We start from the raw sequence: 134,797 nt of genomic DNA, 5'->3' as shown, positions 1-134,797 counted from the left end.
ATTGCTTTCAAGTTAAAATTGTTAGTTAGACATGTACTTCAGAGGAAGCAAAACAGCATGTATTTCCTAAACCTAATTAGTTTTAGCTCGATTGTGATGAAAGCTTCAAGCTTATTGGAACCACTCTCGAGTCCGCTTCCTGGAAAAAACCAGTACTGGTGTCATATGAGAAGTCATGGTCGTGACCCCAGTGGGGCTCGAACCCACGACCCCTGGATTGAGCGGACGACACCTTATCCACTAGACCACCGCTCCCCTTTCTAACCTAATTGTGATGTTTATTTGATTAAAATTCTAATCTCACATATCCCTTTTAGAGTTATTGCAGCCTTTCACAGTCACTGCCCTTGTGATAACTAACGAGAAAAATGAATGCCGTTCTCTAAAATTCAAACTATGTTTGAATTGGATAAATTTTGAAAGGGATCGGGTAGCTCTGTCAAAAGAGTTCGTCCTGTAAGAAAAAGGGCCCCCGTTTTCAAAGTCCGGGCCACGTTTTAAAATTTTTTCTCCCCCCTTTGACATTCCTCATGGGAAAGCCTATAACCCACTTACGAGGCAAAAAAAACACGGAAATCATAAGTTAAATTTTTTTTTTTGGGCAACATACTTTGGGAAAATGGCTGCTTAAATTTATTTGAATATACATAAAGATAACGCTCAAAATTCTTTCTACGACCGAAACCAAAGGGGAAAAAATATTAGTGCTATTAGAAGGTTTATCCCCAAAAAATTTAAAATTGTGAAAAATTTCTTTCATATTTGCATCATTTTTTTTTTCTAAAAACGTTTTTGAAATGTTCAAAATTTCTTTGGGCCATGTCCCAAACTGTTGTCATGGTCGGGAAAAGATCTGTATATAAAAAACAGATAAAAAGGCTCGAACTGTGTCATATCCGGTAAAAAACAGCAAAAGTAGGTTGTACAAGTACTTGATAACCACCCCCAAGGGTTTCCCAGGGTTTGAAACCCAACGTTAAGCAGGTGTGTAAAAAGTACTATAGTAAAAAAGGCCTAAAAGGGTTTGCATGGTTGTTTTAAAAAAAGGGCTAGAGGCCATGGTCTTATTAGTATCTAGATCGAAGGGACCCAAACTTTTTTATGGTTGTGTTACAAATTTAGAGCATGGTCTGTATCAGTACAATAGATAAACCTTCTCCCGGCTGTTGTCTTGACCGGTAGAAAACCAGCAAAGGGGCATTTCATATCATTACAATAGATAAACATTCTGGGGGGCCTGTTGTCATTGACCGGTAAAAAAGGGTAGAGCATGGTCTGTATCAGTATTTATAGATAACCCCCCCAACTTTTTTCCCAGGGTTTGTTTTTACAAAAAGGGAGAAATAGTTAAATCGTACTTTAATAGAAATGCTCCAGCTGTTGTCATGGTTGGGTTTTAAACGATGAGCAGGGTTTTGGTTTCAGAAACTATAGATAAAAAGGCCCCAACGGGTTGTCATTTTTGTGTACAACCCTAAAAGCTTTATCGGAAATCTGTACAAAATTTAAAACCCAAGGCCCCAAAACGGTTTCATGATTTTGTTACAACAGCGGGAAACCCTTGTTGAAATAGTATTTTTGGGATAACCATGCCCAAATTTTTTGTAAAGGGTTGTTTTTAAAGCAGTTTACATCATGGTCTGTACATTAACTTTAGTTTACCCAGACCCCAATTATTGTCTTTGGTTTTGTTTTACAACAGGTAAAAACATAGTTGCATCATTATTTTTGATAACCAGCCCCCCAACTTTTTGTCATGGTTTGGGATTTTAAAAAAGCTACAGCATGGTCTGTATCAGTACTACGAAAACGGGCTCTGACTGTGGCCTTTTGGCCCGGGTAAATACCCGGGAAATTTAATCTGTATTAGAAACTAACAAAAAACTACCCCCAAAATTGTTTTTCTTTATTTTTTTAACAGCTTAGGGCATGGTCTGAAGGTACTAAAAGAAAAAACAGGCTCTGACTTTGGCCATGGCCCCGGTAAAAATTACCCCGGGAATAATCTTATTATTTACTAAAAATAAACTACCCCCAAACCTGTTTTTTCATGGTTGTGTTAAAAACAGCTAGGGGGCATGATCGGTATCATCACAATAGAAAAATTCCCCCCTTTTGGCTGTCATTTGCCCCTTTTGGGCAACACCCTTAGAGATGGGCTGATCTTAAAATAGATACCATGCTGCGATGTTGTCACTGGCCGAAACAACAGCTAAGCATGGTCTAAAACAGTACACAGATACCCGGGGGGGACCCCAACTGTTGTCATTTTTTGTTTTTAACAACAGCGGGAGTTTGGGTTAAATCATACAACGAAAACCCATGTTTCCGGCTGTTGTCATTGACCGGTGAAAAAAAACAGCTAGGCTTTAGTCTATTCTTTAAAATTTGGGACAAACATGCCCCGGGGGCTTTTTATGGCCCGGGTTAACAACAGATGGGGGCCTGGTCTGTATTTTTCTTAAAAACACGGGCCCCCAAAAATGTTGTCATAGTTGAGAAAACAACAACTGGAGCATTGTCGGGATTAGTACTATGGAAAAACATGCCCCGGGCTGTTGTCATGGCCCCGGTTTTAAAACCCTACGCATGGCCCTGTATCAGTAATTTAACAAGGAAAAAACTATTTCAGGTTTTTTAAAACAAAAGCTAAGAAATATCTGCTTTGGTACTATAGATCCCAACGCCCCAAAATTTTTCCTCATGTTGGTTAAACCCCAGTTTAGAGCATGGTCTGTATCAGTACAATAATAAACCTGCTCAGCCCAGTTGTAAATTGCCCCGGTAGCAAAAAGGGGAAAAAAATAGTTTTTAAAAATCTTTCCCAATTTTTAAAAAATATGCGGGCGGCTTTTTGTCATTGACCGGTAAAAAACAGTTAGAGCATGGTCTGTACAGTACAAAAAATATAATCAGGTACAAAAAGGTCTGCATATTTTTTTGGGAAAACCAAATCCCAAATGGGGTCAGGGTTTTGTTTACAACAGCCCCCAGAAATTGTCTGAATCAATACAATAGATAACCAGCCCCCCAACTTTTTCCAAATGGTTGGGTAACAACAGTTAGAGCTTTTTTCTGTGAAAGGGTTCTAAGGAAAACATGCCTGATTTGGGGGTTAATGGTCTGGGGAAAAAAACAGCGGAGCATAATTGTATCAGCCCAACGAAAACCCTTTGACCCAAAGGGGATGTCAGGGTTTGGTTAACAACAGCTAGACCCATGGCGTATTGTACTATGGATAAACAGGCCCCAAAACTGTTGTCATGGTTGTGAAAACAACACCCGGGACCCATGGTCTGTATCAGTACTATAGAATAACCCATGCTAAGCTGTTGTCATGACCCGGGAAACATCAGTAGAGCATGGCTTTTTCCCGGCATAGATAAAATCTCCGTTTTTGTTATGGCCCCGGTAAAAAACGGGAGGGAGCTTTGGTCTGTATTAGTACTATGGATAAACGGGCCCCAAAAAGGGTTGTCATGGTTTTGTAAAAATAGCTGGGCTGGTTTATCATACTATAGATAAAACTTGCTCCAGTGTTGTAAAGGGCCGGGTTTCCCAACAGCTAACAGCTGGTCTGTATCAGTAATGTAGAAAAACAAACCCCAAACTATTCTCAGGGTTGTGTAAAAAACAGCTAGAGCATGATCTGTATTTTCCTAAATATAACCACCCCAAAGCTTTCAGGGTTGTGTTAAAAACAGCAGGAAACATTGTCTGTACGAATTTAGTTTAAACTCCCAAACTTTTGTTTTTTGGTTTTTTTTCCCCCAAACCGCTAAAACCAGGGTCTGTACAGTTTTTTGTACCCGGGCCCCCAAACTTTGTCATGGTTTTTTTTTAAAACACCCGGAGCGTTCTGTATCAATACTTTAGAAAACAATGCCCCAACTATTGTTGGGTTGTGTGAAAACCCGCTATAGTAGGGTTTTGTTACGCCCTCTAAAATCCCCAGGCCCCAACTTTTTGTCGTGGTTGTGTTGCAACAGCAAAATTATGGTCTGAAATCATTACTTTAGATAACCGGGCCCCCCCCAAATGTTGGGTCATGGTTTTTTTACAACAGCGAAGCTTGTCTGTATCAGTATTATAGAAAACCCCGCCCCCCCCAACTGTTGTCATGGTTGGGTAACAACAGTTGAGCGCCCCTTGGTAAAAGGGTACTTAGGAAAAAACATGCTCTGACTGTGGCCCTTGGTCTGGTACCAAGAGTCGGACATAATCGTATCGTACTTTTTGAAACCTTTGGCCCAAACTGATTTTCAGGGTTGTGAAAAAAAAGGGTTTTGGGCATGGTCTGAAATTTTACAATAGAAAAACCCTTGCGCCACCAATTGCCCAAGGTTGCTTTACAACGGGTGGGCTTTATTGTATCGTACTATAAAAAACATGCTCCGACGTTGCCCATGACCCGGGAAACAACAGCTGGAGCTGGTCGGATCAGTATTAATAGACGATCTTTGCTCCGGCTGTTGTCATGGCCCCGGTTACAAAAACAAACAAATTGGGCCCTGTATTAGAATGTAGTACCTGGCCCCAAAACCTTACCTCGGTTTTGTTACAACAGCCATAGGAGGGGTCCATAAAAGTACAATAACCTGTTTTACGGCTGTTGTAAAATTTTTGCGTTAAAAAACACTGGACATGATATGTATCAGAAACTATAGAAAAACAGGGCGCCACCAATTGTCCAAAGTTGCGTTACAAAAGCTGGACATGTTTGGTATCATACTATAAAAAAAACCATGCCCCGGCTTTTAAATTACCCCGGAAAAACCCCATCTGGGGGGCATGGTCTGTTCAGTATTAGAGGAACTCCCCCCCGGCTTTTAGTCATGGTCCGGTTACAACACTCCAGCATGGTTGTATTAGTCTGTAATACCTGGGAAACACAACTTCCCTAAAGGTTGTGTTACAACAGCCAGAGGAAAGGTTCTATCAGACAAAAAACCTGTAACGGCTGTTGTCAGGGGTCTGGAAGCAACAGATTAAAAGAAAGGGTTTCTAAATCAGTACAATAAAAAGAGCCCCGGGGCTGTTGTCATGGACTGGTAAAAAACAGACAGAGCCTTGTTTGTATTTTACTAAAAATAACCAGGCCCAAACGGGTTTTAAAGGGCCCTTTTTAAACCAACAGCAGCGCAGGGTTTTATTTTTTATGAGCAAAAAAATGAAAACCGGGGCCAAAAACTGTTTTCATGGTTCTTTTTAAAACCCGCGGAGCATCTTCTATCCCAGCACAAATAGATAACAACCCCCAACTTTGTCGGTTGTGAAACAACAGGTGGACATTTTTTTGCATCACTACTTTAGATAAAAAAAGGCCCCAACGGTTTGTCAGGTTGTGTCCCCAACATTTAAAAGAGCATGATCGATGGGGGTTGATATGATTGTATCCGAAATATGGGTTTAACATACTTGACTGTTGCATGGCCCGGGAACAAAAAAACCGGGGCATGGCTGTGTAAAATTCCCTTAAGATCCCCTTTGGCCCCCCAACTTTTTCCATGGTTGTTAAAACATTTTAGACCCGGGTTGTATTAGTACTATGATAAACGGCCCCCAACAAAAAATTTTTAAAAAAGGGCTTACAACAGCGGGAACCCTGGTAGGTATGTATCAGAAACTATATAAAAACTTTCTTTTGGCGGGTTGTCAGGGTCCGGTAAAAAAAGCTAAAAGCTTGATCTTTATCAGTTTGTAGATAAACAGGCCCCCAACTATTTTTCGGGGGGTTGTGTAACAACCCCTAGATTATGGTTTGTATCAGTACAATACCTCCCCCGGCGGGGTGTCGGGGGCCCGGTAGCAACGGGCTAGGGGCCCTTTTCCCTGTACCCGTACAAAGATAAAAAATGCTCCGCCTGTTGCCCTTGACCGGTAAAAACCCGAAAACCGGGTTTTCCCTTCAGAAATAAAATTAACCACCCCCAAAATTTTTGTCGGGGTTTTTTGAAACAACAGCTAGAGCATGGTTTGTCCCAGGACTTTTTGAAAACCCGGGCCCCAAAAAAATTTTGTTATCAGGTTGTTTTAAACAACAGAGAAATCGTCTATTTACAAAAATAGATAAACAGGCGAACGTTGTCATGTTTGTGTAAAACAGCTAGCCAAAAAGGGGCCCTGTTTTCAGTATTTATAAAATCAGGACCCAACATTCCAGGTTTGAAAACAAAAATTTGACATTTTTTGTATCAGTATAGATAAACCCTCTGACTGTTGTCATGGTCCGATCCAAACCGCCGGAGCATCTTTTTTCAGTACGGAAGATAATTAGGCACCAACTGTTGTCAGGGGTTGTGTTACAAAGCTGGAGCATTGTCTGTATCAAAACCCAACCAGGGCCCCGAGGTTTTTACCTAAAACCTTTAAAAAAAGAGGGAGAAAAGGGTTTATCTATGTTTCTCATAATACCATGCCCCAAAGCTGTTGTTACCAAACCCCCGGGGGCAAACCCCGAACATGTCTATCTGTAATTTTTGGATATTCGGGGGGTTTTTAAGCCAAAAAAGGGTTATAAAGCCATTTTAAAAACGGGGGGGCGGGAAACCCCAAAAGGGGTTTTTAGCCCAATTTAAATTTTTTAGGGAAGGGGAAAAATTGGGGGGAAAAAGGGGTTAATTTAGTCAAAAAAATTTGGGGGTAAAAAAGGGGAAGACTAAAAAAGGTTTCCACAAAAAAAGGGGTTTTTTAGAAAAGGGGGAACTCAATCGGCAACAAAAAAATGCAAAAAAATTCAAAGGGTTAAAAGGGGGTTAAGGGGCACGGTACCCCCCTAAAAAATTTCCCAATTAATGCTGATTTTTTTGGGATGCCATACTGTCCAAAAGTGCACTTATAACAAAATACCAACCCAGGGACGGCTGGGGGGGAAGGGGGGCTCCGCCCTTCCACTTGGGAAAAAAAAAATTTTGAATGTGGCCATTGCGGACAAGGGACATACGACAGTAAAAAATTTTGAATGTCTTCCTTGCGCGACACCCGACATACGACTTCAAACTTTGCCCAAAAAAAATTTGAATGTCGTTCAGTGCCCGACATACGGACTACGACATTCGAAAAAATTAAATTCGGCAAAAAACGACATTGGACATTCGACATTCAACTTTAAAAAAAAAATTGAATGTCGTTCAGTGCGCGACAAGGGAACATTCGAAAAAAATTTTGGTTTGTCCCCGGGGGGGCGCGCCCCCTAACGAAAAAAGGGGGGAATTTTGAAAATTTTGAATGTCGTCCGGGGGCGGACAACGACATTCTTTTTTTGGGGGACCAAAAAATTTGGGGGGAAGGGGGGTGGGGTCGGGGTGCCATGGAACAAACAAAACGACATTGGGGAAAAAGTTGGAAGCCCCTTTCCCAAAAAAAACCAAAAGGACATACGACATTTCGAACGGGGAAAAAAAAAAGGGAAGGCACTTTGGGGCACAACGACACAAACGGAAAAAAAAATTTTGGGGGGCTTTCCGGGGGGGCGACATAGCCCAACACATTCGAAAAAAAGGGTTGCAAAAACGACATTGACAACCGACACCGGAAAATTTGGCAAAAAAAGAATGGGGGCAGGGGGGCAAACAAAAAAAGAGGGAAATTCGAAAATTTTAAAAGGGGGGCCCAGGGCGCACAACACACGACGGGAAAAAAAAAAAAAGGAAAGGGGGGCCGGGGCGACAAACGACAACAAACAGCAAATTTTTGGACAAAAAAAGGGAAGTCGACAGGGGCGAAAATACACAAACATTCGAATGTGCCCAAAAAAAATTAAAGTCTTTTCAGTGGCGACATACGAATCAAAAAAAGGGTTGAATTTTCCGGGCAGAAACCACATTGCACATAAAGGAACCCATTTAATTTGGGGGGAATCCCTTTGGGAATTTTTTTTCTTTTTTCCCGGGGGAAAAAGGGGGGGCTTTTTTGGGGGACATAGGGGACAATTTGAAAAAAGGTTGAAGGGCGGGGAAAAAAAAACCCACAGGGACTGCGGCATTCTAAGGGGGGGAATGGAAAAAATTGAAGGGGGGCATTCGAAAAGGGACTTTCGGAAAAAAAGGCGGCAAAAAACGACAAGACAACGACCGAACGGGACAAAAAAAAAAAAAAAAGGGGCCAGGGCGCCCCAAAAACACCGACACGAAAGGGGGCCCCAAGGGGCCGACAACCACATTCAACTTTAAACCAAAAAAAATTAAATGCTTCAGTGGGGACAAACAGGGAAAAAGGGGGAAACTTTGGCAAAAAACTTGGACAAACGACATTCGAACTTTGACAAGAAATAGGGAAGTTTTTTGCACGAAAATTCATTTTTTTCTCGAATGTGTTGCCCGAAATGTCTTTCACTGAACGACTTTAAAATTTTTTTTTGTAAAAAATCAAAAGGTCGTATGTCGTTTGTCCCCCAAATGAACGACTTTAAAAATTTTTCGAATTCATATGTCGTATTTCCCCGCAATGGCGACTTTAAAAATTTTTTCAAAAGTCTTTAATGTCGTTTGTTTACCCAACTTAACACGCCCCTATGACATAAATTTAAAAAAGGGACAAAGGGAAAAATATTCCCACTTTGTAAAAATAGAAATTTTTGAGAAAAAGGGTGTAAAAAATTACGGGTTTATTTTTAAAAACTTGTAAAAAATTTAAACACCACAAAAAGCTTCAACAATCCATTCTAGATTTAAAGGTAAAAGAATCTTTCCCCAACTTTTTGTAAAATAGTACCTTTAAAACAAAAAATCTTTTGTAGTTTTAAAAAATATTAAAAACAGGTTATCATTTATTTTCCCAACATGTCTGGTTCTGATAGGCAGTCTCGGGGCTTTTTCAAAAATAAAATTTCCCTTAAGTACTGAGGGAATTCAAAAAATATTTTTTCCCTCAAAAACAAAGGGAAAAGGGCCCTTCCTTTTTATAAAAAGGAACGTTTTGCATTGTAAGCCCGGCAGAAAAATCGGGTTTTTATAGAATTTCCTTTTCCCTTTGATTTTTTCAGTTTTATAAAAATGGAAAGTGGGGTCATGAAAAAATATTCATTTCCAGGTTTACCTTTTGTAAAGGGTTAAAACCCTTTTAGTTTTTCCACTTTTCAGTCCCTTTTAAATTTTACTTTTTTTGGAATTCATACGTTTAAATTTCCTTTTTTGGAAAAGAAAAACTCTCCGGGAAAAATTTTGCTAAAAACAACAAAAAAGAACAAGGTTTTTTGGGAAATTTTTTTGCTCCCCAAAACCCCCCCTCCCTTTTGGTCATTTTTAACTATGGGAAAAACGGTGAAATGTTTAAAATACTATCTCTCCTTTATAGTATTTCATATTATCATGTTACAGTTCCCTGCAAACCAAACCCATAACACACCCGGCTTTTTCTTTTAAAACCACAAAAAGAGTCGTGAAATGGGGTTTTTTTATATTACTCTTGTTTGCCCATTTCCAGCTGTTTTATTTGGTGGCTGAAAAACTATATACTGTAAAACCAATGCCCAGCGTTGTACAAACTTTAAACAATGTTAGAGCATTTTTTTTTCCCAATGAAACATATTATCTAACCACAAAACAGCCAAAAAAATTCATCTGTACTACTGATTTAAAAAACATGCTTTCCCTGTTGTTTAAAACCATAAACAACATTTTGGGGCATGGTTTCTTTTTTCTTATTTCCCGTCATCCAGCAGTTGTTATCAAACCCGGACAACAGCCAGACATCGTCTCGGGTAATACTGATATATCCCATGCTTTTCCCTGTTGTTCCCAAAACCCCGGGGCCCCAACATTTGGGGGCCCCGGGTTTTTATCAAATAGTACTAATATTTACCATGGTCCTATGTTGTTGGTTACCAAACAACAGCCAAAAACATGGTCATTTTAAATTTTCTGAAAATTTCCCTTGCCTTCCTTTTGTTACCAAACCATGAAAAACAGTTGGGGCAATGTTATCAATTTACTCATTTTAAACCATGCTCCCACTTTTTTTTTTACTGAACCCCCAACAACAGCCGGAACAGGGTTTAACTGAAATACGATATTACCATGCTCTTCCTTTTGGACCAAACCATGGAAAACATTTTAGGGCAGGGGTTATGGATAGAAAATCATATTTCCCGTCACCCAAAGAAAAGTTTTATCAAAACCCACAACAAAAACCCCGGAAAAATGCCCATCTGAAATCCTGATTTTTAAATTTCTCTTCCGGGTTAAAAACCAAAACCCGGGTTGGGCATGGTTATCTTTTAGTATTATTTTTTACCTCCCCCCCAAACGGGTTGGGTTTACTGCCCCCAAACAACACCAGAACTGGTTAACTGTAATACTGATATATCCCCTTTTCCTTCCTGTTTTTTAAAACCAAAACCCAAAGGCAACATTTTGGGGCCCTGCTTTTCTATAGTTTCATATTTTTCCCGTAAACCCCAGCAGTTGTTATAGAACCACAAAAGCAGCCAGAAAAGGGGCATCTGTAATACTGAAAATTTTACCATGCTCTTCTGTTTTTCCCAAAAACCTTTACAATTTTTGGGGACATTTTTTATCTATAATACTCATTTTTCCCATGTCCCACTGTTTTTTTACTGAACCACAAAAAACAACCAGAACATTTTCATCTGTAATACTGTATATACCATCCCTTTCTTCCTGTTGTTACCAAACCATGAAAAACATTTGGGCCCCCTGGTTTCTATAGACTCATATTTGCCATGCTCCCCCTGTTGTTACTGAACCAAAAACACCAGAACATGGTCATCGGGAATCTGATTTTTAAAACCCATGCTTTTCCCTTTTTGTTCCAAACCATGACAACATTTGGGGCATGGTTATCTATAGTACCCCATTTTTAAACCATGCTCCCACTTTTTTTAAAAACTAAAACCACAAAACACCAAAACAGGGAAATCTTTAATATTTGATATATCCATGCTTTTTCCTTTTTGTTACCAAACCATGAAACAAGGGTTGCAGGGTTTTATCAATTACTAATATTTACCGTGATCCAGCAGTTTTTATAAAAACCCAAAGAAAAACACCCCAAGAACATGGTCTCTATAATACGGGCATATACCATGTTTTCCTGATTTTAAACTAAAGCATGACAACATTTTGGGGCCCTGGTTTCTATATACTAAAATTTCCATCCCCCCCCAAATGTTGTTTTAAACCAAAATAACAGCCAAAACATGGTAATCTGTAATACTAAAATATAACCATGCTTTTCCTGATTTTAACAAAGCATGACAACAGTTGGGGCAGGGTTTTACTATATTTACTTATATTTACCATCTCCCACTGTTTTTACTAAAACCATAACAACACCAAAACCCCTGGTCTCGTAATATGATTTTGTCCATGCTTTTCCCCGTTGCCCCAAAACCATAACAACATTTGGGGCGGGTTACTATAGAAAACTCATATTTCCCGTGTTTCCACATTTGGGTTAAAAAACCCAGGGACAACAGCCAAAAAATGGTATCTGTAATACTGATATATACCATCATTTCCTGATTTTTACTAAAGCTTTGAAAACATTTGGGGGCCCATGGTTATCTATAGTACTATTTTCCCAAAATGCCCCCCACTGTTGTTACTGAACCAAAACAACGGGCCGGGAAAAGGTCATCTTTTAATACTGATATATACCTGCCCCTTCCCGTTCTTTTACCAAACCATGACAACATTGGGGCAGGTTTCTATGTACCCCATATTTACCTTTCCCCCACTGTTTTTACTGAGCCACAACAACGCGGAACATGGCATCTGTTTTACTGAATTACCATGCTTTCCCCGTTTTACCAAAACCCCGACAACATTGGGGAAAGGTTATTTAGTATAATATTTACCATGCCCCGTTTGTTCGGGAACCAAAAAGCCAAACAGGGGTCATCTGTAATACTGATATATCCCAATGCTTTTCCCGGTTGTTACCAAACAATGAAAACCCTTTAGGGCCATTTTTTATCTATAGTATTTCCATATACATGTTTTAATCGAAAGGCAACAACACCCAGGACAAATTGTCTGTAATACTGATATAAACTTTTGGTCTTCATGTTGTTACCAACCATGACAACTGTTGGGGCCCATGGTAATGTTAATACTCATTTTACCGTCATCCAGCTTTTTTAAATCAAAACCACAAACAACACCCAAGAACATGGTCATCTGAAAAAATGTTTTTTTACCTGCTCCCAGGGTTTTTTAAAAAAAAACCCTGACATTTTTTGGGACATGGTTATCTATAGTATTTTTTTTAAACCATGCTCCCACTGTTTGGACAAACCCCACAACAACACCCCAAAAACTGGTAATCTTTTAAAAAATGATATATACCAGCTCTTCCTGTTTTTTAACCAAAAAATAAACAACAGATCGATCTTTGGTTTTTATAGAAAGCCTTAAAAACCTTTCCCCTTGCTGTTCCTCCCCAAACCACGAAAAAGGGTTTCAAATAAGGGGTTAACTAGAGTACTGTTTATTTCATGCTCCACTGTTTTTACCGCCGGACAATTTGGGACATGGTTTTTTTTTAGTACGCATATATCCCCGGGGCTTAAGTTGGTGAAAATTTAAACAGGGGGGTTCCTAGTAAACTAAAGTCTGTTTATATACAATGCTTCGTTTGTCAAAAACCCGAGAAAATTAGGGTATTTACCCTATTTTATCCGTACTTTAACGTTGCTACCCAAAACCCTAACAGTTGGGTCATACTTAAAAAGATATGGGTTATAAATCTATGTTCTACCTGTGTTACTAAAAACCCTGGGAACAAAAATCGGCCATGGTTTTTTATAGAACCCGTAAAGGGCCGGCACAAGCTGTTGCTACGAACCCTAAATACAGTTTTTTGGGATGGATAAATATATTCTTTAAATTTTTCAAGCCCCAGCTTTATGCCAAAAAGAAAAACGCAAACGGTTTTGGGCATGGTGAGCTAAAAGTAAAGATATCTGGAAGTAAACTAGGGGCCCCGGGTTCCCGACAAAATAAAAACCGGGAGTCTAGAGGTCCTGTTACCCGGAAACCCCTAGACAATACACAGCCAAACTAGAGGGCTGGTAATCAAAAGAAATATGAGAATTACAAAGAGCAACCCTATATTTTATTATATAAATGGGTTTTAAAGATTTTTTTAAAAATTTTTTCTCGAAATTTTTTTTCATTGCTTTAATGTTTAATTATGGTAACTCACAGGAAAAAGAAGCATTTTTAAATTTTTTAAAAACCCCGGGGAAAAAACATTGCCCGATTCGGCAAATAAAATTTGTTTGTAACAGGTTTCGCCGAGATGGAAGTTTGGTTATTGTTCTCCCTTTTTTTTTTTTTTCTTCTCGGGGGCTGAAGAATAAAAATGATTTAAAATCCATACGTTTTTCCCCAGTTGTTAAAAAAAAGTTTGTTCCAAGTTTTGTTTGAATTCGTTTTTAAATGTTTGAGTAAAAGAATTAAAAAGTTTACTACCCAAAAAAACGCTGTTAAAATCTCATTTCATCCTTTGCGTTTGGCCTGAGTGAGAGCTTATTATAATCAGCGTCACTGAAAAGTTACCACTTAAAAATAAACCTCTTTACTATTTTATACAATATCGACGTCACCTTTTTATGGCCTTGGGGCGCGGTCTATTAAATCATAGAACCCCGTGTGATCATGTCTCCTAAACCCATTTCATGACTGGCAAAGGGGTGAACACATAAAACACGTGCAAATTTTTGCGGGCATGAAATTCGGCGTCAAAACCCTGCCAATGGCCTGGCCCCTGTTTCACCCAAAAAATTTTCAGTCTCCCGCTGATTTTTATAAAGAAACTTCATTTTTTCATTTAAATCTAAATCCCTTTTTAAAAAATAAATTTTAAAACTAATAATCTTTTTTCAAATGGGGTATTTTGTTTGATGGGGGGCTCTCAGTTGAAAATTTTTAAACCCTTTAGGTTTTTAATAAAAATTTATATTAAAAAATTTCCCAAATCAAAAATCCCTGAGTTCAAAAAAAGTTTTTGGGAAAAGGGGGCCCATGGCGGTGAACTGCCTTAAAAAGTGGCATTTTGGGAAGGAAAATTCTGTTTTTTAACCCTATTTCCCTTTTAATCTGTTTGACTAACCCTTTTAAGTCGATGAAGATTTTTAGATAGGAAAAAATTTGTACAAAGTCGCATTGCTGGGAAAAAAATCATTTTGCACGTTTCAGCTCTTGTCTCAAATGGAGGGTTAAACGAATTTGACAAAACTTTACCCCCATTTTTGACTCAGCTTGGGGGCCAAAAATGAAATCCTGTTATACTTTTTAAAACAGTCCATGCGATTTTTTAAAAATAAGGGCCATTAGATGGTAAATTTTCTGCGCTGATTTTATATATAAAAAATTTCCAAAAAAAAACGTTTAAAAAAAAATTTTTTTGACAATTAATAAAAGTTTTTTCCAGCAATTGGGCCCTTTTAGAGCTCTACATTGGTATTCAGTACAAGTAGTACATGTTATTTTAAATTTGTCGAATTTTCGATCGTTTTTTTTCCCATGAGTAAAAAAAAATAAATACCTTTTCCCGGGATAACCATGTGTTTAAAACAAATTTTTTAAATCATCGTTTTTGTTTTTAAAAAAAAAAATAAGTTTTTCCGACTCTTTTTTTATCAAAATTTTTTACCGGTTCTTTAGTATTCTTATTGGGTTAACCGGGCCTCTACCCACCATTACGGGTTTTTTTGAAAGGGCCGGTTACTGGGGCCCCTATTCCCCTTTTTCCCTGATATATACCTGACCAGCTTTTAAAATCTTAAACCCGGGGCAAAAAGTCCGAGCTTGTTATCTAAAAAATTTAGGAAAACCATGTTTTCCCGCGGGTGCTTTTGAAGGGACCCAAAAAAGCGGAGATATCATGGTTTTCTCACAGTACCAGCTCCCCGTAGCTTCGAAAAACGAAACACTAAGGGCCCTTGTTTACAGTACTGGGTACAAAAAAATTTCTTTTTCGCACTTAACTTTAAAGGGCCCCAAAAAGACGGTAGGTTTTTAGTTTGTAAAACACTAATCATCTCAAAAAATTACAGTTTTAAATTTGTACATTTGGCAAATACAGACGTATTCCCACTTCCATATAAAAAAATAGAGATTTACCTAGTTTCATAGTGAACAATGATATTTCCTTTCAAAATCCCATTTTCCCAAATAGAGAAACCCTTTGGAACAAAAGGGGCCAGACTGAAAGGGGGTGCTGGTCGGAAACGCACTGTGTTTTTTTTTTTTCTCATGGCGCGGCACAAAACATTTTAAATTTTTTTTGTCACCCCCTTTTTTCCCCTTAAAGCATTTGGGAAACCCTTTTTTTTCAGATTTGTGTTTAAAAATTAAATTTTTTGGAAAATTTTTTCTGGAATTTAATTTCAACCCCCTCTTATCAAATAATTATTTTCCAAATTTTTGCTTGTCAAAGTGGGTGGTACGTAAAGGGTAAACTTTCGAAAAAGAACATGTTCTATTTGTAAGTCAAGACTTAAAATTTTCGAAAAACAACCCCATTTTTTTTTGGCTGTACATTTTTAAAATTTTTTTGTTTTAAAATTTTAAAAGGGTTTAAAATTTTTAAAAGTTAAATTTAAAAAAAAAACCACCGTCTGTTGAGGGCTTTCCTGTTTTGAATACTTCTGAAAACAGTCGGTGAATATTTTTTACTAAAATTTTTATATAAAATGTTATAAAAGCAGTTTTATTTCAATTTACTATTGCAGTTTAAAACCCCTTATCAACATACTTCAAATTTTTTGTGGCCGGGCTTCGAGGGTTGGGCATTTGTGAACATTGCAAACCCAACAAAAATTTCTTTACTTTTAAATTTTTGCTTTTGGGTATTGCAGATAGCAATTTATTTTTCCCTTTCTCCCAATTTAAAAAATGAATTTAGGGAATTTTTTTTTTTGTATTCAGACAAAAAAAAAGCTATTTTTTTTCAAAACATTAAACTTTTAAAAGAATTCACGTGTTTTTTTTTCTCCAAGCCATTGTTTACATTGCGCCGATTTAGGGTGTACAGGGGTAAATTTGGGGCATTTCTCCATTATTAGTTTAAAATCCACATCTAAACAAACTTCCCAATATTTTTTTAACTAATAAATCAGAATAATAATGTATTACCTTTTCAAAAACATTCAGCTTTTTAAATTTCTATCAAATACTTTTCAATCAATGATGTTTTTTACATACACACTGATTTAGTCAGTAGAGGATAGCTTCAATTTTCATTTGATGACATATGAAAAATAACATAAAAAGCAAACATTTAAAATGTATGTCAGAGTGTCTGTTTGCATGCCAGTAAAAGAATGATATGAAAATTTATATAATAATTCCTTATCCCATTCTATGATGATCGAAACCAGAAACGGACAATTTATCTAAAAATATTTCTAATGGGATCCTACATGTACGGGCTAATTTTAGATGGGCTATTTTTACACGATAATTGCACATGCGCACTTTGCAACCATGCGCGGCCTGTTGTCGTTCTCCCCTTTGAAAAGGCCTTTATGATGAAAATTGATTATATTATCGGCTTACGTTTTTTACTCTCAAACGTTCACTTCAAACTTCAAATACTTTAAAAACCCAAAATTGTTTTCCTTTCACAGTCTTCCAAAACAACTTAGTAGTTTGATATTATCATAATTTTACAGAAATGATTACTTTGTACAGGTAAAGCTGTCACTTAAAAAATGTTTTTTTTTTCAGTATCCCGACCTACCCTATATTTTTACCCGACCCTAAATGTTTTATGGCCTTGGAGAGTGTTTTTTTTTTTTTTTTTTTGTAACAAAAAGTTGCAAAATTGCACTTTTTATGCTTAAAACATGGTCACGGATGTTAGAAATCAACTTAATGATGCTATAAAGGCATAACCCCTTTATTTGTATTCATTTTTTGACATTAAAAGTAATTTCCGAAAAGTCTCGCTTAATAAAAAAAAAATCGAAAAAAAAATCCGACTTACATACCCTATTTTTAGCATGTTGCCGGAAACAAAGAATTTTTAGACCTAAATAAGAACTGAAACTCCGTGGAGACATTTCTTTGAGTAACAGAAACTTAAGAAAATATTTGTCAGGATTTGAAAGAATATTTATCCATAAAAAAAAAATCGATCATCCGTCATGTAAAAAAAAATCGCTCGTGGCATAACACCAATGGAAATTTGATTTCGTCTCTCGATCAGATTTAGGTAAATCAAGTTAGAAGAGTTTCAGCACCTAAATAACGTGCGTAGATGTCTATATAAGTACTAGAGATCAGTCAATGACACAAATATTAATCCTATCCTGCATATTTACCTGTACACCTGCATCACAAAAGTTAGTAAGAATACAGAAGTCAATGTATGGTTAAAAACTTTAAGTGATAAGTGACCATTTTATTGTAATGTCATGGTAAAAACTAAATAGTTTTTTTTCTTGCTTTTATTTATGATGTACACGTGATGTGGTACAAATAACATTATATCTAAATTTCAGCTTAAATAGTGGATATGCACTTATAACATTTATGTATTTGACAACCTTTTTGCATTGAGACAAGTTCTTCCGGCAATAATCCAGATATAACTGGGGATAAGATATTTATCAATGCTTTCTGCTACATGGAAATTAAATAAGAAGTTTCAGAAAGCTTAAGTAATATGGTTAACCACTACTATATATATATAGAAACAGATAATGGGAATACCCAATATGCTAAAAATACAATTTGCGAATATATAAAGGTGTAACTTGTTGAGTTAAACATTCATTTGGAGTTATAGTAACATTTGTAAAAAGTTATATACAGGTCCTGCTTCGATTAGGTTATAGGTATACATGATTAAATTTTAAAAACTTTTTAAATTGGGTCAACCTGAGTTTAGTGAATAACAATATTTCTGGGACTGGGTCAGAATTTAATTATGTAAACTACAGTCAAAATGAAAATCAGGACTCAACTACTTCAATGTATCAAAGAGTTTACAGTTATTGATTTTTTTTTGTATTTTCTTGGAATGCTTATTATTATTTTTTTTGGAACCTATTTTTTTTTTAATATTTTTTTTTTTAATGCATAATAGCAAAATCACTCTTTTCAACTTCTTGGTTTATTGCTGAAATCTTGGAATATGTTCACTGGATAAGACAAAGTTGTGAAAACATTTATACAAATGCTTATTTGCAGAAAATACTGGGAAATTTGTGCAATTTAGAAAGATGATTAAATTTTTATAGCGGCGGACGGACCGTATTTTCTTGTGTCGATACGCATTTATTCTATTTTTAGATAAACATGTTCTGGATTTTCCTTACTCTAATTTTAGATTATGCATTCGGATTTTCCGATCTGATCTAAATTTAGTTCCGAATGGGTTTTTCTGTAGCTATATTTACACACAGACATGCTATTTTTGATCGTTGCGCTGGGTGATTTTTACGTAAAGGATATTTGTTTTCCAGGCTGAAAATTGAAAACTTACAGAAAATTTTGTCAAGAATTTGAAGAAATGTCGGAAAATTGCAGTGATATTGTCGTATCTCAACAACATGCCGCACGACCACCACCGATTGCGCTCGGAATCAACGTCGAAAAACCAAAATTTCCTCAGTATGCCGTCTACGCAAAACGTATGGAATCTTTCGATGCCTGGCCAGAATATTTACCCGTCAAGAAGGATGACCTTGTCGAAGCAGGACTTGTATATACAGGTGAGTTTCCCATCATTTTAATAATTAAATTATCGGAAATTCTGATATTTTACTCTCTTTTTTTTTTTAATGTCTGTTTGTGCAAAGAAGTATTAATTTGAATATTTATTTTTATAGCTCTTTGGATTGTGTAGACCAGTGTAGCACTGGCCAGTCAAGTACATCAGTGAGCAAAATTGTGTAGCGGTCTAATTCTTTTGATCAGTTAAACCGGATATTTGGACTATTGCCTTTTTTAAGGAAATGCAATAGATCTACCTGTAATTATTACTCATCGGGTAGAAAGACATAAATAGATACAGTTCATGTTTCAGTATTGGATATTCATTCGATTTTAACGGTTTAAACAAAGAAGTATAAAATACAATAATTTATTTTTATAGCTCTTTGGTATTTGATGTTTCGGTGTAAGATTATATTTATAGAAATTATTTTATCCTATGAATTATTTCAGGAGTTGGTGACAGTGTACGATGTTACTTCTGTGGTGGTGGACTGAGGAACTGGGAACAGGATGATGTACCAATGGAAGAACATGCTAAGTGGTATCCTAAATGTCCACACATCCTGTTAGTCAAGGGTCAGGCATACGTTGAGAAACTTGGTCGTGGGGAGAAACCAGAGGAAGATAATTCATCAGTTCAGGTAATTATTAGGATATTAGAAATTACTGATGCTAATTACTGTAACATTAATGCAATTATGCAATCTGTTAATATCTCTCTAAAAACAAAAATAAAATTTCTGTCATAATTGTTTCACCACTTATAAAAAAGTGTCTTTGCCTGTAATATAGTAAATAACAAGTTGATAGTTTGAAGTTCATCAGTCAAGAAAATGAATTAAAAATAAAACTCTCAGGTATATCATGTAATATCACTGTGTAATATACATGTTTAACTTGGATGTTTTGTCTTCAGACTGATTCGGCCATGAAAGGACCTAACCATCTTGAAAGTGTTGCTGCACAAAGTTGTATTGAAATGGATTTTCCAAAAGAAATGGTCCAGAGGGCAATAGACATATTCATTGACAGATACGGTATGTATTCATAATTCAGTAGGATTACATGATTGTTTTTGTTTATAAAAAAGAAGAAATTTGTACTTAGATAATATTAGATTATAGTACTATTAAAAATTTCTTTGAATTAATTCTTAAACACTTGGGGGCTGATTCTTTGGAATCCTATGTTAGATATAGAGTACTGATGTAAAATCTGTTCATACTAATTGTTTTAGTTTATTTATTGGATAAGTATTTTTAAGTGCCTTTTTACAATTTTACAGGTAACAGTGATTTCAAGGCTAGAGACTTGTGTGAGATATTGATGGACCTTGAGGAAGAGCAGACAGAACCTTCACCATGTGTGTCAGAGAACGTTGTAGAGTGCAGAAGACACATCCCAACTGACGACGAGGAGTTGGAGTCCGAGGATATGCAAACCCCAGGTAAATTTTCCACAATAGTTTGATGCCTTGTTTCAGAAAATACAGTCATTTATGGTGTAACTCTATAGTCTGCAAGGTTAGTGTCTGTAACTAAGTCTCAGGCTAGTATTAACTGTTTTCCTCATGACTATTTGGCAACTTGTTACACATGGCAGATATGTTTGTCTTTAATGATTAAATGTTTTCAGTTTAAAATTTTTGGCTACATTACTCTCTGTTGAGGTAGCTGTGCAATAAATGATTAGTAATGAAAACAAAAAATGGAAAAAGTCAAAGCAGTATTTGCGAGAAAAATATTTCACTTTTCAGATTTTAAGAAAAGACTCAAGTATATTGCTATCCTGTAAGACAAAACATTTTAATGAAAGGATATCTTTACAATTGTATTTTCAGAAGATATAGAAAATTTGAAAGAAGAAAATCAGAGATTAAAGGAAAACCAGATGTGCAAGATTTGTTTGGACAAACGTGCAGATGTCATTTTCCTGCCCTGCGGGCATATGGTCAGCTGTCCACAGTGTGCACCAGCACTTTCAAAGTGCCCCATCTGTAGAAAAATTGTGAATGGACATATTAAAGCTTTCTTTGCTGTTACAAGTGGCGTATCATCATAGAGCACAGGGATACATTAGTGTACACATTTACATAATCGGTAATTAGCCTCTGCCTAACAAACTAAATGTGTTACAGCAACATTTCTTGATTTAGTATCATTTACTATGATCACATTCTCATTACATTCAAACAAATTAGGTCTTTCAAATCTAGATCAAAGAATTTCAGTACATCAGAGAAATGAGAATGCTGTTTCCAGTACATGAATGTATACTGATGTATCCCTGTGCCATGTATTGAGCTAAAGTTTCCTTTAGTTTGCATATTGCCTGAACATGCAGATTTGGAGTTTAGAGGAGAGAAAAAATAAATTACAGCCAACAGCAAGAGAGGACATGCGACTGTCTTGCTTTTCAAGTGTGGAGTTACACATACACGTTTGTGTAACTACATGATTACACATTCAAAGCTGTATTTTGTTTATTTATGATCATAAAATATGATTATGTGCCAAAGTGAGGGTCAAATGTCAATGGGAATATGAAGTAATCTAGTCATAACTTTTGCTCAATATTGTTTGTGTGATGATCTCCATGTATAAATGTGTGTAATTAAAGCTTCTGTGATAAAGAGAAACTGCATTTATGCTAAAGCTGAACATACTATATGGTCAAAATGTCTTAAAAATAATTTTAGAAAATACATACAAACAGAAAAATTACAAAAAAAAAAAAGAAAAAAAAGAAAACAGAAAAAAAAATGATAAATGTAAATAGCTGTACATATGTGTAAGATAATATGTAGCTGTAGAAAAATAGATAGTTATACAAGTGGTAGAAGTAATACTTGAAAAGTAAAGATAGCATACTCCTATATGTTTGATTTAGCTTGTTTAAAAACATTCTTGCTGACCAAATTTAATCAGACATTGCTAACAGAAGATAATAAAGTCATCAATAATTTGTTCTATTTAATGCAAATTTTAAATTCAGTATAACAGACTATATTTCAACACTAATGATTAAACATATATTTTCAATCGACCGTTTAACATTCTTTTACCAATAGTATAGCACAGTTACTTTTATAATTTTATTAATTCATTTAATTTAGTTGTAAACAGCTGAGACAAGTTAGACCAGGTATGTTTCGAATGTATTTTATTTTTACTATATTGGTTTAATTATTTGATACTATCATGCCAGATTAAAAAATCTAAATTAATAAAGTGTATTCTTATGAATTTGTCTTGAATTTTTCCAGTTTTTTAGCTCGACTATACGAAGTGTAAGGAGAGCTTTCCTACTCGACCCGGCGTCGGCGTCTTTCCGCATCCCCACCTTGGTTAAAGCTTTTTTACACTTTCTCTTTTTTCAACTTATCTCTGTAATTACTTGATGGATTTGATTCAGACTTGAAATACTTATTCCTCATCATCATCTACATCATCTGACATAAGGGCCATAACTCTGGCACCAATATTTCATGAATTATCCCCCCTTTTCACTTAGATTTTCAGGTTAAAGTTTTGATGCACTTTCACTCTATCTCTGGTATTACTGAATGGATTTGATTCAAACTTAAAATAGTTGTTCAACATCATCACCCACATCATATGACACAAGGTGCATAACTCTGGCACCATTTTTTCATGAATTATTTCCCCTTTTTACTTAGAATTTCAGGTTAAAGTTTTGGTGCACTTTCACTCTACCTCTGTTTATTACTGAATGGATTTGATTCAAACTAAAACTAGTTGTTCAGCAACATCACCCACATCATATGACACAAGATGCGTAACTCTGGCACAATGTTTCATGAATTATTCCCCTTTTTACTTAGAATTGTAGGTTAAAGTTTTATGCACTTTCACTCTATCTCTGTTATTACTGAATGGATCTCCTTCAAACTTAAACAATTGTTCAACATCATTACCCTTATCATATGACACAAGGTGCATAACTCTGGGACCAATTTTTCATGAATTATTTCCCCTTTTTACTTAGAATTTTAGGTTAAAGTTTTATGCACTTTCACTCTATCTCTGTTATTACTGAATGGATCTGATTCAAACTTAAACAATTGTTCAACATCATTACCCTTATCATATGACACAAGGTGCATAACTCTGGGACCAATTTTTCATGAATTATTTCCCCTTTTTACTTAGAATTGTAGGTTAAAGTTTTGATGCACTTTCACTCTGTCTCTGTTATTACTGAATGGATTTGATTCAAACTTAAAATAGTTGTTCAACATCATCACCGTGGGTGACACACCATATGACACAAGGTGCATAACTCTGGCACCAATATTTAATGAATTATGCCCCTTTTTGCTTAGGATATACTTATATAGTGTTTTGATACATTTTATCTTTACCTCTCTTATTACTTTAAGTTGATGTTTTTGACAGACTCAGGCTATTGTGCAATATCTTCATCCACAATTGGAGTCATTAAACACTCCAGTGACAGCTCTAATTTCCTCAGATGTGCCCAGTATCCAGCATCAAAATATTCGAGCGCGCTGTCTCCTGTGACAGCTCTTGTGGTATCCCTTAGTCTATATTATTTCCAGTTAATATCCAACTTCAAATAAAAGGAGTGGTGAGCATGATGCTACTGGCAGTCAAATCTTCGTCTATTTATAGAGCTGGCTTCATACAGATAATGTAGTGTTGAAAACAATATACAGTTAAAACTGTGACGACATTTTTCTGTTCAGTTTGGAAATTACCACAATTCATCCAATCAGAAACATGCATATGTTATGAAGAAGTACCTTGAGGTACATGGTGCCAAATTGTTTTTTTATCAAATACATCGCAATCTTAAGATTTCTTAGTGCTTGGATATATTTTCAACTATCTAGATCAAGACACTGCAACTTTATAGTGTTTTTATTTCCAAAGAGTAGTCCCAAATACATTGCAATCTAAAGATTTCTTAGTGTTTGGATATATTTTCAACAATCTGGATCAAGACACCACAATTTTTATAGTGTTTTTGTTTCCTATAAGTATTCGAGGATACTGCAATAAGCTGTGTTTGGTTGTGAGGTGGTAAGAGAGCTACAGGGCCCTGTGACATACATTCTCTTAAATTTTACATATTAAGGTAAATAAATCGACAAATTTCCCAAAACTGGTCCAAGAATTTTATTAAGTATTCCTTGTAAATGAAACAATAAGATCTCTTACTAGTAATGCCTTTCCTGTTCTGTTGTCACAAGACAGTATGACTTACAGGTAAGATCTTTCCTGTTCTGTTGTCACAAGACAGTATGACTTACAGGTAAGATCTTTCCTGTTCTGTTGTTGCAGGACAGTTTGACTCACAGGTCAGATCTTTCCTGTTCTGTTGTCGCAGGACAGTTTGACTCTCCGGTCAGATCTTTCTTGTTCTGTTGTCGCAGGACAGTATGACTCACAGGTCAGATCTTTCCTGCTGTGTTGTCGCAGGACAGTTTGACTCACGGGTTAGATCTTTCCTGCTCTGTTGTCGCAGGACAGTTTGACTCAGGGGTCAGATCTTTCCTGTTCTGCTGTCGCCGGACAGTTTGACTCTCGGGTCAGGGGTCAGATCTTTCCTGTTCTGTTGTCGCCGGACAGTTTGACTCTCGGGTCAGATCTTTCCTGTTCTGTTGTCGCAGGACAGGATATATATAATGACTTACAGGTCAGATCTTTCCTGTTCTGTTGTCGCAGGACAGTATGACTCACAGGTCAGATCTTTCCTGTTCTGTTGTCACACGACAGTATGACTCACAGGTCAGATCTTTCCTGTTCTGTTGTCACACGACAGTATGACTCACAGGTCAGATTTTTCATGTTCTGTTGTCACAGGACAATCTGACTCGCAGGTCAGATCTTTCCTGCTCTGTTGTCACAGGACAGTATGACTCACAGGTCAGATAAAACTAGGAGACAAACAAATCATAACTGTGCAAGATATGTTCAGTTACTGAAATAGATTTCATTGTATTTTTAAAGCATGAAAGACAGTACTTATTTCAATGGATTGTATATATATAAATGTGACTATATTTTACATTTGATTATTGTAATAAAACAATGGGTTAACCTTGTAACTTTTACATTAATTTTGATTATTTTGACATAATTAAACAATAGATTATACATGTACCTAGTAACTTTGCATGAAAATATCAAATTTAATTTCACCATTACTGAACTATACTTGAAATGTAAAAGACTAGGAATTATTGTAAATTCTTGCCAAAGTTTTAGATCGTGCATAAGAATGTGATTGTGAGCAGGACAGGAAAAAATATTAGTATGACTTGTAATAAATCGAATAGTCTTGTTAACTTTTTGAAACAAACATTTTGCCCAGGATATAGAATGTGATGTGTGCTACATTGTGCAGACCAGATTGATAAAACTGGCTAAAGCATTTAAGGTTTAGCCGTATATCACAAAACAACAGATTTTTTTAGTGAATGAACAGCATCTTGACACACGACTTATCTGTCCAATACATGTTTTACTGTTCTGTCCGACGGAGTTGGATACTTAAAATATTCTAAATGAGTTGTCCCCCTTTAAATAAGAATGCCATTTGTAAAGAAATTGATGTAAACAATTGTCAAAACGATGTTTTACCTCGTTATGTAAAGTTTAAACACTCGCACGATGTTGCAAATGCATCAAAACGAAGGCATGTAACAGCTTTTAAAAATGGTGTTTTTAAAGGCGCTGGACTGTCCAGAAGTGTGGCCCCTTCATGTAGTCCCTTTTCGGAATTCAATACATATATGAATAAATTGACAATGGTTTTGTACAATAATCTAAATGTTTTATATGCTGTTATATTTTCATGTAAAACAATGCTTTCTTTCTATGATTTGAAGAAGTTCGAACTTTTTTCTCCGAAACATGGACCTATACCTTAAAGGACATGAAATAAGGTAAGTTTTCCCCATGTTTATAGTTTTCTTAGTAATGGATGATTCCTTTATAAAAATGTTGTTTGTAGATCTGTAACATTCCTGTGAAATCATAAGAATTAAGAATCAGTCTGGTCTTTGTACGATAAATCTTGTCAAACTTCAGTACTTAAAGGAGATATTTTAAGGAGTAACAATTTTAACTTTTATATAACATCTTTCAGGTGTTGTAGAAGTGACTGGAATTGTAAATTTCTACCAAAGAAAGCAACCAACGTATAAAGATAAGTTTGTTTAAGGTAGTTCAGCACGTGATGGCGTAACATCATTTATCCGGAAAACTTAGAATAAAGCCTGGATTCGGCATACGGAAATGAAAATCATTTTATGAATAATTGAAACCTGTGAGTAAATTTATTACAATAGCACTGTTGCTATATTTCTAAAGTTAAAATTTTATATTAAAAAATTTGGCACGTTAAAATAATCAAAAATGTCTTAAAATTTGCGTGAAATGTCCGGTTCACTTTAATCATGGTCAGATATCTCAAAAATAAGCACACAGACCTATACATTTTGTTTCATCAAATTATAGGCCATGTGTTTATTTACAACTGTGAGAAGTTTCATCATCAAAATCTACATTGTAGAAAAATTTCTTTTTGCGAAAATGTTATGACAGTAATGATTTTCCCATAGACTCCCATTATGAAATACTGCGTGAAGTCCAAGTTTTTCAAATCAGTCTAGCAAAAAATCAAGCACTCGACCTAATCATTTTTTTTGTTGAATTTTCTATGTATATTCTGAAGTTTTGAAAATTCAGAGTTTTATCAAATTCTACATTAGAAAAAATTTCGATCCAAACGTGCAGAACTACCTTAAAGTTAGTATTTTCTCTCTTTTTCAATCTGTTTATCCAATTTTTTTTTTAAACAACTAAACCATTTGGTAGAAGTTGATGAAATTTGACCTGTATGTTCCTTGTATATTCTGTACTGATATTTTTTCAAACAAGAGGGTCATGATGACCCTGGATCGCTCACCTGAGTAATATGAGCTACATGTTTCAAATGTCAAACTGATGATTTTTAGAAATTTTTTGGAAGATTTTCCGATGTACAATCAAGTAACCCCTGGGACGGGGCCAATTTTACCCCGGGGTCATGATTTGAACAAAGTTTGTAGAAGTCTACTAGGCAATGTTACATATCAAATATCTAAGATCTAGGCCTTCTGGTTTATTTTTAGCAAATTTATGAAGATTTTTCCTATGTACAATCAAGTAACCCCTGGGCCTGGGTCAATTTGACCCTGGGGGGTCAAGATTTGAACAAATTTTGTAGAGGTCCACTAGGCAATGCTACATGTCAAATATCTAAGCTCTAGGCCTTCTGGTTTATTTTTAGAAAATTTTCAAGATTTTTCTATCTACAATCAAGTAACCCAATGGGGCGGGGTCAATTTGACCCTGGGGGTCATGATTTGAACAAATTTTGTAGAAGTCTACTAGGCAATGCTTCATGTTAAATATCTAAGACCTAGGCCTTCTGGTTTATTTTTAGAAAATTTTTGAAGCTTTTCCTATGTAAAATCAAGTGACCCCTGGAGCGGGGTCAATTTTGACCCCGGGGGTCATGATTTTAACAAATTTTGTAGAGGTCCACTAGGCAATGCTACGTGTGAAATATCTAAGCTCTAGGCCTTCTGGTTTATTTTTGGAAATTTTTTGAAGATTTTCCTATGTAAAATCATGTGACCCCTGGGGCCGGGTCAATATTGATCCTGGGGGTCATGATTTGAACAAATTTAGTAGAGGTCCACTAGGCAATGCTACAAGTCAAATACTTAAGCTCTAGGCCTTCTGGTTTATTTTTAGAAATTTTTTGAAGATTTTCCTATGTAAAATCAAGTGACCCCTGAGGCGGGGTCAATTTTGATCCCGGGGGTCATGATTTGAACAGATTTGTAGAGGTCCACTAGGCAATGCTACATGTCAAATATCTAAGCTCTAGGCCTTCTGGTTTATTTTTTAAATTTTTTTGAAAATTTTCCTATGTAAAATCAAGTGACCCCTGGGGCGGGGTCAATTTTGACCCCGGGGTCATGATTTGAACAAATTTAGTAGAGGTCCACTAGGCAATGCTACATATCAAATATCTAAGCTCTAGGGCTTCTGGTTTTTGAGAAGAAGATTTTTTAAGATTTTCCTATGTAAAATCAAGTGACCACAGGGGCGGGTGGGGGGGGTCAATTTTGACCCCGGGGTCATGATTTGAACAAATTTGGTAGAGGTCCACTAGGCAATGCTTCACACCAAATATCTAAGCTCTAGGGCTTCTGGTTATTTCTGGTTGCCATGGCAACCAAAAAGAAAAACTTGAACAATCTTTTTTTTTTTCCAAAACCACAAGGCCCAGTGCATAGATACTTGGCATGTTGCATTGTCTAGTGGTACTCATTATTCAAATTATGTCCTTCACTGCCCTGGGGTTCACTTGTTTTACACAGACCTTAAAAATCTTCGATTTCTAGTCTTACACATTAAAGACCAATAGTTTAAGCAATGTGTACTTTTCCTGTACCAAGTTTGTTCAAATTATGCCCCTAGGGATAAAATTGGCCATGTGCTAGGATAAACTTGCTTAAGAAAAACTTCAAAAATCTTCTTTTCTGAAACCACAAAGCCCAGAACTTCGTTACCAGTATTTGGCATGTAAAATTAGGTAGTGGTCCTCTGCCAAGTTTGTTGAAAACATGCCTATTGGACGAAATCTGGCCCAGCCCTGGCTTCACTTGTTTTACATAGACTTACTTATGAAAAAGTCCTTTTGTCTTAAGCCATAGAGATAAGATATTTGGAGTGAAATATTGTGTAATGGCCTTCAACCAAGTTTGTTCAAGTCATGCCCTTGGGGTCATATCGACCCCACTCATAGTGTCACTTTTCTAAAAACTCAAGGCTTAAAGCTTACATATTTAACATATAACTTTGTGTAGAGGCCCTCTATTAAACCATACGTTTTATGAGTAACCAGACCATGTGGGCTCTGTTTAAAGCCTGGTCACAAATAAAAATATGCCTACACTCATTATTGACAAAACATTTTTCCATGAGAGCATGCCTCTATACACAATACTAGTGAGTGTGTGTGAGTGGGTTTGGGATTAGCGTGTTTTTCACCATTTTTTTCAGTTTTAGTAACCCCCTACTCGGTTGGGCCTCCACATATATTTTAAGTCTGAGCTACATCCCACTAGATACTCCTAGTTATGGCACAGGTCAAAGTTTTTATGTTGCATATATGTGTATCATTTTGTACTGGATTTTGCTGTTATTTTCTAAATTTTAAAATACTGTGTAATGAGGTTGCTACATGTTACATTTCAGAAATTGTAAACAGCGTTGTCAGCTTGACGGCGAAGACTGTGAAGACAGTTTATACTTTGACACTTTTACAAAAGAATTTGATTTGTCAAAAAGCTGCAGAAAATGTTTCTCCCTATAGTATTAAAGCTAGAACACTTCTTTTGTGAGAAGAGGTCTGGGTTCAAGTCCCAGTGGTGAGTGAAGAGTAGCTTCTGCAGTTCTCATATAAAGAATTGTTTGCAAAACAATAACAGAATTTATGAACTGGCAACTTTTTCAACTCAGCACTTGTTAACTTATAATGGCAAAATGGTGAACTCCACATTACCCTTAGATCCCCGGCTGTACATTTTCCAGGTTCAGCCTGGAAATGATGCTGGAAATACCTGGTATTACATGGTAATCCATGGAAATCCCTGGTAAATGATGACTTTTCCATATTCTGTTACATGAAATGTGGTATAATTTCCATGTAATGTGGAATTTTATTTCCAGCCTTTTCCAGCATAGGCTGGACTATGATGGAAAGAGGCTGGACCAGAGAGGTAAAAGGCTGGAAACCTCTGGAAATGATTCCATGGCAACATGGAAAGTGGAACTTAGTAATTTTTAAGGCTGGAAAAATATGGAAAAAACTTTGAAATTTTACAGACCACCATGGAAAGAACTTAGTTATTTTTTAATCAAAATAACTGAGGAATAAATTTAAAATGCTTCTTTTTCAGTCCAGGGTGTTAAAGGCTGATCATGACTATTGCAAGCTTGCAGAAAGCTTACGCAAGCTTGTGTGTATTAACATACAGAATTCTGCAAGCTTGCGATAGCTTTGCAAGCTTGCGCAAGCTTTTTCTGTTAAAGCTGGACTTAGAAAATTTCATGCCAGTTGTAAGGTGGGAAGCAGTAAAAAATTCTAAGTTGAGAAACATGGAAAAAATCTATAAAAATCATTATTTGATGATGATTTATTTTTATTTTAACATATTGGTATTCAAATTAAATGACATGAAACAAAGAATCTAAATATCAGGTTAACATTTATTTTTTCTATATATGTCTATATAAGGGCATGTCACACTAAATACCAAAACTATGAATTTGTCTGTAGCATGCACAATATAAATAAGACAATAAAATATGACAAAAAAAAATATCTTTAACACTTTTTTATACATTTTATGTTGAGAATGTCTGAATTGGTCATACAGAGAAAACTGTACAAGTGTACATGTAAGTATATAAGTCATATGGAATAATATATGATATACAGGTGATATTCTCTTAACTTTTACTCAGTAGCAAAGTTGCCATTTTTAGAGGATGGGGTTAGTTATATATAATCTTACATTTTTTTTTTTCAATTTTTTCTGTCCATAAAGAGGAAATCAGCTGAAAAAGGAAAAATCACATCCTTGAAATTTTAAACTAATATTAAAATTTATTGAAATATCATGCTTTTTTTCTCCTAGAAAACAACAGCAGCAACAGTAATTGCATGAAATAGTACAATTCTTTTCACCAATTCATTAAAAGTTACCTAGCAAAGGGATTCCTAGATAAGTGATAAATCATTTGGGTCTATTAATCTACTACAGTGTATGTATATTGCTTGTCTCACTACAGGAGATTATCTCATGCAGACTGATAAGATCTGGCACATGCTTTATATTTAGAAACTCATAACAAGAGATCAACCAATGAAAATAAAGTCAGGGAACTACTTCTGGGGCTGTACATGTACCACAAAAAGTAATCCATAGTTTTTCTGTTTTATATCAGAGTAATCTTCAAAATTTATGAGTCTGTGATTGAATGGAATAAAATCTTCCTCTAGTACAAAAATATTTTAACATCATAGATGTATCATTACCTTCATTAGCTGACTGTAAATGGCACATTTGCCCAAGAATATCAAAATTTCAAATCTACACAGGAAGTTCTTTGACAGAGAGCAGAATGGAGTAAATATTTGGGAGAGTGTTTCCCTAAATATTTTACTATGTGCAGCTTATTTCATCTTGGAAGTTAACAATAATTAACAGAGTGCACCAGGTGAGTTCATAAAATTTATTTATTTTCAAACAGTAATCTAGATTACCTTTAACAATGTCAAAACTGGAACAATGGATTCTAACAGGAAGCAGGTGGTTTAGTTTTCACTGTGTAATGCAACAAATGATTTTTACTTCATGTCATTTTGTTCCACTGCAACTATTATGCAGCTGCAATTTCTAATTTATCATGCTTTTAATTTATAAGAAGGAAAATTGGATATTCTTTTTAAATGAAAATATCAAATGGAGCAAAAAAAAAAAAAAGGCCAGTAGAGTTATCTCTACAGGTGGCACTACTGAGTAAACAATGCTACCAGTCTGCTGACTACAATATTACACAGTATATTCAGGGAATATTTGGTTTAAATCAATGTTTTTAACCTGTTATTATATGGAAAAAAAAATTTAACAGGAAGAATTGTTTATGGATAATTTAGTTATTATTATAGATCATTATACCCTTTATTGAAACAGCAGAACATTATATCGAAAATTTAGCAAAAATACACATATTAAGCAGCTTTTTGTTATTTATAGGTACTTTTATTGTAAAACTACATTTATCACTTAGTCTAATTCTTTTCAATATTAATATGATTTTCAAATTTTCAACAAAAAAGTAGCATCTTTAATAATGGGAATTGTATGTTTAGTCCAAGTCTATTATAACTTTTTAGAATTTTTATTTTTAGAATTGTGATTAGAGCCAGTCTATAATTATCTAAGGTCCAATATCATATGATAATATTAAAATCTGTAAATTAGACTGGCATTTGTCACAATAACATAAATGTTCCATGCTTTTCCAGACTTTGGTTAAAAAACGGTCCGAATACTCCAGGTTCATGGAAAAACAGGAATTTTATTCCTGGCAGCCTGGAAGATGTTCCAGATTTTACCATGGTATATTTTCCAGGGATGCTGGTATATCATGGTACATATTCCAGCCTTGGCTTTTTCAAATTTTCCGCATTGATAATTTGGTTAGGCTGGAAAAGGCTGGAAACTTAGTCCGAATACTCCAGGCTTTTTTTTCCCATGGAATTCCATGGTAAACCCTGGAACTATTTCACCCGGGTCTAACTGACTCAATATCGAACTCGGCCAAAATTTTATTGAGGGTAACATTCTGACCAAGTTTCATTAAGATTGGGCCAAAATTGTGACCTCTAGAGTGTTAACAAGCTTTTCCTTTGATTTGACCTGGTGACCTAGTTTTTGACCCCAGATGACCCAATATCGAACCCGTCCAAGATTTTATTGAGGGTAACATTCTGACCAAGTTCCATTAAGATTGGGCCACAATTGTGACCTCCAGAGTGTTATTAAGCTTTTCCTTTGATTTCACCTGGTGACCTAGTTTTTGACCCCAGATGACCCAATATCGAACTCGTCCAAGATTTTATTGAGAGTAACATTCTGACCAAGTTTCATTAAGATTGCGCCTAAATTGTGACCTCTAGAGTGTTAACAGTCAAATTGTTGACGACAATGGACGACGGACACAGGGCGATCATAAAAGCTCAACTTGAGCACTTTGTGCTCAGGTGAGCTAAAAAGAGGTTGTTTATATACTTTGCTTCTATGAAGGCATGCTGGAGGTAACTTGTTGGGTAATTTTCATGGTAATTTTCATTCTAAAGTATAATGTGATCTTGACTTTCAAACTTATGACCTCAAAAGCAACTGACAAGTCTGGAGGTCAAGGTCGGATTGAGTGGATGCACATGTGTTTTGGGGCTCATAAAAATACTAGATTTTAAACCTTTTCCAGGGAGAATAAATGGAACATTTTCGGTTTGGGATAAGTAAAAAAGGCAAATAAAAATTATAAGATATAAAGCTAGATCTCTCTACAAAAATGTTTTGTGTATTTAGCTTTGCTGGTAAATAACTGTTACAGTTCCTAATAAAATACAAATGCCAAATGCACTAAGAATTTGCCAGAGACAACGTGCATTCCAATAACTGCTATTTAGCACTGGTATATGACATTATACCTACAGTGACGTAATAAGGATGTGACATCATCAAAGGCAAAAAAACAACCCAAATCAATGATACACTGGTCAGTGGGTAACATTCTTTGGGTATTGCGAAATGCTAATCATATCATATTTAATCCGTGCACAAGAAAATGTTCGATGTTCAGAAATGTTTTCCTTTTCACAATTAAATCATCAAAGTGTTAATTATATCTGGAAGACTGGAGAATTTTGAATACCTCAATTTTAATAGCTGTTGTTTGTGACTGTGGACAGACTGTAAAGGGAGGTAACTGGAGTCACGGAGTGGGACTTTCATCTACTAACCAGTGGTAATGGTCAATAGGAATTTGATCGCCATAAGGTTCAAGCTTGCTCCAGATACTGATTGGAAACTTTTTTCAGTTACAAATTGTTACAATATGTTCAAAAGTTATTTAGTGTAAACTATTTTCAGTCTTGTCAGGTCATTTCGACCTTTCACTTACTGACTCTTTACCCTTAAAACCAATGGGGACCGACTAATGGCCATAGGCTATCATCTAAGACCTCTGAACAATGTATGCCTCAGGCTTGGGATTTTTCAAGACTGTTCCTGATTTCAGGCTTTTGGCTGCCCGAATTTCCCTATATATCTCTATTAAAAATGGACTTTTCAGGCTTTAGAATGTAGATTTTCAGGCTTTTGCTGTTTGACTGAATCCCTGGCCTGATGCCTATAAGCATTCCCTAATTATTGACTTTATCTGCTGATCAAATGACCCATACCACAGACTGAATAATGAGCTAAACATTACACCCCCTCTGTATAAGTGGGGAATGTCAGTAGATAATCATTGAATGTGTGAAAGGGTTCTTGCTGAGATGGTAAACCATTCACAAATCCTTCAGTGGTTACTTCAAAGCAGAAATCATTATTTTATTCCCAGACATCAAATCAATGTCCAGTATACTGGTAGACCAAGGTATAGTGTATTGGGGTTTTACCTGGGCCCGTATTCATAAAGCTCCTAAGGAGAAAACTTAGGAAAATCCTCAACTTTGTAAAATTTCCTAAACAGCCTAGCACAAAAGAAAAGTGTAAACTTTATAAGATTTATTGTTTATCTTCATTACTATGCCAGACTCTATGTGACAATATTGTTAGACATTCCAACTATCTCGACGATTGTCCACAAAATGCTTTGGAACTTTTCCCTTAGTTAGTCCCTTAGGGAAAATTTTCCCTTAGGAGCTTTATGAATACCAGCCCTGGTTCACAAAACTAAGAAGCTTTCTGGAATATGTGTATTGTTTGATTCATGCAACAACCCTAACCAACTACAAGTTTGTGGCAGTACCTTTTGGCCTTCTAACATCTAATAACAACTTCTCTTCATGTAGTAATAGAGGAGTGAGAATAACTACAGATATAGTGACTTTTGTAAAAGTTGTATGAAGCTCATTGTTTTAGCCAGTCATTTGAAATGGAGAATAAATATCAAATGCACATTGTCAAACTTCCATAGAGACCTGCAAACACTGTGCCAAGGGTTCTAAATCATCCTCTAAGATGATACAGTTACTTTGAACCTTTTCCTGCCCTGTTAGCTGGAGAGGATTTTGCATTTTTGATGCAATAATGTCTTTGAAATTTCTTCTGTGCCCTTATTCATCAACAATTAAGGACATAATGTTAAGAAAGCCATTAATATGCAATTTTTATAATTGAATTTTTTGCTCAGATAACAATGGGACTGTTGAAGAATATACATTTAGGCAAAGTTTCTTTGTATCATACACTTATCTAAAAATGAGAGATCTTTCCAAAAAATATGGTTGGCACAATTTGAAAGATGGAAAGATGTAAAGATGTTGCAATCTCAAGTTTTTTCACATGCATTATGTACAAACACATCAGTCTCTGTCTACAATTAAAATCCTTATACAAACCAAGAAACAGTACCTTTAGTTGCAAACCATTGTGAGAATCTATTCAGTGACTTTTATCCCATGTCAGTATAGACCATTATAGTTTTTAAGTGGGACACTCCCCTTTAGGATGACTTCACACAATTCATATAACTTCAAAAATAGACTATACTAATACCACATTAATTACTGTAATTACCTGGTGTTTCTATATTTACAATGAAGTTTCTGTACAGATTTCAACAAGGTTTAAAAACCAGATAAAATGCCTTTTTCAGTAATTAAAAAATGTTTGCTTTTTTTTGCTTCAAGAGAAAAGTACAAACACATTACATGATAGTTTTGATAAACAAATATCAAGTCCATGATGTAAGGGAAGTAACTCCAACAGCTTTATACAACAAGTATTTACATTAAGACTGACACAGTTATCTCAGCTTAGCTTTAGCTACTTCCCTCATAATGAAACAAGAAAGTATGTTTTAACATTGTAATTTTATTCAATAATACTAAATTGATGAAGGCAGTATAATATAATTGTATAGCATGATGTATGGTACAGCAAAACAATATGAATCAAATAATGACTTTATTAAATACCCTCAGATATTAAGGCAACCAACATTTTTAACAGAATGATATTACAGCGAGGCATACTTTCACACGGTTCATACAGAACATCTAAAAACAAATTTAAGGACTTTTTAAGGACTATTTTACATTTTTCAAGGACATTTCTATCAAAACATAATCAACACAAATGTTATAAAAAAAAATTATAGATAGTCTTTAATCAAATATTAATTCATATCAGAACTTAAGGTAACTGTTAAACTGTCAAAATATCACTTTGTGAGAATTTCTTTCCTTGGTAAAACTAATATCCTTCTGTACCGTAACTGCGAAAATGGTATTGACAACAAAGGGCAGTTCTCGTTGTTTTTTTTCACTTTTAAATTTAAGTAAAATGTCATTTGTATTTCAAAAATATAATCAAGATACTCCATTTACAGCCATTCCAAAGGACATATTGGTAAAAAATTACGATTTTTTTCAAAATTTAAGTACTATTCAAGGACTTTTTCAGCTTTTATCAAATTTAAGGACTTTTTAAGGATAGCCATCAAATTCAAGGACTTTTCGAGGTCTGTGCGAACCATATTTCATACATATTAATGAGTCTTTGGAGATATTGTAATATTCATTGTTTACACAAAACAAACCTACAGCATCAGAAGTTTCAATCAATGGATTAAAATCCAAACTGTCGGTTGATTTTTATATCAAAGTCACCTTTCCACCATTCAAATGGTTGAAAGAATTTCGAATTCATTTTCTTTCAAAATTTAGTCAAAAGATTTTTGTCTCTAATAGATCAAGAATTTCATTTTACATTGCCATGGAAACAAAATGACTGCCATTTTTATTAAAGTTTTATCTTTCAGCTAAATCTGAAAACTCTTTGACTGTCTACACCTAACAGAATAGGAAGAATGAGCATCCACATGTATTTCCCTTAAAATGTGGTATATCTCATTTTTTGGGACATATTTGTTACTTTTTCCAACGTTCTGGTAGAAATTTATTTAGGAACTGAAAGGTCCATAATATACTGGGGAAATCCCTACTAGAAGAGTGTATTTTATTTACTTTTATAAAATGAGTCAATTACCCCTCTTAAAGGTGGTATACAATACTTAAATCTTAATTTTTCATCACATTTAGAAAGCATATATTAAACCTGTACATTTTCAGAAGTGTAACAAATAAAACGAGCAGCTAATGCCTGACAGCATTTTGGCTGGTTTTTTGAATTAGGTGATAATGAGTTAAAGTTCTAATAAAGGCATACAATAAATAACCCCCAAATTAATAAGCACTATTGAAGGAAAAAGGGAAAAAAAAGAAATGGACAGGTAGAAAATGAAATTAAAGAAATAAATTGGTGTAAAACAATGTAAGTAAGAAAAACACCATTTTCAATGTTAATATCCCTGTGACCTTGACCTTTGACCCCAAAATCAATAGGAGACATGTATACATCAAGACCAACAAACGTATGAAGCTTCAAGGTCCTAGGTGAAATACTTATCGAGATATTGAGCGGAAACAATTTTCAATGCTTAGGTCTCTGTGACCTTGACCTTTGACCCAGTGACCCTGAAACCAGTATGGGTCATGTACACATCAAGACCAACATACCTATGAAGTTTCAAGGTCCAAGGTGAAATACTTGTCCAGTTGCTGAGCATAAAACAATTTTCAATGTTCAGGTCCCTGTGACCTTGACCTTTGACCCAGTGACCCCGAAATCAACAAGGGTCTTGTACGCATCAAGACCAAAACAGTAAACCTCACTTATAAGGAACTCGGATATAAGGAACACTCGGTTATAAGGAACAGTTTTCAATTCCCCGATCTAATTCCTTCTTTATTCAATGTAAAAATCCTCGGTTATAGGGAACTCGGTTATAAGGAACACTCGGTTATAAGGAACACTTTTTCCGGTCCCAAAGTATGAAATTCAGTGGAAAACCCCTCGGTAAGTATAGCGAATGGACATAAAGAATAAAAAATATTGAAAATCGGAAATAAACTTAAGAATCGCTGATGAGTAATCTCGGCACTTTCCCGCGTTTTCATACACTTGAAAAAAACAAATGATTTCATGTCTATGATCTTTAGTTTGTTAATTCAAGGCTAAAATGAAAAGAAAATATATAATATCATCATTAACATTTCTCAAATACTACACGATAGCAGACTTGGGATTATAATATTGGATATTATTAGTCTAGTTTTGTCATGATGGAAATATCCTAATAAATGTGCTAATTACGCGTGATTAACAATGGCAAACAGTTCAGTTTACCTTATTTCCAATTGTTAAAATTAAAGCAGGTGCTAAAATAGACAATAGCAATATTATAGGTATAATTTGCACTTTAATCCGTATGTAAGATGCTGTTATCTTGTGTCTGCAAAATAGAAAATTGAACATTTATTTTATATTACTGTTGATGCCTTTTAACATAACATGCAGTAGAGCAAGGTAAGGGGCGTAAGTGCAACATATCTTATAGTCATAATGTAGTGCTCTCTGAAAAAGAAGATCGAAATAACTGACAAAAAATAAACAAAAACTACGGTCATTCTATCCGACGTACATTTTGGCTTAGTTTAGGTTTAAAGGCCGCGTTTAAACACTTTTACGGTCACATACATGCATGCAGTTTACCTTACCATCTCTCCAGAAAAGGACCGGTACTAGACTCGCATTTTTCTCACATACAGATTTATGGTAGGCCCGGAGTGTGAACACGTAGCCCTTTTCAAACGTCAGTCAAATAGTGTTCGACATACAAATTGTGTTCGTTATACAAACCTCGGTTACAAGGAACTTGTTCGATATACGGATATAAGGAACCTCGGTTATAAAGAACAAATTTTAGAGGTCCCAAGCTGTTCCTTATAAGCGAGGTTTACTGTACTATGAAGTTTCAAGGTCATAGGTGAAATATTTGTCCAGATATTGAGCAGAAACCATTTTAAATGTTCAGGTCCCTGTGACCTTGACCTTTGACCCAGTGACCCCAAAAGCATTAGAGGTCATGTACACATCAAGACCAACATACATATGAAGTTTCAAGGTCCTAGGTGAAACACTTGTTCAGATATTGAGTGAACAAAAAGTTTAACATGAGACTCATTATTTTCATCCATCCGCCTGCCCATCCGCCTGGACAGACCTAATCTACAAGCTGGATTTTTCCTCGAAAACCTGGCCAACAAAACTGATCACCAAAATTCTGTATAACTACAAAAAAAGATAGGTTACTGAAGGGTATCAAATCTAGGGATGTACCCAAAAGCTTTACTGCATTTCATACAGCTTTCCCTGGTTTTCACTGTGTGAAAACATGCATACACACACAGCGAAATCAGTAAACCTCATAAGTATAATTTAAGTATCACAGTCTCAAAAACTTCTATGAACACTTTGCTCCACCACTGATAGTTCAGCTACATTAAGAAGTCCATTTCCCGACTAAATCACTACTATGTTCTAGTCAATCTATATGTGCATTCTTGAATCTTCTCCGATCTGGAGGCGGTGAATAGTGACCTTGGCCCTGAAAAATACAAAAATTATACTATTAGTCTTGTAAAATCCATTTAAAATAAAGCTGCTTTGAATTCTATAATTTATAATGTATTATCTTCCACATCCCTTGTGAAATGGCAGTTCTTGACTTCATGAATTGTTCAAGAACAGTTCAAGTACTTTATCAAGAACTTTAAGAACAGTTTTTATGAACTTTGTGAACAGTTCATCAACTAAATATTCATGATTTGTCAATGAATAAAGATACCAGTAACAATGTTCATAAACTTTTAGAGCTCATGAATTGTTCTTAAACATTTCCTGGAGAGTGTGTTCAGTTCATGAACAGCAAAAGCTTTGAAAAACAAGCAAATTCGATGAATTGGAATCCCCCGCCGAAAGGGTCAAAGTTGAGGAACGGCAAAAAAATATATCCAGCAAAAAGTTAAGAATGTTACCAAGAAGCAAATAATTTCATTAGTCAAAATCAAATTAAAAGAAAATGAATGGTTTGTCTGGGTGGGTGGTGGGGCGAGGATACAACAGTTTACATGTTGATTATAAATATTGATAGAAAACGAAAAATGAAAAAAAAAAAAAAAATTGGGGGGGGGGGGGGTGACCAAGGTAAGGTGGTGACCAGGTGTACACAACATGTTTATAATAAATGTTCATGGAAAAGAATGAAAGAAGTTAAAGAAGTTTAATGAAATTCTTCCAATTGGTTGGTTTGTTATGTACAGATCTGTGGATTTTAAACAATTAAAGGGCAATAAGTATATGGAAAATTGACCAATCGAAAAAAAACTTAAAGGGCATCGTCGCAGTATCTTGGTTCATGTCTATTTCAAGTTTGATGAAATTCTACCTGCTAGTTACTGAGAAATGGCTGCAGACGGACATTTTTCATTAAATCAAGGGCAGTAACTCTGAGGGAAATTGACCTATCAAAAAAAAAACTTGACGGGCATCAGCGCAGTATCTTGGTTCATGTCAATTTCAAATTTGATGAAATTCTACCAGTTAGTTACTGAGAAATGGCTGCAGACTGACATTTTTTATTAAATCAAGGGCAATAACTCTGAGGGAAATTGACCAATCAAAAAAAAAACTTGACGGGCATCATCGCAGTATGTTGGTTCATGTTTATTTCAAGTTTCATGAAATTCTACCAAGTAGTTACTGAGAAATGGCTGCGGACGGACGGACGGACTGACGGACGGACTGACGGACGGACAACGCCATTTCAATACCCCCCTCCCGATTTCATCGGCGGGGGATAATTAAAAGAACTTCTTTTATCAGTTCTTGAACTTGGTCTATTCATCAGCTGCTAGTAATACTCAAAGTTAGTATTATGCTGATGAATGTTTCCACTGCATAAGTAAAACAAATATCTGATTTTATTCTTACATTCTTTATCTTCTTTGAAAGGCTTTTTTCTTGAATTTGGGAGCAGTGTAACATGCCTTATTAATTAACGCCTAAAATTCAAAGCAAAGCATTCCAGGCCCATTTTGTTGAAAAAGTTGATCTTCTATATATAGATAAAATATGTAGTTGTATATAAAGCTGCTGGGCTGCTTTCCTAAAACTGTGTTTCATGAACCAGACAAGAACTTTCTAAGAACAACAATGTTCACGAAAAGTTTATAAAGTATTCTTCAACTGTTTGTGACCAGTTCAAGCAGTTGTCTGCCCCTTAAAAAATTCATGATTCTTGAAGGATGAAAAAGGTCCATGAACTGTTTTTACAATGAAGCCTGGATAGGTTCATAAACTATTATTGAAAACTGTCATGGAATGTTCATGCACAGTTTATGAACTTGTATTCTTGAACAATTCAAGAAAAGTTCATGAACGGCCTTTCGAACTTTTGCAAGGGATGTTACGTTTGCTTTATAATAAACATGAAATTCATAGCAAACATTGCACAACATTAAAGTCTCTAACATCTAACATCAAAATCATACTGGTTCCATGAAACATCCTGTAATTATTTTTGTGAAAAAAAACCCAAACAAATCATGTTGAGAATATTTTGTAATTTGTGCTATTAGTAATTATTTTTTTGATATAATCATGTTGTAAACTGAAAACTGATTTTGCTCAAAAATGATGTCATAACAACTGTATGCCAGCCATTAAATCCAACCTGAAATCACTGAGTAAAAATATATTGCAGTTTGTTGGTAATTTCTACATGTTCATAGGATAGGAGGGATTTCATTTCATGCCTTGCTAAAGTAAACTATGGAGAATATTGTATATGGGATTTAGTCACCAAAAGAAGCTAACTCTATTACAGAGGCCAAAATGTATATATTCTGGCTCTTTTTCTCCATGCAAGTGTCCCACAGCCATATCATTGTTGTCACCTTTTTAAATAATTATTAAGGAAGAGGTACATAAAAGAAAATAAAGATCATCATTCTGTGAGTGAAAATGTGGTCAACCCTTCTTAAGGACTGGTTGACATTATAATTTTCTCCTTTACTTCTTTCTGTATCATTTGACAAAAATAAAACTAATGTATTCAAAACTATTTTTTGTTTGTTTTTCAAATTTTAGAAGATATTTCACAGATTAATCTAAATTGAGAAATTTTCACTAAAAATAAAAGTCTGGCAAAAAGCCTTAAAGGCACTGACTTTCAGCTTTAAAGGCACTGACCTTCAGATTGTACAAAACAAACAAGAGGGCTATAATGTCCCTATATCGCTCACCTGTTATCATTGCACTTAAGGACAAGAAGGTCAAAAATCATAATCAAGATCAATCAAAAGAATTATGAGAAAATATAGGTGAAATTTTCTTAAAGTTACTTCAAATAAAATTATTTTCAAATCAGGCCAGTAGTTTCATACAAGAAGTTTTCTGTATAGCCATATGGGAAAATGAGCCCCTCCCAAGGTGGCCACTTTTTCAATGAATCAAAATTATTTGAAGGAATTTGGTAGAGGGTCATCCAAGAAACATTTATGTAAAATTATTTTGAAAATGGACCAGCAGTTTCTGACAATTTTTTTTTCAAAGTTCTATATAGGCATATAGGGAAAATACGCAAAACCCCTTGGGGCCATGTTTTTCGCTGAATCAAAATTATTTGAAGGAATATAGTAGAGGGTCACCCAAGGAATACAAGTCTTGTGTAAAATTGTTTTGAAATCAGTTTTCTATATAGCCATAAGTCCAAAGAACAGGAACAACAAAGGGAAGAAATTTAACCAAAAAGAAAAAAAAATTCTTACAAGGTATAGATATGTCAAAATACACCTAAAAATTGGAGGAACCATCCATGTTGTACCACAGAAAAGTGGTCTTGATTTTTCCCTACGGCCAATAATAAAAAAGTTACTAAATAAGCTATTTATAGTAACATAAACGGGAAGTAATTAAAAAAAAAATTATTGTAAGTGGACAAAAGAAGGATCTGCCAAATAAAAACAAGAGCACTGCAATGCAATGCAAATGCAGAGCATTATACGCACAAAACAAAGTCATATGACCTTTGACCCCTAAGTGTGACCTTGACCTTGAAGTGAGCCATCCGAAAAGCGGTCTGCATGTCGTTTCGATGAGGTGAACATTTGTGTGAGGTTTCTATGAAATCCTTAAAGGGGTTCAAGAGTTACAGAGCAGGAGGGAAATTGCTAACCAACAGACAGATGGACACCAAGGTGATAACATAATATGTCCCTTCGGGCGTATAAAAAGGAATCGAGATCTTATGGTTATACAAGTTGTGTGCAAGTTAGGTTAAAATAAAATCATAAATGAAGTTGCTATTGCGCAGGCCATAACTCTGGAACCCATAATGGAATCTGGCCAGTTCAGTAAAGGAACCAAGATCTTGTGGTGATACAAGTTGTGTGCAAGTTTGGTTAAAACAAGAGCTGTCACTAATGCTGACAAATGCCCCCGCAGCACCTTAACCTTTGACCTTGACCTTTGACCTGGTGACCATAAAGTCAATAGGGGTCATGTACTCAATAAGTACTATTAGCATGTGAAGTTTGAAGGTCCTGGGTGCAGTGGTTCGCGAGTAAAGTGCCTTCATACAAAAAGTTAACATAAGCCCCTGTGACCTTGACCTTTGACCTGGTGACCCCAAAGTCAGTAGGGGTCGTGTACTCAATAAGTACTATCAGCATGTGAAGTTTGAAGGTCCTGGGTGAAGTGGTTCGCGAGTAAAGTGCCTTCATGCAAAAAGTTAACATTGGCCCCTGTGACCTTGACCTTTGACCTGGTGACCCCAAAGTCAGTAGGGATCGTGTACTCAATAAGTACTATCAGCCTGTGAAGTTTGAAGGTCCAGGGTGCAGTCAGGTTCGCAAGTAAAGTGCCTTCATGCAAAAAGTTAACATTGGCCCCTGTGACCTTGACCTTTGACCTGGTGACCCAAAGTCAGTAGAGGTCGTGTACTCAATAAGTTCTATCAGCATGTGAAGTTTGAAGGTCCAGGGTGCAGTGGTTCATGAGTAAAGTGCCTTCATGCAAAAAGTTAACGTTGTGACAAACTAACGAACGAACGGACGGACAGTTGAAAACTAATATGCCTCCCTTTGGGGGCATAAATAAAATCATAAATGAAGCTGCTATTGTGCAGACAAGGTCAAAATAGCTAATTTTGGCCCTTTCAGGGGCCATAACTCTGGAATCCATTATGGGATCTGGCCGGTTCAAGAAAGGAACCCAAGATCTTATGGTAATCATAAATTAAGCTGCTATTGTGCAGACAAGGTCAAAATAGGGAATTTTGGCCCTTTCAGGGGCCATAACCCTGGAACCCATTATGGGATCTGGCCAATTCAAGAAAGGAATTAAGATCTTATGGTGATACAAGTTGTGTGCAAGTTTGGTTAAAACAAAATCCTAAATGAAGCTGCTATTGTGCAGACAAGGTCAAATTAGCTAATTCTGGCCCTTTCAGGGGCCATAACTCTGGAACCCATTGTTGGATCTGGCCAGTTCAAGAAAGGAACCAAGATCTTATGGTGATACAAGTTGTGTGCAAGTTTGGTTAAAACAAAATCATAAATGAAACCACTATCGTGCAGACAAGAAATTGTTGACGCACGCACAATAGTAAATTCTGGGCCTTTAAGGGGCAATAACTCTAGAACCCATGATGGGATCTGGCCAGTTTCGAAAGGAACCGAGATATCATGCCAATACAAGTTTTGTACAAGTTTGATAAAAATTGCTTGCAAAATGTGGTCTCTATCGTGTTCACAAGAAATTGTGGATGGACGGACGAACGAGGAGCGAAGGGCGATCACAAAAGCTCACCCTGTCACTACGTGACAGGTGAGGTAAAATAAGAGAAAATTTTTAAATATCAGGAAATTATTGCTATATTTCTTAAAGGCACTAGCATCCAGACATACAACAACAAAAAAGAGAATTTTATATATAATATGTTATGGAAACACATTAGAATTAGATATTTTTAGATCACCTGTCACAAAGTGACAAGGTGAGCTTTTGTGATCGCGCGGTGTCCGTCGTCCGTCCGTCCGTTCGTGCGTCCGTGCGTGCGTGCGTCCGTAAACTTTTGCTTGTGACCACTCTAGAGGTCACATTTTTCATGGGATCTTTATGAAAGTTGGTCAGAATGTACATCTTGATGATATCTAGGTCAAGTTCGAAACTGGGTCACGTGCCATCAAAAACTAGGTCAGTAGGTCTAAAAATAGAAAAACCTTGTGACCTCTCTAGAGGCCATATATTTCACAAGATCTTCATGAAAATTGGTCAGAATGTTCACCTTGATGATATCTAGGTCAAGTTCGAAACTGGGTCACGTGCCTTCAAAAACTAGGTCACTAGGTCTAAAAATAGAAAAACCTTGTGACCTCTCTAGAGGCCATATATTTCACAAGATCTTCATGAAAATTGGTCAGAACGTTCATCTTGATGATATCTAGGTCAAGTTCGAAACTGGGTCACGTGCCTTCAAAAACTAGGTCAGTAGGTCAAATAATAGAAAAACCTTGTGACCTCTCTAGAGGCCATATTTTTCATGGGATCTGTATGAATATTGGTCTGAATGTTCATCTTGATGATATCTAGGTCAAGTTCGAAACAGGGTCACGTGCGGTCAAAAACTAGGTCAGTAGGTCTAAAAATAGAAAAACCTTGTGACCTCTCTAGAGGCCATATATTTCATGAGATCTTCATGAAAATTGGTCAGAATGTTCACCTTGATGATATCTAGGTCAAGTTCGAAAGTGGGTCATTTGCCTTCAAAAACTAGGTCAGTAGATCAAATAATAGAAAAACCTTGTGACCTCTCTAGAGGCCATATTTTTCATGGGATCTGTATGAAAGTTGGTCTGAATGTTCATCTTGATGATATCTAGGTCAAGTTCAAAAGTGGGTCATCTGCCATCAAAAACTAGGTCAGTAGGTCAAATAATAGAAAAACCTTGTGACCTCTCTAAAGGCCATATTTTTCATGGGATCTGTATGAAAATTGGTCTGAATGTTCATCTTGATGATATCTAGGTCAAATTAGAAACAGGGTCATGTGCGGTCAAAAACTAGGTCAGTAGGTCTAAAAATAGAAAAACCTTGTGACCTCTCTAGAGGCCATACTTGTGAATGGATCTCCATAAAAATTGGTCAGAATGTTCACCTTGATGATATCTAGGTCAAGTTTGAAAATGGGTCACGTGCCATAAAAAACTAGGTCAGTAGGTCAAATAATAAAAAAACCTTGTGACCTCTTTAGAGGCCATACTTTTCATGGGATCTGTATGAAAGTTGGTCTGAATGTTCATCTTGATGATATCTAGGTCAAGTTCGAAACTGGGTCAACTGCGGTCAAAAACTAGGTCAGTAGGTCTAAAATTATTAAAATCTTTTGACCTCTCTAGAGGCCATATTTTTCAATGGATCTTCATGAAAATTGGTCAGAATGTTCACCTTGATGATATCTAGGTCATTTTCCAAACTGGGTCACGTGCGGTCAAAAACTAGGCCAGTAGGTATAAAAATAGAAAAACCTTGTGACCTCTCTAGAGGCCATATTTTTCATGAGATCTTCATGAAAATTAGTGAGAATGTTCACCTTGATGATATCTAGGTAAAATTTAAAACAGGGTCACGTATCTTCAAAAACTAGGTCAATAGGTCAAATAATAGAAAAACCTTGTGACCTCTCTAGAGACCATATTTTTCAATGGATCTTCATGAAAATTGGTCAGAATTTTTATCTTGATAATATCTAGATCAACTTCAAAACTGAGTCACATGAGCTCAAAAACTAGGTCACTATGTCAAATAATAGAAAAAACGACGTCATACTCAAAACTGGGTCATGTGGGAAGAGGTGAGCGATTCAGGACCATCATGGTCCTCTTGTTACTAATTTTTACACTGAAAATTGAAAAGCATTTGTAACCCTTTACTCAAGGTACACTGCCTTAATTATAAATAATCTATATTCAAAAGTTCCTTAAGTACGTATTACCCTGTGGTGTATTAGTAAAGATAGCGGGAAAAGTTTTTAATACCGCATCGGTCTGGGTTCGAAACCTGACCCAGGCATCTTTTTTTTCTTGATTTGACATTTTTAAGATAGTTAAAAAACAACAAGAGCTGTATGAAGACAGCAAGGCTCGACTATTCAACAGCCTTGTCTATTGAAAAAATACATGTCGAAAAAGAGGCATAATTTTTTCAAAATGATCAAACTTCAATTTTTATGAAAGATAATTTTTAGCCAAAATCTGGAGGTCGGTGCCTTTAAACTAAGTTATCGACATATTAAATGTTACAAAAACACATACCCGGTAAGAATGAATGATTTTTACTATTTTTTCCATTCAAAATTGAAAAGCGTCTGTAACAGCTAGGGTACCGAAAGTCAACTGCCTTAATTATAAAGCTTTCTAATTTAATGATCATTAAGTACAAATTCCTCCATGGTGTATTGGTCAAGGCCATAGGAAAATATTATTGTTTTGGCGACTCGGGTACGATTCCTGTTTCAGGCATCTTTATTTTGCATTTTTCAAAATTAGTTTACAAAAAAAAATCTCATTTTCTAATGTTCATAATATGACAAAACTTAAATTCTAAAGAAAGATCATTTTTGGTCAATCTGAAGACCAGTCACTTTCATCATTTTGAAAATATTGTTATAAAACACCACTGAAAATAGTATAAGTTTTGAAACATATTTACTTTGCAAAAAAAAGGCTCAGGTGGAAAACCTAAAAGAAGCCCATTTAGTGTTGCCACTGATTCTTAGTACCAAGTTTGACCCTAATGATATAATTCTATCTCTGTCTGAGATATACTACTTCTTAAAAAAACACACAAAATAAAATTGTTAATCACAATTTCACTCATAATGCCACATCTCCGTTTTCTAAATGTTTACTAGAAGTATACCTGTATATTGCTATATACATAACCACTTGTCAGTTTGTTTATTTGCAAGCTATAAAAAAGAAAACTCATTTATTTCAAATGCTGATCATATGTTAACACTTAATTTTTTCAGAAACAAGAAGCAAAACAAGAGCTGTCCGTAAGACAGTGCTCCCCACTATTTGGCGATTTGACAGTAAAATGAATATATGTCTCAATAATTTTAAGAGACCTCTACTTTAAAAGGAAGAAAAAGACCCTACTACTCAGAGGGGTTAAAGGTCAAGTATGGAAGGGGTACTGACATTCTTTATTTTGATGGAATTCAATTATATCAGAAAGAACAGTCCGAGAAACTACATGCACATAAAGTATAAAGACTTTACTAAACTCTAATTATATTTCTATTTATTTTTTTATTTATTTTTATTTTATACATTATTATAGCAGATGATGATGATAAATATACATTTTAAGTTTCAAGTCATTATCTTATATTGTACTAAAGTTATATCCAGAAAGCGAAGATTCCAAAAAACTTTAAGTATGAAAGGGGCATAATTCTGTCAAAAATACAATTAGAATTATGGGGATTGTAACCACACATGCAGATGATGATTATAAAGAAATGTTTTTACTTTCAAGTCATTTATCTTTTAAACACGGGAGGGGATCCAACATAAATTGTATTCCCAAATGGGCACCGCTTAAATTCATATGTTGTGCTTCCAGTAGTACATATGTGGTAAAACTTTCGCAGAAAAACAGGTGAGGTTTTTATTTGTGATTGCATTTTGCGGAAATGACATTGTTTTGCTAAAAAATCACGATGCAGTGCAACCGAGTATACATTAACAAGCACGTAAGTGCATGTACCTTACCTGTATTTGTAGAAATGACAGAGAAAAACGTATCCTCCATGAAGTGGTATGACTGAAAATTAGCAACAATTTTATCAACAGATGGAAATATGTTGTAATTGCCCTGCGCTTGCTTAAATTTTGCCCTCGAAACCTTCCATATGCAAAACCCCACCCAGAAAAAAAAAATATTATAGCGATCACTTTGCTAGAAAAAATGTTTTGGGGCGAAAAACCGAATGGGATACATATGTTGTGCATTAGACCTTTTAGAACTCCACAGATACTGAGCTTAACTGGTACCTGGATAAAGAAATGAACTGGAAATACGTGTCAAGTATATTTCACATTATTCCAAAAATTATATACATGTATATTAAAGGGATACTATCTCTGCGAAAATCTGTTCTAGAAATCAGTACAGTTCTAGAACTGTTTCCGAACGTAACAGAACAGTACTAGAAGTGTTCCGTAACTCAGTTCTAGAACAATTGCTCTAGAACTGTTCTGGAACATTTTATTGTACAAATCAAGAACATTTGCAGAACAATATTTGGTTCTAAAAGTGTTCTTAAAATGTTCCAAAATAAATTCATGACCTATTCTGTGATTTACAAGTTCTACAAATGTTCCAGAACTTATTTGTAGAACATTTCAAGGAAATATCAATTTCTTCAAATGTTCTACAAATGTTCTGAAACAAAATTCTAGAAGATTTTGTCAGATCAAGTTCTGCATATGTTCTAGAAACAATCTGCAACAGAATTCCAGTACACTTTTAGAACAGTTAAGGGATTTATGTTCTTCAAATGTTCTATACAATAATTGTTACACAAAAATTTAGAAAAACCTGTATAACTTTAACTTCTGAACTGTTCATTCATTAAACATAAAACTTAGGTTTATTACCTTTTACAATAAATGAATAACTTCATGAACTTTTCATTAATGTTCATGAACATTAAATTCATAATGTCACATGATCAGTTTCCATTATTTTGTTGCATGCTGGGAAATTTTTTGCACATGTGATTCAGCAACTTTTGAGAAGTTTGTGCAGCAAATAAGAAGGAAATAACTATGATACTACAGTTAAGAATTGTTTAAAAGGAACATGAGTATACTGAAAATCAAATAAGTAATTATGGTGCTGTCATAAATCATTCATTTAAAAAAAATAAAGTCCTTTTAAAATGTCACAAGTTTTCACGACCCTGAAGCAAGGCTAGTACATGCATCTGAATTTCAATCTTGAGATTAAAGTAAATTATACATTGTTTAACTTAATGTTTTGTATTTTATACAGCAATTGTTTACTTCTTATTATGCTCCCAATCCCACTCTAGTTTACTGTTTTACTCAACATGTCAATGCCCTGCGAAATAATCAGGAATAGTTCTAGAACTATACTAACATTGTTCTAGAATAAGTGCTCTAGAACAGCGCTCATTAGTTCTAGAACATTTAAAGAACAGTTCTATTACGTTAAATGAGACAAATCTGTCCCTGGAATGTTCTAGAACTATTCTGTTACTTTTTTTTTTTATCAGTTGTTCTAGAACAGTTCTGGAACATTTCAGGGAAGATCTGTCCCATTTAACGTTGTAGAACTGTTCTAGAACAAATGGTCAGAACAGTTCTAGAACATCTGTCCCTGAAATGTTCCAGAACTGTTCTAGAACAACTGATAAAAAAAAGTAACAGAACAGTTCTAGAACATTCCAGGGACAGATTTGTCTCATTTAACATAATAGAACTGTTCTTTAAATGTTCTAAAACTAAAGAGCATTGTTCTTAGTACTGTTCTAGAGCACTTATTCTAGAACAATGTTAGTATAGTTCTAGAACTATTCCAGATTATTTCGCAGGGGTAAGTAACATATTAGAAACAAGCACAGCTTTAAGCTTACATATGATGCTGTAGAACATTTTCACTAGGGGTTTATGTGTTGCTTATGTGTGTTGACCTGTGAATGTCGGAAATATGCATGTATAGTTTGGTGTATAGCATATCAGCTGCCAATACGGTCTGCGTAATTATATGTTATTGAACCCAGTGTTCATTTCATGCTTGTTTTACTCCATTCATGTGCGCCTCTATATATATCTTCGGCGGTATTTTGCATTGTGAACTGTGGAAATTGTCTGTCTTTGAATCATGTATGTGCACAAGTTATAGAGCCAAATATCTGAGTCTCGGGCAACGCACTCAAAAATAAAATGTAATAAATACTTTTGGGTCTGGGATTTCAATTCAGGAGGTAATTTTGCTTTGCCCGATACAGAACTATTGGTCCGGCCGCTCCAGTACATAAGATATTGTGGACCTGGCACTTACTTGTGTTGAACTACGCAGTAACTTCGCAAGCTAAACCTATATAGCTTGTGGCAATATAGGAGGGAGGATATATTGCAAGGCACTCGGTCAAAAGTTGTGTGATTATTACTGAGCATGGTCATTAAATTATGAAATATGTCCTGGGCCCTTAATTTGATTAAGTTACCTACCAGACGCAGCTATGTTCTGATTATATGACTGAGTACCTTGCAGTATATCCTCCCTCCTATATTTCCACAAACTATGATAGGCCTAGAATGTGGAGTTGCAGTATACATGTAACAACGTAGTTTTACACAAGTAAGTGCCAGGTCCACAATATCATATGTACATGTAGTGGAGAGCCTGGGCTAGCTTAAGATACTTCAGCGCACCCGTTTATGCTTGATTTGGACGGGAGCTTAAGATACTTCAGCGCACCTGTTTATGCTTGATTTGGACGGGGAGCTTAAGATACTTCAGCGCACCTGTTTATGCTTGATTTGGACGGGGAGCTTAAGATACTTCAGCGCACCCGTTTATGCTTGATTTGGACAGGAGCGCTCTCTAAAGCCGCAACTATAAAACATTTATATATGAAAAAGCTGCATTTAGAGTTTTGGAAGCCAGGAAAAGTCGCAACTATAAAAAAAATAAGAAAAAGCGGCATTTAGAGTTTTGGAAGCCAGGACTAAGCCTGGGCCAGTAGTTCTGTATCGGGCAAACCAAAATACCTCCTGAAACACCCTGACCATAAAGTATTTATTACATTTTATTTTTGAGTTTGTTGCCCGAGACAGATATTTTGTTCCATAACTCAGTTCAAGGACAGACAATTTCCACAGATAACAATGCCAAATACCGCCGAAGATATATATAGAGGCGCACATGAACGGGTAAAGCAAACATGAAAAGAACTCTAGGTTCAAGAACATATAATTACGCAGACCGTATCGGCAACTCATATACTACACACCAAACTAAACATGCATATTTCCGACATTCGCAGGTCAACACACATAAGCAACACATTAACGCCTTCGGATTTAGGAGAGATGCGTAGACTCCTAAGTGGAAATGTTCTACAACATCTAATATAAGCTTAAAGCTGTGCTCGTTTATAAGTTATCCCTTTCATACAAATGTATTTATGTATGTGACATATACTTGGCAGGTATTTCCTGTTCGTTTCGTTATCCAGGTACCATTTAAGCTCAAGATCTGTGGAGTTCTAAAAAATCTTATGCATCACATATGTAGCCCATGCACAATATATGTATCCCATTCGGTTTTTCGCCGAAAAATATTTTTCTGGCAAATTGATCGCCAAATATTTTTTCTTCTGGATGGGGTTTTGCATACGGAAGGTTGCGAGGGCAAAATTAAGCAGGCGTAAAATAAGGGCAACTAAACAACATATTTCCACCTGTTGATAAAAATGTTGCTATTTTTCAGTTATACCACTTCACGGAGGATACGTTTTTCTCCGTCATTTCTACAAATACAGGTAAGGTAAATGCACTAACATGCTAGGTAATGTACACTCGGTTGCACTGTATCGTGATTTTTAGGCAAAACAATGTCATTTTCACAATATTTAATCACAAATAAAAATCTCACGTATTTTTCTGTGAAATGTCTACCACATATGTACTACCAGAAGCACAACATATGATTTTAAGCGGTGCCCATTTGGGAATACATAAGTTGGATCCCCTCCCGTGTTAAAGTACCAAAGAAGCTTTCAAAAATAATTTACATGAAAATAATTCCAAGTATAACACCCTGGTGACCTTGACCTTGGGTAATATGGGCCCAGCCCCTGCACATACTTTGTTTGTATGCTGGACAATGTTTATGTGAAGTTACAGTAAGATATAAGCAATAGTAACAAAGATATGACAGAAAAACAAAGGTTGCCGAAAAACTTTAACCTTTAAAATAACCTAAGTATAACACCTTGGTGACCTTGGGTATAATGGGCCCAGCCCCTGAACATACTTTGTTTGCATGCTGAACAATGTTAATGTGAAGTTACAGTAAGATATAAGCAATAGAAAAGAAAAACAAAGGTTGCCGAAAAACTTTAACCAATTAAGAAAGCTCGATATCACGCCAACACAAACGCCGATGCCAGGGCGAGTAAAATAGCACCCCTATTCTCCGAATAGTGGAGCTAAAAATGGTAAACTCATCAGAGATAAGATTTAATGGTTGCATGATATACCTATATGAAATAAAAGATGATAAGATCATTATAACATACAGATATCACATAACAGGTAACATTAAATAACAATATCACAAAACAGGTCACATGACATAATGATATCACATAACAGGTAATATTACATACTGAATAATACTGCTACCACATAATCCACAAAAGTTAGTCCCTCATGATGTTACAGTAACTGGCCTCTTATGGCATATTACAGTTTTCAAATATGAGTAAAGCATAACAGGTCACATGACCTACTAATGTCCCATTACTTAGTACTGGACATACTTGTGTCATATTACTGGTCAAAAGACAAAACCATTTCACAAAAAAGAACACATGACAAGGTAATGTCAAACTAGTTGGTTGTCTTCTAACTGAAAACAAACATGTGTCAAAGCTCAAATAAATAAATATAATAATCTATATGAAGATATAATCCCTGTCTAATTTTGAAACTGACCCTGACCCTGATCTAGAATACATATGGAGTATAAAGCTGCACTCTGCACATAATCTTGTTATTGTGAATATGTGATGCAAGAGGGGTTTCAACCTTACTGGAACACATTATTTCAAGCATAATAATATTGTTCAATGGTCTGTATTTTATTGTAACAAATGTTTTATTTGATATAATTATGTTACAATGATAACTCATTCTGCAACACTTTAATCAAGATGGCAAAGTTGTATAAATTAAGTTTATCGGTCAAGTTATTTTCATTTGTCCTTCAACTCAACTCTAAACCATTTTGGGGAATTTATAGTGCACTTCTGCATTTGTCTTCTTACCATAGGCTGTTGTTTTGGCTGTGTTCTCCATTCCTCGACTGAAGATAAGAAATTGGCTTTCCTGGTTTTAAGATTTAAAATGGTCCAAGTCTGTTTAGATATATTAAAGGCTAGATGTTGGAAAACAATATATTATACAGTCCTTAAATATAGACTATGGGCACACAAGTATTCATTAATTATGAATTTAAGCTTTACTTCAGTTAATTTGTTGAAAATTCAGATGTCATTATATTTCTTTATCCTCTTGAAGAAAAATCAAGTTTTATAATCTTCAGTTTCTCAAGATCACTGACATCTTTTCTTATGTAGCACAACCACCAGTGCCTACTCCAGGTTCCATCTTAATACAACATGGTCTTATAAATAAAGTTTTTTGGAATTCTTTAATATATTTGTATCATAGCTCGGTGTTTTTCTTAACAAATTTGGTGCAGGTAATTCGTATACACTGAGTACAGGGTGCGGTAACAACAAGTGTGCAGGTATTTAATACCCGCATGCTCACACCCTATTACCTGATGTCCACTACGCCGAGGGATGCGGCTGCCACAGAGGTAGGAAATCAATAACGATGAGTAGTGGTGTTAGTCTTTTGAGCTGTATTTTTTCATTTCGACTTTCCATGAAAATATTCTGGTGCAAGCATACGTGTAAATGCCTTAACATATTATATAATTAATCCTGGTCGCCAACTTTGCGAAATAAAGGATAATTCAGCTGTATAAATTGGACGTTTATTAAAATTGATGCGAAAATCATATTCAACGGCCCAATTTGAAGTGTTTACAAAATAATTTGATCGGATTTACCTCACACGTCAAACGATCAATCATCTGGGGATAATCCTAGCAAGTTTCAAGTCTGTCCGTACGTCTACACCGACGTTCTGACCCTCCAAACGGACCCGGGTATAGTCACACATGATAAACTTTACCGCAGAGGGCATTTTTAAATGATGCCCATCCCACCGAGGAGTCAAAATATAGGATACCGTTTACGGCAGAGGGAAATTTGGTGTAAAAACGTCTATTCTGGCTGTTTGTTTCGCTTTTAAGACTTTGGAGGTCATGGAATCATCTGCAGTATGCATTGTTTATACTTATGTTTAAAAATGGGCGATTTTCAATGGCGAACACCGCTGTAACACAGTGTTAATCAGTCTAGATTGTATTTCTATCTCCGACATTGCATACTATCTGCTACATGTATAGATAGGTTCTGCTGCTGTAAATGTTCATTTTGTAAATCCATTTTTGTTTCAATTTCTTTTATGATGAAATATACAGAAATAATGATATCTTTAGTCCTGGCACTTACGTTCTTGCAGGATTCAGTGTTGAAGTTACGGTTAATATTAGATATTAAATCGTTTTGCATTTATTATATACAGCTTTCATTTAAATACACATCAGATCATATAGTTTAACACAGTTTGTCGAGTAGTATATTTAAGCATATATATTTGATATATACGAGAATTGTTTTTAAAAAATGCCAAGACACTGATTTGCAGCTTACGCTAGAGTGATTGACCATTTAGCTACATGGGACTGGAATAAGATGAAAACATTTGGAATGCTGGATATAGGACAGAAAACATATACCGACGTGATTCCAAATGAAGGTGAACTATTCATTTCTAGTGACCGTGCAGCGTGTGGGCATTTATCGAAGTTACAGGGCAAAATATCAAAATTGAATACATCTTTAAAGTTGTCAAGAGAGATCGATCAAAATGAAATCTTCATTTCAGACAGTAACTCGGTAATAACAGGTGGTTTAGTTATTTTCATTGCATTTTGATAGATCTCTCTTGACATGAAAATTAACTAAATGGTCAATAACTCCAGTGTTAACTTCAAAATCATTTTACAGTAATAACACATGTATGCCTTCATCTTTGGTTCTGGAACTGAATACAAAATAAATTGTTTAGAACATTTCTGTAAACGATTAATGAATAACAGCTTTATTCAGAACCGATCACTTGACTTATGCCATTGACAACAAATACATTAAAATTTTCTAGCCTAACTGATCTTCTATGTAGAACTATATGTTACTATTAGTAGCCTCTTAGTATGAAAGCTTGATAATGCAAAACAATTTGATATTTGATATTAACCTGTATTCAACACTGAATCCAGCAAGAACGCAAGTACCAGGACTTAGGATTCCATTGATGGCAGCAAATATCTGTATATTATGATAAAAAAAAGAAACAAAAATGATTTTACAAAACGAAGACTTTCAGTGGCAAAACAACTCTATACATGTACGGTATCGGATTATATGCAGTGTGGGAGATATATATAAATACAGTCTAGACTGATTGCAAAACGATTTATCATTTAATATAAACCGTAAATTCAACACTGAATCCAGCAAGAACACAAGTACCGATACCAGCAGGACTTACGATATCATTATTTCTGTATATTTCATGATAAAAGAAATTGAAACAAAGTTGAGTTTACAAAACGAAGACTTATAGTAGCAAAAAACAACGTCAGAAATAGAAGTTCAATCTAGACTGATTAACACCGTGTTACAGCGGCGTTCGCCATTGAAAACCGCCCATTATTAAACACAAGTATAAGCTATGCATACTGCAAATAATTCCATGAGCTCCCAGGTCTCAAAAGAAAAACAAACAGCCAAAATAAACGTTTTTACACAAAATTTCCTTCTGTCGTAAACGATATCCTATATTTTGACTCCTCGGTGGGATGGGCATCATCTAAAAATGCCCTCTGCGGTAAAGTTTATCATACGTGACTATACCTGGGTCCCTTTAGAGGGTCAGAACGTCGGTGTAGACGTACGGACAGACTTGAAACTTGCCAAGATTATCCCCAGATGATTGATCGTTTGACGTGTGAGGTAAATTCGATCAAATTATTTTGTAAACACTTCAAATTGGGCCGTTGAATATGATTTTCACATCAATTTTAACAAAAGTCCAATTTAAACAGGTGAATTCTTCTTTATTTCGCAAAGCTGGCGACCAGGATTAATTATATAATATGTTAAGGCATTTACACGTATGCCTGCACCAGAATATTTTCATGGAAAGTCGAAATGAAAAAATACAGCTCAAAAGACTAACACCACTACTCATCGTTATTGATTTCCTACCTCTGTGGCAGCCGCATCCCTCGGCGTGGTGGACATCAGGTAATAGGGTGTGATGCTAGTTACCGCACTGTTGGATAGGAAAGTATGCCAGCGTGTCTGGAACAGTAGACAGCGAAGTGTATTTTATTGATTTTCTGCTCTAGCATTGGTTTATTTTACCTGGGCTTTACACATTTGTAAAGCAAAGATTTTAAGTACTCACTGAACTGCTGTATATGGCAATGAGGAACGCCTACAACTACCATATATGGATGGCTATGATACAAAACAGAAAGAACATTAAAACTCTCGGGTAAACGATTTATACTCGGGGGCTACGCCCCCTCGTACAAATCGTTTACCCTCGAGTTTCAATGCTCTTTCTATCACAAACCGGTAATTTCCTGAAAATTGCCCATCATTTTGTACAGTGATGAGCTGGCCAACTTTGCATTTTTATATAACTCTGCTTCTTTATTTCAGAAAAAACAAGAGCTGTCCATAAGACAGCCAAGCTCGACTATTCGAAATATTGTCACTGAAGCAGGAAATTATTACCCAAAATGTTAAATATCAAAAGAGTTTTAAGTTCGAAAGGGGACATAATTTGACCAAAATACATATCAGAGTTATGGGACTTGGTGCTATCAACAAGTTTTATAACCCCGAAGAAACATGTTAAGTTTCAATTCAATATCTGCATTAGTTTTGGGGATAGTAACTTGCATGTAAAACTTTAACCAGAATTTTCTAAGTCCAAAAGGGGGCATAATTTGCTCAAAATACATGTTAAGAGTTATGGAACTTGACCCAGTGAGGTTGGTAATTGACCTAGAAAAAGAATAAATAAGTTTCAAAGCTATATGTCTTTTGGTAATAGCTGTATGTACTTGCACGCAAAACTTTAACCAGGATTTTCTAAGTCCAAAAGGGGGCATAATTTGCCCAAAATACATGTCAGAGTTATAGGACTTGGTGCTATCAACTAGTTTTATAACCCCGAAGACACATGTGAAGTTTCAATTTAATATCTGTAGTAGTTTTGGAGATAGTTACTTGCATGTAAAACTTTAACCAGGATTTTCTAAGTCCAAAAGGGGGCATAATTCGGCCAAAATACATGTCAGAGTTATGGGACTTGACCCAGTGAGGTAGGTAATTGATCTAGAAAAAGAAAAAATAAGTTTCAAATCTATATGCCTTTTAGTAATAGCTGTATGTATTTGCACGCAAAACTTTAACCAGAATTTTCTAAGTCAAAAAGGGGGCATAATTTGGCCAAAATAAAGGTCAGAGTTATGGGACTTGGTGCTATCAACTAGTTTTATAACCCCGAAGACACATGTGAAGTTTCAATTCAATATCTGCATTAGATTTGGAGATAGTAACTTGCATGTAAAACTTTAACCAGAATTTTCTAAGTCCAAAAGGGGGCATAATTTGGCCAAAATACATGTCAGAGTTATGGGACTTGACCCAGTGAGGTAGGTAATTGATCTAGAAAAAGAAAAAATAAGTTTTAAATCTATATGCCTTTTAGTAATAGCTGTATGTACTTGCACGCAAAACTTTAACCAGAATTTTCTAAGTCCAAAAGGGGGCATAATTTGGCCAAAATGAAGGTCAGAGTTATGGGACTTGGTGCTATCAACTAGTTTTATAACCCCGAAGACACATGTGAAGTTTCAATTCAATATCTGCATTAGTTTTGGAGATAGTAACTTGCATGTAAAACTTTAACCAGAATTTTCTAAGTCCAAAAGGGGGCATAATTTGCTCAAAATACATGTTAGAGTTATGGAACTTGACCCAGTGAGGTTGGTAATTGACCTAGAAAAAGAATAAATAAGTTTCAAAGCTATATGCCTTTAAATGATAGCTGTATGTACTTGCATGCAAAAACTTAACCAAGGTGTGACGCCGACGCCGACGCCGACGCCGACGCCAGGGTGAGTAGAATAGCTAGACTATTCTTCGAATAGTCGAGCTAAAAACAATGGTTTAAAATTAGAGAGAAACTCCTAACATGGATGACATTAGTTTTTAATTGTCAGTAGATTGACATTTATTGCACTTTTAACCCAATTTTATGACAGATATTTGGTAACTAGGTTATCTTTATATCTGGCTTCATTTAACACATTTTTCGAATTTTTATAAGAAGAGTTAACCTTCAAAAGCTAAAGTACTCTCTTCTTTGTCACATTACAAATCAAAGTGCAAGGTTGTTATCTATAAGATAACACTGACACTACATTGCAAAAATTTAAAGATTATAATTATTGTGCATGCGCTTAGTCAGAGGTTTAAATTTTAACTGTTCAATGACAAGATGAACACCTCTTACTTAAATAGCAAGTAAGGGGTTAAAAAGACATATGAAATTCTACCTACACAAGGAAACATAGTCAGTAACATTTATTCCAAGAAATCAAACATTTGTTCAAGAATTGTTAAAAAGAAAGAGAGTGGAACCAGAAAATTGCTCGTCTGACACAAAATAGTTCATATGTCCATTTGAGCTTCAGTCTCATCATACAACCATCATCAAGGCCCCCGAACCAAGTATATATAGTCATATTATCCTGCCTGTCAACAGCCCTTGAACCAAGTATAGTCATATTATCCTGACTGTCAATAAATGTCATTGAAATTCTGCAGTAGACATGCATTTATCATGTACACAATGCCTTCTTGGTCTAGCTGACTAACTTTTTGACCATTATATATAACTTGCCTCCGTAACAGGTGACAATTTTATAACATACATGCTGACAATGTAGCAATTTATTAGTGGTGTAACATCATTTTTTCAACGCTCAGACATATTAACTGAGGGTTTTATTAAAGGGAATTCACCTGTCTCATCATTTGTGAATGCATTCATGTTACATGCATGCAAAAACACAAATTATTTATTAAATGAGCTAAAAATATAACCTACGCAGACAAAATATTTAACCTCCTGACTGTCTTTTGTTACCGACATCATGTGATCACTTAACCTTGAACAAAATTATAATACATTCATCACATATTTATCAAGATTAAATCTACTCCCCGGTAAATGGGGTGAAATTTTTCGGTATGTTTATTTCCACCAAGTTTGGCAAAAAATATATATTTAGTTACATATGTCACTGAAAAGTGATGAAGTTAGTAAAAATAAGTATTAGATATTGATCAACCCTTATCATGCTGGACACGATTGATTCTGCCTTTGTGACCAGTGTAGATCATGATCAGCCTGCACATCCATGCAGTCTGATCATGATCTGCACTGTTCGCTATTCAGTCAGTATCTTTTAGGTAAGCACCCCTTTGAACAGTTAATGGTACTGTCCATATTGAAAGATGGACAAGTTCATTATAGAACTTTAGCAGGGTAAGGGTTAAAAAACAAGAGGGCCATGATGGCCCTATATCGCTCACCTGTTATCACTGCACTGGAGGACAAGAAGGTCCTCAGAAAAAATATATAAGTCCAAAGGACCATAACAACAAAGGGAAGAAATTTAACCAAAAAGAAAAAAAAATTCTTACAAGGTACAGATATGTCAAAATACATGTAAAAATTGAAGGTACCATCCATGTTGTACCACAGAAAAGTGGTCTCGGTTTTTCCCTATGGCCAATAATAACAAGAGGACCATGATGGTCCTGAATCGCTCACCTCTTCCCACATGACCCAGTTTTGAGTATGACGTCCTTTTTTCTATTATTTGACATAGTGACCTAGTTTTTGAGCTCATGTGACCCAGTTTTGAACTTGACCTAGATATTATCAAGATAAAAATTCTGACCAATTTTCATGAAGATCCATTGAAAAATATGGTCTCTAGAGGTCACAAGGTTTTTCTATTATTTGACCTATTGACCTAACTTTCGAAGTTATGTGACCCTCTTTTAAACTTGACCTAGATATCATCAAGGTGAACATTCTCACTAATTTTCATGAAGATCTCATGAAAAATATGGCCTCTAGAGAGGTCACAAGGTTTTTCTATTTTTATACCTACTGGCCTAGTTTTTGACCGCACGTGACCTAGTTTCGAAACTGACCTAGATATCATCAAGGTGAACATTCAGATCAATTTTCATGAAGAGCCATTGAAAAATATGGCCTCTAGAGAGGTCAAAAGATTTTAATAATTTTAGACCTACTGACCTAGTTTTTGACCTCAGTTGACCCAGTTTCGAATTTAACCTAGATATCATCAAGATGAACATTCAGACCAACTTTCATACAGATCCCATGAAAAATATGGCCTCTAGAGAGGTCACAAGGTTTTTCTATTATTTGACCTACTGACCTAGTTTTTGTAGGCACGTGACCCACTTTCGAACTTGACCTAGATATCATCAAGATGAACATTCTGACCAATTTTCATGAAGATCTCATGAAATATATGGCCTCTAGTGATGTCACAGGGTTTTTCTATTTTTAGACCTACTGACCTAGTTTTTGACCGCACGTGACCCAGTTTCGAACTTGACCTAGATATCATCAAGATGAACATTTAGACCAACTTTCATACAGATCCCATGTAAAATATGGCCTTTAGAGAGGTCACAAGGTTTTTCTATTATTTGACCTACTGACCTAGTTTTTGAAAACACGTGACCCAGTTTCGAACTTGACCTAGATATCATCAAGGTGAACGTTCTGACCAATTTTCATGAAGATCTTGTGAAATATATGGCCTCTAGAGAGGTCACAAGGTTTTTCTATTTTTAGACCTACTGACCTAGTTTTTGACGGCACGTGACCCAGTTTCGAACTTGACCTAGATATCATCAAGGTGAACATTCTGACCAATTTTCATGAAGATCTTGTGAAATATATGGCCTCTAGAGAGGTCACAAGGTTTTTCTATTTTTAGACCTACTGACCTAGTTTTTGAAGGCACGTGACCCAGTTTCAAACTTGACCTAGATATCATCAAGGTGAACATTCTGACCAATTTTCATGAAGATCTTGTGAAATATATGGCCTCTAGAGAGGTCACAAGGTTTTCTATTTTTAGACCTACTGACCTAGTTTTTGATGGCACGTGACCCAGTTTCGAACTTGACCTAGATATCATCAAGATGAACATTCTGACCAACTTTCATAAAGATCCCATGAAAAATGTGACCTCTAGAGTGGTCACAAGCAAAAGTTTACGGACGGACGGACGGACGCACGGACGGACGCACGGACGGACGACGGACACCGCGCGATCACAAAAGCTCACCTTGTCACTTTGTGACAGGTGAGCTAACAAGAAGAATGTTGATTTTCTCCATAATTTCAAAAGTGTTGCAACCCTTCACTCCATTCCGCACAATATTTTTGGTAACTTATTCGGATATCTTGTAATATTCATGTCTGTAAGTCTGTACCACTATAAGTCTGTACCAGTCTAATCACTTTCACATCACCCACATGTTATTAATTTCTGAGAGAAAATAATTTTGCCCCAAAAAAGTGAAAGAGATATGCTTTAAATAGCAAATGATATATAATTATAAATATACATAATGAAAGTCTATCCCCAATGTAAATTGACAGATTGCAGGTTTAGCCATTACATGAATTAGACTACAAAAAATACTTCAGACCATAAATGAACAAACAACATTGAGTTAAGTGCTACATTTATTATTTAGTTTTAATACTATTCTTAAAGAATAAAACATGAAATTAAAGCTGCCAACACCAATAAAGGAACATAAATCTTTTATAAAAACAATATTTATAATTTAAAGTAAATAATAATAAAAACGTATGTCACAAAAAAGGCTTTAACAGTCTGCCACATCTCTTCAAAAATCAGTTTTTCTTCCAATTGATACTCCCATAAATAACAACTCTACAGTACAATGGGAGGTGTTTCTTGTCCTATTTGTTAAAAATCATGTGAGCGCTTTTGTCCATCTTGAATTTTTCAGAAAAATGTATACATTTATCTGACCTAGGATCATAACCCACTTAACTGGACTACCCAGTACAGTAAATATTAGTACTTGGAAGGAAGTTATAAATGATCCATAGATTCCCTGCCGGTATCACTCGAGTATTTAACTGATGCTTGAAAATATTGAAACTAATGTTTCCCTGATTCATATTTTAATTGTGTTTAGCTGAAACAGCATTTCGATTTCATAATGCAGATAAAATGTAATCTACAACTTTGTTCCTCACCAGGGTTTGTCATCATCATGTTTTCCTGCAAGGCTTTTAAGGGGCTGTAACTGGGGAAAACAGATTTTAATGTTCACTACAGCTCTCACTAGATCTTCCTTTTCTTAGTTGTATATTATATTTTGTTCCAGTGTCTATATACACTGTATTTGCGTGAACTGGTATCACACTTGGTTTATTTTCAAGTTTGCTTGTTACTGACTTGTAACTATTTCTGACTGGACCAGCTTTTATATTTTCCCTATCAAAATTTTCTATGCTTGAATCAGATGGAAAATTTTCAACCTTTTGTTGAGACCTTCTGCGCAATGACCTTGACCTGGCACTCCGTGGCCTTAATGCGAGGTTTGAAACTATACCGTTTCCTTCTGGTTTCAGCTTTTCATTTTTAGTTGTACCAAAAGGTTGCTTCAGGAAAGTTTCATCATCAGGGTTCAGAATCTCTTCATTTCTATCTCCTCTTTCGTCATTGGTACCGTTACAAACGGTCTCAACAGACGAGTTAGAGGAACTACTGGACTGTGGACTTCCACCTGACGATGATGACTTTTCTCGTTTTCGCCGAGTTGGTGGTGAAAAATAGACACCTGCTAAAGACATGGTTTTCAGACAGGATGGCGGATGAAGTGACTGGGAACATCTCACATTGCAGCGGCATGCTAGTAATTCTTGAGTATCGCTGGCATCAATGTCATTGAGCAAAGACTCGTACACCAATATCTCATCATCATCCACTATATTCAGCTGATCTGTCAGCGCCACTTTCAAAGCTATAGCAACCACTTCTGGGCATATATACTTCTCACATTGTTGCAAAACGTATTTCCAGAGTTCATCCTGTGCACCAACTGGTCTTTCAGAACTGGAAATTCTCAAATATTCTTGCTCTGATGTCAAAATATCAGCACTATATAAATAATCAGCCACATTCACAACACTTACACCGTCAATAAGTCTGCATCGCAAACACTTCAATCTTGACATATTCATATCTTTGTCACTAAATTCCTGGAATGTTTCCCAGACCTGCTTTACCACTTTCTCATCAAACCCACAAATATGTAGCCATTCCTGCATTGTTCCAAATTCCTTCTTCCTGAGAACACATAGGAATCGCCTGAAGTGGTTTTTCCTGTCCGTTCCTTCCATTACAAATTTCACCTCTTCCCTACTAAGCCATTTTGGGAGCACAAATTCATGTTTTTCTGGCACAGCATTTATCAAATCAACTAGATGCCATTGTATAGCTTTCGACAAGCATTCCCGACGGAAGCTGTTAATTCTTCTTTCTTCATCTGAAATAACAAAAGTTAGAACCACCTCAAGTTTATGTAATAATTCTGCCACCGATGAGTAATATTGTTTATACTATAATAGTCAATTAAAATATGCATCGGCCACGCCACAAAACTTCAACTTTACATAATGTATTATAACTCAAAGTTTTTATGAAAGTGTGAGTAAATGATAACTATAAATCATAATAAATCCACAAAAAAAGCTCAGTGCTAAATTAGAAATTCAACTATACACATGTTGTACATAAACATGTATTATAATAACTGAAAAACAAAAATAAAACAAACCTTTATCTGAAGGAATGGTGTGAGGGCTTCTTCTGACTCGAACTGGCTTTGAAGAAGGTTTCTCGTTAAAAGAGCTAGTCTTCTTTATTTTTGACCTAGTTTTTCCGTCTCCTGTTATCCCTTTTCCCACATTTCTTAGCTCTGCCTTTACATGATTTAGGAAGTTATCACTTTCACCCGAACTGACTGTAGATTTTGTACCACTGTCCTGATTGTCCAATTTACTTTGAGCATTAGTAAGTTTCACAATTTTTTCTAAAGAATTTAATCTATCATTTTGTTTATAAATCTGTGTCTCAATGTTCTCCAGTCTTCTGTCGACTTTCTGTAGTAAACTTATGACAGTTTGTTCCATTACACTTTCAATAAAATATTCCTTTCTGTCTCCAGTTATTTTGTTAAATGACATGCATGACTAAAGACTGTATATAATAGGTATGCTGATTTATTCCCCGCCAAAAAGTCACATGACCATACAGTGGGTTTCCTTAGAGTGCAGCTTAAAAATGTGTATTTTGTATGATGAAAAATAAAGAAATTACAAATTTCTATTTTTTCAACCTTGACACTGCACTTAAGGAATAGTCTACACAAGTTTCAATATCTAAAGTGCACTGTGCACTCCAGAAACCGGGCTCCAGCATTTTTATAAGCTATTTTTAGAATATACCTGACCTCAAGCTTAATTTTCTTTAATTTCACATACAAATACTGAAAATTTACTTGCTACTGCATGAAGTAGCTTTCTCTTTTCCTCTTTATTCTATCTTATAAAGTCATGGATAATAATGAAACATGCCTATAAAGTATTAAAATGTTAGTTTAATATACAAGGCAGCCCTACTATCTTATGGGTATTTCCCTAAATAAACCAACTTTTGGGACAATTATAAATCTCATTTCACTTAAAAAGAATGTAAACATGTCACTTATCTACAATACCACCAGTTTTTTGTCTGCGGTTAACCACAAAAATTTACTTCACAACCCCTGGTACTTAAACATTTCAGTACATTAGATTGTTACTGTCCTTTTTATCAGCCATACTACATTTAATCATTTACCTGCAATATTATTGTTATTGTGGTAGAAACAGAATAACTTTTGTAACTTGATTAAGAATAAGTCAAGGTCAAGACAAGGCAACTGTGAAAAACATCAGCTACTCCTTAACAGTTTGACTGAACTAAAACTTGTGAATCTTAAAATTTTAGAGTCTGATGTATAATGTAACAACAGCTGTCTAATGACAGCACACTCGAGTATTTGAAGCCCTTCCACCTTTATACTAGCTTACATACAAAAGCTTTAGCAAAATTTTCTAAGTTGAAAAAGGGACAAAATTTTGCTAATATGTAAGCCAGAGTTATGAAACTTGCCTAGAGAGGTCATTCCATGATGCCAAAGATGTATGTAGAACCTGAAAACATTTGTTCAAGTAATTCCTGAGAAACATGATTACATGCAAAACTGTCACAAAATTTATATGTTAAAAAGGGGCATAATTTTGACATTATAAAACCTAGAGTTATGTAACTTGTCCTGGAAGGTCATCTCATGATGCGGAAGACATGTGTAAAGTTTGAAAGCATTTGCATAGAAGTTTCTGAGAAACGGCTTACATGCAAAATTATAATGTTGAAAGAGGCATAATTTTAACAAAATAAAAGCTAGAGTTATGTAACTTGTCGTGGGAGGTCATCTCATGATGCTAAAGACACGGTTTAACTTTGAAAGCAACTGACCAAGTAGTTAAAGAGAAACCTGCTTACATGCAAAACTTAAACCTGGAATTCTAAGCCAAAAAGGGGCATAAATTTGTCAAAAATAAAGGCTAACAAGGCCAATGACTGAAAATATTCAACAACAAGAGCTGTATGCGGACAGCAATGCTCAACTTTTCAACAGCCTTGTCATTTGAATAGATATAAATGGGAAAAGGGGAAAAAAATTGTAAACCTGTACAATGCATGTACGTTCATCACAGTGAACAAGTGTGTGAAGTTTCAATCAATTCCAATCATTGGGTATTGAGATACAAGCTTACATAAAAAATTTAACCAAAAACTCCTGGCATAATTTTGTAAAAAGGCACAGTAGAGTTATAGAACCTGTGCACTGCATGTCAGATCATGACTGTGAACAAGTGTGTGAAGTTCCAATCCATTCCCATTATTGGGTATTGTATGAGATACCAGCTTACATACAAAAAATTAACCGAAAATTGCTAAGTCAAAAGAGAGGCATAATTTTGTTAAAAAGCATAATAGAGTTAATATGGAAGCTGTGCAGTGTAAGTCAGTTTATCACAGTAAATAACTGTGTGAAGTTTCAATCCATTCCCGTAAGTGGTTACTGAGATACCAGCTAAACAAACAAAAACTTAACCAAATCGGGATGCGGATGCCGACGCTGACAAACGGGTGAGTCCAACAGCTCTACCTATTCTTTGAATAGTCCAGCTAAAAAGTGTGATATCAAGTGTGTCCTTGAACTCTGAGCCTTGCAGGTTACACATTGTTATGTTATGTTAAGGTCAATGTTTGTACCGAGTTATCTAAATACCCACCCGGCTGGCTGAATATGAAAATGATCTATAACCTTTGACCTCCAATTGTCACCTTTACCTTTAAGACCATGTAGCCACTTTTTTTTATCCCCATTCAGTATGAGAAAACCTGATGCTCAGGTTCTGTAGACCAAATTTGGCAAAATTCGGAACCACTGTTCCAAAGAGCAATAAATTGCGCAGGACTAAACACAAAATGTTAATGTCAACTGATTGGTAACTGCACTGTTTATGAGTTATATTATACTAATAGCTTCAACCTAAGATTATTTTGCATCTTCAGCTCAGCTAGCTGGGCTAAAATGGTGTTTAGGTATTATAAATTGATAATTTCTTTGAGGTAATTAAACTGACTATTATGTATAAACAAGAATTCATTTGGTAATCTTTTCATTTATTGAGATTCACTTTTGACAAAAATATAGAAAATCCATCTCCTGAGACATATTGGTTTTCTGAAGACAATGATAATTATATAAGCTGCCACCAAGAGAAAAATGTTTCAAAAACATAACAATAAGAGCTATCCGTAAGACAGCATACTGGACTACTGAACAAATTCCAAGCTGAACATAGCCAAAACTTTATAGTAACTTCATTATTTCATAACAATATATTACAAAAATTAACAAAAGGTAACATGTTGCATACAATACTTAAACAAATTTTTTCAAGTTCAAAATGGCCAATAATTCCTACTAAATTAATATAATCAAGAGTTATCTAACGTGTTCCTAAGACACAGCTTGATAGTTAGTTGCACATAAATCTTTATGCAATTTTTTAAGTGGAAAAAGGGTCATAATGTACATTATACTCAACCAAGAGTTATCTTAGTGGATGATTTTTTCAGTTGATTTGATGACTAGGAAGCCTTGTGTGAAGTTTCAGTCTGATAAATATAGCCATTACTGAGACCCAGCTCGATAGTTACTAGCATGCAAAACTTTAACCAAATTTTCTTAATCGAAAAGTGACCCTAGTTTACATTAAATTCAAACCAAGAGTCATTTATCTTCACTAATTCAGTAGGTCTTATGACTGAAAACCCTTCTATGAAGTTCCACTCCAAAACATGCAATGGTTACTAAGATATGACCAAACCTGATGCCAGTAACTGGAGCAGTAGAATAAATCTCACTATTTAAAGTTAAAACAACAACAACAAAATTTAACCATGCATGAGCAGCTAAGGTTGAGAGAGTTTCAACATGATTTAACAACAAAAGTAATTATATTGCACTTCTATAAAATTTTACAATTTCACAACACTATGAACAAAATTGCACTTTTTAAACACTTTACAACTAAAGCCATTCAATATATTAGCAGAGAAATAAATGATGATAAATTCAATTCTATAAGATAAAATATGAAAAACATCCAAGACAGTTTAAACCCAAAATATCAATCTCATCATAAAGAGAAGTTGTGATTTCAATACTTGTACAGGTGGTAAATACGCGCCTGCTAGTCATAATCATTAAGGATTGCTAAGCAGTAGAACATTGACATAGACATAGATACCCTACACATAGATATGAGCACCTGCTAAACTTTAATTGAGTCACTCACTACAAGTAAATCTACATATTCTAAACTTTACATTTGGTTTAACATGCAGAGCTGAATGGTATGATTACCTTACAATGCTCTGAAATTTGACCCTCAGACCCTTGTTGAAATGAAGTTGAAAATCCCGCATTTATACATATAAGTACAGGTATGAAATCACAACCTTTCTAATATCAACTCCCAAAATAATCTCCAGTACAAAGTATGCAAATGTAATATTACTTTCACACAGGTTATTGAAAAAGATTTTTTCATAATATAAAAACAACCAAAGACCTGACTTAAACAATATCTAGTCTCTTGAGCTTTCACTTGAACTACTGGCTCTTCCTTTAGGAAGAAAGTATTTTGGACCAGAATCAATATACACATTTTGCGCTCTTATCACATTTGGCTTATTTTCCAGCCTTTGGCTGGACATATTGGTAACAGACTTAACCCTGTTCCTCACTGGAATAGCAGGCTTTTGTTCTCCATCAAAATAATCCGAACTGGATTCGGAAAGACAGATTTCCTCTTTCTGTTTAGACTTTCTTCGTAATGTCCTTGAGTTGTCACTTTGTGGTCTACCTCGAAACTTTACAATCTCGCCTTTCCAATCTGGTCCCTGATTTCCTTTGGGAATTCTAGGTGGGACAACAGGTTTCTTCAGCTCAGTCTCTTCATCCGGACTAGTCAGAATGTCTTCCCTGCTCTTGCTTTCTTCTGCTACTGTCTCACAAGAAGTGCCGGATGACAAACTCGATTGAGGATTTTCACTTGAAGTTGAAGAATTTTCTCTTTTCCGCTGAGGTGGTGGCGAAAAATAGACACCCGCTAAAGACATGGATTTTAGGCATGAGACAGGATGGAAGGATTTTGAACACCTCTCTTGGCAATGGCAAGTAAAGAGACCTGCAGGTTCTGTTTCATCAGTCATACTGAGCAAAGATTCATATTCGAATTTTTCTTTATCATTCAATAAACTCAGTTTATCTGTCATGGATATTTTGAAGGCTGTTACTAATGCCTTGGGATGAATATAACGCCTGCATTCTTCTAACACTTCTTTCCAAAGTCCTTCCTGAGCTCCAACAATTAACTCTGAACATGAAATTTTCAGATACAGTTCTGACGAGATGATTTCTGCACTGAACAGGTGATCCACAACATCTAATACATTGACAGTTTCAACCAGTCTGCAACGGAAACATTTCATTCTAGACTTATTTGTCTCAATATCGCTAAATTCTTCAAATGTTTCCCATACCCGTTTAACAACTTTCTCATCAAGTTTGCAGCTCTGTAGCCACTCCTGCATGGTGACAAAGTCTTTGTTTATCAAAATACAAAGGAATCTTCTCAAATGATTTTTCCTGTCACTTCCTATCTTTATAGTTTTGATCTCTTCTCTGCAGAGCCATTTTGGTAGAATGATGCTTTGTCCTTCCGAAGCAGCTTTCACGAGATCAACAACATTCCATTGTATGGCTTTTGACAAACACTCACGACGGAAGCTGTTCAACCTTCTCTCCTCGTCTAAAATATAAATAACAAGAAATGTGGAAATTCCACAAGAACAAGGTTTCAAACATTTGCATCATGCCAATATGTTATGTTTTAAAAAAAATGTAATGTTCTATTACACATTTCTGACTGTATCCAATCATGCTATCATTCGTCCTCCATCTCTGATTCATGTGGGGAAGTTATCAGTTACTTGTGGAGAACAGGTTTGTACTGGTACAGAATCCAGGAACACTGATTAGGTTAAATGCCCGCTGTTACATAACTGAAATACTGTTGAAAAACGGCGTTAAACCCAAAACAAACAAAAAGCTATTCAGAAGTTAAAAATGTTTGGTTGGGAATTTCCCATTAGGCGTACAAAAATTATTTTTTTGTTTTATGGCCTTAGAGAATATTTTTTTCAACTTTTAAAAAAAAAAGCTGCAAAACTGCTCTTTTTATGCTTTAAACATGGTCAGTGATGTTAGAAATCAACTTAATGATGCTCTCATGGCATAACCCCCTTATTTGTATTCATTTTTTGACACAAAAATAATTTCCGAAAGGTCTAAAAAAAAAAATTTAAAAAAAAATAAAATTTCCAACCCACACCTACCCTAATTTTTTTAAGCATGTTACCCGAAAGAAAGAAATTTCTTTTAGGCCTTATAGATTTCCAAAAAAATTAAAGTTTTAAGAATTTATTTTGTTGCTTCATTTAAAGATGCATTGCTTTAAAACTTTCAGGATAATTAGGTGTGCAGAAAAGCAACATTTAACTGTTACAACTTGGTTGAATTCTGAGAAATAAAAATATATATTTTTTTTATAGGGCCTAATTTTACAGTGAGATACATTTATATTTAGCAATAAAATCGACACTCTTAAAGTTACTATAATTGTGGCTTTTCCTGTTAGTTGTTTAAAGTTAGAATGATGTACAAATATCTGGATCATGCAAAATAATGCTGAAATTATCTACACAAAAAACTTGTTACCAATCTAGTAGATCAAACAGTTATTATTTGAATGTTAAAGTAACAAACCTTTATCAGATGGAACAGTGTGAGTACTTCTCCTGATTCGTGTTGGTATCCTCGTAGATTTCTCATGAAATGAAGCTGATTTCTTTATTTTTGTTTTTGTTCCTTTCACTTCTCTTTTCTTGCAGTCAGCTTCTTCAAGCTCTGCTTTCATTTGATTGATAAAGTTTTCATTTCTATGTCTGCTTCTTATACTTTCCTTAGCATCTGAAGTTTTACTAGCACTGATATATTTAAGACTTTTCTCCAAGGAGTTTATTCTGTCATTTTGTTGAGAAAACTGATCTTCAAATTTATCTAATTTTTTATCAACTTTCTCTAGCAAAGAAAGAACTTTTTCATCCATTTTGTCCCCCCACTACTACCTGCTAGAATCTTATGACAAGACTAAAGTTATGAACCTGAAGACATTCCAAAGCTGTGATCTTAGTCATTCTATTTTTAAATGTTGATTTAATTCTTACAAAATGTCATTCTATTTACTATGAAGAATACAAAATATTCGCTTTTCAATAGGTTTAAAATACTTATATAATTAAGGTTCAAAGAGTTACATTTTTTGAATAACTGAGGTTTAGAATAAAGTGGTTATTTTAATTTTCTATGAGGAAAAAAAACAAAAGTGTCTCTGTCTAAACACTGGGTTTCCATTTCTGAAATATCACTGGCCTTTCCACCTAAATCGTAATTTAGCACCAACTTTCCAGTTAAGACACTGTCTTCTTAATAAAATTAACTTAAACTGACTTTTGCTTTTAAAGCACCCACATATCAGACCTTAAAAGTCATTCGTTAGGAAAATCATGATGAAAATAATTGTCAAACTGTAAACTTCTTCATACAATTTTCATAAACATAACAAAGTTCAGTATCATATAATTATATACATTTGAAGCTACTGACGGTTATGTATTTTGTTATTGTAATTTTTTCTGTATAGGTCACTTGAAATGTTTAACTTTTTAAACTTTTTAAAGGCATTGTCTTATATGCCTTTACTGTTACATTGAAAAAAAAATATAAAAGCATTTACCCGTAACTTAATATGGGTTTTAAGCAGATCATATTACGATTTATGTCATTTTTTTTAACTGGTTAGTACTCATATAAATTATTAATAGTAAATCAGAAATTCAATGGGTAGGAGAGGGGGTTGGCAGATTTTAGATAATTTAGTAAATTACTAAGAAATGTGGGCCAAATTATTTATTTACTGAGAAAATGGGAAATGAAAGATTTCTTTACATTGGGTAAATTTTACGTTCATAAATCAAACAACTTGATCACATTTTCCAATTTTTTATTTGTTTTACATCTTCTTTAAACATTATTTATATACAAACAGAAATATTGTAGATTGCTTGGAACAAACTTAGAAATACTGCCTGTCATTTTTAAATATTAACAGGTGTCATCCACAGAAGATCTATTCAGTCAGATCGATCAGAAAGTCAACTAATCCAAAACTGCATCTGTCTGAAAGTCAACGTTCACAGCAGACTCACCCATTTTCTAATATCTGTCAGACATCAACATTCAAATTGCATATGCACTATATTATGATTAGGAATAAAATTTGTTCACAATTAGGTTATGAAACTATTAGAGTTTTTTTTCATTCTTAAATTTAGGATATTTGGCTATGTAAGCCTTTGCACTGTCAGATCTTTGGACCACTGGGCCTAATCCTTCTACCGGCCTTCTTACTTAATTTAGACCACCAGGCAGTCACCGTAAGTTTTATGCATACCTTTCAAAAGTATGAAAAGTTTTCTGATATAATTCATATTTCAGAGTTACTGGACCTGACCATCTAGTGTCAAAGATTAAAGCAAATAGTTTGAAGTTTGTAATACCACATTTCCTGTTGGAAACATCAGAAATGGACTTACTCATCACAAAAATGGTATCTCCATTTGTGACTCCCTAAGTGTATACATTTTGTTACTGGGGTAACATACTAAAAAACTCTGGTATAGATTATTTTTGTTGGGTTAAACATCATGCCCACACAATTACAGGTTATATGGCGAGTTTTCAGCTTTAGATGGTTGAAGACGACCCCACATACTCCTTTAAGCATTATTTCATCATGAGCAGGCACCTGGGTAGAACCACCGACCTCCCATAAGCCAGTTGGATGACTTTTTTGTACAACAAGATTTACTCTTGAAGTTTTTGTGAATGACAGTGTGAATAAGTTTATGAACTGTACATGAACAGAATCACAGTATTTTCAACAGGGATGGAAGAATTGTTTTTCATTCTTTTTAAAGACTGGCACACATATCTTTTAATAATGCATGTACAAGGCAAAGATCATTGAGTAATTGCTGCAGCTTCCACAGAAGTATACTATGTTTTTATTTTGTAAAAAGTACAATAACTTGGTCATATTTGTAACTTATAATATTGGGAAAAAAGATCTGAATCTTTAAATGACTTAAATATATAAATTACTAAATACTGCTAAAATTGCTGTAATGTCTTAAAATATCTAAACAATCTATAAGTAAGAAGTTCATCTACAACTCTTTTCAAATTGATACTTCTTATGTTTTATCTCATCATTTAATTGCATAAATTGATAGTACAGTTCAAAACATGTCACAGAAAAACTTTTGGTAAGTCTGTGGTTTTTCATGTACTTTTAGTGAATACCTGCTAATTCAAGAACACCATCTAAACACTCAGAATATAAGCCATTGAAACATTTCATGAACAACAAGTACCCAAACAACAGTCATTAACTTAAATTTCATGAACCAGTTTTAAGAACTCTATGTAGACAGTTAATGCACTTGCTATTGAACATCTGCTAGTTCATGAACATCATCTCAAAAGGTGGTATTGATTACAGGAATTTAAAACAGTTACATACAGAACAAGTGAATGAAGTATTGCCATGCAATACAAAGTCCCCTACTGGAAGGCACCCTAAATTTTCTCTACTACAGTATAACATAATGAACTGATATCTGTCAATGATGTATAAACAATATTGTACTATATATACAATATGTTATAACAACACACTTGGATTAAAATGTGCATATATAAAAACCCACAGTTGTTTTCAGTTGTTTTCATATTAAATTGTTTTGGCTGATTATAAAAAAGTTATCATATAAGTTATTTATAGTAACAACAAAGGGAAATTAATCCTAAAGAAAAAAAATCTATATAATATAAGTCCACAAGAAACTCTTTACCAGGTAGAGATTGGTCAAAATACACCTAAAACATGGATGTACCATGCATGTTGTACCACAGAAAAGTGGTCTCGATTTTTCTCTACTGCCAGTAATAAAGAAGTTAATATAAAATCTATTTATAGTAAAAACAAAGGGACGTAATTCTAAAAACAAGGGTGCCTCATGGTGGTGAACATTTGGTCCAAGTTACATCAAAATCCCTCCATGCATGAAGAAGAAATGCTTCGTACAAAGTCATTCTTGAATTTGACCTTTGACCTCTAAATATGACCTTGACCTTAGACCTAGGGACCCGGTTCTTGTGCATGACAATCCGTCTTATGTTGGTGAACATTTGTGCCAAGTTACATCACAATCCCTCCATGCATGAAGAAGAAATGCTCCAGACAAAGTCATTCTTGTGTCTGACCATTGGTCTCTAATTGTGACCTTGACATTAGATCTTGGGCCTGGGTTTTGTGCATGACATGTTATCTCATCCAGGGGAATATTTGTGCCAACTAATATCTAAATCCTGTTTTGCATGACAAAGTTATAGACTGGACAGGAAAATAATCCTCTTGATCTTTGATCTCAAAGTGTGACCTTGACCTTTAAGCTAGGGTACTGGGTGTTGCGCATGACAGGTCGTCTCATCATGGGGAACATTTATGCCAAGTAATATTGTAATCCCTTGATGGATGACAGAGTTCTGGATTGGACAGGGAAAAAACCTTATTGACCTTTGACCTCCAATTGTGACCTTGACCTTTGAGCTAAGGGTCTGGGCTTTGCGCATGACAAGTTGTCTCATCATGGGGAACATTTGTGCCAAGTAATATTAAAATCCCTTCATGGATTGCAGAGTTATGGACGGGACAGGAAAAAAACTCTGTTGACCTTTGACCCCCAATTGTGACTTTGACCTTTGAGCTAGGGGTCCAGGATTTGCGCATGACACGTCGTCTCATCATGGGGAACACATGTGCCAAGTGATATTAATATCCCTTAATGAATGTCCGAGTTATGGACCAGACACGAAACAGACCCTGTTCATGCTATGTTAACATTTGACTGTTAAGTGTGACCTTGACCTTTGAGCTAGGAGTCTGAAAGTTGTGCATGACACATCGTCTTATTATGAGGTACATTTGTGCCAAGTAATATTAAAATCCCTTCATGGATGGGAGAGTTATGGACCGGACAGGAAAAAAGCCCTGTTGACCTTTGACCTCCAATTGTGACCTTGACCTTTAAGCCAGGGGTCCAGGCTTTGCGCATGACACGTCCTCTCATCATGGGGAACATTTGTGCCAAGTAATATTAAAATCCTTTCATGGATGATGGATGGGAGAGTTATGGACCGGACAGGAAAAAAGCTCTGTTGACCTTTGACCTCCAATAGTGACCTTGACCTTTGAGCTAGGGGTCCGGGATTTGCGCATGACATGTCATCTCATCATGGGGAACATTTGTGCCAAGTAATACTAAAATCCCTTCAAGGATGGGAGGCTTATGGACCGGACATGAAAAAAGTCCTGTTGACCTTTGACCTCCAACTGTGACCTTGACCTTTGAGCTAGGGGTCCAGGTTTTGCGCATGACACGTCGTCTTGTCATGGGGAACATTTGTGCCAACTAATATTAAAATCCCTTCATGGATGACAGAGTTATGGACCGGACACGAAATTGTGGACGGACGGAATGACGGAAAAGCGCATTCCTATAGTCCCCGAAACTGGTTTTCAACCAGTAGGGGACTAACAAGTTAACCAAGTACAAGCAGGATCTGAAATTTGTCATATTAAATGTAAATCACCTTTAAAGCCCTTCCTCTTTGATTTTGTAAAGATTTTGAAGTCATTATGCAATATTACAAAGCCATACAACTGTAGTCGCTGATGTTAACTGAGATAGTAGTATGACAAAGTTTCCGGGCGTGACAATTACAGTCACCCCATTAAAACGTTTAAGTCCATTATGTTAAAGTCATATTGTACAAGGTGACAAATATACAATAACTGTTTCAAAAACAGTAAGTTCCCTTTCTTCCATATATTTGTGACTTTTAACCCCAGAAGTCACAGAAAAAGCCCAGAAAACATGAAATCAACCCCTTTTATACCAGCTACATAATACAAAAGGCTATCCCCAAATACAGTATGCTGCCCAATAAATTATAGCATTAGCCTTGCCAGCTAGGTAGATTTGACTCTAGAGATTTATTGAGCTACAAACTGACATACATTCTGACCCTTCCTGACCCTAGCATCTGCAGAAAGTAGCAGAGATTCTCTGCAATGAAATACACTTTTAAGGACTTTTTTTTCTTTTACCGTATACAGAGAATCTCTGTAATAAGAAAACATTTAAAATCTTTACAAAATTACAACAGTAATTATAGAAACATTCTAATATGCTTTTCTCTGTTAAAACACTCTTAAGCTAGAATGACGTCACGTTAACGTGCGGTGACATCAATGTTTTTGTTGTGACCAAGAAAGAGCGCTACTATATTTTATCTACTGTTTTAGATTAAGGGCATATTTGAATCGAAATAATTTATACCAAAACTGTATTTAACAGTATTTATAAACTCGGGCGGTAATAGGTTGTACAAATAATTTCACAAGGGTTGCGACCTCGTGAAATTATTACGCCCAACGTATAACCGCCCATCATGCAATGCATAAATAAGTGTTAAAACACTCTTTTGCTATAAATTTTTCTTAAGTAAACCTAACACATTTCAACCAAGTACAAAATGAGGACTGTAAATTTATCAAAATGTGAGTTACATAGACAAAATATCCTATAAACATTGCTTAGCGGTGTCAAAAGCATGCGCTACATTTACTTTCCGCAAACTTCCCTCCTGAAGGTGATGCAACAAACAACAGTTACTGATGATGAGGAATAACTATTCCAAGTTTTGAAGCAAATTCATGAAGCAATTACAGAGATAAAGAGAAAGTGCATTAAAACTTTAACCAAAGTGTGGACATGGAATGGAAGATGATCTGGACGCTATTATACTTCGTAAAGCCAAGCTAAAAATCTATACACAAAAAGATTAACCTTTACCCTGCTAAATTTCTAAAATGGACTGGTCTGTCATTCAATTTGAGAAGTACCATTAATTTTATTATTTGAAGGGGTGTCAATGAAAATTTACAGACTGAATAGCAAACAGTGCAGACCATGATTTGGTCTGCACTGGTCGCAAAGGCAAAAATACTTGCCACCAGCAGGCTAAAGGTGTAACAGTAAAATTCATTCCTATCAAGTCTGTTTATAATCATCTAAAACACTTTGAAATAAGCCCTGGCTAATCACAATAAAGCCCTGGCCAATCACATTAAACTGCTAAAACAAGTCAAAACATTTATACAGTGCAATATTCTCATACATTCTGTTGTGTACTGTAGCACAACCTGCAGCATATTGCCATAGTAACTACTGAGGCAACCGAGGCACTTGCCTAAGGCTTTTTTTTTTTTTGCCTCCGTTGCCTTGATACATTTTTTGTCTCATTTGCCTTGGGTCAATTTTGCTGCCTTAACCCTTACCCTGCTAAATTTCTATAATGAACTTGTCCATCTTTCAATTTGGACAGTACCATTAAATGTTAAAAGGGGTGCATACCAAAAAGTTATTGACTGAATGGCAAACAGTGCAGACCATGATCAGACTGCATAGATGTGCAGGCTGATCTTGGTCTGCACTGATCGCAAAGGCAGAATCACTCGCCACCAGAAGCCTAAGGGTTAATTACAGAATTCAAACAGCACTTTGACATAAAAAGCAATGCAAAATAATGCTTTAGTTAATGACCTATTCCTATTTATTTTCTTGGGGGTGAAGGGGTTGGGAAGGGCCTCTACCCCCACCTGAAGGAATGGACACCTGTCACACACTTACCGCTGTCAGAGCCTGGAGCTGAAATGAATGTCTACAGTAAGGACCACAAACCAATTTTCTTTCTCATCTGACCTGGTAAATTAAAGCCTAACAGCTTATAAGCAATCATGTAACAGTTGTGTTACTGGACATCTTTACTGTAAATTCATTTATTATATGTGGGTATGGAATTTCATGGTTTTTGTTAAAAACAGCTATTTATAGCTACTTATAGAAGATAAAAATTCATGGATTCAACTTCTGAAGACAAAAAGAATCAATTTTTTTTTGTTTTTGTTGGGATTTAGCATAAACTGATGCAAGCAAAATGAAATCCATGAAAATTGGTCCCCCACAAATACTAATGGTTAAACAGTAATTATGGTAAATGACATCAATGTTCTATGTACAAATGTCATATTTAAACGTTTCAACACAGAACATATATTTGATTTTCATCCATTTTGTTCCTTAATATTTTATAGACATTCAAACACAATAACAACATGTATATAAATCTGATATAAATACTATACAGAGAAAGAAAGGTTAGTACAATCAATGAAATAATAAACACTTACTTCTCTGGAATAGTATCGTCTTTCAATAACCTGCAAAATAGTGGGTAATGTCAAAAAGAACACAAAAGAACTTTATAACACACAATATCTGTGAACAAATATATTTGCACATTTTCATACAATCATGTACCTACGAAATTATTTATAGCAAAAAGAGTGTTTTAACACTATTTATGCACGATGGGTGGTTATATTTTGGGGTCAATAATTTCATGAGGGTGCTGCCCGAGTGAAATTATTTCTATGACGTATTACCGCCAAAGTCCATTCTATAACAACACAGATATGGTGAAAAAGCATTAAAATTAAACTGTAATTCTAAACAAGAGGGCCAAGATGGCCCTATATCGCTCACCTGTTATCATTGCACTTGAGGACAAGAAGGTCCTCGGAAAAAATATCTAAGTCCAAAGGACAGGAACAACAAAGGGAAGAAATTTAACCAAAAAGAAAAAAAATTCTTACAAGGTATAGATATGTCAAAATACACCTAAAAATTGGAGGTACCATCCATGTTGTACCATAGAAAAGTGGTCTCGGTTTTTCCCTACGGCCAATAATAAAAAAGTTACTAAAAATAAGCTATTTATAGTTACATAAAAGGGAAGTAATTAAAAAAAATAAATATTGTAAGTGAACAAAAGAAGGATCTGCCAAATAAATCTGTTGACATAAATGAAATTTCAGATCAGTATCTTCATTAGTTATGGAGATATACCCATTTTAATTTGAAATAAAGGGAGGAAAAATTTGACATAAAATCAGTCCATAGTTATCTACCCTGATTGTCTCAGTCCAACTAATAACAATAATGAAATTTCAAATAAGTCCTATAAGTTCTTACTGATATAAATCCATTTTGATTACAATCAGGGGAGGTAATCAGATATAAAATAACTCTGGAACCTATGATTGGATCTGATTTGTCATGGAATCCAGGATTTATTGTTGCTGAAGATATTTTGGAAGTTTGTATCAAATAAAACCATAAATGAAGTCTCTATATGGCTGCAAAAGCCAAATTAGCCAATTTTGGACCTTTAAGGGGCCATAACTCTGGAACCCATGATGGAATCTGGCCAGTTGAAGAAAGGAAGCAAGATCTTGTGGTGATAAAAGTTGTGTGCAAGTTTGGTTAAAATCAAATCATAAATGAATTTTGGCTATTTCAGGGGCCATAACTCTGGAACCCATTATGGGATTTGGCCGGTTCAAGAAAGGAACCGAGATCTTATGGTGACACAAGTTTTTTTGCAAGTTTGATTAAATTCAAATCATAAATGAAGCTGCTATTGTGCAGACAAGATCAAAATAGCTGATTCTGGCCCTTTCAGGGGCCATAACTCTGGAACCCATAATGGGATCTGGCCAGTTCAAGAAAGGAACCAAGATCTCATGGTGATACAAGTTGTGTGCAAGTTTGGTTAAAATAAAATCATAAATGAAACCATTATCGTGCAGACAAGAAATTGTTGACGCACGCACGGACGCACGTACGGACGAACGCACGGACTGACGACGGACGACGAACGAAGGGTGATCACAAAAGCTCACCTTGTCACTATGTGACAGGTGAGCTAATAAAAGGGGAATCAAAACTGAAATTTAAAGTAAAAAGGGAAATAATGAATAAAATATTGGTGCCAGAGTTATGGCCTTGTGTCAAATGATGTGGGTGATAATGTGGAAATTTTTTATGTTTGAATCAAATCTGTTAAGTAATTACTGAGATAGAGTGAAAGTGCCTCAAAACTTTAACCTGAAAGTCTGAGTAAAAAGGGCAGATAATACATCAAATATTGGTGCATGGGTTATGGCCCTTTTGTCATAAGCATCTTATGACACATCGAGTGATGATGTGGACTAACTATGCTATTTAAAGTGTGAATCAAATCCGTCCTGTAATAACAGAAATATAGTGAAAATGCATCAAAATTAACCTTAAATTGTAAGTTCATGAAAAATTGGTGTCAGAGTTATGGACCTTTTGTCATATAAAGTGGGTGATTGCGTCATTGTTTTGAAATCAGACAATGCTGTTTCTTTTAGTTTTTTTTTTAGTTTTTTCCTTGTAGTTACCATGGCAAGAAAAATTCTGCATGGATGATCTATTTCTGAAGGAATTTGAAAGAAGTCCAACCAAGGAACATTCCAGTGAAGTTTGGTTGAAATTGGTTTGTGGTGTAGGAGGAGATGTTCTTTACAGGAATTGCAGATGATAGATAGATGGACAACAGACATCCAATGATTCTAAATGCTCACCATTAGCGCTCAGTTGAGCTAAAACTAAGACATGACAACAATATGTTTTACCATGTATAGCAATACACTGCTATCTTGATAAACCACTGCAGCCTTAGTTTTTACTTACTTTATCAAAAAATCTGGATAGTTTTACTGCATTAGTTGAACCAGGAGCGAGGTATTTAACATTCTGACAATCCTGAAAGAAAAATGCAAAATGTTCTTTCTTACATACAGATGAAATGCCATTTATCAGTGTCATACCTGAAAATCTCCTATGCCAGATCTAGGTTTTACTAAAGGTCATTAAGATATGACTTCTTCAAAGGGCCTTGAATTTAAAAGGGCTTAACAACCTTAAAATCTGTTCAAACTGCTGGTGTTAAGGTACATTAAAGAATGTGTTAAAGAAATGAAGTCTTAGTTATCTGCAGAAATATATTTAAATATAACATGGAAAGTACAGACTAAAAAAAGATGAAATGTTCAACTAATATCTTATTGTGATTTTTCTTAATGAACTGCCAATCAACAGCAGAAATACAAATTAGCAGCTACCTAACAGCTGTTATACCCACCAGATCAAACTGGTCAGCCCCAAACTCTTCAGCTACAGATGATGTCCTAGATTTTCCCTTGTCCCTCATATTCTCTGCTTGGTCAGCTTTGGTTCCTATCACAAGTAATGGTATCTGGTTCCCAGCAAATTCTTCAGGATCATAGTCATACCTGTAATGTGATAATAGAGAATATTTTGTAACGTATGAGATAGAGTATTTCGAATTAAATATATCCATGTGAGTTAATCTTATCTTACATTGCTTGTCTCACATCTGATATGACCTTTATTTTACTTTGTCTTTATAGTTTGATTGCATTTATCATGACTCTAATGAACAGACTCAGTCAAACCGAGTCTGCTATTATTATTGCTTGGTTGCATTCTATGCTTTCAAAGGATCTTCTTACAGGTTTTATTATTCCTGTTAAATTCATCAAGTGTAAGACAGCATTCTGGAAAAATCACCTGCTTACATTTAATAATGTCACTGTTACTACTATATAAGGTCACTGATATACCATGCCATTGTAGCAGTTTGGAATATGATTCAAATAATTGGTAATTGATTAAATGAATAAAAGCATAAACAAAACAGTGAGAAAATAAATCTACCATATCAATTAAATTCTGATAATAAGGATATCCTATCCTAGGTTTCAGATATACCAAAAACTTGGTAAACTCTTGTTTTCAGACTCAATCTCAACCTCAGTTGAGATTTCCTTATCCACAAGTTCTGTTCATAAATGTCAGATTAAATATATTCTACACTGAAAACAGTTTTCATATTTTTCTCAATGATGACAGTGCAAGGGAGGTAATGCAATTTAAAGTGAAAAACCCTCACATTTTATGTGAAAAATAATTTCTCTCGAAAGTCCATAAAAATTGAGTACTCTGAAAGTGATTAGTAGTACAAACTTATTGACTTGAATTTTTGCAAGATATTCTTATAAATGCAAAAAAAAAAGAAATAGTGTGCAGAAAGCAGAAAACCATTGCAATACTTTTACAATAATGCAGAAAATTTACGTTCTTGCATTTTTACCAATATCTACTTTTTATTTTCACACATTTTTTATCATTTTTCAGTATCATGTATACAATCTATGCAAAGTTTGGTGGAAATGAACATGATGAAAATTTTCACCCAAACTGTCAGCAAGTAGCTTTAAAAGATACATGCACTATTCATACCTGGAAAGTACCTGATAAATACTTACCTTAACTAAGTTTTTATAATGAAATCACCTCCAGTAGCTCCTGTTTGTGAAACCTTGAGTATTATTACAACTGAATCCTTAACAGGCATGTGAAAATGATTGAAATAGGACAAAAACCTACCCATTTCCTGATGATTTATTATCTTTTCTTAGAACTTCTGCCAACCAGGATCTCAAATTATGCTGTGACTTTCTATTTGTTAAATCATGGACTAGAATGATTCCTGAAAGTAAAATTACACTCCATTCAAAGAAAAATAATATATGTTTATAATACATTGTACATGACATATTGCATATAGTTTCAAATATCTAAAGGGGGCCAATCACATCTCAGCAACATTTTATGACAATTTTCAGTTTTCATGCACTGTTACAGTTTTATTTAAGAAACAAAAAGACCAATTACATAGGTCCAGATCCTTACTGTAAATGCATATTTCATTACTTTTTATGAAATTCTATAATCATCTCCCTTTAATTTAAAAGTTTTTTGGGTTTTTTTTAAAAATGGACTATTTCTAATTTTACATTTGCATTTGATAATTATACGAAATATTTCAACTATCTGAAATAAAAGGGAAGTTTTAAGATAATGTGTAGCTTCGAAATTCATTTATTTTCAATCGGTCTTGGTTCCACAACTCTGATAGGCAAAGGGAGGCAATAATGATTTCATGAACTTGCATATCTTTTGAATTTTGGCAGAATATATACTTGCCAATACAAACTGTTGAAAAATTTAATAAAAAGCACTTATATTCATATTGTTCAATATAGGCAAAATATGTTTATTAATTCTATACTAAGTTCAAACTTAATCATTTACTTCATTTTGAATGTTGCTGATCATTTTTTATCTATTAATGTAATTTTTTATCAACAGGTGTAGTTTGGATACTGAACTAAGGAAAGCTGTCACAGGTGACAGTGCCCTTGACTCTTGATGCTGGAAAGTGAAATAGGGAACATCTGGGGAAGCTCAAGCTATCATTGGAGTGTTTAACCTTTACCCTGCTAAATTTCTAAAATGGACCAGTCCATCAATCAATTTAGGCAGTACCATTTATAATTTGAAGAGGTGTTCACTGAAAATTTACTGACTGAATAGCAAACGGTCTATTAGAATAACGCTCTTTATACTTCTTATAGTCAAGCTAAAAAATGGACACATGGTTTGGGTGGATGTTTGCCCTTCATTGTGATCACTTACCATTGACAGGGTTGTAGAAGATAGTTCTACTGTTCTGATGACCTGTACATCCTCCAATGTCCCACAGCTCAACAAAATATGTCTTCTCCGAGGCCGTACCTGCCTTATACTCATGCAACTGTCAAAATAAATGAGCCGATGAGAAAATCAACATAGTGTGTTTGCGACCAGCATGGATCCAGACCAGCCTGCGCATCCGCTCAGTCTGGTCAGGATCCATGCTGTTTATTAACAGTTTCTCTAATTTCAATAGGCTTTGAAAGTGAACAGCATGGATCCTGACCTGACTGAGTGGATGTGCAAGCTGGTCTGGGTCCATGCTGGTCACAAATGCACTATGCTGGTTTTCTGAAGGTGTGCGACTCAATAATCATGGAAATTTCATGGTTAAACAATAAATGTGGACATGTTCTTTAATGTATACAACCAAGATAACTTGAGAGTATGCTACTATTCACATTGTATGAACAAACTGTTTCATCTAACATTCTAACAATGGAACTGTTTAATGGCAGGCAATGGTTGTAATGCATAAGTACTAATGTTGACTTTCACAAAGTATATGTCTTACAGTCAAGAAATTTCCTAAGCTTTTCAGAGGAATTATTTAAGAAATAATAATTTTTTGTCGTTCAGATGCTGTTATTATATTACTCAGGCTGCGCCCTCGTGACATAATTCCTTTGCATCTGAACTCCAAACAATGATTTATTCAGCGACAAATCACTAAATGAGATATATTATTTCAATTCTAACACGTTACCAAAGATTTAAAGTACATCCTTGACGACATTTATTAAATATTTGCCAGTTTTCAATTGGTTTCTTTTCCAGCGCGCCGTTATGCCGTTTGACGCTATGACGTAATAATTGTGACATCAGAACAGTGAATTGTTGAATAATAATTCACTGTTATCAGCCTTCTTTGTTTAATAGGAAAATGAATCGGATCGTGTTAGAATTACTGTTAAATTGGTGTAAGAAAATACCAGAAATCAGGAACCTTTTTACATGACAACTCAGCAGGTAACTTTTATTATAATATTACTTACCTTAACATCAACTGAACATCCAATTGTCCAACTTGGGTTTGTTGTTGGTTCATTTTGACACATTAGGTGGACAAGAGAAGTCTTTCCAACACCTGCAATGTAAATTCAGATACCATAAAAAGTAAGAACTTCCAATAAAAACATAGTAAATAAATTTCCTGGGTCTTTTATTGCTGACTTCTGGCAGCTTGACTTACCTTAACTTTTCATCTCTTTTTTTTTCTTTGAACATTTTAAGATGTTCAAAACAATTATCTGGGTGACAGGGCATACAGAACTGACTATTAACCCTTCAGCTGATTTAATTTAAAAAGTGTGCACACTTTTTTATGCCTGTTACATTCTAACAGATATTATTTTGATATGTCAAGTTCATAATGAATTTTGTACACTCATTTTAGCCAGAGGTTGTCTCCTTCAGCTTAATTGTACTGGTCACCAGTTACAGAATAATATCATTTGTAAATTGATTATAAATTAGGCTAGTGTTACTGGATGGCAGCAGAGATCCTTTTTTCACTTTGAAACTATACTCTTTGTTGATATCAGTAGACACTTGGCCTTTATATGACACTAATTATGGTAGCTTGTCTATTTGAAGAGTAAGAAGGGCCTATGTAGTAACAGTGCTGAACTACTTCTGAACTACTGCCCTATAATCATCAAATCTCACAAAGGGTTGAACTTAGCAATAGGCAAACATTTAACACAAATAAAACTGATTACCAATAAATGAGATTCAACTTGCACCTTTTGTTGTTTGAAGGAAAAGCTACTATCTACACTATAATATAATCGATGCGACTGGATGTAATGTTCAAGAGATAAATTCATCAGTGTTTGAGCCATCTGAAGAAGAACATTATGTACTACATAGGGATTTTGCTACATGTAGGACTTGACACACTCACAGAGTTTGAGCAAAATAGGGTATTTCAGTGATTTAAGTCCAAGTAAATGAAGTTGAAATGTATGTTATTTTAGCATCCTTCATAGTCGTACAATTCCGTCTCCTACCTCCACCTTTAACAAATTTTTTTTTACATTCTCTCAAACTTACTTGCATTTCATTAATTTTGGAATCTTAGTATCGCAACCCTACCCCCACCTCTCTTATCTACCCTCACCTACCACCTAAATTTTTGTTTTGCATTCTTATCATCAAACTATCTCATGTTTCTTAGATTCCCCTTATCTCCATCTTCCACCTGCAGCCTGACCCCACTTGATTTCTCACCATTTTGTCAGAAAAAAAAATGGTTGTTACAATTGTTTGCTCAAGTAGGGGGCACTCTCATATTCCGTTGTTTTTTTTTGTTGTTTTTTAAATTTTTACATAAATTATTTTCTTTTTTCCTTTTTTTCAAATGATGTACTCAAGTCAAAGGAAAAATAATCTTTTACATAAAACCCAAAACAATATCACTTCAAATGGGAACCTAACCTGCAGCCATGACAAAAAAGGTGAGTATCGAAACCAGCACCATAGACAATTCGACCAACTCAGAACATAAATGTTAATGAGAGAACATCTCTTAAAACAACAAATGGTACAGTCTGTATCACGACTCTGTTTGTTTATTTGAGCATGCAACATCAAGCTTGGATTAATTCTTGTAATCCTCAATGGAGCTTGAATTGTGTTCAAACTCTTGAAGTACACAATCTTTCAAGTTTTATTACACTTATAGTAAATGCAAAAATATTAAAATGTATCGAAACTGTTACAAAACGTATTTTATGATCAAGACCTGTGCTCAGTTTGTTTTTCGTGACTGAAAGACTGGGTGAATCTGGCACAAGTGGACAAGGGGAGGGGCCTGAAACCCCTTGTAACTGTCGCATCATTAATTCTTGGACTACCATTTTCTGTTTCTTCTTTCATGATCTGAGAAAAATAGTCCAAATAATAGGACGTTTCGGGACAGCATGACAACTTTTGACTGTCGCTGTCTCTGTCAAGTCCAAACTTATTCTGCATATTTCTGTTAGGAAATCCCCAACGAAATCCTTTGGGAACATTTTCTGGAACATGTACAAACAAAGTATTTGTAATGATTACATCTCTGATAATGAATTTATGTTGACATAAAAGCATAAACTTGCCTCGCTGACATTTTATGAATGTATATTTTGTGTTTTGTGTCACTGGCAGTCTGCTGTTTATTGAAACCGTTGTCATGGTAGATACCTCCTCGTACCTGTCACATCATATTTTCGAAGAGTTAAGTCTCTTATTTAAAAATATGGATTAAATTCAACCCATTTGAAGTTTCTACATGAATATTAATGTTTAATTTATTAAAGCAAGTAAGTCTGACCAGTATATTATGATTTTTTTTTATTTTTAATGTCTTCATTTTCCTAACAGTATTCAGTAAAATGCAGATAAAGGTAAGGCTTAGTGGGATGACAACTATAAAATATGGAAGTGTCTAGCCGTCCGGTAACTGGACATCTAGCCTGCATTCCAGACGTCCGGTTACCCGGGGGGCTAGCAAATCCTCAGGGGATTTTTTTACCCTGGTAATAGATTTCTTTTGAATAAAAAATGAAAAATTTACAGAGGTGGAGGACTAATGATATCAGACACAATGTCGTTTATCAAATAGTCACGGAGATTATACACCCCGCCCGAGGATCGAACTCGCGACCCCGAGATCCGTAGACCAACGCTCTTACCTATTGAGCTAAGCGGGTGGGCTTTTTTATATGATATCGACTTGCTATATAATTTCTATTTCAGAATTTTCTTTTGCCATGCTAAAAAAGCGTGAATTGTTTAAATACATCATTTAGTTAAGAGTTTAATACCTTCTATCATAGATTCCAGTTGTCTTTTTCTGTTATCTGCAAAAGTTTGACACCAGATGGTAAAAAAAACACACAATGTATTCTCTGCATTTAACATAGGCTTCTATCGAAACAATACATCTTTTCCTTAACATTAATTGTTTACTGCTCAAAACGTCATGATTTAAGATAGAAATATTTTAACTTTTAGAGTGATTGAATTGTATTCATAACTGTATTTGAAATTGTAATCGTAGACCAAGTGTTAATTAAGAGTGCGAGAAAACAAAAGTGCATTCATTCTAATGCCGCATTGTTGAGAATACGGCACAAATCTTCAAACACAACACTTAGTAATTTTGCCAATATATCTTAAGTTTAGTCATACTCAATATGAAAGTCAAATACATGTATAATAACGAAGTGATATCCCGAAATAAATATAGTTACCCTTTTACCGCAACGTTGTCACATTGCAGATGTTCACCGTGAATGTCACTATTAGTCTAAGAAACAATGAAGTTTGTTGAAAAATGTTAAGATAACTTCACTTTACCAAAAGAGTGTGAGTGAGTATCTTTAAGAAAAGCAATTTATTTATTAATTCGCACTATGTGCGTTTTTTAAAACTGGATATCAAAATTAATTAAATTATCTGATTAAATATTTCTATTTTGTAAATGTCATGAAGTGAAAGACCTCAAAGTAATTATAATATAAAGCGGACATGTATTTTGTTTAAAAGTATGTATGCATGATCACTGATTTCTCCTCTTGTCAATACTATTGAATTTAACGTCAACGCATTGTGGCATGCAGAACGAACTGGCAAAATTGTGTGTAGGTGTGGGGGAGAGTGGGGAGAGAGGAGAGGACATAATAAAGGTTACCGTTACCTGTTCCTCGCAACTGAGTACAGGCAAATAGAAACTGATCAACAGCGTTAAAGGTTTTAGTGACCAATAATCACGACATTACTGGTAAATCCATGTATAAACAAATAAAAACGAAATAAGAATCGTCATTTAGCAATTGCAGATTATACAAGAGCATCGGAAAATAAACATGTTTTCTTACAAAACTGAATTAAATATATAATTCTGCTATGAATATACCGAAGAGACAGATTTTATCCAAAGTATGTTTAAAGCTTGTATTTTCGTTCCTTCAATCTAAAATGTTTTACCTGTAAAGAAAAATCCTGCTTCTGCAACTACCCTTAGATCAAGCAACACTTTATACAAAAGGTCCATTCCATCAAATGAAGTTAATCGTCTTTCCTGAAGCACCATGTCCAAATGTTTGGGTATTGTAAATGGAACGCCCCTGTTCGTAATGTACCTAGAACCTGGACTATCTGAAGATGATTGTTGATTTCTTAATAAATACCCGCTGATACCAAGAAGTTAGCTCTGGAAAACGAAAAATGTATAATTCGACTGATGCCGTACGGATTATGAATAAACATATGGTAAAACTACCAATTTTGATAACATGTTTTAGCTCAAAGTGATCATGACTTTGACCTTTGAATTACTGAGTTACCTTTTCTATCAAGTTTGAGGCTCATAAGATGAAAAATGCTCCAGTTATCGACTTGAAACCGATTTTCAGCTTAAAATCACTGCAACATTGAACTTAAGCAATAGAGGTTACAACCAATCAGAATATCAAGCTGCTTAGGGAATTGTGACCTTTGAGCAATCGGCCTCAAAATTGATAGTGGTCCTCTCTCGGTCGTGATTCATCTGTCTATCAAGAAGTGCACTGCCGTTTGTAACCCTGCCTGACAATAAAAGATAAATACAGCTACATTTACCATATTATTCCTTGGTGTAAGACAAAAATAATATACATTTATCTCCTCCGGGAATCAAGATTGGATCCGGAAATGACGGCAGCAATATGGCGACTAAATATGAAAATGATACCGCTAAAAAGTCTCAAGAAATCGATAGAAATGCTTCTAAAAACAGATATCATGTCATGAAGTAAGCTAATTTGGCATTTTTAATGTTTTGGATTCACACTTTTTACCTGTTCAATTTGTACCCCACTCTTCTAATTTACAATGCATTTTACATGTCGCTACTACCTTTTGATATTCACTGTCTTCAAATATTCTGATCGAGTTGAAGTTGAGATATCATGTATCCGAAAGTTTCAAGAAATATAACATAATATTATAATATAGGAATATAAATTACCAAAATCTGCTTTAAAGTAGTATTAAAAAAAATGATGAAATTTCAGTACAAAGCAATGTCAGTACAAGCAATTGTCTATACTCCAATAATTATTAGATTATGTGCAATTAACATGCTTTGTTAAACAAATCTTACCTGATTAAACCAGGGTACAATATAATCAACAATTATTACGCCAGTAGGAGTTAGATAGAAATGTTTAATTCATTGCAAATGTTCATGACTTATAAATTACAGAAGTGCATAGGGACAACTTGAACAAAAAAAATGTCATTTTCTTTCTTCCATCTCTAAACATTTCATATGTTACTCTGATTTTGTGTAATTTTTAAGGTAAAGCGACGTTTCAACAAACTTTCTTCAACCCGCCTGTGATGTGTTAGGCACAAGTAGTTACCATGGAAATGCTAATTACCTGTCGACAAATTGCATTCCCTAACCGTACATAAATTCCCTAACCGTATATAAATGTTGTTCAATTAAAAATTGGGGCTTCATTAATTTACCCACAGGTTCATATGGTAAAATGTTTAACAACGTTATAAGCAGAGAAAGCTTTTTTGAAATTAAATGCACGAAATGTATTCACCATGATGAAAATTAAAGCATTTATTTGATTATGCGGAAAAGTGGTATGTAGAGTAACGAAATCATATGTACCGACCTTGTAATTGTTAATATTAGATATTTCCTGGATTTGTACTGTCTACATAGGTTTTTACAAGAGTTTGAATCTACATTTTTGCAATAACTTTTTACATGGGTTTTGATAGCAGTTAGACATGAAGTAATTAATTAGTTATGGTATAAGAGGTTAGATATGGCTTTTTTGCGATTCAGGAATCCAATAAATACTGGGAAGTTGAATTTCTATGCGAACTTTGAAAGAACTAACTTTAATGATGTGAGTAGTGACCGAATCCTGTTTAGTGAGAGGACTCAAGATGTAGGTTTAAATACTATAAAGTTTCTTACGTAAACCGTAACTATAGTGTAGTTGTCAAACGATGATGACATCACTGACTACCTTGTCTGCTAGAACTAAACATACACAGAGAGCAGTTCTTGCAATTCCTTTCTGAGATATCTTAAAATAAACTCAGGTTTGAGGGAGGGGGGGGGGGGGGGGGGGGTCGATGGATTTTGCATCTTGACCACAGTGTCTGTGCATAAACCTGAACTGACACACTCATACAGAAAGCAAAGGTATACAAGTACGCTGTTTGACGACAGCAATGATAGATTATCAAACATTTTCTATTCTTAAGCAAATATGCTGCGCCATTAACCAGAAATGTAATGACTTTATATCTTTATATAGAAATAGTCATGTCTTGTCAGATATTTCTTCATTTTATGCATAAGAATTATTTTTTGTCACAAAAGTGCTTTTATCTGCAAGAATAAATATAATCTTCATTATATATCAATGTTACAATCACAAAAGCGTTTTCAATGACGTTTTAACCTACAATTATTCAACAGTCATGTAGTTTTTGCCTTTCTTGTTTTCTCTTAAGCCGCCAAATTTATGACGTCATAATTATTTCCAGTCACGTGCCCGGAAATAGATACATGAGAAATTTTGATAACTTACATTAATTTACAATTTGGTATAGGTCACTATATTTCTCAGTATTTTACTCACATGTACTACTGTTTGTACTTCCTGCGCGTTCCGGAAACTAAGTGTTTCAGCTTTAGGTCACCGCGACCATGACTTGTAAGCAACAGACCTCAAAATGAATCTGTCGATAACGATCAACCTGCCTACCAAGCTTGAAGTTTCTTCGACGAGGAGTTCTTCAATTACCGAATAGAAATCAGTTTGTAGCTCAGTGACCTTGACCTTTGAGTAACCGACCTTAAAATTAAAACGAGCCATCTGCCGGTCACGACCAACCCACACCCCAAGTATGAGGTTCCTGCGCCGAAGCTTTCTTCAGTTATCGACCGAAAATTGAGGGGACGGAAGGACAGACGAGAGGTCCGATTATTATATGCATAGTTATTGCATTCCATTAGCAAGAGCGAAAAGACTGATATGACAGGTTTTTATGGTGAAAGTTTTCGCCTGGAATACTTGTACTGTGTCTACAGATATTATTTTGCAAATTGTAAATGTCACATTTTTATCCCTAGACATATTATACACCAATGCACGAAAAAAAAAACACACACACAAAAACTTAGTCCCATAAGCTGCTTGCTATTAACTTTTGTTTATTTTTCAATTTACAAATAAACATCTTGTGAAGTTGCAAAACACAAGCACACAGAAAGACACTAATATAGATAGTATTATCAAAACTTACCTTTGAATCGCAGAAGATGTCCATACATGCTTCTGTCTGATGTATTGTGTGCTAACTGGAACTGATAATAATAAAAATAGGAAACGTGAAAATTACTCTATCTTATTGTTCGAGCGAAATGTCAAACAATTATCTTTTAAAAAAGTAGACATAGGAAAAGTGAAAAAGTTCTACGAAGACATTTGTTCAATTTTACTTTTGTTTTAAACTTGTATATATCACCTTGAAAATAATCTGTGTCATACAAGAAAATTAAAAAAGAAGACATTTTGCATCGACCTTAGAATTCCAATAATGTTACGTGGTAGTGTATCAAACGACTGTTTCCAAGATTCGGACAAGCACAAACCAAAGTAATTGTCGAGACAGCGGTACTATCAGACATCCGAAGTATCTCTGTTTGGAGTTCTACGCTTTGTTACTTTTTATCTGAAGTTCATACATAAATGTATATTTGGTGTCAATAAGCATGTCCTACCTCTGCGTTGTTCTCTTCGTTCTGCAAGACTGTTTTTACAAAATCTATTCCTTTACAAAACAAAAGGTGCTGACAAGTTGGCACAAACGCAGCATGCACTTTCCAAACATTTTCGCCTCTTTTCCAGTTAGCGACTATAAATTCGCAAAACGCACATCGTAGTCTGTCCCTTGAATTCTCGTCGTCTGTAATATTTGCATCAAAATGCTATTATAATTTTACTAAGTTGGTTACTATGGCGCTGAAATTTAAAAGTGCGGGCGTTTGAAATTAATAAAACAATAAATTATAAAATAAAACACATAAGAACAATTTGTCTCGTTACAACTAAGTTTCGATATCCATGTTTTGATAATTATAATCTACATTTGTATTTCAGCTTTTTATTCATGTGACATTGGAAAAACGAACGTTAATGTTTGCCAGCGACCGCTTTTGAAAATCTATTAAAACCCAAGACAAAACTATTTAATTGTAACGAAATTTGTCTGATACTATGGGGGCTAAGCAACCTATTGGCAAACGCTTTAAAATTCAGTAAAATAACTTACAACCCAGGTAATAAAGTCCAGCACTAGCAACTTCACATATATCGAACCACACGCGACCTGGCCAATTTTTCAATGACTCTAATCTGATGGCATGTGATGAATACATTTCCAGAATTTTCTTTTCAGAGACAGATGATATATTTCTTCTTTAGACCGAACAGTCAGTGTACAGTTTTCTTCAGTCAATTTCATACTTTTTCTTTACAAACTAAAGATATCAGGAACAGACCTCATTGTCCTGAAAAATGAAATGAAGAACGCGTAGAAAATCCAAAAGTACTGACCTCATCGGCCCGTTATTTTGAGGAAATAAAAAAAACCCTAGAATTTCCAGGCTGCAAACGAATCTAGACATTTTTCCTGACAAACATGTTTAGAAGTCATATCAAATTAAAACCCACAGAGTAAAGGTTTCATCTGTTCAACAAATCATTAAATTAAGTGAGGAAAACAAAAGTCTCATTAAAAACTTGTTTGGGTGTGTGCTATGTTCTATAGTATGTTAAAATAACTAACCACAAGAAAATGTTTTGTGTAAGTGTTTCAGACGTCTTTGATATTTTGTTGTGTTTATTTAATCACAAGAAATATATTGCAAAATAACTGTTGCTTCAAATGACATTTTGCGTTGCATGTAATGCTTCAAGTACCAAGGTGCAATACACACAGTTTTATTCATTCATGCCTTTGTGCAATATTCTTTTGTGTCACTAACAGAAGCTGATATACTAGCGACTGAACATTAAGTATTAAACTTACATACATTTTGAATAGTAGAAAAATGCATTTACCTAAATTTTCGCATCGATTCCTATTGCTGTACCTTGATCTTGTCAAAATATAACCAAGATACAGATGTTACGTGCATGCACATGGGCGGAGCACACATTCATTACCTGATACTAGGCAGTCAAATAAAATATGAATGCTAATTATTGATTAAGATGTCAATGTTACACTGATTGTTCTTGCCTCACCTTCGTATCATCTCTCAAATTATCAAAGTTTTTATGATATTAATTTAAAGAAATTAGCAAGAACTTGCATCATTAAACAGATAATACTGGCTTTCACTAAACTTAAACAAATAATGAATGAATGTTTAGCTTTACATGCTTTAGAATTCTGAGGATAATGCGGAACCATGCAAGGGCGGGAAAAAGAATCTTTAGACTTTGGTTACTGAGAAAAAGACAAAGAAGTACACACAGCACACGTTTTATCGTGCGTTTTTGTTTTGTTACAACATCAGTTGAAAGTTAAGCTCTGATCTGCTGTTTCCAATCAAAGTGTTTACCATTATCCCTATATTGAAAAGTACACTAAGTTTCTGTGATATCTGGAACTCCTGATAAAATATCATCGTAAATATCAGGTGAGCATTCAGACATTTTTGAGTGTATTTCATGTTATTGATGAAGGTAAATGTACGAGTTCTCAACTTAATTGCAATATCAAACAAGAGATCACAGAGTAATCTTGGCGACAACCAATGTGCCATTTTTGTGTGTTCCAAATTTCAAGACTTATTGACTAGCTCAAGGTCAAATTTCATTTTCGTACACAACACTGTGCATGTGGTCCATGCATGTGGTCCAAATTTGAAAGCTGTAGCTTGAGAAATGTGAAAGTAGGTCACTAGATCAATTTCAAAGACAAAGTTCTTTGTACATAAAACTATGCATGTGCATCAAGTTTGAAGGTGTAGTTTGAGAAATTTGAAAGTAGGTCACTAGGTCAATCTTAAGGTCAAAGTTTATTTCGGTAAACAAAACTATGCAAGTGGTCCAAATTTGAAGGCTGTAGCTTGAGAAATGTGAAAGTAGGTCACTAGGTCAAAATCAAGGTCAAATTTCATTTCAGAACACAAATCTATGCATGTGGTCCAAATTTGAAGCCTGTACCTTTAAAAACGTGAAAGTAGGTCACTAGGTCAATGTCAAGGTCAAAGTTTATTTCGGTACACAATCCTATGCATGTGGTCTAAATTTGAAGCCTGTAGCTGCAGAAATGTGAAAGTAGGTCACTAAGTCAATCTTAAGGTCAAAGTTCATTTCGGTACACAAAACTATGCAAGTGGTCCAAATTTGAAGGCTGTAGCTTGAGAAATGTGAAAGTAGGTCACTAGGTCAATCTTAAGGTCAAAGTTCATTTCGGTACACAAAACTATGCAAGTGGTCCAAATTTGAAGGCTGTAGCTTGAGAAATGTGAAAGTAGGTCACTAGGTCAATGTCAAGGTCAAAGTTTGTTTTGGTACACAAAACTATGCATGTGGTCCAAATTTGAAGGCTGTAGCTTGAGAAATGTGAAAGTAGGTCACAAGGTCAAAATCAAGGTCAAATTTCATTTCGGAACACGAAACTATGCATGTGGTCCAAATTTGAAGCCTGTACCTTGAGAAACGTGAAAGTAGGTCACTAGGTCAATGTCAAGGTCAAAATTTTTTTCGGTGCACAAAACTATGCATGTGGTCCAAATTTGAAAGCTGTAGCTACAGAAATGTGAAAGTAGGTCACTAGGTCAAAATCAAGGTCAACTCATGTCAAGGTTCATCTTGCCACTCAAAACCATACATATGGTCCAAATTTGAATGTTGTAGGTTATTGACAAGAAGATTTTAAAAGCTTTTACCCTATATAAGTCTATATGAACAATGTGACCCCCAGGGCGGGGCCATATTTGACCCTAGGGGGATAATTTGAACAAACTTGGTAGAGAACCACTAGATGATGCTACATTACAAATATCAAAGCCCTAGGCTTTGTGGTTTGGAGAAGATTTTCATAGTTTTCCCCTATATAAGTCTATGTAAACCATTTGACCCTCGGGGCGGGGCCATATTTGACCCTAGGGGGATAATTTGAACAATCTTAGCAGAAGACCACTAGATTATGTCACATACAAAATATCAAAGCCCTAGGCCCTGTGGTTTTGGACAAGTGGTTTTTCAATATTTTTCCCTATACAAGTCTATATAAATCATGTGACCCCGGGGCGGGGCCATACTTGACCCCAGGGAAATAATCTGAACAATCTTGGTAGAGGGCCACTAGATGATGCTTCATACCAAATATCAAAGCCCTAGCCCCTGTTGTTTTGAACAAAAAGATTTTTTAATGTTTTTCCCTATATAAATCTATGTAAATTATAAAAATAAACAAAGGGCCATTACTCACTCAAAAATTGTTGAACCAGTCTGATTTTCAGGGGGACACAACTAGGGTACCAATACATCATTCTGACAAAGTTTGGTCAACATCCCACTGGTAGTTTCTGAGGAGATGTGATAACGAGAAATTGTTATCGGACGGAAGGACGGACGGACGGACGACGGACCACGGACGCAGAGTGATTTGAATAGCCCACCATCTGATGATGGTGGGCTAATGAAACAGGTTAAGTTGTATATCATTAAACTAGAAGGTTGCAGATATGTCCATATATTAAGCATTTGTTTTATTAATTACGACAGACATCTTAAAATAAAAATACCTGAAAAATCGGAACTTATCCAAATCCAAGTATATATAGTTTGTAATTTAAAGTCCACTCTTTAGATAATTCCTTTTATTGCAAAATCACTATGGTTTAGTTTTGAATTTGAGTAGCAATGAGCTACGTCAAGCCTTTTAAATGTTTCAGAATGACACGTGACAATGTGCTTTCCACGTAAGCAATTACTATTGGCCAATATGATTTGTACTGAATCCGTAAAATTTTAGGCTAATTTGTGGTCTATGGGAGACAATTTCATCCAATAGTAATACAATAGTATCTCCCTTAGACCATTATTTGCAAATAACATTTACGGATTCAGTAATCCGTTTCCGATTTACGTTTACGTTAGAAATGTCTATTTATAACGCAAAGTTTTCGAAGGAAATTCCACCATACCATATATAAATGCTCTAATTTTGATAGAAGGGTTATGCTTCGAAGGTATATGAATAATAAATGGCTATGCCGTTGGCGTGCAATTGTATCCTCGAAGATCTCTATAACTTATACTCGCATCGAAGTTGAAATAAACATATAAATATATACATGCATATAATAAAACGTATTCTTTTAGATTTTTAGCCCACCATCATCAGATGGTGAGCTATTCAAACCACTCTGCGTCCGTTGTCCATCCGTCCGTCATTCCGTCCGTCCGTCCGTTAACAATTTCTTGTTATCACATCTCCTCAGAAACTACCAGTGGGATGTTGACCAAACTTTGTCAGAATGATGTATTTGTACCCTAGTTGTGTCCCCCTGAAAATCAGACTGGTTCAACAATTTTTGAGTGAGTTATGGCCCTTTGTTTATTTTTATAATTTACATAGATTTATATAGGGAAAATGTTTGAAAATCTTCTTGTCCAAAACCACAGGGCCTAGGGCTTTGATATTTGGTATGAAGCATCATCTAGTGGTCCTCTACCAAGATGATTCAAATTCTATCCCTGGGGTCAAATATGGCCCCGCCCCGGGGTCACATGATTTATATAGACTTATATATGGAAAAACTTTGAAAAACCTCTTGTCCAAAACCACAGGGCATAGGGCTTTGATATTTTGCATGTGACATCATCTAGTGGTCTTCTACTAAGATTTTCAAATTATCCCCCTAAGGTCAAATATGGCCCCGCCCTGGGGGTCACATGGTTTATATATAACTATATAGGGAAAAACTTTGAAAAACCTCTTGTCCAAAACCACAGGACCTATGGCTTTGATATTTTTTGTATGTGACATCATCTAGTAGTCTTCTACTAACTTGAAGGTTGTTCAAATTATCCCCCTAGTGTCAAATATGGCCCCGCTCTGGGTCACATGGTTTACATAGACTTATATAGGGGAAAACTTTGAAAATCTTCTTGTCCAAACCACAAAGCCTAAGGCTTTGATATTTGTTATCTCATGATTCTCTACCAAGTTTGTTATCCCCTTAGGGTCAAATATGGCCCCGCCCCGGGGGTCACATGGTTCATATAGACTTATATAGGGAAAAGTTTATAAAATCTTCTTGTCAATAACCTACAACATTCAAATTTGGACCATATGTATGGTTTTGAGTGGCAAGATGAATATTGAAGTGAGTTGACCTTGATTTTGACCTAGTGACCTACTTTCACATTTCTCAAGCTACAGCCTTCAAATTTGGACCACATGCATAGTTTTGTGTACCAAAAAAGCTTTGACCTTGACATTGACCTTGTGACCTACTTTCACAGTTCTGTAGCTACAGCTTTCAAATTTGGACCACATGCATAATATTGTGCACCGAAAAAAATTTGACCTTGACATTGACCTAGTGACCTACTTTCACGTTTTTGAAGGTACAGGCTTCAAATTTGGACCACATGCGTAGTTTTGTGTTTCGAAATGAAATTTGACCTTGATTTTGACCTAGTGACCTATTTTCACATTTCTCAAGCTACAACCTTCAAATTTAGACCACATGCATAGTTTTGTGTACCAAAACAAACTTTGACCTTGACATTGACCTAGTGACTTACTTTCACATTTCTCAAGCTACAGCCTTCAAATTTGGACCACATGCATAGTTTTGTGTACCGAAAAAAAACAAAACAAAAAAACTTTGACCTTGACATTGACCTAGTGACCTACTTTCACATTTTTGAAGGTACAGGCTTGGACCACATGCATATCTTTGTGTTCTGAATTGAAATTTGACATTGATTCTTATCTAGTACCTACTTTCACATTTCTAAAGCTGCAGCCTCCAAATTTAAAGCACATGCATAGTTTTGCATACCGAAATGAACTTTGACCTTGAAATTGATCTTGTGACCTACTTTCACATTTCTCAAGCTACAGCTTTCAAATTTTGACCACATGCATGGACCACATGCACAGTGATGTGTACTGAAATGAAATTTGACCTTGAATTTGACCTTGAGCTAGTCTTAAAATTAGGAAAAAATCAAAAATGGCTCAATGGTGGGCGCCAAGATCACTCTGTGATCTCTTGATTTTTTAAAGATTCCATGTTTTTCGTGAATACCAGATGGATTACAGTTGGCAGTTACTTGCGGAGAACAGGTCTGTACTGGTACAGAATCCAGGAACACTGGTTAGGTTAACTGCCCACCGTTACATGACTAAAATACTGTTGAAAAACGGCGTTAAACCCAAAACAAACAAAAAACAGATGGATTCTTTTGAGTCTTAGATTCGCTTTTGTTACATTTGATTCACGTATTTTTTGATAAATTAATGCATTATCATAGTTTTTATTCAGTTTACTCATATACAATCATTTATATGTATCTTTAACATTGGTAAGTTTTAATTTATTAGATAATTTAGATAGTACACCTCGGAAGTATATGTGTTTTGAATGCTCGTTTTATCATATTAAGCCAGTTAAGTTTACCAGAAAATGCATGCATTTTATCAAAACAAGATCTTTTTTCTCCCGAAATCAGTCTACGCTTTATAAAATTATCATTTTGTGTATTTTTTTTCACGAATTACTGGAATGTTGTAGTGAAAATATCTGTTTTCACAGTGCAAAATTCCTTTCCCTGGTAAGAAAACAATGGGTGAAATTTAATTAAAACACTAAACTATACAATGTTTGTTTTTCATGTAAAATCAAATATGTATCACCCGAAAACACCATATCAATATACAAACAATATTTATACAAGTATCTCCTGATATATACAATAAGACCTTTAAATCAAATTAATATTCGATAACTAGTTTCATTGAAATTATATTTTACTAGAATATTTTTAAACAAAGTAAGTACGAAATCTATATAATTCTGCTTTAACTTTCTTTTTCATTTTTTTTTCACTGTAGAAAGGCTAAAGATGCTATATAGTAAAGGAAAGAAAAACAGTGATTTATGTCTGGAAACGGATTTGTATGAAAATAGAAGGTAGTAACTATGTTAATATCACGTCCTTTTGGTTTGCTTGAAAAAGAAATTAACCAACCTCATTCGACTAAAATAGTCCGTCATGAAGTATTTCGCAATTACGGGATTCCAACCATGAGCTTCCAGTTTCGATAATCACGAACGGGATACCATAAATTTTGTATATATCGAACAAAATACTTTATTCAATCATTCTCTATTTTTCTAACTTCATGCTATTTTAGTTTAAACAATGAGTTTTTATCCTTTGGGCCAGAAAACTATATAACAGAAATTGGATAGTTTTGTTCTATATATAATCCAATGCATAATGTTAACAAAGTAGTAAGTAAAAAGACTGAAAGTGTAATTTGTGCACTTTTTCAATTTCTTGTTCTTTTAAATATCAATTATATTTGCTCTAGTTTAAAATGTGTGTGCAGTGCACAAGTTATGGACATCGAGTAAACAGAACGAGGCAACAAACAATCTTATACCCACTAATTTTGGTTAGTCGTCACCTCAAGTGTTTTCGCAACAAGTAGGTTAGGCCTAGAAAAGATTGTTTGTTTCCAGTAACATGTTAAAAAATTAGGATAGGTAGGTTGGTGTTTTTGTTAAATTAGATTTTTCAGAATTTTTGTGTGTGTCACAAAATGAATACAAATAAAGGGGTTATGCCTTTAGAGCATCAGTAAGTTGGTTTCTAACATCACTGACCATGTTTAAAGCAAAATAAGTTGACAAATATTCTCCAAGGCCATAAAACATTTAGGGTCGGACTAAAAAATTAGGGTAGGTCGGGATACCGGAAACAAACAATTATTTTAGGCTTTACTCTACCTCTTAATGCTCATCGTTTCGCACAGAGCAATACAGACGGTACAATAACCTGTACATATTTTATACATAGTTTAATTTTAACGCAATGTTATTCAAAAATGTATGGCAAATAAAAAGTAAAACACGTTTGAACAAAATGTTAATTTTTGATTCAGTTTGATAAAACAAAAGTAGGACAGGTTAAATATATTCTTTTAGGAATCTAAATAGTCAACAGAAACTGAACATTTCGATGATACTATGCTTGGGCCGTATACTTAGATTTGTATGCTTGAGTTCTTTTTACTAAATCACCGTCTTTTCTCTCAGATTGAACCATTACCAGCCAGAATTGTAAAGCATATTTAATGGCAATTGACTCCTATACTGTAACGGTTATACTTATCCTAAAACGGAATTAATTGTTAGCAGAACATACATCCTTTGGGGGCTGTTACGTCTTTACCAGGGTTTTTTGCGTGCTGTATGACTTGAACTCAACATTGGCAGATTTTAGAACAATTAAAATGACTCTGAGCACAAAGTGTCAGTGCCAGTGCAGTAATATTAGTTTCAAGTTTTGAAATTCCCGGCTGAGATTAACAATTCATAATAAGTGAGTCTTTGCTTCAGTAATGTTCTTACCACTGAAATATAGATAGTGATAGTACAAACGCGAGATAAACTGTCAAAAGAAATCGTTTAGTTATTTTTAAATGATCAGGTCTTTCAGTCATGGGCAGACTTTCACTATTGATATAACCGTTATATTCAACATTTGCGTTACTTTTGAGACTAATGTTTGTTTTATTCTGTTTGCACTGGACCGTTTTGCCAATAAGAATATAATCAGTACTAGGAAGACTAGTGAAGAGCACAGTTGCTATATTTAAGGTTCAAGGTGCATAGGTAATGTTTGTCCGTTAATGTGTTTTACTAGAGTATCAATAAAATTTGCAGCTTTTTATTTCGGTTTTCAGGTCTAATTATCCTTTTTTTTCATATTGCTTTTTTAATGTCATTTGTAATAATTCATGGAAATATAGCTATGGACCAAGTATTCATTAAAACAACATAATTTGTCCAGGGCCGGAACGTATTACTATACAATATACTAAATGAATTTGACTCATGCTGCAGATAATCAAATCCATAAGAAATATAACGCAACCAAACAAGCAAAGAAAAAGCAGACACTGATCATTAAAGTTGATGAAATGTACAGCATCTCCATGTCCATTAACGAAACTATTATACACTGAAATTAAATTGATAATATTATCTCAAAGGACGAGAAATTATAGCAACACTGAGGTCGAGGGACCGCCACACATATAAGGACTGCTGTTGTGCAGGTTGAAATGGACACATTGAAATGAAAAAAAGTATATTGGAATTTATGGTAAGAATAAGGCTGACAATACACTGAGCCTGCATCAGTCGTACGAATCCGTTAAAATACATTTCTTTCTGAAAAAATCAGTATCTCTTATTTCTGACTGAACCAAGAGAGGAAAAGGGTTTTTTTTTCAGAAAAAGTCAATGATAGTATGAAAAAATAAAATAAAATTGTTATAGACTACTTTATCTTAATAGACCTTGTAGTTTTAGCATGCCTCAAACGCATTTTGAAACCATTTTTCAATTAAAAAGGGTTACTGACAGTTCCAATCGTTGTCCATATTTCAACTTTTACTTTTTGTCCGAACCGTTTTCTTAATTGTATTGTATGTTGTATTTTATATTTATCTTGTTAAAACCTCACCGATTTCCTCGTCCCTCTTCAGTTCTAATTCTCCCTCTATTACATTGTTCTCGTTTTTGTTAGAATGAATGTTGTTGATGGTTGTCAAAAGAATTCCGTTTACTATATCTATTTATAACAGTGCCGGGTTCTGGTTGCGTTTGCTGTACTCAATGTTTCCAGCAATGAATCTACTCTTACCTTTATAATTCCTTCTACTGCTTTATCAGTATGTTTTATTTTAATTGATTAATCTAGTGGACAATGCATATCCCTTATGATTAGATACACCATTGATATAGCAAGGAAATCTACTGGAAATGATACAACTACTAGAAAATGAATAATAAGAGTTTAATGTGATCCGCTCCAAACAGCATTCATGTAAGGCACATTGTATATTTAAAATTACCTTTACACCATTTGATATACAGCCACAAAAAGATCAGTATTGACTACTTTTTATTCCTTATACCAGTTAATTGAGATATTTCTTTTTGATATTCCAACATTGTACAGGTTAAAATGTAAAATATAGGGAAATTACAGTGCTTTGTTAAGAGATATAATTTAGTTGAGGGCCATTTTAATGGCTATTTTACCATATATAACATAAAAAGTTTTTAAAAGACAGCAAACACAACCAACAATATTTATTACAATTCATTACTTATTTGTTCATTGTTTATGTGAAAATCACTAAAAAAACAAAAATAAATATCTAAGAAAACACATAGTGACAAAACGAACTAAATGATCATCACTTACTTTGCAAACAATTGACTACAATATATAATTGCGGTATTCCTTTACATCACATAAATGGGTACACTTTCAAACACTCACAGCTCAGAAGTGCTTGAGGAGTGGATGAATGTTCTTATATACATTAAAATGTGAAATGTTTGTAAAAAGTGTACCCATTATCATTAAACATTTATATTAGTTACGGAAAAGAATGCTTTCAGCTGTCCATTGACAGTTTGTCTGCAAACGGGGCATTTAATAAGCGCTGGGGCGCACTGCGGACAGCTGACCATGTGATCACATGGCAGAAATATCACATCAGCTCGGCTGTCCAAACATATTTTACACTTTTGGTTCTCCTTTAACCTGTTGTTTTCTTCAAGAAGAGTTTCGAGTGGCTCTGAAAAAATCAGTAATAAGTAATTTTACATTTGAAGGAAACCGCTTCGCAAAGAATAAATAATGTATTCTCTCAACACTGAAATTTCAGCATCGGTTTTTATTATTTTTCTAACGTCATTATTATCATTATTTTTGTTGTCATTATATTACTCTACTCATGTATACAGTACGTCAATACTTCAAAATGCTTTATAGCAGCTATTCCACTAGCGAATATAAAAATAAACAATAAAATACAAATGTACGATTTTATTCGGCCAGTTTGCAAAATGTTCAAAGAGAGGGATTTTAACAAACTTTTACACGTAGTCAGTATATCGGCATCTTGAACAAGCTTTGCAGCATATCTTAAAGCTAAGGTTGTCAGAGATCACAGTTCGAATCTTTGTCATAGTTTGAAAACGTTATTCGTTAATTGTAAAGATTAATAAGCATACCTAATTGCTCGTCTTCTTTAGCTATCTCGTTGGTTTCTTCAATACATTTATTGACTTCATTTTCATCTAGTTCATCGGGATTCTCGTCTATATCAAAAAGGATTTCACACAAATCTTTGCCTTTGAAATCACTGTTTCCTGTTTGAAAAATACTATGGTGAAATATATTTGTTATATCAAAAGAAACATTTTAATAATCAAATTTAGATTTATTATCCATTTGTTTGTATAGTATAACATTTATAATTGTTACAATACTAGTCATGGAAAATGTTTTGACGGCCGAATTTTTAAACAGATCTTATTGCATCTATCAAAACTGATCGATTATTAGGATTCACTGTTCACATGCTAATAAAGAAGTTCTCACCATTTTTGGCAATAAATATCCTTATTGCTTTAGCAACCATCTCTTTTGAGTAATTCATTTGAATGCAGCTTTGCGCTGCATCAGTTTCTAAATGGTTAACTGAATCAACAGAGTCTTGAAATGTACTAACTTGTATACAGATGAATCTTGGTTTCAATTTTACATGACAGCGTTATCAAGAAAACAAATTATAAGAATACTACGGAATGAAAGGCTCATAAAAGAAATATTTTAAAAGTAAAATCGGTTAAAAGTAAACAATAATTATTCTTCTTGTTAAAGAATATTAGCGGCCTAACGAGTAACGTTTGAAGTCTGAATCTTGTTATGATGGAGCCATACCTGTTTAATTACTGGTTATTCCATCTTCTCCGTCTGTTCCAGGTCTTTCTCCACGTGCAAGTCTCTCAATGTATGCCTGTCCCTTAACTAGCAAAATATGAGGGCACTTCGGATACCACTTTGCATGCTCCTCCATGGGTACATCGCCACGTTCCCAGTTCCTTAAACCCCCGCCGCAGAAATAGCACCTTACACTGTCACCAACGCCTGTTAAGTAAGTAGTACGAACCTGTTTGATATTAAGTGTTTACATAAACAACTGTATTGGGTTTCATATCTATTTATTTATCCCGTATTTACCAGTGACATGATATTATGTTGGCATTGACATCATGCAAAGTTGGCAAGAACAAATATTGTGATGGATTTATGTAATTTATCCTGTGATTCTCAGCTTCTATACAGAACCTACCTGTAAATACCAGACCTGCTTCTACCATATCTTTCTTCTGTACTAGCAGGTATTCTGGCCACAACTCAAAAGACTCCAGCCGTTTGGAATAGACAGCATATTGAGGAAATTTTGGTTTTTCCACATTTATACCCAGTGCAATAGGTGGCGGTCTTGTTGTATGCTGCTTGGATATTTTAACATCTGCGAGAGTGTCAGACATTTTCCTCTAGAAGACAGTATAAAACGTTCTATAATCAATTTATATATTGCTCATATAATGATTATAGCCGATAGCTTGATCATTTTAAACAAAAGTTTTATATGTGAATGACAATTCACTGTTTAACAGTTACAGGGATAACATCTGATAGTATGGTTACGTGCAAATATATTAAATTCATATATAAGCGCGCCAAGATATTTCAGTAGCTATGGTATGTCAAACCTGTCATGTTCGAATATATTATTAAGTGAAAACCTGTATTAGTGACATTATATGATTATTGTATAACAAGTAGTTAAAATACTGGAACATCGTTGTTTCTCTTATGTTCATGCACAATCTAGAAACAAGTATATTGTAATACAGTTATCTAATGCAAAGCAACTTCTACATATTTTACATTTTTTGTTGTTGTCATGGCAACGGAAATCCCAAAGGACCCATGCATCATGAAAAGACCCGTGAGGAAACCAAACATATACGGTTAAGTTATTTTTCAGTAAAACCATTTTAAACTGTTATATAGTGTTTACTAAGTGATAGGCATAATTTGTTGCATTAATGACTTAAAAACACAGCCTTGCATGATGACGTCATACCACTTACATGACGTTCCTAACGTAACGTCTCAAAATGCCTACGGTGACTTACTTAAAAGTATTGTAGCCCTTTAAATATTGAAGATAATTATTTCAATTTTTTTACATTTGAAAGGTAGAAAGATGTTCTACATCAAAATTTTGTTATTTCAGTTTTGATTTTGTGTCACTAATACAGGTTTTCTCATGGGACGGCTCAAGTATATCACGTTATTTCGCAAAATGGCCAATTGATACATTGCTATATTTCCCACCAAAGCATATCAGTACATAATTATATATCAATAGTAGAATAACCTATCTCGCTATCTCCAATATGATTAAGTTATTACATACCCCGATCAAATATTGTTTTGAGGGTGGGGGACGGGGTATATAAGAATTATTTTTCTAAGTTAAAAAGAGACATAATATTGACAAAATAAAAGCTAGAGTCTGTGATAATAATATTTCCACTGGGAAATTTTCCTTTGTCCTAATATAAATGTATGAAACAAAACAACTGTTGTTTTAAAGCAGATATTTTCTGAATTTACTATGTATTGCAATAGTGAAGGGTGGCCAGCTGGTAACATTTGTACCCTGTATTTCAGCAGCGCCACCTGTAGAGATAATTCGGCTGGCTCTACACATGTATTTCTATTGACCCCATTCTGCGACACATAATATCATAACTTACTTTGGATGTTTTCATTAGCTGCAAACAGATTAAAATATTTACTAAACTTATAACAAAATTTCACTTACCGTGAAAACATATATGGTAGAATCAAATATGAATTTACACAAATATTTATCTATAGTTTGATATACCAAATTTATTGATTGGTTTTGGCAACATACCAAATGTCAGTCTTGACCTATTTGTAACTGACATTTAATTGGCCCGTGTTGTCAATAAGTATAGATTAGAGGACAAAGCAAGTGTGAACCCTAACATTCTTCCTAGTTCAGTTTAGGCTTGGTGTATTTGCTTGTTAGCTTTATTTACAAAATGCCATAAAATGTATTCATTATAATCAAATGAAATATCAAAGGAAATGATCACATGAAATACGTTTCAATTTTTAGGTTGGCAACGCAAAGCCCATTTTCCAAAAATAGAAGGTGAAAAACTAAGTGCGTTTATAAAAATATTAAATCTATTTTTGAAATTTATTCGCCAGATAGTATAGATACACCTCATTTACGAGGTTAGAAATATTTTTGTATGTTTACAACAGCTAATAAAGCAAAATATATGGTTTTATCAACATAAAGTGTTTTGTTTGTTTTTGTTGAGTTTAACCACGCACCGACACAATTATAGGTCATATGGTGACTTTCCAGCTTTGATGGTAGAAGGTGCCCCTTTGTGCATTATTTCATCACGAGCGGGCATCTGGGTAGAACATACAACCTTCCGTGAGCCAGTTGGATGGCTTCCTCACATGAAAAGTCAACGCCCCGAGTAAGGCTCCAACCCACATCGGTAAGGGGCAAGTGATTTGAAGTCAGTGACCTTTACCACTCGGCCGTTTCAACATAAAGTGTATCGCCACAATAGCTGTGACAGAACAGGTAAGTATTTGTATTTTGTGGCAGATGGTTTAATATCCAACATAGCTACTACATTTGTTGAGATAAATATAGTTTGTCATTGTAACAGTGAACCCCTCCCCCACCCCACCCCCCGACAAAGCTGGCGTAATTACAGATATTACAGATGAAGCATTATGAATTGTATATGTATTCCGTTTTATGACTATTTAATCATTTTATACCATTTGTCAGTAGGTCCTTACTTTATACAGAAGATCATGTTTCTTCACTATTTAATGCCTTCCTTCCTTCCATTGTTTATTTTTGTTGGGTTTAACGTCGCACCTACACAATTATAGGTCATATGGCGACTTCAGCTTTGATGGTAGAAAACCTCAGGTGCCCTCCGTGCATTATCTTATCACGAGCGGGCACCTTGGTAGAACCACCGACCTTCCATAAGCCAGTTGGATAGCTTCCCCTCATTAGCGGCAGCGACCTTAGCCACTCGGCCACGGAGACCCTTTCAACATGAATAGCCATGACAGCAGAGGTGAGTATTTGTATTTTGTGGTAGGTGGTTAGATATCCAACAGAGCTGCCACATTTGTTATAAGCCCACCTGAGCACAAAATTCTCGGGATGAGCTAATATGATCGCTCATCGTCTGTTGTCCGTCGTCCGTCCGTCCACACTTGCCTTTAAACAACATCTCCTCTGAAACAATGTGGTAGAAGTTGGTGTAACTTAGCCTGGATGTTCTATGGGTGATCCTCTTCCAAAGTTGTTCAAATGGTTCTGCTTGGTTGCACAAAGGGGCTGCCAAGACTAAAAATAGAAAAAATCTTTAAACGACGTCTCCTCTTAAACCGCTGGTCCGATTTTAAAATAATTTCACAAAAATGGTCCTTGTGTAAAAACTTCTATAAAGTTTGTTCAAATTATTCCGATTCTTCAGAATTTTCACTATTATGTATATGGTATGTATATAACTTCATCTCAGTGTTGTTATATTTTCTGGTCCTTCGGGATCATTGATTTCAACACATTTAGATTTGAAGATTGAATACTGCTTAAGCCGGTGCTAGGGGGCGTGGACAGTGTTGCTTTTTCCATTACTTCTCATGAACAGACTCTATCAAACCGAGTCTGTAATTTTTACTGTTTGGCTTGTTCTCGGTACTTCCGAGGTATCTACGTTTTACTTTTTATTTAAAAATCTTCTTGTATGAAACTGCTGGCCCGATTTTGAAATGATTTCACACAAATGGTCCTTGTGTAACCCTCTGTATAAATTATTCAATATTGTACGATCCGTCGAAAACATGGCCGCCTGTGGGGCGTGGGGGGGGGGGGGGGGGGGGGAAGGGGGGAGGGGGTCTCTTTCCACTATATATAGTGGAAACTTTAAAAATCTTCTTGTCCAAAACCAAAAGGCCTAGGGCTTGATATATTGATTGTAGCATCATCTAGTGGTCCTCTACCCAGATTATGGTCCTCTACCTAGATTATTTCCTAGGGTCTAATATGGTCACATGGTTTATATAAACTTATATAGGGAAAACTTTGAAAATCTTCTTGTACAAAACCACATGGCCTAGGGCTTTGATATTTGGTATTTAACATCGTATAGTAGTCTTTTAACAAGATTGTTCAAATTATTTCCCTGGGGTTAAAAATGACCTCGCCCCTGAGGTACATGGTTTAAATAGACTTGAATAAGGTAACCTCTAAAACATTCTTGTCTTAAACCATAAGGCCCAGAGCTTAGATATTTAGTATGTGGCATGCTCTAGTGGTTTTCTGCCAACGTTGTTCAAATCATGACCCTGATATCAATATCGGCCACGCCCGCTTGGTCCATTGTTTTACATAGACTTACATGTATTTGTTTTTGAGGCAATGACAAAGAGATTTGGACCACAAGTATTATGTTTGATACAGATTTCAAAATTCATTTTGAAAAGTTTAAATCGTGACCGTCTAACCTACTTTTCATTTCTGAAGTTACAGAATAAAAATTGGGACCGCATGTATAATTTTGATTCAGATTTCAAAACTTATCTTGAATAGTCTTAATCATGACCTAGTGACCTACTTTCTTGTTTTAGAAGGTACAGCAAAGAAATTTGGGCCACATGTATAAGTTTTGGTACAGGGTTCAATGCTCATCTTGAATAGTCGTAACCGGGACCTACTGACATACTTTCTTGTTTTCGAAGCTACGGCAAAGAAATTTAGACCATATGTATTATGGTTGGTACAGATTTCATCACTTATCTTGAATATAGTCTTAATTTTGACTTACTGAGGTACTTGTTTTGTTTTTGAAGGTACAGTATAGAACTTTGAACCATATGTATAATGTCTGATGTTATACAGATTACAGTGCTTATCTTTAATATTCTTAACCCTAACCTACTTTTTTGTTTTTGGAGCTATAGCACAGATATTTGGACCACCTGTATATTTTTTTAACATATATAAGTAGTTATCTTTAATAATTTTACCTTGAACTACTCACCTAGTTTTTGTTTTTTTTTGAAGCTTTAGGAAAGAGATTTGTTCAAGCAAGCAACTTAACTCAGGAGAGCGATATAGGGTCATTATGGCCTTCTTGTAGTTTTTCTTATGAGACAAATATAGTTTATTACTGTAACCTTAGGAATCCGCCGACAAAGCTGGCGTGATTACAAGTACCGCAGATGAAGCATTATGAATTGTAAATATTATCCGTTTAATGAATATTTAATAATATCTACTTTCTTTTAGTCCTTACCGCCTCGGTAGCCTAGTGGTGAAGTGTCCGCTTCGAGTGCGGGAAGTCTTGGGATCCATCCCTGGCCGCATCATGCCAAAGACGTAAAAATAGTACTAGTAACTTCCTCGCTGTGCGCGCAACATTAAGCGGATAGTACTAGGAGTGATCAGCCCGGTGTCAGTATAACGTGACAGGATGGGGTATCATGTCACGTGCCTTCAGCGTAATATTCAAGTGAGGTGGACATTGTGCTCAGTGCTACAAGTAGACACCGTCGTTTATATGACTGAAAAAATGTTGAAAAAGACACACACACTCTCGTTTAACCCTAAACATGTTTGAGAACTTTATAAGCATTTCAGGGTACGTATTTGTAATGAAGTCTTATCTGGCAAGCTCAAAAAACTTCAAATATTGTAAAATACCAAACAGTCTCATCCGTATTTATTAGTATGGATAATGATATTGGTTTCATTAAAACATTACAACCGGGCCTCAAGCTATACATACGTCTGTTTTTGTATATTAGGTAAAAGTGAGAGTAAATCTAGATGAACCTTAGGACACATACAAAACATAAAACCTGTTTCAATTTAGGGTTATTGTAAGACTGGCATGCTCTAAAATATGTTTATAATTCGCCAGTGGTGTTTTGCCACTACGCTTAGGCGATGCCCGACTGTGTTGTTGCAATGGTCAAATCCAAGCATGCAATGTTTTAGTGATTTCGTCTTGGATGTGGGTCAAGGTTGTAATGGTGGCGTCCACGTCCGCAGAATTTTATATGTATTGCATAATTACATCTATACTGGTGGCCATAATCCCTCGTTCCTTTTCCAACAAATTCCGATTTCCCCTCGTTTTATTATAAGAAATGTACCATGTTGGTTTATTTTGAAGTACTCCTTCTGCTATATTTATCCGCCACAGTGTCAACTTGCGGCCAACTTTGATACCATGTTTGGTTTAAAACTTGCATAAAATGAACCAGTGTCACAAACAAGAATAAAATTCTTAAACCACTAAAACTGAATAAAATGATATAATTAGTTGTTATCAATGAAATAACAATTTTTCTGTGGTCTATAATGTTCGCAGACATCGCGTTAAAACTTATAGAAGGAAGAATAATAATGTAACATACATTACACATATTACTTTACCATTTCAACAACCTTGTTGTATTGCATCAATTATTTAGAAAATATTCCAGAAACATAATTAATATTACTTATTTTGTACTACAATAATACAATATGCTTCTTTATTTGTCAGACAGTGTGATTTTTTCCTAAACACACTTTAAAATACGTTACCACTACCATTGCTTTTTAAAAAGATAGTTAAGAAGAAATTGAAGCCCAAATTGTCACATACTGATTTATTTAAACTGATAGTGGTAAGTTTTAACAAGTTTTTCTTCTGTTATTTCAGAAATTGCCTACAATATATATTGCAACATCCATGTATTGCAACATCTATGTAACTATAATTTTAGATGGAATTTAAATTAAACATACAATAATATCCATCTGTGCGTTGATATTATTACGATCATACAGCTGATATGTGCAGTCGTCCTGTGAGTAAAAAGCATATTATATAAGCATATATAATACGGAGAACTTAGCGCTTGCCTGTAGAGAACTGAGTAGTTCCGATACGGAATCCAGGGACACTTGTTAGGTTAACTGTTCAACATTACATGACTGAATTTCTGTTGCAAAGCGGTGCTAAACAAAAACTAACAAACAAAAGAAAATATGCAGGTATTCAAGTAAACACTTTAGATTTAAAACTTTTACCAGGTTAACAAAACTGTTTTAGTGATACCAAATAAGATATAAGAAATATATAAAACTTTATAGATATGAAATAAGGAAAACTATTGTTGTCATTTTGAAACATTCACAAGAATGACAGAATGTACAATTTATTTTTTAATATTTTAAATTGTACAGACAAGGACTAAAGTGTATTATGTGATGGAATATTCCTGGATATACCGGAAAATTAAGAGAAACACTAGTAAGAGAAGCTATGCATCAATCATAACAAATAGTTTGATTATCAATTAAGTTACGTACCAAAGGTTATGACAAAGGCATGACCTGTCTTTGTCAAAAGTTCAAACTGTAGCAAGAAACTCGAGAGCATGATACAAATTGCTTCTGAATCAAAGTGTAATCAAATGTCATTCATAAAAGAGTGATTTTTGAGAGCCTATGATCTTCTTTTGTCAGTTACTTTCTATTTTATAAATAATATGTTATAAAGCAACATATTATTCATAACAGCTAACCAAAAAGAGAGCAAATATGTTATATTAGGTAACATTAAAGTGAAAATATCGTAAGTCACATCTTAACCAAGACGTGCAGAATGTGATTTCCTTGAAACACTTCAGTGTTGTTTGATTTTCTGGCCCTTTGAACCATGTTTACCAAAATAGAATTCCTCTTTAGCCAGTGCTAGGGGGGCGTAAGGTTTGCTTCACACTTTATTACCTCTCATAAACAGACTTGATCCAACTGAGTTTGCTATTTATTTGCTTGGTTGCGTTCTTTGCTTCTAAAGGATCTTCGTAAAGTCAATTGCAACATGTTTTCAGCAACTCTGAAGTGTCGTTCAGAAGGCACTCAGTATCTTCCTAGAAGTTTTGAATAGCATTATGTAATTGTTTTCTTAACAATTTTGGTTTTCGAACACTTAATATTGTTCACATTCTTGACAGCTTTTTGCAAGTTCATCAGTTTAAATCTAAAGATTACTTAAAGTACCTGAATATTTCATTTTGTTATTTTTAGTTTTTGTTCAGTGCTGCTTTTCAACAGTGAATAATTTATTAATAAGCCCATAAATATCTCAATACAATGCCTGTTTTTTCTCAAACTAAAAAAACAAAATGCTTTATTTCTCACGTAAATAACTGCATAGATATACTTCACAATCACACAAAACAAGATAAATATTCCATTATAAAAACATTTTCCATGAAAGGCAGCCCCAAATTGTAACCCTATCATCAGTGTATGGATGTTAGCAGGGATTTATACATAATTAATATATACAGAATGTATACATAGAAATACATAATCAATGTAAAATGTAATTATTGAAAACAATATTGAAACCATCAAATATAAGAACATCATAATTAAGAACCTGATATTAGTATAATTAAACTGGTAGATACATTACTTCAAAATGAAAAAGGAATATTGAATGTGTAATGAATGTTTCAGATCATTTCCTGGTTGACAAAAGTAAAGAAAGAATGTTAGAATTAATACTTTAAAGTTTTAACAAATCAATGATATCATAATATTGATAACAATGATTCAAATTTCTTCCTACATATTTGTAAATACAGTAAAATACAGTGGTAACGTATTTTAAAGCGAAGTTATGGAAAAATTCCCATCGCTTGAGAAGAATGGAACTATACTATTTTGTAAGATTATTTAATAACTTGATAACTAAATATTCCTCTACTATTTTCTGAGAAAATAACGATACAATAAAACAAGATTACTGGAATGGTAACGTAACATGTGTAAAGTATGTAACAAATAGATTCCTCCTTCAAAAAAGTATTAGCACTATATTTTCATATGATATAGCTCAAATAACACAAGTTTACTGATAACAGTTTATTTCATCATGTTGTTCAGTTTTAGTTACATCTTGTTTCCAGAGATGTCTGTTTTAGAATAGATTAATTTATGCACATTAGCTAAAATACCTAATGTAGAAAAAATTATTTACATTCAAAGTAACAAAATACTATTCTAAAAAACACTGAGAGACATTAAGACCAGATCAAAACTGTCTGATCTGTATTTTCTAAATAATTGATGTAATAAAATAAGGTTATTGAAATGGTAACGTAACAGGTGAAAAGTATGTTACATACTGATTTCTCTTTCAAAAAGGTATTTTAACTACATTTCCAAACAATATAGCTCACATAATTGTTATTTTATTGATAAATTAATTATATCATCTTATTAAATTTTAGTGGTATCTTGTTTCCTAGGACGTTGGTTGTGGTAGAGGTTAGTTTTATGCAAATTAGCTAAACATACCTATTTTGGAGTAAAATATTTACCATCAGTGTTACAAAATACTATCTAAGAAAACACTGAGAGATTTTCAGAACAGATAAAAACTGTTTTGTACATTTAAATTGATTTAAAACTTAGAAAATATTATTTTCTAATAAAATTTTGTCATTTTGTAACATTCCCATTAATATTCATGAATATGCAAATTAGTTAATTAAAATAAAAATTCTGCTATTTTAAGGCCAATGTCTTAGCTCCATTTTGATACCATTTTTATTGTTTTATCACCAAAACTGATCAAGATATGACTGATTATCATCTATATGGTTGTCCTGTCCAAAAATGAATGGTTGCCATGGAAACAGTGAAATCATATATAGTTCAAAAGAGTTTTTTCATGGGAACATTTTTTATTTTGAAAGAGTTGGTCCTGCCGAACAATTTGGTACCTATGAAAAAAAGTCTAGGGGAGGGGGATGCATGGTAGACCTTATTGGCCCCCAACCTATGCAAGGTAAAAGCAGATTCGTTTCTTTGATCGAGTCTGTTCATGAGAAGTTGAGAAATATGTAACAACCCTCATTCCTCTTTGCTTTGGTGTAACACAGACTTTAACATACAGGAAAGCTCCCTGATCGAAAAGAACCAGACACTATATTAACATGGAGTCCAAGTATGTATGTTTACGGCCATCATACAACACTTAAAAACTGCTATTGTTATTCCAATTTCCAATATAAGATATAAGCGAATTTAGGATAATTTAAACGTACAATTTCAGAGTTTGTCTTTTCTATTCGAGCCACGTTTCCATCGCCACTACCACTGACCCATTTTCCCCATGTTTTCAGTATAATAAAATGTTGATATAAATTTGATCGTTTCCTTTATCTTCCTTCTACTAGACTAATATGGGAATGACCTGGTAGCGGACTGCGGTGTGATACTAGTTGCACATACTGTGCATGTTTCCAAGGTTTCTATTCTTATTTTGTTTTATTAGTTCATGTTCTTTATCAGCATATTTTTGTTTTGATTATAATTAAAGCAAAGGGATAATAAATATAGATCTCTTTCTGTAATCATGGGAAAGCAGTCTCCAATACGAAATGAATTGTGATGGTGAAACAAGTTTCTATAATTTCTGAATTGTAGTTGGTAAATAATTTTAAGGTTGGTAAAGTAAACAAATCAAACAACAAGGTTTATTACATTTTATATTCGTATTACATTTTATATTTCTTATTCATCAAATCACTTACTCTTTACATAACAAAAATATGACTAGAATATATTTATCTCTGAGGTAGTTCATTGATTTTGTATTAAACGAATGGGTACACTTAAATAATTTCACACTTCGTATGTATTATCCGTAGTTTCAGACCAAAATGTAACTGCAGATTGTTTTCCTTCAGTATGTCACGAGTATTTCATGGTTGTAAAAGGTAATGAAATCGTATCAACTTTCATCTGAATGGCAATCGTTTTTACATGAATGTTATTTGATTGTAATTTGTGAGAAAAGTAGGCAACAATATATCAGAGGAGCCTTTCTAAAGTTGTGTATAGCAGAGAGTCTGCCTAGGGATATACCTATTTCGTAGATACAATTCGAGATGAAAGTACCTCAGGACAGACTAATTCTGAAACATACCTCGTATGCTGCGTAATAGAAACATTTTGAGCATACATTGAAATGTGAAATGTTCTGTAAAAAGTGTACCCACCATCGCTAGTGTTTTACATTAGTCACAGAAAAGAATGCTTTCAACTGTCCATTGACAGTTTGTCTACAAATGGGGCATTTGAGTAGCGCCGGTGCACACTGCGCACAACTGACCCTGTGACCACATGGCAGAAATATCACATCAGCTTGACTGTCCAAACATATCTTGCACATTTGATTTTCTTTTAATCTATGGTTTTCTTCTATGAGGGTTTCAAGTGGCTCTGAAATAATATACAAATAAATCAGTAATAGTAATTTTAAAAAAGAAATTCTTACACAATCTGAGTTCTGTTATCATCATCATCATCTACAACTTAGGTATGTGTTTGTGATTATGTGTGTGTGGGGGGGGGGGGGGGGGGGGGGGGGGGGGGGGGGGGGGGGGGGGGGGGGGGGGGGGGGGGGAGGCGTGACGAAGTTGTTGAGGACGCTGACTTTAAATAGTATTTTACAGCTTTACAGCAAAGTTTCAAACCAATACAATACAATTATGTAATAAGTTCATACTAATTAATTAAGGAATAGATCATAAAATGAATTAATTCAGTAAGTTTTTAAAATATGAAACAAAATATTTTAAAAGTAATCAGTGTATTAGAATTCCCTAATTTTGATCGGGAGGATTTTTTATAGTCGGACTGAAGTGCGTACATACATCTCCGGTTGCCACAATTATGTCTTTGGCACAACTACAACTATTGACACAACATCTCAAAACGTTATTTAAATTAAATATGAATATACCTAACGTCTCGTCTTCTTTAACTACCTCGTTGGTTTCATCAACACATTTATTGACAGTATTTGCGTCACTTATATTTATCGTTAGTTCTCCGAGATTCTCTTCTATATCAAATAGGATTTCGCACAAGTCTTTGCCTTTAAAATCACTGTTTCCTGTTGAATGGTATGGTGAAATATATTAGGATATCAAAAGAAACATTCTATTTCATTAGATTTAAAAATAAAATGTATGAAGTACAGATATGTAAAGTTTAATTGAATATAGATAAAACAAAATAGGACATTTAGAATAGTTAAGACACCGGTTTTGTTTTGATAAGAAATTTAATAAGATCTAACTGCATACTCATCGAAAACTTATATTAAGCTTAAACAATTTATCATGTTTATTAATCACATGTATTGCAACTGAGAAATTCAGGAAACAGAAAATGTTAATTCTCACCATTTTTGGCAATGAAGATCTGTATTGCTTTAGCAACCATCTCTCTGGAGTAGTCCATTTGAATGCAGCTTTGCGCTGCAGCAGTTTCTAAGTGGTTAACTGAATCAACAGAGTCCTGTAAAGTAGTGTATTGTTAACTTTTATCCAATGACGCTTGTGTTAGCGTTATTAAAAAAGCAACAAATATAAAAACGTTATATAATGAAATGCATTTTAACAAAATAGAGCAAAAACGATTAAAATAACACTGTTTAATATATGGAGTCGTACCTGTTTAATGGTTGTTCCATCTTCTCCGTCTATCTCAGGCTTTTCTCCTCTAACAATTCTGTCAATGTATGCCTGACCCTTAACCAGTAAAATATGAGGACATTTCGGATACCACTTCGCGTGTTCATCCATTGGCACATCACCTACTTCCCAGTTCCTTAAACCCCCGCCACAGAAGTAACACCTCACACTGTCACCAACACCTAATACATCAACGGTGTGTATTATTTTCAAAATGCATGCGTGTACATAATGTTGATGATAGTAATTATTATAAAGAGTAGATAGTTTAAATGTAAAATACATGATATTTATAAAAAAGATATCTGTTCTTAAAACTTAATGTTATTAGGATTACTCAATGTAACATTATACTATAATTTCGATAAAGCATTTATTTTATTTTATGTTTTTCGGTGGTTTATCGAAATATAACGGTGAATTATATCCTGATAAACTCACTGGCCACTCAGTGAAAATTATCAAATCTGATACCCGGATAAACGTCAAAAAGTTTACCGAGCGTACTGAAAGCCGGAAACAATATGACGATGACGTCGTTAAAATGACGTCATCTTTGCGATGCTTCCTGATAAAATGTCCCGCAAATTTCGACATTTTATTGAAATAAACACAACAAAAGTAGAGTTTTAGACATAAAATAAACAGAAAAAATGTTGGTATCGATGTAATATCACGGTAATTTCACTCGTGAACACCAAAAGTTGTTATTTTCACTCGTGGCTGCGCCACTCGTGAAAATATCACTTTTGGTGCCCACTCGGTGAAATTATAACGTGATATTACACCGAAACCAACAATTATCCTCTATTTAATTGAACCTACCTGTGAATACCAAACCTGCTTCGACCATATCTTTCTTCTGTACAGGCAGGTATTGCGGCCATAAATCAAAAGACTCCAGGCGTTTGGAATAAATTGCATATTGAGGAAACTTGGGTTTTTCTACATTTATTCCAAGTGCATTTGGTGGTGGTCTCGATGCATGCTGCTGCGTGACTTTTACATCATCAAGAGTGGCGGACATTTTTACATACGTCCTGTAATGTACATCTCATTAATGTAAATAAATATGAACGTTTGGAATATCATACTGTATTCTAAATTCACCTGATGAATCTGAGTTTAATTAATACAGACAAAATTATTACAGATCATCTAATGGTACTCGCACAATTATCACAATAAAGATCCGTATGTAAAGTATTGTTTTTGCTGCAAGTTAAAAGGTCCACCTAAAGCTAAACTCCTTCTATTTTATCATAGTTTTCAATACTTAACACGTTGTTTCAACGTTTGCATATTTGTCTTTATTTGCATTTCTTAATTTTAAACATTTAGACATTAATCTGTAAGCCAGTCCCTTAAAATAAAATATATCATAAAATTTATATTCCTATACTTACTATGAAAATTATGATCAAAGCAGTTTTGGTCTACACTGTATTGTAAGGCTTGTTTATGTTTGAGCGCAGTGCCGTTGTTGTAGCCTTTATATAGTAAAATACTGGTTTTCCAATGCCTGACACAGATTTACAGGGAAAGTACACAAATGTACGAGTTTATGAGGTTTAGCAGATAAACATTTTGTTTATTTGTTAACCGCTTTTATTATCGTTATCAAAATTATGTTCGCACGTAACAGCTTAAATAAGATAATAGGTAAGGGTAGATAAACTTAAAATGATAGATAAGTTAACATAATAATATTTGTATAATTATTAAAGTTTACATTATTTTGCAGCGTAGTATTTGAATATTAATGTAAATGGATCCTGGAAAAGTATCAGATCTATTGATAGGTATGAGTTCTATTTTGCCTCAAACATAAGTAATTATAGTCACTCATGCAATAAGTTAAAAATTAACAGAAGTATAAACTCGGAGGATCTACAATGTTCGTTGTACTATTAAACTATACAGCATAATTTGAGCATATATGGTATCAAAATATTAAGGTCTCACCAAATTAAAAAGTTGTTCATCGGATTTGCCACTCGTATATTTTCAGAAACACACAAAAAATATCTTTTTTGGTTTTTGTTTGCGCTCACCCCATTGAAAAAAATCAAGCCAAACTTTGTTGGTGCGCTACTTTTTACGGACGTAACAGTGTACAAATGCTTATAATTCCAGTCCCAGATTGTTCTAAAATGGACTTTAATCACACTGCGCACACATCGTCTATAATAATACTTGTATTTAGCTGCATTCAAGTTATTTCCCCTTTATGCAGTACCGCCTTTTTCTTCAAATGTTTACCAAATTGAGTTGCTACAAAAATTGGATTTATTTAATTGAAATTGGATAAAAACATACTAATTTATTTGATAAAATCAATATACATTATTTTGGTAAGGGTAAAAACGTATTGATGTATGTCACTTTTCTGTGATTCCGTAGTTTTCTGTTTTCTGTTTCTCCTGTCAAAATGATCAGCATTTGTATACGAAAGTAGTTGGGGTAAGGAATTTACATTATGAGTTGTGTTCGGACCAGTTTAGATTTTCAATTTTTCAGTCCTCGAGTAGAATAATTTTAATGCACGTTAATCTCAATTTCAGACCTTAACAAATTTAATCTGTTAAGGAAGTTTAAAGTTAAAACAAGAGCTGTCCGTAGACAGCGCTAGACTTTTCTAAGTTCTTGACTCTGAATTAGAGATTTGTCAGTAAAAGGGGCATAATAGACAAAAGCTTTGAAAGTAACAGAGCTATTGGATGTTATATCAAACTTAAACAAAACTATTCTAAGTTAAAAAGGGGCATAACTTTGTCAAAATTCAATCAGAGTAATTGGGATCATTTCTCCTGGTGTAGACTTTGATAGTAAATAACTATTTTAAGTTTCAAGTCAAAAACTTTAATAGTAACAGAGATAATTGACTTTATCAAAAACTTTGAAAAGTCGAGCTAAAAATGCTACATTTTCTTACCAATAAACATCCAAGTCACATATCTATGTCATGATTATGAATTAAGGTTATGCATTGTTGTATATTACTTATTTTCTAACCGCATTTTCAAAAGCATACATTATTTGATTACACTGAACTGTATGCCAATCTTATTACCTTTTTCACGAATTCACTTTGTTGTGCGTCTGCAGTTCAAATTTTCTCAATCCCTGGTGAATTATTTTTAGTGTAAAAGGGCTGTACAGTCTATTTTAAGGTTTTTATTAGTCAATTGAGAGCCAAATCAAAACAAATATATTTCTTCGCTCTTATTTTTGCAATAACAAAAAAAATATTTAAATCATTTTTTCGCTCGCCGCCGCAATTTTTTCAGAAAACAAAATCCGATGAACAACTTTTCAATTTGGTGTGGCCTAAAATGTAAGTATATATGACCCATTTCTACTTTCGACATACATGTTAACTACACCTCTTAGTTCTAAAAATAGAACAGGAATAACCTACACGCTACTAAATATACCATTGTATTTACTATCTATACGTGTGTCAGTTTCACAATAACCGTGAAGTTTTATTCATTCATATGCATAATTTGATAGAAAACTTTGGCCAGGTAAGTTTATTTTTCTCATTTGTTAATTAAATAAAAAAGAAGAACATTAGTATCTTTAATTTATTTTTCATTAAGTGTAATAAATAGTTTTGTGTGGTTGAACGTTGTTGTTGTCAGTTCAGCGGGATTTTCTCGAAACCTTAACTTTCTTCAAAATGATACAAAAAAATGTATTTGATTTCAAAGAATCCGCGCCGGCGGATAAAATAGGTTACAATATGAAGTCACTATGGGAACGTAATTTCATTCAGAAACTTTTGAATGATTAGTATCAGTACCCATATTCTGTCCTTCCGCTGAAACGAAAACATATCACAGTGGCATAATGTTATTACAACAAAAGTACATGTAGTACAGTAGACAACAAAAATTCTCTTGGAGAATGTTCCACTGTTTTTATTAATCAGAAAAGGAACTATTATACCTTTTTAAAGTATGTATTTTTGTCTTTAACGCGCCTATCAATCAGGAATATTATTACTTTAGATATAAAGGAAAATAAGTTTTGTTTTCATTATTAATTACAGTATATATTCATATGCTTTTTGTATATCACTGAACTTCTTATTAAAATATGTTGAAATATTTAACATATAACGCAAGACTGCAAAATGCCCGTTTAAGTTATATAGTTATAATGAAATCTAAAATAAAGTATATTCCGTATTTCAGATATTTGGCGTAGAGAAAGCATATCTGAGAATCATGGAATGTTATTGACTAACACACGATTTTTCTTAGAAGTGTTACTTGAACAAGTGAAAAGTAAACCTCCATAGCACTAATAAACGTATTCAAAGAAGGAACATGGGATTAAACAAATCACAATGTTTTGAGGAGCGCTTAGCTTCTTTAGGACTATGGCAACATAGAGAGAAACATAAATTCAACCTCAGAGAATTTGCAAGAGCTGGATTTTTCTTTGAGAATTCATGTAAGTACCATGTTGATATAGTTTCTGATAATATCATAACAATCTTATGACAAAGAGTTATTACAATCGGTAATCAGTTATGATAAAATCGATCGCATGTTATGAATTTTATCATCTGATATTTTATAGTTGTAGTCCCACTAATTTAAGCCTTACCCGTATCTGCATTTTACTGTTAGGAAAACGTAAATATTCAAAAATTAAAAAGAAAGTGACGGCATATCGACAGTCAAAAGTTATCACGGCTATTATTTGGACTAGAGTTGCACTAGGTTACATTCTCTCCACGGAAAGTCCGTTTTTTGCTTAGATGGTTGATATTATATCCGCGGATGCTGCAGTGAAATAAAACTTACAAACTGGGTACCATTGCATCTGTTTTTGGATTAACATATTTTATATTACCCATACAAGAATTATTAATGTACCAAGTGCTTTAGATTCATACGCGAAGACGTAAACAATGTTATTAAAATATGCACTTTCAATGTTAAAGGTATTTGTTAAATTAAATATCTATTTTCAACTGGTTTCGTGATAGTAGATATAATATCATTATGCTACAAGAAATACACTGTAGGATAAAATGGGACGCTAAAGCGTTTCTTCAGTGCAAAAAGTTCTAATAGTACTTGTGTATGCATATCAGGAAAAACAACATTGATATTAAAGTAGACAGTTATATCGAAATTGTTGAAGGCAGGTTGCAATCTCTGACAATATCAGCATGTGAAGTTGAGATACTTCCCCTAAATATATACAGTCCTAATTTAGACGACAGTACTTTGATTGAAAATATATAATCAATAATTAAGAAATAATGTATAGTAAAACCGTGTTTTAACCTTATGAATACACGAAAAGAAGTTGTACGTCTGTGAAATAATTATTCTGGCATGGTATAACAATTTTGAGTGTATTAATCTAAGTAAAACACGATTTTACTATATATTATTTCCATTCTTATTTGCTTTAAGTCTAAAACATAAGATAAAATGTAGTAGCGCTCTTTCTTGGTTCAACAAGAATATTGACGAAATCGTTCATTAACGATTCAACAGAAACATGCATATTAGAATTAAATATAAAATAATAACAAAGCTTGTCAATATAAACAGATATTATCCCAAATAATGCATTTTAGTTGATATCCACGACGATCCTGGAAGGTTGAGGTGTGCATATTGCCCAGCTGTCATCGGAAATTGGCAATCAGAAGATGATCCATGGACAGAACATGCTCTCTCAGTTGATCATTGTCCGCATGTGGCACAATATAAAGGACAGGAATTTTTTGAAAGAGTAAAGAATGAGGAAGAAGAATTGTCAGAGATAACAGCTTATTTGGAAGATTTTATAGTATGTTCTTAATGCCAATGCCGTCATTAAAGTAATTAGTATGATTCGTAAGGTGGAGAAGTTTTGACCATGCAGCGAAATATGATTATATTCACCTTTCTGATGTGTCACATATAGAAGTTAACATCAAATTATCCCCGTCGGATTTTGCGTTGTGTGTTAACATTACTTTATCCACTGAAAAAGAAAACAATGCAAACTTGCTTTACCTTTAGCCTGCTAAATTTCTGAAGTGAATTGGTCCATCATTCGGTTTGGGCAGTACCACTTATTATTGAAAGCAGTGCTCACTAAAAAATTACTGATTTCACGGATGTGCAGGCTGGTCTTGGTCTGCACTTGTCGCAAAGGCAGAATCACTTGTCGCCAGTATGCTAAAGGTTAAGTTAGGTTTCTGTTATAGGCATATTGTTATTCATTACCAATGGACAGAAACTCCGTTTTCATTTGATCAATATTCAATTTTTTAACTTAGAAATGTAAATCTTTGAATTCTATAAAAGTATAATTACCTCTTTGAAAAATGTCACTTGTATAATACGTACAACATGCAAAACAATTAATATTTCAATATTTTCCTTATCAGAACGCAGATGAAGCGAACTGTGAACTACACTTTGAACAAACTAGTAAGTAACGCACAAATTACATTTCTTGCAGACCTTTTTTCACTAAATGATTTCAGTGTTATAACAAAGTGGAAACATTTATTTCACTACAATCATGATGCAAAATTCAATCTGTACTGCCCTCCTCTTTCACTGAAACATTTAATAGTCAAGTATTGATTCAAATCATTTAATCTATATAACTTGGCAAAACATATAAACAATCTGTTTATGTAAAGATGTAGACATAATAAAATATTATCTGGTAACAGCCCTTTGTTATTAAATCAATTTTAGTACCGTTATGTGTACTATTCACATGTAAATATATAGTATCTCTCACACACAAAAAGCCCGCCTGTTTAGCTCATTAGGTAGAGCGTTGGTCTATGGATCGCGGGGTCGCGTGTTCGATCCTCGGGCGGGGCGTATGTTCTCCATGACGATTTGATAAAAGACATTGTGTACGAAATCATTCGTCCTCCACCTCTGATAATTCTTGTGGGGAAGTTGGCAGTTACTTGCGGAGAACAGGTTTGTACTGGTACAGAATCCAGGAAAACTGGTTAAGTTAACTGCCTGCCGTTACATGACTGAAATACTGTTGAAAAACGGCATTAAACCCAAAACAAACAAACAAACTCACACACAATAACATAATACATTTATTGTATTTGTTACCTTTGAATCATTTCAACTTTGATGATGCAGGTATTGGTTTGTTCGGCATACCTACGTCTGCTATGCGCAGCGAACAAAGGGTCAGCAGCAGCATGAGTTACGAACAACCACTTGGAGGGGCAGTAGGCTACCCCTGTCATCAACATAGATATGATGGAACTAGAAAAAGTACAAGGCAAATGCAGAGCGTTTCCAACCGGAACATGGACAGCAAAGAAGCACGTTTGGCATCATTTGATCACGTCAGACACTTATATGAAACCGATGGACTTTTAGACCAAATAGCCGAATCAGGGTTTTATTTTGAAGGTAAATATTACAAATGACTATTGCTTGCTAAACATATTACAATTCAGAGTGTTCGTTAATTCAAACTACCGTTAACAGAAGAAATACATTCATTGGTTTCAGTCATTCGTTTAAAAATGAATTAAATATTTCAAATTCCAATGAAATAAAGACAATAGTGTATGTAACAATAGAAAAATATAACCTTTGTGATTTTTTAAATATTGTTGATAGACAGTTAGTACGCCTTATTGGAGTAGTATCTACTTCTACAACTGTGAAATGACAAGAAGATTTAATTATTTATAAAATAGGGATAAATGAGAACGGTATAAAGGTCAGATGTTACAGCTGCGGGTGTACTTTATATGACATCAGTGATGATGACGACTTGTGGAGTGTTCATGCACAAATGGCCAATTGTGAACATGTCTTGAACAGGAAAGGCCAAGGTTTCATACTTCAAGTGCAGGTAATATTTTTTATCGGACGCATTTCGCTTTATTTAACATTTCTGCATACCGTGGCAGCATATCCCTAGAAATGTTGTTGATTATAAGGGTTCTTAAACAGAGCTTCTTCGGTAAAATGATTCACAGCGTACCCTTTGAGGCAGTAAAACTATGAAAAGCATCATTTTATTGTTTCAATTTGAATAGAACTGTTATATGTGCTATTGAATTTTTACAAGGAATTTCTTTTGAAAGTTAAATGTCGAAGTATTTGTTAATATAATATTTGTTCTTTTGTTTTAGGCGATAGACACGGGATGCGACCAAGAAGCAATGCATTTATCTGGTAGGTCACTGATAAAAATAGAGATATATTGTGCTCTCTGTCAATCTGCTTGTTTTGTCCGACTGTCAAAACAATTTCTAAGGACTACTTTTCTGAAACTATTGACTTTCTAGAAAGATTCAGAACCAATAGTAGTTTCGCATATCGTCGACTTTTAATACACACTCTACAGATTGTACTGATTATATTCTTACCTACATTGTAAGTAAGAAAACTAAATTTAATTTTCGTTTGTTAATACTTTCATTCTGTATGTATTTTTCTCGTTCAGTCAGCAATTCGAATTTGTACCACTTTACCGTCCATTATATTTCTGTTTTGGATACATTTACATTGTATACTGGAATATGAAACAATTTTGTTAAGAGTCTCTATGTTTACTTAACGGAAAAAGTAGTATCAGAATGAAAGTGTCAATAAATGTTTGACGTGACGTTTACCTTATACTTTTCACCTGAAAAAAACTATTTCTTCCAATATGGCCACTAGAAACCTTGCATCACCCGTAAGGTGTGGATAATTTTTGTCATTGAATTCTCTACTAAACATGAGATGCTTTATTGTATAAACGTTAGTACTGTTGTTATTGAAAGTATGCATAATTCTTATATTAACAATTATGAAAATCTTAACTTTTTTAGTCTGTTGTGTTGCAGGTATTTCAAAGAAACCGTGCACCCAACGATCAGGGCCATGTAATGAACACCACCCGGAACAATTGTGCATTCTATGATCGGCACAGAGAAAGGGACCAGGCGATGAGAAACTACACACCCATAGATCATTGCAGACTGAGGAGTATGACATCAAGTCACAGAACTCTCGGCGATCAGAGCCGAGTAAGGAACACGACACGCAGAAACTGTGCACTTATCAATCTGTGTCGAGTAACAGGCATTACGGCAAGAAACTGTGCACTCATAAATCAATGCCGACCAACAAGCATGACGTCAAGAATCTGTGCACTCCTCAATTAATGCCGAGCAAGAAGCATGACATCAAGAAAATGTGCGCCCAGCGGTCAGTGCCTAGTAAGGAACACACCTGTAAAAATGCATCATGTAAGAATACTTTAAAAACATGTATTCACGTTTTGACGTTTTCCATGAAAACGGACAAGATTAAAGGAAAGGAATATCTGATTAATCGGATAATTCATTTGAAGCCTCTTTTATTATTAATAACATTGAATATGTTTTAAAATTGATACCAGAGGGTCATGTCTCAGCCATTTTGAAGTATGTGACATCTTTCCACAAATTGAATAGTGAAATTACTATGTATTGGCTTAGAGAAAAGGGCACAATTGTTGCAGTTCTTTTATATCATGAAGCAAATTTGAAAGATTTAATTCATTTATAGAATTATAATCAAATTTTGTTTTACGTTGTGATTTAGAAATGGCTAAAGCAATGCAAGTTTGATAAATGTTTCAATAATGTATTGTGTTCAGCTGTAGGTTTTTATATTGAATTCTGAATAAAAGTACTATATATTTCGTCAGATGTACATGTACATCAATTTTAATACAATATTGATACCAGCACATTATTTATGTAACACACACATATATACATGTATATATATTAGTTTAATTTGAGCCCGCCCGCTTAGCTCAGTGGGTAGAGCGTTGGTCTACGGATCGTGGCAGGCGTATGTTTTCCGTGACTATTTGATAAACGACATTGGGGAAGTTCACATGGAAGCTCTACAGAAGGGTAGGCTGTTGTGTAAATTATACCTACTCCCACCAGTAAAGTAACCGACCAATCAAAGGTTGAGCCCTGGAAATATGTAAAAACTTTTTTTCCCTGCACATTGAGCTCTGTGATGAAAAGCAAGGAATCAGTAAACCCTACAACGCCGTGGTGTTGTGGTCTAAAATTGTATAGGCGCAGTGGCGGAAGAGGTACGTGTCCAAACTGTTTGCAAGACAAACATGTTAGATCGTAAGGAGCTATGTAATAAGCTATGCCACAATACTTAAAATTCTATTCAATACTTAAAGTAGTAGTTTGCTGTAAGATTGGATTTTATTTGATGATAACAAATTAGTATACTGTTTTATTCCTTTTAACTTTATAATTTTTAATTAAACATGTATTTGAAATCAAATATTTGTCAATGTCATCTTACAATGTATGCAATAGTGTAAAACTGAACATAAGTAAAAGAATCCGAATTCGTTTGCCTACCGAAAAATTGTTACCTCATTAAAATATTTTGCTTTGTTTGTATGGCGTTTTTGTAATAAAAAAAGTATGTTAAAAGTTAACGTTTTTGTTTATTCATTTTCACCAGACCCTATTGTGAAAACACATTTGACATAATATTGAAGTGATGTGACGTATATTTAAAATTACATTATTTATAAAGATATCTGTTGAATGCCATAATTTTGCCCTATTACAATAGGATATAGGAAATAAAAGTAAGTGCATTCAATTAATATTTGTTACCCGAGTATCAAATTTGAAAAAAAAAATATAAACAGAAAACTTGTAACTTGTGTTACTGGTCTAGTTCAAAATTGCTGACTTTCTGTTTGTAGTGTCTCGATGCCTTCATAATCCTAAGATGGTAAAGGGCATCATTAACAAGAGACACTAACAAACAATAAAAGGTTGCAAAATGATTATCATCTGAAGCGTATCGCCTCACAAAATGGTATACCATTGTGGAACCCTTCTTTCCCAGATGAAATTTTTCCACATGTGTGAAGAATATAAAGCTGGGAAGAATAATATCTTATTTGTCACATAACACAGTCATAAGTTTCATGTTTTCCGTGAAATTTGTGATCGATGCATGTTTTTGATACGACTTGAAGTCACATCCTTCACAAATTTCAATATATATGTGCAATTTTACACCTGAACCACATTGTTCGCATATTACCGGGCTATGGAGTCTGAAATGTATTTACAATAATGAAATCTTTAAGAAGATCCTTGGAACACCGAACACAGACAAGCAAAATAATAGCAGATCGTGTTTGATTGAGTGTTTTCACGAGATGTAACGAAATATACAGCACCCCTCGCGCCTCCTAGCACTGACTTAACCAGAATACTATTATAGAACAATTTTGAATGGAATCCATGAACCTAAAGCACCAACAATTTTAAACTCTTAGTCCAAGTACAGGGAGACGACGTATGCTATAAGTCTCGTTTCTATGGAAACTGATACATTAAAAAGAGTTGAAGTATATTAATTTGTAAAACCTTTTCGGGAGTTGTTGCGATAGTGCAGTTTGTAGAACGGTCGAATTAGTTTTCTGTAGAAATGCAGGTTCGATCTCGTTAAGTGCCAAAATAAATTGTAATTCATGTTGACTATGACATGGTTCATGTTCATGTGTTAGACTGTGCAGACTGTTTGTCTCGCCCGTCTTTGGTCAATGACAAGGTCATTCAATTGAATTTTTTGTCCGCTTCATAAATCCTCAATCCCCGAAAGGATTTTCTTGAAACTCGCCGGGACTTGTATGTCTACCATCTCAACGTGAGGTGGCCGAGTAGTTAGGGCGCAGGACTTTCGATCGGAAGATCGTAGCTTGGGCGTTTGTTCTCTGTGACTATTTGATAAACGACATTGTGTCTGAAATCATTAGTCCTCCACCTCTGATTCATGTGGTGAAGTTGGCAGTTACTTGCGGAGAACAGGTTTGTACTGGTACAGAATCCAGGAATACTGGTTAGGTTAACTGCCCGCCGTTACATGACTGAAATACTGTTGAAAAACGGCGTTAAACCCAAAACAAACAAACAAACAAATTGAATCCCACTTGGAACACGTCCGTGATAAAACTGCTTAGACATAAGGAAATATTAAAATAATTATTCTATACATGTATATCAAACCTATATCATTATTGTACGACTCCTTATATAATTTACCGGCCCATAGTTTGTTCTATGATACTTGTAAGACATATGTCACATTTCGATATTTAAAGAAAAGAATGTTATTCTTCACATGCGATAGATTTAACATCAAATTATTCAGTTTCTGTTTTCATACGTGTGACAAATATAAACTATGTAAATTATGGTTTTATATAGCATTGTACACACCAATAAAAATGACAACAGGAATATCCAACCATTTAATGTATACTGAATTTTACTGACATCTACCAACCCGTTATCATGGCAGTTTACCTTATGCACAGGAAGACAAAGTTTTCATTTATAAGTGAAACTAGGTACAAAGAATCTAAAGTTCAAATAACTTGACTGATCAAACTCGCTTGATTAAATTCAATTACGACAAATATAAAACTGAAGTGATATGTATATACGTTTAAAAATCCCAATTTACTCTCGTGACAGTACCAAGGCCTCAAAGTTGTGCATATCAGTGATCAAGTCTTATGAGAAAAACATCTGTTACAATATGTTTTCTTGTGTCTGCTTTTAAAAGTAGAGGAATAGGTACATTATGAAAAGTATATCAAACTAGTGTAAGTAAATTTGATAGACGGATGAAACATTTTTGGACAAAAATCCAAATATTTCCAGAATCCATTCTATGAAGATCTTCCTAAGAAGATCTAAGGCAAACAAGTCTGAGTTGACCAACAAACTGAAACCCTAAAAAAGATAATAGTGGTCTTAGGCGAAAGAAAAACGAAATGGGCCCTTTTCCCAACAACTGATCATGCAGAAAGAATATGACCGACATTTGTTTAAAACATTTTTTTTCTCATGGCCTTTTATGTCGTGTTATTGGTACTGTTACGTTTCTCAGCTTGAGCCTTCCGGCCTGTGTGATTCCAATATTCTCGCTTTCATAGCTTTGGGTATTGTATAATCACCCGTTGGATATGGTGCCTACTTTTCAATTTTGTCTTTTGGCACTTCCTGTGAAATGCAGGCTCCATAACCTCGGAGCCCCTTTCTAAATTCCAGTTTGTTTAGTTCTGCTCATTGTTTTCTAGTTTAGGGCAAACTCATTATTTTAACTGGGGACCATACGCCGCTTCTGGAATTACATGCAAGTGTATCATTGAAGGTTCCATGTGCACCACCGTATGAACACATCTGCGGATGTCTCTAAATTACTTTTGTACTTGTAGCACGTGTAAATATTGAGTTCTGCTCAACCCGGGGCTAGAGGGCGTCCATGAACAGGCTCAGTCAAACCGAGCCTGTAATATTTTCGTTTTTGTCTTGTTGAGCGACCTGTGGAGTTTCCACTTTTTCTTTTTTACACTGACAGTTCTCTTATAAGTCGCGCTGAGGCCCTGCCAGAAATGCTTTAGAGCATCAACATGAGCATAAATTCCGTTTCAAGAAATTTTACGACTTTAGAAACCTCAGATATTTAAGTTTTGGCTATCTAGCTAATTTAAAAGTTTTTTTGTTTTACTCAATGAAGATAACTTGGTTTGCACAAAACTTGATATATATTTCAAAATAAGAAATAAAAAAGCTGTTTAATTAATTGGTATCACATAACTATGTGTAACAACATAGGTTCATCATTTCAATTATTCGTTTTGAAAATGTCTCTTTTGCTTTTTTCATTTTGACTGTTTATGAGTACTCTGAAGCAAATAGTGTAACACAAAGGCTCACTATCATCTAATGTAAAATTATATCAACAAATTGTCACCTGTATCGAATGCATGAAAAACTTCATCAGGATAAAATGTTATACGGGTTTGTTTACATTTTAAAATATTTGAGCCACGCCATGAGAAAACCAACAAAGTGGGTTTGCGACCAGCATGGATCCATTTCGCTTTCAAAGCCTATTGCATTTAGAGAAACCGTAAGCGAACAGCATGGATCCTGTGCAGGCTGGTCTGGATCCACGCTGGTCGCAAATGCACTATGCTGGTTTTCTTATTGCGTGGCTCATTTAATAACTTCTTTCAGGTCAAATTTTGGCATGGTTTTTGTATAATAAGCATGTGATAGTCTTTACTCAGTTATTTTTCATGAATATTAGACTCTTGGCTAGTCTTTGATTAACGACAAAAGAAAATTAAATATAGGCTCTTTCAAAGTGTTTAAAGTAGACTAAACATACGCTGTACTTGATTGAATTTATTCACCTTTTGATATAGATTAAAACTTTGGGAATCCCAAAATGAATGAAGAACTGTCAATACAGGAGTTGTTCGGTTTGCTTCAGGTCATTTATTTGAATATCAAATATTTCTAGGCCTCCGCAGCCGAGTGGTTAAGGTCGCTGACTTCAAATCACTTGCCCCTCATTGATGTGGCCTCACTCGGGACGTTGAATTCTTCATGTGCGGAAGCCATCCAGCTGGCTTACGGAAGGTCGGTGGTTCTACCCAGGTGCCCGCTCGTGATGAAATTATGTACGGAGAGGCACCTGGGGCCTTCCTCCACCATTAAAGCTGGAAAGTCGCCATATGACCTATCATGTATCGGTGCTACATTAAATCATAAAAAATCAAATATTTCTGTTTTTAAATAGAGAGGAGGAAAAGCATAAATATATCATAGTAAATTGATGCTCTTTTCTTTTTTCTGTGTGTGTTTTTTGGGGGTTGATGAAATTAAGGAATGATTATCTTACATGTTCGCGAAAAACTTGAATTGGGACGTGGCTGTGTTTCTAGGAGTGCGTGCAGCACCCCTCAGTCCCTTCCACCTCAACATACACACTCCCCATATGCGTATACATTAAATGGTGCAATATGACGAAAATTTGACGTTTTGTGAGCGAAGCCATTCGAAAAGTTTTGCCTATCAAAGATGTACCCTGGACAGACGTGGGATGCCCCTTTGTGTAGGAAGACTATATTTAGACAAGTATATAAATAGCAATATCTATATGTTCCCGGATCTAAATATAGATATGTATTGTAGCTATTCTGCAATAGTTCTAATAATAAATATGTGTTTTTTCGGAATGTTTATATTTAGAAATATATAAATAGCGATATAAATATTCCCAATTCTATTTATAAAGCCTATTTTAAAGTCACCTTAACATTTAAAAAATGTAAACAAGTGTCCCATATACTGAATAAATCCACCGCGTGTTTTGAACCGTGATGGAATGATACATTTTTTCAGTTACTTGATTATATCGCTGGTGCAATCACAGGCACCAGTATCGGATCTGGGACAAAAATATGTTTGTTTTCATCCTAAATGAGTTCAAAATGAAAAACATGTAGTGAAATATGAGCCCCCTTCAAAAGATACATATGTCGACTGAGGCCAGAATCTCGAGAATCGAGCCTGCGAGCAATGGGTTCACTTCCCGGGCCGTTGTGAAATATTTTCTAGACAATTAAACAAACTACCTATCACTGTTTCCCGTATACATTTAGCTACAAAATGAGACCGATTCCAAGTCGCTAGCCCTTCCCGTTCATGAAATATCCATCAGAAAACGAGAGCTTTCCTGCTAAAAGTCCCTGGTAGATAAAAATGCGGCACAAAGAATCGGTACGTAAACATAGACTAAAGTATGGTTGTCCGCCGAGTACGGCTCAAATTCAATAAAAAATACTAAATAGTATAAATAAATACATAAACTAGGGCCACTCACAATTGTCAATAGCATCTCAAACACGCGATATTGGCGTTTCAAATTTTTTCACGGTCTTTCAATTGAATGCTACGCCATTGAACAGAATCCATTAGGTATTTTTAAACGCACTTTCTGATTGGCCAATAGCGACACACCTCCTACAGAATCGCCACGTTTCGCACAAAATTACTCGGATATTATCGTATCGGTTTCAATGGCGGAGAATACAATTGAAAGACCGACGGAAAAATAAAAAAGTAAATATCGCGTGTAGCAGATGCTACTGACGGTGGTGAGTGGCCATAATTTACATATTTAGTAATACTTGTTATTAATGGCAAATGAATTTGACCCTTGCTAGGCTGACAAATATCTTTTAGTCCGTGATTTCATACCGTTTCGTTGTGCCAAATTTCTATCTACCTGGAACTTGCAGCAGAAAGGCACTCCTTTTCTGATAGATATTTCATTAACGGGGAGGGCTAGAGACTTGGGGTCGGTCTCATTTTGTAGCTAAATGTACATGTGAAATAGTGATAGGTAGTTTGTTCAATTGTCTACAGAATTTATTTCACAACGGCCCGGGAAGTGAACCCATTGCTCGCAGGCTCAATTCTCGAGATTCTGGCCTTCAGTCGACATATGTATCTTTTGAAGGGGGCTCATATTTCACTATATATTTTTCATTTTTAACTCATTTAGGATGAAAACAAACATATTTTTGTCCCAGGTCCGATACTGGTGCCTGTGGGTGCAATTGGTAGAGCGGAATGATTACAAGTGGTGAGGTGCGAGTTCAAGCCCAGATTACGGCCGTATTTTTTCTTTGTATACATTATTTTTGTTCTATTTTAGCCAAGAATATTTGAAGACTCTTTTTAAGAACCATTTTATATATTTTAATGAAAATGTTGGACTTACTTTTTTATTGCATCTATATTTTAATATATTTTGCTACTTTTATTTCAATCCTATTTAAGGACACGTCACGGCTGAGATAGTTTAGCATTATTACAATACACAGTCGGTATTGAAATTGTGTTTCCAATATATGTGCTCATTAGATAAATCCTC

At 34.7% G+C, this 134,797-nt stretch overlaps 8 protein-coding genes and 1 long non-coding RNA gene across 15 annotated transcripts; 2 read left to right on the top strand and 7 right to left on the bottom strand.

Moving 5' to 3' along the window:
- The first annotated feature begins 17,671 nt into the window (after positions 1 to 17,671).
- Positions 17,672 to 21,937, top strand: LOC123550998 (baculoviral IAP repeat-containing protein 3-like). The gene is made up of 6 exons (XM_045339584.2): positions 17,672 to 17,809; positions 18,440 to 18,688; positions 19,143 to 19,333; positions 19,609 to 19,729; positions 19,978 to 20,139; positions 20,533 to 21,937. Exons 2-6 carry the CDS (start codon positions 18,487 to 18,489, stop codon positions 20,751 to 20,753), a joined length of 897 nt encoding a protein of 298 aa, XP_045195519.1. The 5' UTR covers positions 17,672 to 17,809; positions 18,440 to 18,486; the 3' UTR covers positions 20,754 to 21,937.
- A 13,367-nt stretch (positions 21,938 to 35,304) lies between these two features.
- Positions 35,305 to 85,262, bottom strand: LOC123551002 (rab-like protein 3). 3 transcript variants are annotated; one of them, XM_053540441.1, is made up of 8 exons: positions 85,140 to 85,262; positions 84,088 to 84,205; positions 82,996 to 83,098; positions 81,668 to 81,818; positions 81,217 to 81,288; positions 78,846 to 78,875; positions 47,431 to 47,479; positions 35,305 to 39,055 (listed from the first exon to the last, which is right to left on the bottom strand). In XM_053540441.1, the coding sequence occupies exons 1-7, from the start codon at positions 85,200 to 85,202 to the stop codon at positions 47,441 to 47,443; spliced, it is 576 nt and encodes a 191-aa protein (XP_053396416.1). In that variant the 5' UTR covers positions 85,203 to 85,262; the 3' UTR covers positions 35,305 to 39,055; positions 47,431 to 47,440. The 3 variants fall into 3 exon arrangements, with proteins under 3 accessions (XP_053396416.1, XP_053396414.1, XP_053396415.1); XM_053540439.1 differs by lacking the exon at positions 47,431 to 47,479 and adding an exon at positions 78,286 to 78,303 and having other exon boundaries at positions 35,306 to 39,055; XM_053540440.1 differs by lacking the exon at positions 47,431 to 47,479 and having other exon boundaries at positions 35,307 to 39,055.
- Positions 62,351 to 65,243, bottom strand: LOC123551003 (uncharacterized). The gene is made up of 2 exons (XM_045339595.2): positions 64,496 to 65,243; positions 62,351 to 64,204 (listed from the first exon to the last, which is right to left on the bottom strand). Exons 1-2 carry the CDS (start codon positions 64,902 to 64,904, stop codon positions 62,976 to 62,978), a joined length of 1,638 nt encoding a protein of 545 aa, XP_045195530.2. The 5' UTR covers positions 64,905 to 65,243; the 3' UTR covers positions 62,351 to 62,975.
- Positions 67,438 to 71,742, bottom strand: LOC128545924 (uncharacterized). The gene is made up of 2 exons (XM_053540436.1): positions 71,174 to 71,742; positions 67,438 to 70,157 (listed from the first exon to the last, which is right to left on the bottom strand). Exons 1-2 carry the CDS (start codon positions 71,514 to 71,516, stop codon positions 68,932 to 68,934), a joined length of 1,569 nt encoding a protein of 522 aa, XP_053396411.1. The 5' UTR covers positions 71,517 to 71,742; the 3' UTR covers positions 67,438 to 68,931.
- Positions 85,263 to 87,734: 2,472 nt separating the features above from the next.
- Positions 87,735 to 97,109, bottom strand: LOC123550993 (baculoviral IAP repeat-containing protein 7-like). Of its 2 annotated transcripts, none has more exons than XM_053540435.1 (5): positions 96,977 to 97,109; positions 93,487 to 93,721; positions 92,933 to 93,117; positions 92,455 to 92,515; positions 87,735 to 89,344 (listed from the first exon to the last, which is right to left on the bottom strand). In XM_053540435.1, exons 2-5 carry the CDS (start codon positions 93,587 to 93,589, stop codon positions 89,286 to 89,288), a joined length of 408 nt encoding a protein of 135 aa, XP_053396410.1. In that variant the 5' UTR covers positions 93,590 to 93,721; positions 96,977 to 97,109; the 3' UTR covers positions 87,735 to 89,285. The 2 variants fall into 2 exon arrangements, with proteins under 2 accessions (XP_053396410.1, XP_053396409.1); XM_053540434.1 differs by having other exon boundaries at positions 87,967 to 89,344; positions 93,484 to 93,721; positions 96,977 to 97,108.
- Positions 97,110 to 103,259: 6,150 nt separating this feature from the next.
- LOC128556204 (baculoviral IAP repeat-containing protein 7-like) lies at positions 103,260 to 108,078 on the bottom strand. 3 transcript variants are annotated; one of them, XR_008370494.1, is made up of 5 exons: positions 107,188 to 108,078; positions 105,637 to 105,844; positions 105,225 to 105,431; positions 104,513 to 104,650; positions 103,260 to 104,073 (listed from the first exon to the last, which is right to left on the bottom strand). XR_008370494.1 is itself a non-coding variant. In XM_053540432.1 (4 exons), exons 1-3 carry the CDS (start codon positions 107,196 to 107,198, stop codon positions 105,229 to 105,231), a joined length of 420 nt encoding a protein of 139 aa, XP_053396407.1. In that variant the 5' UTR covers positions 107,199 to 108,074; the 3' UTR covers positions 104,310 to 104,650; positions 105,225 to 105,228. The 3 variants fall into 3 exon arrangements, 2 of the variants coding, with proteins under 2 accessions (XP_053396408.1, XP_053396407.1); XM_053540432.1 differs by lacking the exon at positions 103,260 to 104,073 and having other exon boundaries at positions 104,310 to 104,650; positions 105,637 to 105,842; positions 107,188 to 108,074; XM_053540433.1 differs by lacking the exons at positions 105,225 to 105,431; positions 105,637 to 105,844; positions 107,188 to 108,078 and adding an exon at positions 104,883 to 105,199.
- A 7,911-nt stretch (positions 108,079 to 115,989) lies between these two features.
- On the bottom strand, positions 115,990 to 119,539 carry LOC123550992 (baculoviral IAP repeat-containing protein 7-A-like). Its single transcript, XM_045339557.2, has 6 exons — positions 119,408 to 119,539; positions 118,827 to 119,041; positions 117,981 to 118,183; positions 117,711 to 117,825; positions 117,266 to 117,418; positions 115,990 to 116,742 (listed from the first exon to the last, which is right to left on the bottom strand). The coding sequence occupies exons 2-6, from the start codon at positions 119,026 to 119,028 to the stop codon at positions 116,525 to 116,527; spliced, it is 891 nt and encodes a 296-aa protein (XP_045195492.2). The 5' UTR covers positions 119,029 to 119,041; positions 119,408 to 119,539; the 3' UTR covers positions 115,990 to 116,524.
- A 1,854-nt stretch (positions 119,540 to 121,393) lies between these two features.
- Positions 121,394 to 128,474, top strand: LOC123550991 (death-associated inhibitor of apoptosis 1-like). 2 transcript variants are annotated; one of them, XM_045339555.2, is made up of 8 exons: positions 121,394 to 121,531; positions 122,204 to 122,465; positions 123,610 to 123,824; positions 124,411 to 124,453; positions 125,144 to 125,422; positions 125,716 to 125,873; positions 126,157 to 126,199; positions 126,856 to 128,474. In XM_045339555.2, exons 2-8 carry the CDS (start codon positions 122,339 to 122,341, stop codon positions 126,930 to 126,932), a joined length of 942 nt encoding a protein of 313 aa, XP_045195490.2. In that variant the 5' UTR covers positions 121,394 to 121,531; positions 122,204 to 122,338; the 3' UTR covers positions 126,933 to 128,474. The 2 variants fall into 2 exon arrangements, with proteins under 2 accessions (XP_045195490.2, XP_045195491.2); XM_045339556.2 differs by lacking the exon at positions 125,716 to 125,873.
- LOC128556203 (uncharacterized) lies at positions 123,653 to 125,250 on the bottom strand. The gene is made up of 2 exons (XR_008370493.1): positions 125,114 to 125,250; positions 123,653 to 124,001 (listed from the first exon to the last, which is right to left on the bottom strand). It is a non-coding gene; the product is annotated as an uncharacterized LOC128556203 (long non-coding RNA).
- Positions 128,475 to 134,797: the final 6,323 nt, after the last annotated feature.

This window comes from Mercenaria mercenaria, chromosome 4 (assembly GCF_021730395.1).
Source record: "Mercenaria mercenaria strain notata chromosome 4, MADL_Memer_1, whole genome shotgun sequence".
Classification (NCBI taxonomy): domain Eukaryota; kingdom Metazoa; phylum Mollusca; class Bivalvia; order Venerida; family Veneridae; genus Mercenaria; species Mercenaria mercenaria.
Note: the sequence above shows the minus strand (reverse complement) of the source record. Positions and strands in the feature narration are given on the sequence as shown.

Excerpts from the sequence above, each read along its gene's own strand:
- LOC123550998 (XM_045339584.2), top strand. The coding sequence starts at position 18,487 with ATGTCGGAAAATTGCAGTGATATTGTCGTATCTCAACAACATGCCGCA. Across the intron at positions 18,689-19,142 it reads AGCAGGACTTGTATATACAG|GAGTTGGTGACAGTGTACGA; the intron begins GTGAGTTTCCCA and ends GAATTATTTCAG. Across the intron at positions 20,140-20,532 it reads CGAGGATATGCAAACCCCAG|AAGATATAGAAAATTTGAAA; the intron begins GTAAATTTTCCA and ends TTGTATTTTCAG.
- LOC123551003 (XM_045339595.2), bottom strand. The coding sequence starts at position 64,904 with ATGTCATTTAACAAAATAACTGGAGACAGAAAGGAATATTTTATTGAA. Across the intron at positions 64,205-64,495 it reads CACCATTCCTTCAGATAAAG|ATGAAGAAAGAAGAATTAAC; the intron begins GTTTGTTTTATT and ends TTGTTATTTCAG.
- LOC128545924 (XM_053540436.1), bottom strand. The coding sequence starts at position 71,516 with ATGGATGAAAAAGTTCTTTCTTTGCTAGAGAAAGTTGATAAAAAATTA. Across the intron at positions 70,158-71,173 it reads CACTGTTCCATCTGATAAAG|ACGAGGAGAGAAGGTTGAAC; the intron begins GTTTGTTACTTT and ends TTTATATTTTAG.
- LOC123551002 (XM_053540439.1), bottom strand. The coding sequence starts at position 85,202 with ATGTGTCAAAATGAACCAACAACAAACCCAAGTTGGACAATTGGATGT. Across the intron at positions 84,206-85,139 it reads GATGTTCAGTTGATGTTAAG|TTGCATGAGTATAAGGCAGG; the intron begins GTAAGTAATATT and ends TTATTTTGACAG. Across the intron at positions 81,289-81,667 it reads GGGCTGACCAGTTTGATCTG|GATTGTCAGAATGTTAAATA; the intron begins GTGGGTATAACA and ends TTTTTCTTTCAG.
- LOC123550993 (XM_053540434.1), bottom strand. The coding sequence starts at position 93,589 with ATGTATTCATCACATGCCATCAGATTAGAGTCATTGAAAAATTGGCCA. Across the intron at positions 93,118-93,483 it reads TGGACTTTATTACCTGGGTT|ACGACGAGAATTCAAGGGAC; the intron begins GTAAGTTATTTT and ends CAAATATTACAG. Across the intron at positions 89,345-92,454 it reads ACATCTTCTGCGATTCAAAG|AGCTAACTTCTTGGTATCAG; the intron begins GTAAGTTTTGAT and ends TTCGTTTTCCAG.
- LOC128556204 (XM_053540432.1), bottom strand. Across the intron at positions 105,432-105,636 it reads AGCAGGTCTGGTATTTACAG|GCGTTGGTGACAGTGTAAGG; the intron begins GTAGGTTCTGTA and ends CTTACTTAACAG.
- LOC123550992 (XM_045339557.2), bottom strand. The coding sequence starts at position 119,028 with ATGTCCGCCACTCTTGATGATGTAAAAGTCACGCAGCAGCATGCATCG. Across the intron at positions 117,826-117,980 it reads ATGGAACAACCATTAAACAG|GACTCTGTTGATTCAGTTAA; the intron begins GTACGACTCCAT and ends ACTACTTTACAG. Across the intron at positions 117,419-117,710 it reads GATCTTCATTGCCAAAAATG|GAAACAGTGATTTTAAAGGC; the intron begins GTGAGAATTAAC and ends ACCATTCAACAG.
- LOC123550991 (XM_045339555.2), top strand. The coding sequence starts at position 122,339 with ATGGGATTAAACAAATCACAATGTTTTGAGGAGCGCTTAGCTTCTTTA. Across the intron at positions 125,423-125,715 it reads ATCAGGGTTTTATTTTGAAG|GGATAAATGAGAACGGTATA; the intron begins GTAAATATTACA and ends TTTATAAAATAG. Across the intron at positions 125,874-126,156 it reads GTTTCATACTTCAAGTGCAG|GCGATAGACACGGGATGCGA; the intron begins GTAATATTTTTT and ends CTTTTGTTTTAG.